Below are 121,896 nucleotides of genomic sequence, written 5' to 3'. Positions count from 1 at the left end.
CTCAGTTTTTTAACAATGAACAATATGTATAACCAAAAGTTAAAGAATATTTGAAGAAACAATGGAATCAGCTTGATATAGATTCCAAGTATTTTCACGATTTCCCCCCTTTTTGACTAATAAAGAGTTCATTTAATAAAGCTCTAAATTTTGTATTTTTAGCTTCTAATATGATAAGCATACCTTCTTTTTTCCCCGTATGAACGTGTAAATTTGAAGGGGATTTAGCATCAGCAGTATCACCAGACTTTATTTCTTTGAAAAGATATAAAAGAAGAGCAAGTGAACCATAGCGTAAAATAGAAGGGTGTTTTTCTATAATGAATATTTTTCTAGGGAAAGACTGAGTTAACTGGAGTTTCTAAAGTTTACTAAATTAAATAAAAAGAAAAAACCAAGAATCAATTCTTCAAGTAAATTATTAGAATTTAGCTACACGTTCTTTACAAGAGCAAAGATATATATTAATCTTTGTTTTTAAGGTAATAAAGAATTTTTTAAAATCCAAGTATTTTAAATTTGGTATTTTTTTAAAATATTAAGAATAAAAAAATTAAAAAATGTAAAACTTTATTTATGTCCTAGTTTTTACTTAAGTTTTTTTAATTTTTCTAATTTTTGCGAACCAAAGTTAAAAGAAATTACTAGAAAATTTTTAACTCGTCATATACAGAACCAACAAAATATATTTGTAATAAAAATAACTTGCCTTAGCCTTGTAGCTATGATAAAAAGCAAGAACAATTTTAAGTAGAGTAATTAAAATTTTTTCAAAGCATACGTTTATATTAAGTAAAAAGCAGATACTTCAAAAAAGAAAAATAGTTAAATCAGGGCAGAGTCAAACAAATTGTATTTATGCATGTCACTTTAAAAGGAGTTAGAAGGAAAAGACTCTCAGTAGTCTTTGCCCTAAATTGATACAACGTAAAATGAAAAGAAAACAAGGAAAAGTTTACAAAAAACAAATTTTAGTTTCATGGGTCGTTTTTTTCTGGACTATAAATGGACTACATATAAGAGAACTTAACTAGATAAATGCTCAGGATGTAAAACGGCCTAAAATAAGATCATTACACCAAATGAATCCCAATTTCATCAGAAACAGCTTTAATTAATTTTATAAATATTCCTAAAATTGTTTTTTTTTGTTCATATCTAGCCAAACATAATACAAAAAGAATTCATGTTTTGTAAGCACAAATGACTTAAAAAATTTTGTCTGAAAATTCAAAAACATCAAAGGTTACACTTAGCAACGCTTATATATGCTAAAATATACAAAAATAAAGAATAACATACCAATACTGTTCAAAGATTCAGTAACAACAACAAGAGCCGAAGGAACTGATTTGTTTTGAATTGCCCATGCTTTTTCAAAACATTCTTTTGCTTTGGCATATTCGTTGGTCACATAATACACATAACCAAGATAGTTTAAAGTCCTAGCTACATCAACATGTTCAGGACCAAGTGATTTTTTTCGAATTTCCAACGCTTTTCCATAATAATCTTCGGCTTTGGCATAATTGTTAGTCTCATAATGCACATTACCAAGATCGTTGAAAGTCCTAGCTACATCAACATGTTCAGGACCAAATGATTTTTGTCGAATTTCCAGCGCTTTTTTATAACACTCTTTGGCTTTGTCATATTTTTTAATCTCATAATAAACAATACCAAGGTTGTTTATTGTCGTAGCTACATCAACATGTTCAGGACCAAGTGATTTTTTTCGAATTTCCAACGCTTTTCCATAATACTCTTTGGCTTTCTCATATTTGTTGGTATTATAATACACATTACCAAGATTGTTTAAAATCGTAGTAACATTAACATGTTCAGCACCAAATGATTTTTTTCGAATTTCCAACGCTTTTTCATAACACTCTTTGGCTTTGTCATATTTGTTAGTCTTATAATACACGTTACCAAGATAGTTTAAAGTCGTAGCTACATTGACATGTTTAGGACCTAGTGATTTTTGTTGAATTTCCAATGCTTTTTCATGAAAGTCTCTGGCTTCGTCATATTCTGTAGTACGATAATACATATTACCAAGATTGTTTAAAGTCGTGGCTACTTCAACATGTTCAGGAGAAAATGATTTTTGTCGAATTTTCAGCGCTTTTTCATAACACTCTTTGGCTTTGTCATATTTGTTGGTCTCATAATACACGTTACCAAGATAGTTTAAAGTCGTAGCTATATCGACATGTTCAGGACCTACTGATTTTTGTTGAATTTCCAACGCTTTTTCATGAAATTCTCTGGCTTCGTCATATTCTCTGGTACAATAATACACATTACCAAGATTGTTTAAAGTCGTAGCTACATCAACATGTTCAGGACCTAGTAAGGTCTTTTGAATTTTTAGACACTCCTCAAAACATTTCTTAGCTTTTTCGTATTTTCCAATTTTGTAATACTCCATGCCATGTTTGTTTGATATCTTAGCCTCATTTTGCTTTTGTGACTCTGTTTTGAAAGAAAAATTATTGAATTTGAAATTCATTTTTTTCTAACATTTCCAACGCTAGAAAAAATTTTCCAAATTCTAGTACTTTCATTATAAACAAATAGGCAATATAGGTTTACTTCGTTTTTATTCATGTTATTTTAGTTTTTAATGTTTATGGACTATTGCAAGCCTTGACAATTCTGAAACTATTAAAAATCCAAATAACAGTTAACCCTCAGATCAGATAATAGACTGGTTGTATATCTTCTGTAGGTATCACAAAAGTGAAGCCCGATAATATGTGCGACAATGCGACAAATTAGATCCTTGCAGTTTTCAAATGGACACAAAAGCCAATATTTCATGGCCATAGGAACCATTTTGATGTCAAATTGAATTGAATAACTTGTTCTACCAATGACGTATATTTTTATTATTAAAAAAATCCCGGAACTAAAATATTCGACAATCTATGTTGGTAAACGTTATTCACCATAATTCTTATATGGTCTTTGCATCTTGTACCGGTGGAAAAGAAAATGATAATCTGGAACAACTTTGTTTATTCCCACAATGCTGTTTTGACGCAGTTAGCTCAGCATGTTCTGTGTGTTAATAATACACTTTTCAGTAGTGTTTAATGTGATGTTCTAGCGTCAATAGTGACCTTTAGTAAGTGTGTACTGGATTGGTACGAGGAAGTTTGTTGCCGTTGTTGCTTCATCAATATTTTATTTTAGTTATAAAAAAAGACCGAGGTTTTTACTTAGAAAACCAACGAGTTTTGTGAAGCATAAAGCTCTAGCTACGGCTTTATTTGTTAATAATAAAGTAACGAATCGGTAACAATGATTTTGCAAGAATATAGGACTCTTTATAGATTGAAAAATCTTTTTTAATTTACATTTTATGTTTTATGTGGTTGTAGTATTTTTCTGTTTCTTTACATTTCCATTTGCACTTGAGATGAATGGAAGTTTAAAAGATATACAAAGTTTTTTCGTAATTGAATGACATTTTAAAGTTGTTCAATTAAGGCATTCTAAGTTGCGAAAATATCCACATAGCAAAACTTTTATATTGCTAAAAAAATATTTACACTAGCTACATGGACAAAGTTCAACTTTACTGACTTAAAAGTTGACAAATATTGATCGTGCTCGACATTGTTCCTAGTCAACAAGGGGATGAAGAAATTTATAAAAACTATTTTAATTGCGAATTCTATAGTTGAATTGGTTCAGTGAACCTTTGTATGAATTTGCTTTGCAAATAAAGATATGATTACTTTATTAACGAAGTGGTAAAAGTTGAACATGTTTGAGAAACGAATTTGGTGATTGGGTCTCAAGTATTGACAATGTAACAGTGGAAGAAGAGGACTTTTAAACTTCGTAAACACATATTGATATGAACATTTTCCATTCACTAAATGAAAAATGATTCAACCTTGGAAAAGTAACGATTCAAGCTGACGCAATTTCTTCAGGCAACGAAAATCAAAAGTGGAAACAAAGCACACTTTACATTCATGAGGAATATTTAATTTAAACGTCTCCATTAAATATATTGATGATGGATATTTAGAACCAAATATCATTCTCCTTAATATTGAGGAAAATACGTCCGTAAACGTTCCTGTGAGAAGAAAAGATCCCGACGCAACTCTGTTATTACGTATTTAAATGTTAACTGGTGCTTAAATAATGTGTGGCGAACAACTGTTACATTACAAATATTGCTAATAACGTCTATAAAGTCAGTCTCGAACTAGAGTCATTAATTCTGTTATTTTCTCGATACGCTAAAATGAATACATTCTTATTGGCGTAAATTTGGATGTTTCTTAAAATGGACGGTATCTTCACAAAAACGCCTCATGAATCATTATTGGATTCAATGAATGGTTACTTTACCTCATAATTATACTTCAATTAATTTGAATTTATATGATTTAGAAGAAACGAAAACGTAAGAGATTCTATTTTCGACTTTCGTTAACATAACCATATTTACAACTCTATACCCTACGTTGAAACGTTCGAATTTACCAATGAGCAAGCATTTACGTACTTGTTAGCAATGAAATTATGAGCTCTCACTATATATAAATCTTATATATCTTTCCCGTTTTCTTACAACCTTTCGCCATCTTCCAAAATCTTCTGCTCTGCGTATGAGATGACTATTATTCCAAAATCACTTTTTTCAATACAACTTCATAGTACACAGTCGTCAAATTACTGTCCAGAAAAACGGTGGACTTAACGCATGTGCATAGAAAATATACCAGGCATTACACAGTCAATGAGTGGGGGCTTAGAAATCACTTCATACATGTTCAAAGTCTCAGTTTCTCTCAACTGATTGCTTCATTTGAAATATCTAGGAGAAATCTTTGCATAGATGGAAAAATGACTCTGCTGAAGATTACATAGAGTGTGATATTTATGTCGCTCTCAATATATGTGAATGTGAGTGAGCTCTTAGTATACGGGTTAACAGCAAAAGAGGTATTCTTGTAAGAAAGTGATGGTCAAGTTATAACAACCTGGATCTTGCTGAATACTCAATTTCATTACCAGCACAGAAGTATTATTACATTAACTTCTTAAACTATGCAACTTATTATTTATCAAAACTGAGATGATCAGTTTTTAAAACTGCAACATGGTGAAAGTAAAAATTTGAAATAGACAAGAGTCAAAAGATTTAACATGTTTTAGTATAACAATCAAAGTTCTGTAGAAGAACATCCTTTTTTACTGGCCAATATAAATAAATTTCTAACAAATCAGGGTCATAGAAATAGATATATCTGTGTGTAAATGATACCAACTTTATTTTATAGATGACGTGACTTGTTTACGTTTTTCTAAGAGGCAGGTTTAATCTAGTATTTTTAGACAACACTGGAAACAATTGGATAAATCTGTCTGCCAGCAAACTGTAAACAAGCTTACTCTGAGTATTAAAGTCATCTATAAGCTTAGCTCAGTGAGCTAACGAGTCACCCGGTTCACCCTCCAACTGCTTGCTTTTTCTTTGTCTTCTATACAAGAATATCTGCCTTTTCCATGCTTCAATTTTAATGTGTTGTTTTGAAATCATATTACACGTGCACTTCAAAATGTATCACAATTTCTTTTTTGTGTGTGTTTTTCCATAGTTTTCCCTGTTGTTGTTTCACTCGCCTTGTTGGATGAGATTTATTTTGGGGCATAGTAGCCAGGCCTTGCCAGGCCACTTAAGCTTAGTCTCCCCACACCTTGCTTTTTCTTTTTTCTCAACAATGTTCTATTTTAAAACTGCAGGCTCGTTTACGTGTAATTACGAAATCAATGTCAAAGAAATGCCATTAAATCCATAGATCGTTCAAAATTTTATACGTCATAATTTGTTATTGAAATTTTATTATCTAGCGAGCGCCTGGTTGACGTTATTATTTACGAAAAGGAACTCGTGCAATTAAGTTAACAAACCCTAAACAAATATACGAAGGCTTCCGTTTAAGCAATGGGCTTAAAGGACACATGCAAGCTAAAAGACAACTTTATTTTATTGTAATGCCTATAGCGTGAAAATAAGACGTACCAAGTTTCAAAGTCGTCCGCGAAATATTTAAAAAGATATTTAGGGTTATAATCGGTAAAAACACGATATTCGATGACAATTGCTAAAACGCCGTGAGATTGTTTAAGTCTGGGAACTGGGAAAGAGTGACGTAATAGTTGACATAAACAAGCTTCGTTCTTATATCGTTCTACGACTTGCACGCAATTCTTGCATGGCTTTCGGTAGTTTGCTATTACTGTTTTTTATTTAACAAAAATTAATGGATTCTTCTTCTGAAGAAGCCGATTATGATATTGTCGTCAATAACAATGATGCACAACCTTACATGTTTGAGCCTTTGGCCAACGCGCAAGGTGGTCATAGTAATGACAATTCTCCGTCATCGGAAAGCGAAGATAAATACATTCACAGAATTGGAAATGTTGAATGGTTAGTTGCATTTTGATGATGCTTCATTGTTTTTCCCAAAGTAGAAGGAATGTTTTTATCTTTTAGGTGCGAGTGTGGCTTTTGTGTGGTCATGAGTACAGGACGGGAAAGTATATGTTGCCAAGAGGTAAACAACACTGATCCTCTGATACATGGCGATCATATTTGCATCACACAAGAGGAAGAGTTTGCCACAGTATGTACAAACGAAGCTGTCTTAAAAACAGCTATGGTCGTGTACACACATGACATTGGACCTATGCCTGAGAGTGAAGAAAACGAGTAAATATTACCTTAGAAGTGTAATTACGTGTATGTCGACAAGTGTATAATGCCGATAAGTATCTTAGACAAAATTTTGTATCGTTCAGAGCATTACGCTACACGGCGTACCGACAGTGGACGGCTTGGGTGCATGGCAGGTTGGGAAAAAAGTACCGACTACCCATACCTTCTTGTGCTGTGAACAAAATCCGGAAAGCATTTCCTTCGCCTTCTGGAGAATACAAAGGATTTGAATATGCTTAACACTACTGAATGGTAGGGCTTATGGCGTATGACAAAGTCTGTTCATTTGTAATTATGTTTATTTCATGTGGGACGTTATTTCTTTTTATTTATTAAAGCGAGATTTATGTTGCTTAATGGCTTCAGCTTTGCTGATTTTTGATTTGTGGTGAGTCAATGGGACAGGTATCTCTTTCACTCCAGCGACATCAAGAGCTTTGGACAGTGTTGGATTAATGCATCTGCAGTACAAAACTTCTTTCATCAAGTCCTTAACATATCCTGAAAAGCAAATCATTATTTATGTTGGCTTTGCATTGCACTTTGAGAAAAGGTAAGTTTATTTTTCTGTGCTAACCATAAGTGCTGTCAACTTTCACTGGTTTGATGACCCCTTGTCCTTCTTTTGACTTTGAATAAGCCACTCTCCAAATCAATGCCTCTTCTGTTTGCCCACCATTCTTTGTTTTCTGAGGTTTATTTCCATTCTCATTGAAATGAAGAGCAGCAATAAACAATCTACAAATGAATGTTAAGTTTATGTTTACAACTATTGCAACTTATTGCTTTTGCAATGATGACTTTTTTAAGTGATCATACACAAGTCATAATTATATTACCTTGCTTCCATTGATCTGTAGAAAAAATGGGTATGTTTTGGTGCAAAAAGAATCACCATACGGTGGAAACCTTCGATGGATGAAGTCTGCTTCTGATAACTGAGTTTTCCAATATCTCTCATGAGATACTTGGACTCAACAATCGAAGACAGCTCAAAAATAAGCTTTTGAACCTAAGATCAGAAGTTAGTTAACAAAAAAAAATGTTAATGTTACTTTGAAATTTATTCGCTTACAATACCTTTTTTATCCACATTCTAGGCTCTAACATATCATGTTCACATTTTGGGAATACATCACTATGTCCCTCATGGATGTCACATATATGATTGAGAACTGACAACCACTTTGCCTTGACAAGTTCTTCATCACCATTGCTGGAAGCAGCACACCAGTATACATGGTTGGAAATTGATTGGGCCCAATCCGACAATAATTTGCAACCACTTTTTTTTGATGCTGCCAAAATTTTCTTTTGATTCCTGTTGGAATTTGATTATTGATGAAATGTGTAAAAGGTTGGTTTGTTATGACAATCTATACCTTTTGCTACATGCCATACATCAAAGTAGTGCTCGATTTTTGGTCTTTGTTTTGACATGTAGGATTTGATTTGAGCATGTCTGTCTGTGGTCATTGACTTCACCTTCATCCCACTTTCATCAAACTTTGCCAGACATCTTTTAATCCCTCAAGTTCCATTGCTCCAGAGTTCGTCACTTCATTGGACTGTGTAACATAATTATGTGAGTATTCTAACCATGTTTTATGTACAGTTGTTGAAGAATTGTTACCTGAACAAGTTGTGTGTCTAAAATGTTGTTAGATTCCAAATCCATGCAGCTATATGACCCATACTTGGCACAATATCCAGGCGAATCACATCTTCCATCTCCTCCAAGGTTAATGTTCCTTTCTCTGATTGATTCTAGAAGATGCTTTTGGTTCATATGCCAAACATTTGAAACACTGGGTATCAAATACGCTGTTTGAATATTGCTATATGTGCGCTCTGACAGAAATTGTATGCCTGAGTGACGAAGGAATTGAAGAACTTTGCTGGGGCTACTACCACTAAACAAGATGCTGGCAGCAAAGACCAAGTTGCCCAAAGGCATTCGCCCATGCAGAGGTTGGCTATTCCAGTCTCGAACATAACCACAATGACATTTTGCTAGTACGTTAACCATACTACCAGTCGTTTTGGTCACAATGGAGCAGCTTTCACCACAACATGGGCATTGACTCACTAACTGTCTCAGGCAACTATCAAACACTATGTATTTTCTCTCATTTTGAACGTCTTCCCTATAACATAAAAATTACCATCAGAATCAGAGAGAGATAAACGTAACGTTCTGAGAAACATAACAGAGAAAAGCAATATAAAGAATAGTCAGGTGACTGGATAGTTGGTACTAACGTCGCATTGTCATTGTCAGATTCTTCATTTTCGCTTAACTCATTTGAACATTGAGAGTCTGATCCATTGTTGCTATTGCTCATCGTCGACGTGCTTTCTGTATCAGACCATACAGCGCTATCCTCAAATGTTCAATTTCACATGACGTCGTCTGTGTGCTGTGATTTTTTGTTGAAATGAACTCAACCTCCGTACCTTAGCATAAAATTATCGTATTGCTGGATTTTTCACAAAAATCAAAACAGCCGAAATGGAAAGTCTATACCTCAACTTATCATATTTGGCACTTTTGTTTGAGTGGTTCTTGACCTTACGTGTTTTTGCGGACGGATTGTTATGGCTGCTTGGCATTTCACATTGCGCTTCTAAGGTACGTTAAGGAATTTTTTATGAGTTAAAATAACAAAGAAAAGATCAAACGACATTACTCTGAATTAGTTACCACTGTATATGTTTGTGTTTCGCTGTCTACATATATTTTGACATCTTTCATCTTAGACAAACTTCCTTTGAGGTAAAACGCACAAACATTTCGAGCCGATGTCGACACATCGTCGTCGTCGTCAAGAACGTCGTCAATAATCTAAAATTATAAAATTGTCTTCAATTTGGTAATGCTATATAGCTTAGTTTTTGATAAATGTAAACAAATATTGCTAACTATAACTATAATATTCACCTCTTGCCTTCGTCTCTTCTCAAATGCAGTTCTAACATTTGTTGGCTGCTTCCTTTTAGATGCTACACTTGTGGGTTCCACAGAGTATTCAAAATCGTGGGTACAGCATCCTTCTTAAGGCGAAGCCGTCCTGCTGTCCATCCTACTGATTGCATCGCTTCAAAATTTTGCACGAAGCACGAACTCTCGAAATGTTGCGAGCACAATTTTGAGCTCTTTGTTGGCTTCCAATTTTTGCGTCGGATTTTTTCAATCCAAATATCTCGCATGCGCTTGTTTTCGGGAAACGAAAAAAAAGAAACCTTTTGCTGCGTTTCGTGGTTCTTAGAAGAACCGTTTTTACAATTAAATGCGGCACAATAAACCATATTTTCAATGCTAAATTGTCGTGTTGTTAAGAAGTTACCAATATATTTTGAACGAAGCGCGCAATTGACCGCGTTTAGCGAATGTCAACTATTACGTCACAACGACATCGGTAGCTGTCGCTAGCTCGTCGGGCATTTTCAATACGTTATCAGTAAAGCATCAACTTTAAACCTCCATATCTTCAAAAATATTTATCCTTTGAGTCTCAAACTTTGGTGAACTATTAGTTGGAGCTATACCTTCATGTAAAGTACAAAAATAACAATCCGAATTTTATGTTGCATGTGTCCTTTAAAAACACAAAGATTGAAGCACTTGCAATTTCCTGCATTTTAAATTTATAAATTCATTTCTTGTTTGAGACGCTTGCACTTCTTGCAGAACTCGAATAAGAACAGAGCTCCCTGGAAAAAGTTCCTTAAGAAAACAGCGGATAAATTAAAACAAGTACGTGTATTTATCAATTGTTTTGTATATATGTAGTCAATTTATATTACATTTTTATTGAAATGTGTTCGTATGTAAATATTTTGCTTTTTTAAATTGGCGCTTTTTTTAAGAAGTTACTCTCTTTAAAGTTTGGTAAGCGTGTTCTTTGTTGCAGTATGAACTCTTATGCAATGCAGGTGCTTATATGCAATATATTACAGATACACATAACTTTTAAAAGCATGAGAGATGACGTGTAAAGCGTAAAAAGCAAAAAACGGAAGTGGATCGTATTGATCCCACATGAGACTATCGCTATACAAAATATTTATACAAAATATTTGCAACAGTAGTTTTAAGCCAATTACATCAACTATGATTCAAGATATGCAAAGGAAAGATGCAGATTATTTCTTTTTATTATATGGCAAGCGCCTCTTCTTCAAAATGGCGCGCTTTGATTAGTTCCTGTCCATTATTCTCCCGTAATCGACCACGATCCAAAATGCATAACATTACATTCATGTATTAACAAACTTCGTAAAGCAAACAGCAAAACGCAAGAAAAAACATAAAGAAGAAAAATTTATAAGCTTTTGCTTCCCATGCAACTGCTCTCATCTGTCCATTTACTCAAACTAAGAAAACAATTAGGCTAAATGATTACCTTCGAATGACTACTATATCTTTTCATAATATAGTCAAGAAAACCATTGATATGTATATAATGTGGCATTACGTATCCAAGTTCCTTCGTAAGAAAGAAATTGTCTACGTTGAGTTTTAAATTGTACGCACTCACCTACCATGAAGTAGTTTATTTAAATTATATATAATTCACATGTCGTCGTATAGATGGCTTAGACGCAAATAAGACATTAAAAAGGCTTAGTGCAAAAGCTCTAACAAAATATTTTATTTTTAAAATACATAAAATTCAGTCAAAATTCATCTATAGTGTGTCTACGCGACATACTAGTCATTCAGCGGTGGATTCAAATTTATATCAGAAGACTAAAAATACTCCCGGTCTGCATTTAAATTTATTGTTAGTTTAATAATGTTTCCCTTCGTCCAATAATGTTTCCCTTTAATCATAACTCACTGCTTTAAAGGAACGCACGACAAATAATTGTTAAATGTTCATTGAGTACTATTGATTTTGTAAAAATTTTAACGTATGAGAATTAAAGCAAGCTAAGAATATATTCAAAGTACGAAATCATTAATATTACAGATAAAATAACTGATCATCTATAGTAATATTACGTATAGTAATTACACCTTTATTATTTTCTGTGTATCATACCTTCAACTGATAACGACTTCAATTTTCTTGAATTCATCTCATGAAAACATCATACGCACCTGTAATTCAGTGTATAATAAATGTTTTAATGCAAAGGAATTCGAACCATCGTAGGAATATATTGTTACGTAAAACAAGTGTATTACACCATATGATTTTTATTGTTGTTAATCATAACATTTTTTAAATGATTTAGTGAGCATTGATTGGCAAAACATTAGATGCATATATGAGTTATAACTTCGCGATGTTTTTATCGTAGTGCATATGCTCGCTTTAATTCTTTGATCATTTCTCTAGTACTTATAATTAAATGTTATTTATAAATTAAATTGCACAGAAAGAGTGTAAATGCTGTTATATTTTTAGCATAATATTGAAATACCGGCTGAAAATTGCAAAACACAAACTTGTTTAATTATTCAAGAATTTAAAAGAAACATAAACAAAATAAAAGTATTATGTCTTCGTTTTATTATATATGAACATGAAAATAGCAAGCAAAACACTCACTGACAGTTTTAATTTAACAACCTGAAATACGAATGTCCTTCAAATAGTGGCAAACATTGGATATACTGACTATGTATGAGCAATATACTATTTTCCTAAATTTTGCTAAAAGGTCAGAACGCTACCTCCTCCAGCGACTTTTAATAGTATTTAGATTCCCTAATACGAAGTATGTTCTACAACCACAATGCAAACGAGAGTCTTCACGTCCTCCATTATATTTTGACCAGTTGCATCCAAGCCATTTTCCTCACCCATGTAATTCAATAGAAATCTATGGTCATTATTAGAAGGAAATCTAGAAGCTTTCTTGCGTGCGTGAGCATATTTTATAGAACTGCACAGAAGTTTTTATTCTGGTTTTTATTGTGGCAAGATTATTATATATATAGAAGTAGTTTAACTGTATTGCATGAGAACAAATTGCAGGGTACAACTTATTGAGGACAATTAACGAGGCACAGCAAATTGAAGATAACTTATACGGCAGTGTACGTTGACAAACAACACCCTACAAGATTTGAGACATCAACTAAGTCTTTCAGGCTTCTGTGCCTTTAATGTGTTTGGAAAAACTATTGTGAATCTCTAGAAGATTAAAGACTCGTGGTCGTAATCAGACAGAGCAGATAAGTTACACTGATTACCTTTTGATAGTATTGAGACTCTTCGTGTTATAATACGCGATCGATGAGAAATGAATTGCTTCAGTGATTACAACTGATGTCACACTATTTTTGTAATATGTGGAAATACAACGAAAATTCGTATTGGTTATTTCAGTCTTGATAATTTGAAACTTGTACGTGTCTCAAAATGATACTATTATTTAAAAAAATCAAAATACATACATAAATTACCCTAAATGTGCGTTATAAAATGTTAAAATATTTCACATATGCACAACATTTCTTTTGATTATAATGAAATTCATGATTGGACCGTGGAAGCTCTACGTATCCAAGCTTTGTAATTTAGATATCCATTTCTTGGCTTCTTCCTCCGTCGCAGCATACAAATTATACAATCGTTTCTCTGTACGAAGCTATAGAAGCATATAAGGCAGTGAAAGTAGTCTTTAAGAAGAATAAGTATTTTACATGCATGATTGTTTCCATCGGTTTTATTTCAAAGTTTTAAAAACAGGTTCAATGTTATCAGCGTAAAATATTTAATTGCTTTTTCAATGTCAATCTAAATCAACTAAAAGTGGTAAAGAAAGGATCATCTTTAAGCTTCGGGGAAAATTTAAAAGTTCATAAAAGAGCTTATTACCATTATTTAATGCTAGCCACGCTTACATAGTTTACAGAAAATAGCCAGCACGATTAACCAAATGGTTTTGCATACAATAATTTAAACCAATCAAAATTCGTGATGATATAGAGCACCTTAAAGCTTCAGACAAACAACACAGCGATGAAAGATACACAAATATATTTAACAATTCCATGCTCTGTCAGTAATGTAACGATTTTTAAAATGCACTTTTTGTTACTCTTGCTTTTAACGTGATGTCACAAATAGAATAATGAAAATTTAAGGTGAAATCTCACAAAAAGAAGGTATCGCAAAGTATGATTTGGAATAAATCAAATAGGCACAAATCTATGGTAAGAAACAACAAAGTTAACCTTTCTATAGTAATTTTTAACAGAAACCAGTAGACATTGACAATCTGAAGCTTTATCTTACACCGTTTTCCATCTTTCCTGTTCACATTCCATCAAATTATCGTTCAGTAAAATAGCCAATAAAGAACATTACCTGATGTCTTTCCGTATCCAATACAAAATATCGTTGCTTCCATTGTTTGAATAAAGCACCTCGTTTCCATAGATACCCACACAAAAATTTGGAAGATTTGTTTATACTTGGAGACTATGGAATGATAAAGAATATTTAAATGACTAATTCAAGATAAATCACTTTGGCTTGTGTAACTAAAGCTTAATCCGGTATAACTGAGTAATATAAAGTGAAACATAACAATATCTTCTTTGTTTACATATTATATAATTATAAATTTAAAAGTGAAGGAAAATGTCTGCAGTTAAAGTGGTACTATGACGAAAATTTTGCCTCTCGTTTTTTTTCATAGATTGATTGTGCATGTAAAAAAATGTCTTCTGGCGAAATTTTAGCGCAATGTATTTCATGCTGCTCGAGTTACGTAGCGATAAAACTTGAATTTCAAGAGCCGCCATTAAAATGCGCCATGTTTGAATTGTCATGTAGGAAGGTGCTTGTGACGTCATAGTCTTAACTTGTGGCTGTTTACAATATAACACTATATACAAATAGAGATTTAAAAGGTTGTATAACTCAATTTTTTTAACATGCCTTCAACACGATGTGTCGTGCAAGATTGCAGTAATAAGTCTGATAGAAGTACAGGCATTTCATTACATAAAAGCCCAAACGACGAGTCTTTGAGAAGAATTTGGGTTAAATTTGTACAGACGAAGCGCGCAAACTTTAATCCGAGTTCGCGCGAAATTCTATTTATGATTTGTTCGAATAACTCCTCGGAAGACTGTTTTGAGCGTTTATTCCATTTGGGTGGTATGACTAGACGGCTCAAACCTGGTGCCGTACCTACTATTTGGAAGAAATCACAAACACCAACAACGTCAAGAGAGCGACGTTAGCACAAGTTTCAACTCTTATATACTTACGTATATTTCAGATGGTAAATTTACACAATTTGAGAGAAGCAATAATACATCCAGGCAAACTTCCAATATATAATATTTAACATTATATAACATTTATACTAAGGTTTTAAAGGAAATACAAAATAAAGTGTCTGTATCCAGCATGAACAAAGAAGAATTAAACCTAACTGGCTTTAAACATAACGAAGCTGCTGGAAGAACAAATTCGTTCAGGCAAACTTCGTTAAAGCCAGGGTGATCCGAAATGCATTTCCTTTCATCAATTTCGTTATGATACATTTTACCACGGCATTGCTCTATTTCCATGCAGCATCAGCACTCTTGAGGGTTGACAACAAGATCCAACGAACAATGGCCACATTCACACCTTTAATATTGGCCAAATTGTATGTTTCCATAAAGTTATCATAGCTAATGGCAGACGATTCGGATCAAAGTAACACACTAAGAATGACATCTAACCATGAAGTAACATCAACACGGGCATCAAAACGATCTTGCAGCATGTCTTCAACCCGCCGTTCTTCTGCGACTGGAGCTTCGTACTCTGCAATTTTATCGGGCGAAGCAAGCGGCTCAATATTATCGACAAATGGCAAAATTTCTGAATTAGATTCGTTCGAATTTGCCGTCACAAATTCCGATGAAGAAATTGATGCGTTTGTCTCGATCGAAGACTCAGAGAGCGAGCTAGATCTCGATGAATTTGACATTTTTTTGCTCTATTTATGTATTACTTAGTATACTTTCCAATGTGCGCTTCTTGCCGTGTTAAGACTATGACGTCACAGACCTTTGCTGATTGCAAATATTCAAAATGGCCGATTTTAATGGCGGACATGAAAATTAGACATTTCAAATGTTCATAACTCCCTCGTTATATCATTATTTTTGCTTACATTTTATGAAAGCAATAATTGATATGTGTTTAAGCTATTGAATGCTAAAATCGATGATTTTTTAACGTTAAGTTTTTGTCATAGAACCACTTTAACAAACATCAATAGAAGTTCACTAGTGTACTATATTGTACCTCATGTAAGCTTTTGTTACTAGTTGATGGCATGCTATCATTCTGGTCTTTTAGATTTTTGTAATTAGGACACGTTTTAGGAACAAGTGATAAGCATTTCTCGTGGCAGTTGTATCCACATTCTGTACATCTGAATCCTAGAAAAATACATTTTAAAATACAAAAGAATTTTTGGTGGTAGGAGCCAAAATCTCACTACAAAACGTTAACATAACTACGACGCGTGGTGAACAGTTTTGGGGTATCAAGATGACAGGGGTGAGCCAAGCCATTTTAATTTATTTTGGATAGACTTACTTGAATAAATTTCTTAAATTATTAAATTATCAACGGTACACACTCATTGAAATTTATGATAGACAATAGCGGCGCCACAATCATCATGAAATAAATTATCAGTTGTATGACATAACAATTATCATAAATCTAGCACAAAAATATTGTCTGGCTGCGATTGTTTCACTTTCATTTCAGAATTAAATTTATACTAGGGGTGTATTTAACTAACTATAACGCGCGTGCATTCTGCTTTAAAGCTTTGCAAGTTGTAAAATTTTATTAGCAAAATTTCCATAGAAACTTTGCACAGTAGACAAGATAAAGAAGTGTGTTTATCGATGTAACGGAAAGTCAACTGTATGGCCATCATAGATAGATAGATACACAAGCAAACCATACCTCCTTTTCCAATATTCCATATCACTTGTAGACAGAAATCGCAGTTGGTTGGCGTAAAGAAACTGTGAGGTTCAAATGAATGAGGTCGTGAAAAACCTTGGTTACTGTAGTCTTTGATTTGAAGTTTCCCCTGAAATATAAAAGTAACATGTGTCACATAGTATGTACCTTTAAAAGAAACTAAATGAAATCAGTTTCTACAAGGTCATCTTATAAAAGTAACAAAGTTACTCTCTACTTCAAAGGTATAAATACGCAGCAAAACTTGTAAAAATAATTTTGAATTACAAATTTAAGCAATTGCTGTCTATTCTTCGGAAAACACAATAATGTTGACATTTTTTTAAAGCTAAGATCTTAACAGGCATGGAAAGCCTAAGTAACGTAACAAAGGAATCAACGTATTATGAAAATTTAAACAAAACAAATTATTTACTGAAACCAGTACAAATGGTGTGTTGTCATGTGAAGTGAGCCACCACAAGGTAGGTCACTTAACAAAACAAATTATTTACTGAAACCAGTACAAATGGTGTGTTATCATGTGAAGTGAGCCACCACAAGGTAGGTCACTTACAAAAGTTGCAACATTAAGATGTCAATTTTACCTCCATTTCAGTAAAAAGAAAGTAAATGAAGATTAAACTAATGCTTTAACTGACTACTTTTCAAGATTTTATCAAAAAATCCGAATTCAGAGACATTAAAATTTTGTACAAACTGTGTTCGAGAATCTTTCAAAATGGCGGCATGACACCAATCTCATATTGTGTGAAAAAACTTTTAAAAACACGGTTGCTGATTAGTGCAATGCTCAAAAAAATCGTGTCTATAAAACACTTTATTGCCCGAGAGCTTCAGTCTCCCAAAATTATTGAAAAACTTCCGTGGTTATGGCGGAAAGTTTTAAGGCAAAAATATAAACAACATGTTATTAAAATTCAAGAATTCATTGTCTTTATATTCTTCTTAAAATGTTATTTCATAAAGAAAATACAAAAAATATTTGCCTATTCCTATAGATTCATATAGAAACACTCGTGAAATTTTTAAAGAAGCTGGAAATTTTTGGAAACACACGCACTTTGTGTTCCTCTTTGCCATGTAATTTATTGTTCCTCCCAATCACGTGTTTCTAAAACTCTCTAGAAACTCAGAAAGTGTTTTGTCGTTCTTAAAGAATACAACATATTCCAAGACAACATGAATACAATTTCACGGTTTAGTGCTACCAGCACAGCAAAACTAAATGTTAAAAAAGTTCATTTTTATAAGTTGCTAAACTGATAAAAAATCCTTTTGTATATAGAAAGTATTTTACCAAAAATCACAAAATAGAACGAGTATATTGCATGAACGAGAATATTAATTTAAGATCAGGTAATCATAAAATGGTCATTGAAGTTATAAATTATCTACAATCAATATAAAATTAATCATAAAGAAAAAGAATCATAAATACTACCTCAAGTATTATGTCCATTGTATCTCGTTTGTGTAGTACACCACTACGGACTCTGGAAAGTTCTTCGTTATATGTTAAAAACTGTAAAGAAAAAATGCCAGTCAGTTATGGTGTTCATTCGTACCAGGCAAACACCACAGTCTGTGATGGTATTCATACCATGCACATACTCCAGTCTGGTATTCATATAATGCATACACTCCAGTCTGTAATGGTATTCATACCATGCACACACTTCAGTCTGTAATGGATTCATACCATGCAAACACCACAGTCTGTGATGGTATTCATACCATACACACACTTCAGTCTGGTATTCATACAATGCATACACTCCAATCTGTAATGGTATTCACACCATGCACACACTCCAGTAAGCAAAAAGTAGTTATGCTGCCTAAATGAGACCTAAAATAAGATATTGACAAGCCATTTACAAAAGATCCAGTGGATGACCTTTACTTAATGTCTACAAAGTAAAAGTAAAACAACACGTCACAAAGAAAGTATATTTGCTATAAATACCGTTTTCGTTATTTTAGGCTGTTCCAAACGCTCCCATGTTTGTTTCCAACGAGTTGTGTGTTTGTCAGCCTCTTCTTCGATGCGATTATATTCGTACAAATGATATGCACAGCTACTACTGTCGTAATGAACCGATCCACCAAACATACCACTTCGACAGCGTCTAGTAAACAATATGAAGCGTTAGCTATTTTATTCAATAATTTACGCACGTTTGAATATTATAAATCACTTTTTTAAACATATAATAAAGTTTGCAACAAAAAATTCAGCATGCAAGGTACGAATGGCATTGAACTTATTTTTTAATAGAAACATGTTAACAATGGAAGCACTAAATAATGTTTAAATGGAAACATCCTAACTATTAAAGTACTCAATAATTTTTAAATGGAAACACGCTAAGTATAGTAGTACTTCACTAATTTTTAATGGAAGCACGCAAATCGTAGAGGTACTTTGCTACGTTTTAAATGGAACGCGCTTTCTTCTTAACGCAATAACTTATTCATACCTGTTGGCATCGTACTTGTCTTCTAACTTCTGTTGTCCTTCCTCGGCAGCAGTTTCTGTCTCATTTATGACTTCTTGATCAAACTCTGGACCAGTGGAGACATTCTCCGAAACAAAATAACTCCATAATTTTAGATTGGAAACGTTGCAATGAGGACGAAGCACCTGGGAATTTAGAGATAATGTATTAAATCTGGTTTAAGAGAAGAAAATCTTCTACAGAAAATAAAGGAAACGAGTCGTTGTGACTAGTGTATTTTAGATGCTGAATAAATTATAATTATTGTGCTTGTGAGCGAAATTCTAGCAACAAAAATATATTTTCGTTCCAGATAATAATCAAACCTTTCATATTTACACAAACACATTTTGTTTAAATTTTGTTCTATCTCATTAAAAACATCGCACAATATAATTATACACAGACATAAGTATTTCTCTTCGTATTTGTCTAGAGAAGAAAAATATTCAGATTTAACCATTGACACTACCAAATTTTACTCTCAGCCACGCGTGTCTGTGGGTGAAATCCCGCTAGCTTATCACTGTAAATGGACTTTTTTATGCCGTGCGTGGAAGGATTGGGACTAGTTGAATTGGTTGCTTTAAATTTTTGGCGGGAAGTAACATTCCAGTTCTATTTAGTTCAATGGGTTTTACAGTCCAATAAAGTCACTTTAAGTACAACACAACAAATCAAGGATATTCTAGGATTTACTAAATGAAGTTTACAAGTTTAACCAATAAACTTGTTAGATAAAAGATATACAAGGCGTCCATTGAAAAATACACTGAGTTAAATGCCTGTTCTTCTTTGATCTTGTTTTAAATCAATTTGACAGTGATTACACAACTACATGACCGAAAAGCATGCAGGTAATTTCATTATATTGCATGCAAACTGTTGCAGCAAAGATTTGCTAAAATATGGCTACAAATCAACAACTCACCTTTTCAGAATGTTCTTTTTGAAAACTTGAAATTATAAAATAATGATGATTTTTTGTGTAGCATGTCGATGTAATCCCAAAGACTTTTTATGTGAAATTTAGAAGTCTTTGCATCTTTCTTTTCAGCATCTGATAGCCAACCCATCTGCACACGTTCGTGCTCTGAATCCAGTAAAAACGTACGAAAACGCATGGAGACATGATGATAGGCGAGGAAATGTAAATAATACTCGTTGAATTCGAAGGATAGTGGATACTGACGTAATATCTGAGAACATAAAAAATATGTTGATATGAGTAATTTTTCTTAACTTAAATGTAAAAATAAAAAAAGTAACTAAGAACACAAACAATATGAACAAATAGCTAAGTGACTTTATCATTAATTTTGAATTATAGCAAAGAAAAAAGATGGGAGACAATTCATGTCCAAACATTTCCCACCAAAATTCTTTAATAATATACGGTGTTTTTACTTTACGAAATGAGCGTGTTCTCTTAAGTGCGTCACTGATGTCTATGAGTAACTTATTTCTGGGTCCGAGAAGACCATTGAAAAAAATTGTGCATATGTTCTTAAAATGAATTTAACTATCTAGAGAAGTTATTTTTTGAACCTGAACTATGCATCATTGAGAGGTTTATTGAGTCGTACAATGCAAGAAAACTTTGAAGATAATGACCACAAAAGAGTTGCTTTTAAGAGTTAAATGTATATTTCAAATTTATAGCGAGAAAAGCACCTTAACTTCATGACTAAAATTTGTGATCGAATAAAGTTCTCAAAAAAAAAACAACAACAATATGCTCAACACAAGCTTTTGTCAAACGTTTTTCTTGTGTAATATAAAAAAACATTTCGCACAATACTCAGACGACGGACACCAGACCCATATTAACCCCAATTTTTTAAGATAACTTTAAGAAACAATGATAACCTGATGGACGCCATCAAGAAATTGCAAGAAAACAGGCGTAAATCCACCGTTAAAAAAACGAGAATCCACAAAACCGTACCCATAATTTTAGTAAAGTAATATATATTGCTGTGATACCAAGGGTGGCAAAAGATCTATTTGCATGGGAGAGATCGCATTGCTCTCGGGGGGGGATGGCACTTACATGTGAGGGTAGGGGACGAGCGTTGAAACGATAAATATAAATAACTAACCAACGGCAGATAAATATTTATCTTCCTCCACGTTGGATGAACGTATTGCGTCAGTGCTTCCACCACTTGCAGCTACAACAGAGCGAATGATGGATGCCACAGAGCTTCGTTCAATGGCAGAAGATCGCAATAAAACGGTGAATTTATTGACTTTATGTCTCTACGTTGCAACAGGAAAACGCATATGGCGATGATTTTTAGACATGCGCAACAAAGAGTCATCAGTCACGTGTTGTGGCATCACTAAAACAGCCGGGCAACTGAAAGAAAAATCCACAATATGATGACTATTTTGTCGAAACATGTTTATTTTTCAAATACTTGTAAAGCTTACCCTTTCGCAAAATCAATGTATTATACGATAGTAAATATGAGTTTTAAAACACTTATGGTAATAAAGAAAGGGATAAATTCTCCTAAGTTTCATTCGGAAATTTTCAACATAACAATTCTGTAATTGAAAATTATCTCCTGCACATTTCTTACTATTTTAACTTCGACAGGCTGCGTACGAAAGATTGACCATAGAAAGCCTCCAAGATCCACTTTTACTCCCTATACGTTCCTCAAGTACAGAGACAAAGCCAAGTCTTTTATACTCTTCACAATACTGGGCTAAATTCAAGTTTTCAATAACCGGCGCATTTCGTACCACAAAAGATCCATCAAACTAACAGAATATATATAACCAATAACATTAAAGAAAGGCTAACAATAAAATAAATAACGGTAGGTAATGGTAGTTAATGGTAGTTAATGGTAGGTAATGGTAAGTAATGGTAATTTTTATACGGTAAGCGTCACTTCCGCGCGCTTTGATTATCTCAGAAACATTTTTGTCGCTCCATTATTTTCCCGTAATCGACCACGGTCTAAAACGCGTAATTTTACAGTCAAATATAAACAAACTTCGTAAAAAAACAGCAAAACGCAAAATAAACGAAACAAAAAAACCATTTACAAATGTGAGTCGAAGGAAAAACACTTGGAAAACAGTTAAACTATCATGAAGATACAATTTGAAACGATTTATTTTTATGGACGAAAACTAGAAAAGTGAAAATCAACCCGTAAAACACATTAAGGACGAGAAAGAAATCAATCTTCGTTTCAGGTCAAATAATGCCATATAATAATCCTTTTAATAACCTCGCTTTCTCGGTCTTTACTGAGAAATAAAGGGGGTGCTTAGCATAGTATGAAGCATTTTCATATAAATCAATGTTGGTGAGGCACATAAGTATGGTGGAAAGATTTTCATTTGCAATCAAGACAATAGAACAAACATTGTAAAGACATTTTCCATCAGCCAATGTACTAAAACAAGTTGAGTAGAAAATATTACTATATAGTTTTATAGTTGAGGTACATAAATTATTTTTTTAATGTTAGAGAATGATCATGTCCAAAGAAATGAGCTTCAGCTATACAACAAATTAGGAAGCTTAATGTTATGTATCGAGGAAGAGGCTCATTATTTTATCATCTATAGGGTACAAGGCAGCAAGCTTGGAGAATTAGTAGCAATTGTACAGCAAACTTCATAAATTGAGAAGGATAATTATTATTTATATAACAATAGGGTGCAAAGCAAACATATTAGAGAACAAAGTTGCAGTGCTATTGAAAGTTCTAAGAACTTAGGAAGTGGCTTATTTCTATAACTATATGGTCAAAGCAACCCAATTTCAGGAGTGTTGTTCCAGTGTTATGGCAAGCATTGAAAATTGAGAAGTAAGATAATTATTTATATATCTCTCGGTACAAAGCAAACATTGTCAGGAACACAGCTGCATTCTCATAGTAAGCTTTAATAATTGAGGAGGTGGCTTATTTGTACATATATCTATATGGTAGGGTTACAAAGTAACCAGCTTTTGGGAATAAAGAACTTTGCCTTTTTATAGCAAGCTTAAGTATTGAGAAGGAGGCTTATTATTTATATGATCTATATGGTACAAAGCAACCAGTGAGTTTCGAGAATACAATTGCAGTGTTATAGCTGGCATTAAAAATTGAGAAGTAGCATTATTTTATATACATATATATCAATAGGGTACAAAGCAAACAGCTTCAAGGACACAGCTGTAGTGTTATAGCAAGCTTTAATAATTAAGGAGATGGCTTACTTATTTTCAATGAAAATACATGGTCATTTTAATGAACTTTGAGTGACTGACCACCATATTAATTCCATTTGATACATACATCATTAAGGGCCTTAAGCATAATTAAGTGATTTTTATCATCTATAGCAAGTAACTACGTCAGAATCTAACCTTCCTGGTGCACAAAGCATTATATGTCATTCTGACTCTGCGGAAAAGGCAATTCTGAAAATTCAAAAGATCATACTCCTCGTCGTTATTCCAATTTTGCTTGTTCAAGCTCTCTCTTGCACCAAAAAGCGTTCACAAGCTTCTTCAACTTAAAAATCTCGATGGAAATACCTTCTTGAATATTCAAACAACTGAAACTTCGACTTAGTATAGCGCAGAATATCAATACTCGCAGTGTAGGAGACCATGGTAGATATAATATGTATCAATCACTGGTATCAATATCATTGATTTGGCAAGCTGTTTTACTACTATTTCCCATCTGCAACGATGTCACAGTCATTGCGCAACAAATTATCGCTTGGGTGTCGATCCACGTCTCATGGTGTCACTCACACAAAATGCTTGCACCGTGATTGTCTTGTCATTTGACACCCTTTCCACGGTGTCAAAAGATAGCAAATTGCCCAATGTTCCAACGGCCGACTATTGAGATATTATTTTTGACAAAATTTGTACAAAAACTAACAAGGAAAACCAAGGCGTGGGGACTAAGCGTAGCTGGCCTTTTATATTGATATGTATATTAGACTGAATAACGCATCTCTTGCGAAAATTGACGCCGGAAGTTCGATCATTTACTACTGGCTTCAAGTATCGGTCCCACTTTACTATACTTTTGTATTACAAAATCATACTTTTTGCGTTTTTATTGCTTTTACATACTTCTGATATCGACAAAAATCAAATGCAGAGAAATACTAGTACTAGTAGAGAATATTCATTAATATAGTTTTTTTTCTTGGCTTTGTAAGGCCTAAAAAACGGGATAACAGGAGTGAACACCATGTAGCTTGTGTTCGTGAAATCCATTAAAAAATGTGCTATAACAATGTGACAGATATCGATCGTGTAAAGTAGTAAGTGTTTAAGTTAAAGACAGACTATCACACAAATTTTCTACAAAGCAAGTGAAAATCTAATGAAGTAGGAACTCTTTCACGGTTGATACTACGGAGAATCAGGGGTAAAATAGATGAAACTTCGACGTGAAAAGTTCGTTTATGTGATATACGATCATAAAAAGCCCGTTGCGTTTGGGTTAGAATAAAACATAGCAAACTATGAAACGAGTGAATCATATTTTTTGTAATTCGGAAGTTTATGTAAATTTAGACGAGAATGTAAACTTGTGCATACAAAATATGAAATATACTTATTTCTGCTGAAACAATTGACTGTTTTTGACAATAGTTAAAAAATATTCTTTACATTTGTAGATTCTTTACGCCTCTGAGTTCTAAATGCACTTACATTAATCTTAAATGTCAGTCCCAGATAATTTAGCAAACACGGATAAATTGGCTTGTTTTTTTTTTGTCAGTTGTATTGATATCAGACGAATTAGATAAAATAGCCATTGTAAATAAAAAAAATTTTAATTAAAATCTTTGACTTATTATCATTATCGGCATTGCATATAAATATTAAAATAAGTAGGCGTAGGCTGGCGTAGGCCTCTTTTCATGACGCCAAATTTGTTTTTACAATCAATTGGAAAATGGGAAAGTGCGGGGAGTTCAATGTTGTGTTTTTGGCTGTTCAAAACGAAAGAGACTTGGAGAATGTAATGAGCGCAGTAACAGCGAAGGAAGTGCTGATGACGAGTCTGATGTTAAATGAAAATTTAGCCAGCATTAAGAAAGACGAAAAAAGACAATTGTCAGTTGATAGAAGTTGAAAACGCAGAAACTAGAAATCTAGAATTAGAGGAAGTCTTATTACATGATGTTGAAGATGATGGTCCACCAACAAAAAAGCAGTGTTCAGAAGAAAATGGAAAAAACAACTAACCCTGGCTAGAAAGAAGCTGGAGAAACAACTAGACTGTCACAACTGCTGTACTTCTCTTGGCTCTGATACATTCATACCAGTCTCCAAATTTTTAAAGTTAAAAGACCGAGGCAAGCTCTACAAACCAACACAAAGTGTTGTTCAGATTTGCGAAGAAACCGAGAAGTGCTTTGAACGAATGTTAGCAGCAACTGATGGCAATCTTCCGCAAGAAAAAGTGCTTGTTCATGCAATTGCAGCTTCAGTATTAGGATCCTGTAAGATATCCACGTTGTTTAAAGAGCTCCATCATCATATCTTTGATACAACAGTTGAGAACAACCATATCCACAGCTTGATTACAAACATCGCAAAGATTTACAGTAAAATTCGACTGTACCATTGTGGAAAAGAAAGGACGCAAAATCAATGTGGACAAATAGAAAGGAAGAAATTAAATAAACTTGTTCTTTTTAAACATCGATAAATTAGGATATCATTCTAAAGTAAAATATCGAAGAAGAAAGATTCAAATGCTAATTTATTCTAAACTATTTACATTTATAAACCTGCCTGGGCTCAGATGTTCAGCGTTCATTTTAAACCAGTCGTTTAATGTTTTCACTGTCAACCGTACACTCTGAATATGGCATCCATCGAGTGCCGAACTTGCAATCGCAATTTCCAGGCGTTACAAAGCCAAGAAGATAGAAATTTTTTGGTTAAAACTCTTTACCGGTTATTCTGTTCATTTGATAAAAAATTTTGTCAAAATTCGAATTATGTAAAAGGCAAAAAACGCCAAAACTGGGATTTTGTAACACAAAATTAAAGTAAATTGGGCCTGGCAAGGCCTGGCTGCTGTGCCACACAATAAATCTCATCCAACATGGAGAATAAAACGACAACAGGGAAAACTATGGAAAAACACAAACACACACAAAAAAGAAATTGTGGAACAGTTTGAAGTGCAACATGATTTCAAAACAATTTATTAAAATCGAAGCATGGAAAAGGCAGATATTCTTGTATAGAAGACAAATCCGGGAACTATTAAATTTGATGAAAAGTTGGCCAAGGAAGTGCGTAAGTTTCCATGCTTATATGACAAAACATTTAAGGATTATAAAGACAAGTTTGTCGTGGCAAATGTGGCGGAAAAGTGGCAGAAAATCTGAATTTATTGGAAGGTAAAACAATGTAAACAAAAGATTGGTGTGCTTGAGTGGCAAATGTCAAAGGTGTAGAGACTGCACTCTGCTATAAAATATACAGCTTTCGATTTATCAAAATTTTTTTCTATTTACGTCTACTGCAAAGTCCGAGGATCTCGTTATACTGGCAATGCTATTGCTATGAGAGAGGCATTGAAACATTACGTAAATAGCAATAAAGGCTCTGTGCCTTAGCAGCAGCAATATGTAAGAAACACTGGAAGAATTTATAACTAAGAAAACAAAACTTTCTGTCAACAATTTCTTTTAAACAACATGGCTTCTAAATAACATTCATACTCTAAAGGTTGAGCATTTTTTAACAAAGTTCTTCAATGGAATTTGTCAACAATTCAGTCTAGTTAACTTGTTGGTTTTTGCATTATTGAGATTCTGAGAAAAGGCAGAACCTGAGTACTATGTAAAAATTGGTTAGACGGTGATGGGTTTTGATTTATTTGTATATTGAAAACAACATTTTGAATCTGATGCTTAGCAATTGCCTGTTCATGTGCATTTAACTTCTTCAACTGAGAGGCAACAAGCATTCAAATAAATCATTTTCATCTTTTTCCATGTGTTTGTTTTCATTTTGATGCTTAATTGCTTTTCGCATTGTACAAAGGAACTGTATTTCTTCTTGCTCAACATCAACTTTTGTCTTTGACCATTTTTTATGTCCAGTTGTATCAGATATATCAATAATCTTATTATCAAATACTTCATGTGGCTCTATTTGTTGACAGTCATAGTCTTCATTTAGTAAGCTGAAATGCTCAATTTCATCATTGGTTAACAAACTACAATTACTTGTCGAGCTGCTCCTTGTAGATGATACTGACAAATAAGTTTTTGTTGCTCTAGCCTTTATGTATGGTACTAACCACTGTAGAAAATTATAGTCCTCCAATCAGTGTGTGAATTAACGGTGTGCAATGTGCAATTTGCACATCGCTTTAGCTAAAATGAAAACAGTTCCTATCACTTTTTCAAACGATGTGCAAAAATTAGCAGTTCTAACGAAAAACACTGTCGTAAATCATATGAATTTGTTCACATATAAAAATATTAATTTAGCAATTAGCGCTGTGTAATAATTAACGTAATATATATTTGATTATACCTCTAAAGAAACACTTTTGTCAAAAAAATTGCACATCGTTTTTTCTGAACTAATTCGCACACTGACTCCAATTTTTTTTGGAAGAAACAACAGCTGACAGAGATGTTCCAGATTTATTTACATTTTTAAAGTCATTTCTTTGCTTGCTGAATCTTTTTTTTAAATTATTAAACAATGTATAAACCTGTAAGTAAAAAATATATCCCATACAGTATTAACTTTTATTGACATAAAAAAAATTAAATGTAATTAGTAATAGTTCTACAGTAGACGTAAATAGAAAAAATTTGATAAATTGAAAGCTGTATATTTTATAGCAGACTGCAGTCTCTATATCTTTGAAATCTGCCACTCAAACACACCTAAATTTTGTTTACATTGTTTTACCTTCAAATAGATTCAGATTTTCTGCCACTTTTCTGCCACATTTGCCACGACAAACTTGCTTTATAATCCTTGCATGTTTTGTCATATAAGCATGGAAACTTACGCACTTCCTCGGCCAAATTTTCATCAAATTTAATACTTTCTGGATTAAGTGATTGAACACATATTGAAGCCATTTTAAATTCCTAAATTTTTATTCAAAATGACGTCATTTTGGCAATTAACGCAAATAGATATCAAAAATTTTTTGATATATTATTGCGTTTGTCGCGATTGTTAGTCGCCGTTTATTGTGATTATTACTACGTTCCCAAATGCGATTATCGCGATTAAAGTTAATCGCTGTCACGTTTGTCGCGTTAAACCAATAGTGGAAACCAGCTTTAAAGTTGCATACGAGTTAGCCGAGATGTTTCAAAAAGCATTATTCCTAGTAAGTATATGATGAATTATTGAACATTGTATACAATAACTTTACTGGGTTACAACGCTTGGATCGTCTAGTTTAGTAAAGTAACATATCTTATACATGGCGATTCCTGCAACAATATAAGTCATTGAAAGCTTCAAAATCTCTACCACCTATTTACCTTAATAAAGTGACTCGTTTAAACTCGGGACTATCGTAACATGTTTGTAGATAAAGATCGTCCAGGTTAGTATAGTCCTGAGAAAGACTGTTGGTATTGATGTAGACTGACGTTTTGACAACCTTAGCGGTAGTCATCTTCAGAATAGACAACCTTAGCGGTAATCATTTTCAGAAGAGACAACCTTAGTGGTAGTCATCTTCAGAAGAGACAACTTTGGCGGTAGTCATCTTCAGAGTCTTTTGACAACCTTAGCGGTAGACATCTTCAGAAGAGACAACCTTAGAGGAGACAACACATTGCTTTTGACTAATCCACGATAACAATACACAATTGATACCCACACACACACACATTTCCTGTACACACAATACGATGACGTAAGAACCAGATAACAAATACGGCTTACCTGATTTTTACTCCTCACTTGACTCTAAAGATGACTACCGCTAAGTGTTTGAAACGTCAGTCTACATCTATATCAACAGTCTTTTCGGGACTCTATACTAACCTGGACGATCTTCATCCCCAAAAATGTTACAAAAAATTACAATTATATTTTCATTAGTAGGAACACCCACATACCAACAAAACTCGTAAAAATGATAAATACTTGATTCATCATAGTGAGTTTAACTTTTGTTCTGATGCTAAACATTAAACTTTCCATCGAACGAACAAAACGGAGGAGATCGTTTTACCGTTTGAGAAAGCAAAAAACATTCATGTCATACGCACTTTACTTTTATTAAACAACAACGTGTTAGAAATATGTGAGCATTCTATAAAGAAAAATTCCACCAAATAAGCATATAAAGGCAACATGTTTAAAATATCTTGGTCTTATATGATGTAAAATTTCAATGTTAATTTTCATAGTTAGAGTTTAATTACTTTAGCGTTCTTTGTGAATATAACATTTCTAAACAATAAATTTCTTTTTTCTGTCATTGATTTTGAAGACCATGTCGTTTTTAGGTCATGGGGCTTACATAAGAGGGGACTTTGATATAAAGAAAGGAGAAGTTATCAAAATTCTGGTTGGGCAAATAGCACTTGCAAAAAGCACTCCATCTTCAGGAGGAGGTGGAGGTTCTTTTGTCGTTAGAAACAACAATGTTCCACTACTGGTTGCTGGAAGAGGTGGTGGTTTAGACAAACTGAACAAGCGTCTACAAAATTGTGATGCAAGCAATAAGACAATGGGAAAAAATAATAAATGTGTCACACCTTGTGGAAACTGGGCTGGAGGAGTAAACGGACAGGGAGCAAAGCTGGCAGATTCAGGAAATTCAGGTATAATATCAGATTTTACAATATTTGCTTGTATCATTGAATTAAAATACATGGGACGCAATTAGTCTGAAGCAAATAATTGAAGGCAAATCTTACATCAGACAACTTCAATCAACTAATCACAGTCGAGAAATATCTCAAGGTAGCTATATTATTAAAAGCTTAGTAATGTGAACAATGGTATGTATAAAATGAAAAACTGAATTACCAAAGCCATATTTCTCAACGTTTGAGCGAAAATTCTTCTCTTAAAGATCTAAAGTGACTGTGATTCGTAAACAAAAATAAATACTAAAAACGACGAGAAAGACCGTTTTGAATTTCTATTAACCGTGATTTACCTTCATCAGATGAAAATTCGTCATCATTACTATCTGGTTCTTTGAAGAATTCACAATCTTTGAAATGGAGCAACTTTAATGCCTTATCCAGTTTTAAGCATATATAACTTTTCTTTCCACCAAAAGAAATGTCATCATCTTCATCTATTTCGTATACACCATACGCAAATGGTTGCCATTTATTTTCATTATCTTTAAAATAAATAAGACCTCCCAAATAACCATATTTAAGAAACTGGTAATCGCATTTGACTTTAACGGCATTCTTGAAAATGGTTTTTCTTGACTTTTCACACAAAAGTGGCAGAAAATCTGATTAATAAAGCCCTCGATACGAGAATTTGTACGAACTTTAACAAAACCGTAGCTCTTGTCTACTCTCTGGTAAAGCTCCTTATTTGCTTGTTTTAATCTCAAGGGAAAATTCTCCAAGTCGTCTCCACCAAGAATATAAAAATCGTTTTCGTTTCCAACTGGAATAAACATTATATCCGCTTCATTGATGAACTTACTAACTGTGTTGCAGGGAAAAGTACCTAGTTGTTTTACCTCTCCACAGTTAGATAGCTGGTAAAAATCCTTGTTACCATCATTTTCATTTCTGGCATTTACGTTTTCAATTATCATCGAAACCAAATTTTCGTGATTACATGCTTGTGATGCAGAAATTTGGTCTGTAACACAAGCAACATGTGCACAAGTTAAAGAAAAAAGTTTTCTATCTTACAACAAAACATTGTCAGAGTGCCATGCGAGCTGTTTCTTTGAGAACTATTGTTGTCATTAAAACTGTCGATATTGCTAACTTGCATGTTGCCAAAAATACAGTATCGCTAATTTTTTGGGAATTCAAATACGGAAAGTACTACAAAAGATGCCAAAGACAGAACTATAATTTTCGTACATTGGTTTACAATGATTGGTTTAAAACTCAATCTTAAATCCAATCAATTGGAAAGGGAGAGGGATAATAAAGTCATATAAGGAAGTACAAAACTAATCAATCTCACATTCCTAATATATAAATCGCTCTAAAACGCTGTAAAAAAGCGTTTTCGAATTCCCCGAAATCAAATATTTCCGGGGAGCATGCTCCCGGACCCTCCTAGTGGGGGAAGGCCTTTAGTCACTAACGTTTAAAAAATCCTAGATTCACTGCTGCAGGTAAATATATAATATAAATACAATCAATCAATACAAAGTTAGCGTGCACGGTCTGTTACGATGAAATTGGGAGAGTTAACGTTTTTTTACACTGTTTAAGTGATTTTTTGCGCCGCCTATGGCCAGTTGATATGAAAAACTTGCCGGATGAAATGCACGTACGCTGCAATCGAAGATCAAAAAAATTGGGAAACTTTTTCATGCATATCATTAATAAGTAATAGCATATAGTTCTCGTGCAATTTGGAAAAGGAGCACTGGTGCGTTTTTCAAAAACTTCAAATTGAACTTGTCCTTAGGTATGAATACAATACTTTAGCAACAACATTTTAGAACCTTTTGACCAGGTTTATATAGCTAAGCGTAAATAATACTCATCCAATGTATGCTTCTGAGTTATACATGAAAATGCCGATTATAAAAATGGACAGATAAGTTTTTACTAAAATTTATAATTGTTTAGCAACATTTGCACCTCCATGAAAAATTTTTTCTGCCAAATTATTCTTCTCTATCTCGCGAAAAGCAGCAGCAAGCTCTTCGTACCACAACTGCTTACTTTTTCGAGACTCAAACCAAAATTTAAGCATTGTAAACCCTTGCCAGGACAAGTCACGATGCTTTAATTCAATTTCTATTATTTTCTCATGCGCAATTTCCAGAGATATTGCCAAATCCTTCCATTTATCAGGAATTGCTTTCGCCATTTGTAACAGAATTTTGTTAATTGCTGTAAAAAAAAAACAAACGTACAATCAAAGCAAGGTAATAGCAATTTTTACGTTGATAACCTTACAAAATGTTGGATAACTGTATACACCCAGCCGCTAACATTATCATTTCCTACATGAACTACATATAATATACACAGCCATGAGACTTGTAAGAATTCATCAAGGGTGTGTCATGTTAATTTTAATAAAACTATTGATAACATGCTTTCACTAGTGAAGTTTTTGGGTAAGACAGCGTGTTAAAATGATATCACCAAATTTGAGTGATCTATTGCATGTGGAGGTTTTTAAAAATTCGTAATATCAGTTAAAATGCATACGGTACATAGCTATCAAATTATTAATTAATATCCAACACTGATGATGTTAACAATAATTTCTTTATGTGCAAAAGTGTCATTATGCATTTTACACCTCGAAAAATTTCTTAGCTTATTCAAGAATAGGCCATTACTCCTCTCAGTCCTATTTAGAGTATCTTTACTCTTCGTATTGATAATTTTACCCCACAAGTAATCATATTTAATCATAATATACTGAGCAATACATGCCCCTGCAACGAACACAAAATATACTTATTGCCATTGTTGATGTGTAAATGTCATGCACATAAAAGTGTTCTATTTTATAAAAATATTAAAATGATATAAAACATCAAGAGTCAGTGTGAGAGTGTTACATAACGAGTGCATAAGTGATACAGTGTTGATTTATGCTTGATTCAAACGGTTTTACTTATAACTTAAAAAGTTATTGTATGGTTAGAAATCTTTTTTTGAAAAATTATGAACTATTGTGCAGCGTTCGCACATGCTCATAGCATATTAAATATTTGCTATATCCTTTATAACAAAAGCACACCTATAGGCGACTACACTTACCACACAGTAAAGCTTCGTTACTTAAGCTAGTGTTGTAAATTTTTTGCTGCCTATACTGCTGTGCTACATAGCATGTATATTTATACATCCACTTAATAACACAAAAGGCGCTAAATATTTTAATTGAACAAAATACCTATACCTTTACCATTTATATAACACATGTCATATAATACATCTAAATTGAAAAGAAACATGCATCAACATCTGTATTTTAAAAAATCGTCATTCACTTGTAATGTTTAATGCTGCATAATAGCTACTGTAGATGTAAAAAACGTAAATAACAACGGCTGAATATATATATGTTGTAGTGGGAAATTTATTATAAAAGACAAAGACAAATGATAAAATTGTATAATATTGCTGCTAATATACTGACATATGAAGAAAACATCTTGCGGTTTCAGTTTATACTTTAGTAGAACAATTTGACTATATATAGGGTTTATCATGCAGAAACCTAATTTATCAGAAACCTGTACTTGCATTTAGCCCAGTCAAAAACTGATTATTCATGTCAATCAACCTAACTTATGACAAAGCCTTTTCTCTTTGCAAAGCATTACAAAAACCTAACAGCAATAAATAAGTTCAGAAAACGCGAGGTAGCACGAATATAAGAAAACAATATCAAGCCTCCCAGGGTTCATGTATTGTCTATTTTACTATAGAATGATTGAAAAAATTGGAAAAACAATAGAATTAATCAAAAAATGGCTTGGAAATTTTATGTTTACATAAAAATGCATGTTCATGATTCTAAAGCCATGGGGGATGGCCCAGACGCGCCTGGTACGCTAAAGCCATGAAAATATGCATAGTTACTACAATACCATTTTTTCAAGAAAGGAATGCTTCAGTCTGCTAACCTCGCAAAAAAACATAACCCTTAAAAAATATTAAAACAGCTAGTATGGCAAGGATAGAATGTTACAACATCTAAGAAACAGCAAAAGACGTCATTTTGGAATCTTAGATATAAATTAACAAAAATAATGCTATGCATATTTCGCTAAAGGAAAAAGAATCTGAGTAAAACGACAGATTAATTGTTTTATGCTATGATAGAACAGGCAGTCGATTTCTTTACTAATCTGTTCAAAGTGGATCTTGGCTAAAGTGCAATTTATTCTGCCAGATCATCATTAACTGTAATAATTGCAGCATGTGTGATCATTTAAAGAAAACAGACTGGTGTGACAAATGGGAAAAGGAGATTTAAAATCAAACCAGCCTTGCCTAAACGTAAAGTAATATAGGATGTTAGAAAGGTATTGACATACCTGAATTTATTGAAACTGACACCCAAACTTTAACTTAAGCAACAAACACATAAACTGGTTATGCTGCTGTCACTTAGAGATAAAGGTGTAAGACAATTTATAAGCTTCTTTTTCAACTGGTACAAAGACCAAGAAAAACGTAGTCACCAATGGAAACAAACTAAAACTCACGATAGGTCGGTGTGTGTATTTGAACCAATAATTTGACAATCTAGCTTCATTTTTATTTAAGAATATATTAAAAGTGTCAATAAAAAATATTTTAGAATAAAGAAAGTAAGGTATGCATTATAAAAGATTTGATTGCGACGTTTCACGTTATCTAGAATTAAAAAATGCTCTAACCGCTTGGCTTTATAAAAAATAAACAATATTTGTAAACCTATTGTTAAGACTAATTGAAGAATCCACTATATTCACATTAACTTGATCTAGACTTACAATTACTTAGCAAAATATTTGTCTTTTTCTCACATTGAATTTTAAGGAGTTCATTCAATAAAACTCTAAATTTCGTATTTTTACTTTCTAATATAATAAGCATACCTTTTATTTCCTCCGTATTACAACGTAAATTTAAAGGCATTTAAACGTAAGTCTAGCAGCATCATTGTTATCAATGTTTATTTCTTTAAAAAATGTATAAAAATTGTCAGCGAGTTAATTTCGACGTTTCTATAAGTATAAAATTCTATTTCAGCCATATCATATATAATATTGAAGATGAACAGGCTTTATGTAGTTTCTAACCTAAATTTCAAATCAAATCATGAAAGCATACACAATAAAAAAATTTGTAAAAATGCATTCGCAGTGAAAATGCATTGGTAACGTGTGCAGTTATACTTACAATGTTACCATTGTTATTAATTAAACTCTCTAGTATTTTAAATGGTTGCAAAGGTTTGATCAATTTAAGAATTGATCGTGGCCAAAAAATTAATAGCTAATTTTGACAAATCTGTTTTTACTGTGTAAGATAGAAAAAAATAAGGAAAATTGACGAAAAACTTACTTTAGATGTACATGTTGTTGTTTCATATTAGTTTTGTTTTATTTCAACAACATATTTAAAATATTTTAACACTTAACATAAATAAAGCTACATGTTTTATTTTTTTGGTTTTTCTTGAAGTGAATTAGCTATATTGTTCTCAATTTGCTTCAAACTTTAAGAAATTAATATTTTAAATCAATTTCAAGATAGCTATAGAAATGGACAAAATAAGAAAAACTAACAAGATAAATGCTCAGTATCATTAAACAGGTCTAATGTAAGATTATTATATTAAAATGAATCCAAATTTCACAAAAAAACTGTTTCACGACAAACTAATTTTTTATAAAAATTTTTAAAATTGTCGATTTTTTCTGTTTATATATAGCAAAAGATAATGCAAGAATAATAATTCATAATCTATAAACACACAAGACTTAAAAAATTTGTTCTAAAATTTCAATAACTTCAAAAATTACATTTTAAAACGCTTTTTTTTAAATGGTTATCTATGTAGTCAAAAAATAATTATTTTCAAAATTGATTTAAAAGAGTTGTGATATTAAAAATGTCAATAACGAATACAATTTAATTATTTTTTGTTTTTTTCTTCCATATTTTTCCCTTTAGAACTGTATCTTTTTTTGGGAATGAATAAGGGAAAGTGAGACACCTGGATGTGCTTTACAATTGAGGTTTTGTGTATAAAATTTCTTATAATCAATGCTGGTTTTTTAAAGTATCTTAATGTCACAAAAGTAGCATGGGTTATTGCAAATAATACAACCAAAAAATAACCCAAAAATTTGCAACGTTTCGCGTTATCTGTGATTCAAAATGTTCTAACCGCTTAGTTCTATAACAATGAACAATATTTATATACAAAAGTCAAAGAATTTTTGAAGAATCAATGGAATCAACTTGATCTTGGATACAAGTATTTTTACGATTTCAACTCTTTTTGACTATTAAAGAGTTCATCTAATAAAGCTCTAAATTTTGTATATTTACCTTCTGATATAATAAGCATACCTTCTATTTTCTCCGTATGAACGTGTAAATTTGAAGGCGATTTAGCATCAGCAGTATCATGAGACTTTTTTTCTTTGAAAAAGATATAAAAGTAGAGCAAGTGAATCATAGCGTAAAATGTAAGACTGATTTTTATAATAAATAAGTTTCTAGAAAAAAACCAAGTTAAGTGAAGTTTGTAAAGTTTACTGGATTAAATAAAAAAGAAAAAACCAAGAATCAATTCTTCAAGTAAATTATTAGAACTTAGCAACATGTTTTTCCCAAGAACAAAGATGTATATCAATCTAGATTTTTAAAGTAATAAAGAATTTTTTAAAGTGTAAGTTTTGTAAATCTGGTATTTTTCTTAAAATATTAAAAAAAACTGAAAAAATGTAAAACTTTATTTATGTCCTAATTTTTAGTAAAGTTTTTTCACTTTTTCTAATTTTTAGAACAAAAGTTAAAAGCAATTAGTAGATTTTTTTTAACTTATCATATATAGAACAAACAAAATATATTTGTAATAAAAATAACTTGCCCCTGACTTGTAGCTATGACAAAATGCAAAAAAAGTTTTAAATAGAGTACTTGAGACTTTTTTTAAAGGATATGTTTATATGAAGTAAAAAGCAGATACTTCAAAAAAGTAAAAATAGTTGACACAGGGCAAAGTCAAACAAATTAAACTTAGGCATATCAGTTTAGAAGTATTTAAGATGAAAAAGCTCTCAGTAGTTTCTAACCCTAAATTGCAAACCACATAATAAAGTATAAGATGGAAAGAAAACAAGGATAAATTAAACAAAAACAAATTTTAATTGCATGTGTCGATGTTTCTTAGTAGCTTAATTTAGTTTGGTTTTATGTATATGTTAAAAGAGATTTAAAGTATTTTTGCTCAAAAATATATATTAAAGAGCATTACATTGTTCACAACTTGCATCAAACTTTAAAAAACAAATATTTTTTTTATCTATTTTAAGATAGCTCTACAAATGGGCATTAATAAGAGAACATAACTAGATAAATGCTCAGGATGGTCAAACGGCCTAAAATAAGATCATTACTTCAAATGAATACCGACTTCACCAGAAACAGCTTTAACTAATTTTATAAACATTCCTAAAATTGTTTTTTCTGTTCAGATCTAGCCAAACATAATACAAGATGAATTCATGACTTGTAAACACAAAAGACTTCAAAAATTTTGTCTGAAATTTCAAAAACCACAAAAGTTACACTTTAAAACGCTTATATATAATATAATATAAAAAAATAAAGAATAACATACCAATACTGTTCGAAGATTCAGTAATTGTAACAGCAACATGATCCAAAGCAACTGATTTTTTTCTACTTGCCTGCTCTTTTTCATAAATATCTTTTGCTTTGTCATTTTCTTTAGTAGAATGATACACATTACCAAGATTGTTTAAAGTCGTAGCTACATCAGCATGTTCAGGACCAATTAATTTTTTTGGTGATTCCAGTGCTTTTTCGTGAAATTCCTTTGCTTTGTCACATACTTTACTACGATGGTATTTATTGCCAAGATTGTTTGAAGTCGTAGCAACATTAACAATTCCAACACCTAGTGATTGTTGTTGAATTTCGAACACTTTTTCATAATATAGTTCGGCTAAAGCATATTTGTTGGTCTCATAATACACTTTACCAAGATTGTTTAAAGTCGTAGCTACATCAACATGTTCAGGACCAAGTGATTTTTTTCGAATTTCCAACGCACTTTCATAACACTCTTTGGCTTTGGCATATTCTTTAGTACAATGATACAAATTACCAAGAATGTTTAAAGTAGTAGCAACATCAACATGTTCAGCACCTAGTGTTTTTTTTCGAATTTTCAACGCTTTTTCGTGAAGTTTTTTTGCTTTGTCATATTCTTTAGTACAATGATACAAATTACCAATATAGTTCAAAGTAGTAGCTACATCAACATGTTCAGGACCAAGTGATATTTGTCGAATTTCCGCTTTTTCATAACACTCTTTGGCTTTGGCATATTTATTGTCTCATAATACACATTACCAAGATTGTTTAAAGTTGTAGCTACATCAACATGTTTTGGACCAAGTGATTTTTCGAATTTCCAACGCTTTTTCATAACACTCTTTGGCTTTGGCATATTTTTTGGTCTCATAATACACATTACCAAGATTGTTTAAAGTCGTAGCCACATCAACATGTTCAGGACCTAGTAATTTTGTCGAATTTCCAACGCTTTTTCACAAAATTCTCTTGCTTTGTCATATTCTTTAGTACAATGGTACACATTACCAAGATTGTTTAAGGTCGTGGCTACATCAACATGTTCAGGACCAAGTGATTTTTGTCGAATTTCCAACGCTTTTTCATAACACTCTTTGGCCTTGACATGATTGTTGGTATTAAAATACAAATTACCAAGATTGTTTAAAGTCGTACCTACATCAACATGTTTAGGACCAAGTGATTTTTGTCGAATTTCCAACGCCTTTTCATAAAATTCTCTTGCTTTGTCATATTCTTTAGTACAATGGTACACATTACCAAGATTGTTTAAAGTCGTAGCTACATCAACATGTTCAGGACCAAGTGATTTTTTTCGAATTTCCAACGCTTTTTCATAACACTCTTTGGCTTTGGCATATTTGTTGGTCTCATAATACACATTACCAAGATTGTTTAAAGTCGTAGCTACATCAACATGTTCTGGACCAAGTGATTTTTGTCGAATTTCCAACGCTTTTCATAACACTCTTTGGCTTTGGCATATTTGTTGGTCTCATGATACACATTACCAAGAATGTTTAAAGTCGTAGCCACGTCAACATGTTCAGGACCTAGTGATTTTTGTCGAATTTCTAACGCTTTTTCACAAAATTCTTTTGCTTTGTCATATTCTTTACTACGATGATACAAATTACCAAAATTGTTTAAAGTTGTAGCTACATCAACATGTTCAGGATTAAGTGATTTTTGTCGAATTTCCAGCGCTTTTTCATAACACTCTTTGGCTTTGTCATATTCTTTAATACAATGATACAAATTACCAAGAATGTTTAAAGTCGTAGCACATCAACATGTTTAGGACCTAGTGATTTTTGTCGAATTTCCATCGCTTTTTCATGAATTTCTCTTGCTTTGTCATATTCTTTAGTACGCTGGTACACATTACCAAGATTGTTTAAAGTATTTGCCACACCGACATGGCCAGGTCCTAATGATTTTTGTCGAATTTCCAACGCTTTTTCATAACACTCTTTGGCTATGGCATATTTGTTGGTCTCATAATACACATGACCAAGATTGTTTAAAGTCGTTGCTACATCATCATTTTCTGGACCAAGTGATTTTTTTCGATTTTCCAACGCTTTTTCATAACACTCTTTGGCTTTGGCATATTTGTTTTTCTCATAATACACATTACCAAGAATGTTTAAAGTCGTAGCCACGTCAACATGTTCAGGACCTAGTGATTTTTGCCGAATTTCCAACGCTTTTTCACAAAATTCCCTTGCTTTGTCATATTCTTTACTACGATGATACAAATTACCAAGATTGTGTAAAGTCGTAGCTACATCAACATGTTCAGGACCAAGTGATTTTTGTCGAATTTCTAACGCTTTTTCATAACACTCTTTGGCTATGGCATATTTGTTGGTCTCATAATACACATTACCAAGATTGTTTAAAGTCGTAGCTACATCAACATGTTCTGCACCAAGTGATTTTTTTCGAATTTCCAACGCTTTTTCATAACACTCTTTGGCTTTGGCATGTTTGTTGGTCTCATAATACACCATACCAAGAATGTTCAAGGTCGTAGCCACGTCAACATGTTCAGGACCTAGTGATTTTTGTCGAATTTCCAATGCTTTTTCACAAAATTCTCTTGCTTTGTCATATTCTCCACTACGATGATACAAATTACCAAGATTGTTTAAAGTCGTAGCTACATCAACATGTTCAGGACCAAGTGATTTTTTTCGAATTTCCAAGGCTTTTTCATAACACTCTTTGGCTTTGTCATATTCTTTAGTACAATGATGCAAATTACCAAGAATATTTAAAGTCGTAGCCAATCAACATGTTCAGGACCTAGTGATTTTTGTCGAATTTCCAGCGCTTTTCATGAAATTCTCTTGCTTTGTCATATTCTTTAGTACGATGGTACACATTACCAAGATTGTTTAAAGTATTTGCCACATCAACATGTTCAGGACCTAATGATTTTTGTCGAATTTCCAACGCTTTTCCATAACATATTTTGGCTTTGGCATATTTGTTGGTGTCATAATACACATGGCCGAGATTGTTTAAAGTTGTAGCTACATCAACATGTTCTGGACCAAGTGATTTTTGTCGAATTTCCAGCGCTTTTTCATAACACTCTTTGGCTTTGGCATATTTGAAGGTATCATAATGAACAATGCCAAGATTGTTTAAAGTCGTAGCTACATCAACATGTTCAGGACCTAGTGATTTTTGTTGAATTTTCAGCGCTTTTTCATCAAATTCTCTTGCTTTGTCGTATTCTTTAATACGATGATACAAATTGCCAAGATTGTTTAAAGTCGTAGCTATATCGACATGCCCAGGTCCTAGTGATTTTTCTCGAATTTCCAACGCTTTTTCATAACACTCTTTGGCTTTAGCATATTTGTTGGTCTCATAATGCACATTACCAAGAATGTTTAAAGTCGTAGCAACGTCAACATGTTCAGGACCTAGTAATTTTTGTCGAATTTCCAGCGCTCTTTCTTCAAATTCTCTTGCTTTGTCATATTCTTTATTACGATGATACAAATTGCCAAGATTGTTTAAAGTCGTAGCCACATCAATATGTTCAGGACCAAGTGATTTTAGTCGAATTTCCAGCGCTCTTTCTTCAAATTCTCTTGCTTTGTCATATTCTTTATTACGATGGTACAAATTACCAAGATAGTTTAAAGTAGTAGCTACATCAACATGTTCAGGACCAAGTGATTTTTGTCGAATTTCTGACATTTCTAAAGCTAGAAAAGATATCAAATTTCGTGTACTTTTTATTATAAACAAATAGGCAACATAGGTTTACTTCGTTTTTATTAATGTTATTTAAATTTTCAATGTTTACCGTCTTTTGCCAGCCTTGACAATTCTGAAACAATTATAAAACCAAATAACAGTTAACCCTATGATCTGATAATAGACTGGTTATATAGCTTCTGCAGGTATCATAAAAAGTGAAGCCTGATGATATGTGCGACGATGCGACAAATTAGATTCTTGCACGGACAGTTTTCAATAGGACACAAACGCCAATATTTCATGGCCATAGGAGCATTTTGATGTCAAATTGAATTAAATAATTTGTTCTACCCATGACGTATATTTTTTATTATTAAGAAAGTCGCGAAACTAAAATATTCGAAAATCTACCTTGGGAAACGTTATCCGTTAAACGTAAACGTTGTACTGAAGGAAAAGAAAATAATAATCTGGTACAACTTTGTTTAGTCCCACTCTGCTATTTTGACGCAGTTAGCTCAGCATGTTCTATATGTTAATTATACACTTTTCAGTAGTGTTTAATGTGATGTTCTAGCGTCAATAGTGAGCATTAGTAAGTGTGTACTAATATACATTGCGACTTAATTTAAGTACGAGTTCGAAGTTTGACCGTGTACTGGATTGGCACGAGGAACTTTGTTGTCGCTGTCACTTTGTCAAAACTTTATTTTAGTATTATAGCTTTAGCTACGGCTTTATTTGTTAATAATAATATCAACGAATTGGTAATAATAATAATATAGGACTCTTTATGGACAAAAAAATCTTTACTAATTTACATTTTATGTTTTATATATGTGTAGTATTTTACTGTTTGCTAACATTCCATTTGCATTTGAGATGCATGGAACTATAAAAGATATAAAAAGTTTTTTCGTAATTGAATGAAAAGTTGTTCTCTTAAGGAATTTGTGAGTTTCAAAAATATCCACAAAGTAAAGTTTTTATATTGCTAAAGAAATATTTACACTAGCTACATGGACAAAGTTCGACTTTACTGATTTAAACGTTGACCAATATTTATGGTGCTCGATATTGTTCATGGTCAACAAGGGGATGAAGAAATTGATAAAAACTATTTTAATTGGGAATTCTATAATTGAACTGGTTCAGTGAACCTGTGTGTGAATTTGCTTTGCAAATAAAGATATGATAAATTTATTAACAAGTGGTAAAAGTAGAACAGGTTTGAAAAACGAGTTTGGTGATTGTGTATCAAGTATTGACAATGTGACAGTGGAACAAGAGGACTTTTAAACCTGGTAAACACATATTGTTATAAACATTTTCCAATCACGAGAATGAAAAATGATTCAGCCTTGGAAAAGTAACGATTCAAGCTGACGTAATTTCTTCAGGCAATGAAAATTAAATGTGGAAACAAAGCACACTTTCAATTCATATAGAATATCTAGTTTAGGCCAGGGGCGGATCAGGATTGTTCAAACATCAGTCATAAAACGTCGGAGGCGCTCCACACTTGGGGGGGTCCGAACTACGGACTCCGAAGCATTCTCCCCTATGAAATTTTGAAATTCAGAGCCTTGGGAATGCCATTTTCAGCGTTTTAGAGCAATACAAAATGTATTTTGTGGGCATCGTTTTTGCGTAAAAACACATTTTGCTTTCGTTTTTTTCGATAAAAAAAACTTAAGTAAACAATACTTGAATGTTTTGCCAAATATTTAGACTCAATATCATGCCAAATATATGGCTCATTAGCATGTCCAGGAACGTAAAATTTATTTTACAATAATGCTATTCAAAAACAGATATAGTCTTTAAAAATTTCTACCAAGTTGTCAGGCATAGACCCCCCTAGAGACCCCCATTCAAACCTCTATGTAATGAGTTAAGTTAGAAATTTGGTACTACAAATGACAGTTCATAGATATAGAAAAGTTCAGACTTCACACCATGCAAGTTTATTGTAACCCTTTACCCATCTCCACATCGGTGGCAGCAAATTCACCATTTGAGAAAAAACTCAAAATTTTTTTCTGCCAAAATTAAGCAAAAATTATCAGAGTGAAAATTTGCAGTTAAGGACAGCTTAATGCCATAAATGTTTATTAGGCATTTCACTTCTCTATTATCTTCTGCAAGGTGTGCTATATAGCAATCACTAGTAGCATTGTATTTGCAAATACAAACAGAATGTAACCGGCATGCCTTTAATTATATAATTACATGAATGTTAAAATTGGTTCATGTGTCATGCTTACTGGTTATGATAAATATCTTTTCATATGATCAAAGCTCGTTTAAATGTAAATCTGAAATAATTTAGTTTAGAAATTATAATGATCATCAGAAAAATTACCTAGTGATCATGAAAAGTACTTTGCTGTTTTGCCAAATTTCAAGGTTTATCTGCATACATAAGAAGACATTTTTACTTTATAGAAAATGCTTTTCATACATCAATAGCCCTTTGGAATTTATAGCAAACAATCTGGTATGAGCCGTAGATTAACACACCTTTACATCTCTACATGAGGTGTTCAGTTAGAAAAGGGGACAATATGTGACATGGGGCAACATTTCATGTATGTGAAATACTAAGGTTCAATACCATTCCAGTCAAATTGTCAAAATAAAAAGCTTCATGGATCAGAAGACTCAAAATCACAGGTTATAGTGAACAGCTTCTCATGTAATCAATGTTAGTTTTCTCAAATCTTAAACAATATGTAGTATAACTGTCTAATGATTGAATGATTAATGATCATAAACTGAAAAGCCCCAAACATTTGTTTATGATAAAGTAAATAATAGTATGGCGCCTTATGGCAACAGATTTTTTGTCCATTGAAATATATTTGCAGGAATGTAGGATTTCGCTGCCATATAACGGTCACGATTCCCCAAGCACTAAAGAAATCATAGCTAAAAGTCCTTCGTCAACAACAATTTTAGAAGCATCGATCTGCTTACCATACGCCATATTAACATAAATCGCATCACACGCTCGCATAAATTGACTTTGATATATTACATTCATGCATACAATTCAGTTGTCCTTTACTTACGATTTTGGATGTAAATTTCTGCTGATAAAACTCAAAACAGCGTTGGCTTGCTTTGGAACATCAATAACTGAAATGTCGCTCGCGAGATCGTCTTTGCCAAGCATTTACAATTCATCCATAAATTTTTCGCCCTCTTGAAAAAATTCCCAGTTTGGAAAGCAGCATTCATGTCAATATATGAATTTGTAAAAGATTTCCATAAATTCCATCTGATTGTAGTTTAGTTTCTATCATGCTTTAGAAAATTACTATGAAACGATCAAACATTCAATTCAGACAGTGAGCTTGACTATGTTAGTTCAGTTGGCTATCAGTCGAAATCGGTCAAACCAATCACAGTAAGACAAAAATTTAAACGAACCAATCACACGATAGCAAGTGGACTCCCTTATAGGTCCGGCCACCTGGCTTATCGGTCGAGATTATTCCAGATCGTCCACTGATCTGACTATTGACCAATGAAATAAGCGTTTTTGGCGTTCATAGACTCCTTTATCTGTCGAACCAGTCAAGCCACCCCGCTTATCAGTCGGTTATTCCAGGTCAATTAAAATTCAACTGATCTAGTTACCAACGAGATATTCATTGCATTAGTCATTAGTTTTTAATAATAAATAAAGCTGGATTTTTATCACGAAGTAAATGCGATAATAAAGTAAGAATAATTAATGAATTTTTAATTATTATGAATAGGTAATTTTTGAATTTCAAAAATCAGTCGCGCGACGGGTTTGGCATACTCTAGATCCGCCCCTGACTAAAATGTGGCTCGCGAGATCGTCTTTGCAAAACATTTACAATTTATCCATAAATTTTTCACCCTCTTGAAAAAAATTCACAGTTTGGACAGCAGCATTCATGTCAATAAATCAATTTGTGAAAGATTTCCATAAATTCCATCTGATTGTAGTTTAGTTTCTATCATGATTTAGAAAATTACTATGAAACGATCAAACATTCAATTTTTTCATTCACGTTTTAGTATACGGGCATAGACTTCTTTATAAATTTTTATTGCCGAAATAAATATAGATCCCAGAGCATCGACGACATTTCCGTCAAGCAACTTCGTGAATATCTCAGGAAAACATTACATTTCGGTCCGAAAGAAAAGGAACAAGGGAAAATACAAAACAATTAAGTTCCTTCGTAAGAAAGGAATTGTCCACGTTGAGTTTTAAATCGTACGCACTCACCTATCATGAAGTAGTTTATTTAAATTATATATAATTCACATGTCGTCGCATATATGGCTTAGACGCAAATAAGACATTGAAAAGGCTAGTGTAAAAGCTCAAACAAAATATTTTATTTTTAAAATACATAAAATTCACTCTTCAAAATTCATCTATAGTGTGTCTACGCTATATACTAGTCATTCTGTGAAGGATTCAAATTTATATCAGAAGACAAATAAATACAACGCTTAATTTGGCCTTATTTTATTACTACTATATATTCATGTTATGAATAAATTTTATTGATTTTTAAATCGTCGAATTGTCTGACTCCCGGTCTGCATTTAAACTTAAAATCGTCCAATTATGTTTCCCTTTAATCATAACTCACTGCTTTAAAGGAACGCACGACAAATAATTGTTAAATGTTTATTGAGTACGATTGGTTTTGTTAAAATTTTAACGCTTGAGAATTAAAGCAAGCCAAGAATATATTTGAAGTACGAAATCATTAATATTACAGATAAAATAACTGATCGTCTATGACGTATAGTAATTACAACTTTATATATTTTCTGTGTGTCATACCTTGAACTGATAACTTCAACTTTCTTGAAATAATCTCATAAAAACATCATACGCATCCTTTAATTCCGTGTATAATAAATGTTTTTATGCAAAGGAATTTGAACCATCGTAGGAATATATTGTTATGTAAAACAAGGGTATTACGCCTTATGATTTTTATTGTTGTTAATCATATTATTATTTAAATAATATAGTGATCATTGATTGAGCAAAACATTAGATGTATAATTGAATTATAACTTTGTGTTGTTTTTATCGTAGTGCATATGCTCGCTTTATTACTTTGCTCATTTCTCTAGTACTTATAACTAAATGTCATTTATAAATTAAATTGCACAGAAAGAGTGTAAATGCTGATATATTTTTAGCATAATATTTAAATACCGGCTGAAAATTGCAACACACAAACTTGTTTAATTATTCAAGAAATTTGAAAGAAACATAAACAGAACAAAAATTTTATGTCTTCGTTTTATTATATATGAACATGAAAATAGCAAGCAAAACACTCACTGACGGTTTTAATTAAACAACCTAAAATACAAATGTTTTCCAATTAGTGGCAAACATTGGATATACTAACTATGTATGAGCAATATGCAATTTTCCTAAAATTTTGCTAAAAGGTCAGAGCGCTACCTCTCCCAGCGATTTTTTATATTATTTAGCTTCCCTAATACGAAGTATGTTCTACAACCACAATGCAAACGAGAGTCTTCACGTCCTCCATTATATTTTAAACAGCTGCATCCAAGACATTTTCCTCATCAAGGTAATTCAATAGAAATCTATAGTCATTATTAGAAGGAAATCTAGAAGCTTTCTTGCATGCGTGAGCATATTTTATAGAACTGCACTGAAGGTTTTATTCTGGTTTTTATTGTGGCATTAGTATATATATATATATGTAAGTAATTTAACTATATTGCATGAGAACAACTTACAGGGTACAACTTATTGAGGACAATTTACGAGGCACAGCAAATTGAAGATAACTTATACGGCGGTGTACGTTGACAAAACAACACCCTACAAGTCTTGGAGACATCAACTAAGCCTTTTTGGCTTCTGTGCCTTTAATCTATTTGGAAAAACTATTGTGAATCATTGTTGCAATCACGTACTCTAGACTGGGGGTAGTGTTCAGACAGAGCAGATAAGTCAAACTTGTTAGCCTACAATTTGATAGTATTGCGACTCTTATTGTTATATTACGCGATAATGAGAAATAAATAGCTTCAGTGATTATAACTGGTGTCACACTATTTTTATAAGATGTGGAAATACTACGAAAATTCGTATTGGTTATTTCAGTCATGATAATTTGAAACGTGTGCGTGTCTCAAAATGATACTATTATTTAAAAAAATTAAAATACATACATAAATTACCCTAAATATGTGTACTAAAATGTTAAAATATCTCACATATGCACAACATTTCTTTTGATTATAATGAAATTCCTGATTGGACCGTCGAAGCTCTACGTATCCCAGCTTTGTAATTTAGATATCCATTTTTTGGCTTCTTCCTCCGTCGCAGCATACAAATTATACAATAGTTTCTCTGTACGAAGCTATAGAAGCATATAAGGCAGTAAAAGTAGTCTTTAAGAAGAATAAGTATTTTACATGCATCATTGTTTCCATCGGTTATATTTCAAAGATTTAAAAACAGGGTTCAATGTTATCAGCGTAAAATATTAAATTGCTTTTTCAATGTCAAGCCAAATTGACTAAAAGTGGTAAAGAAAGGATCATCTTTAAGCTTCAGGGAAAAATTAAAAGTTTATAAAAGAGCTTAATACCATTATTTAATGCTAGCCCCGCTTACATCGTTCACAGAAAATAACAAGCACGATTAACTAAATAGTTTTTCATACAATAATTTAAACCAATCGAAATTCGTGATGATTTAGTGCACCTTGAAGCTTCAAACAAACAACACAGCGAGGAAAGATACACAAATATATTTACTTACGTCGAAAAAAACTTGCTTCTCGTTTGCTAAAAATATCAATGAAATTCACAATTTTTGTAAAAAAAAACACGACAATACAATAACAGCACTTTTACTATCATGTAATCATGTTTACAGTTTTATCGTACAATTAAATACGTAATTGCAACTTGTTCAATACTTAAATATATTATTAGTTTTTATATACAGAAATAAATATCCTTTCTACAGGTATCAAAGAAGCTTAAAACTTTGCAATTCATTCAAGCTGGTGCACAAAGACATTTGCTCTTAAGTAATATCCCAGGAGAAGTTTTAACATTGGAACACAAAACACCCTCCCCAAAAAATCCAAAGTTAACAGAAAAGTCGCTTTTCTCAGTTATGCAACCGAAGTCAATAGTGATTTGTTTTAAAAGTTCGTAAAAACCATGGAAGAAATAAGACTATAGAGCAAAATATTGAAATAAAACTTACAATTCAACTGTGACATTTCACATGAAATAATTTCACATTAGTTGACAACACCTTGACAATGAACATCGCTTACTTCATCATAGTAACGAAGCTACAAAACCAATTAATTTGTGAAAACACAGAAATCGTAAAATGTTGATGTTAAGGACAGCAAATTGCAATGAACTAGAAATAAGTGCATCGAACAATTTGCACAGTTTAAACTTTGCGATTTTCACCATCAAAAGAGTCGCAAACTTTAAATCTTGCACCTCCCGTTCTCAGAAGTTCTTTTTAACAATTCCATGCTCTGTCAGTAAAGTAACGATTTTTAAATGCACTTTTTGTTACTTTTTCTTTTAACGCGATGTCACATATAGAACAATGGAATATTAACGTGAAATCACAAAAAGAAGGTATCACAAAGTATGATTTGGACTAAATCAAATAGGTTCAAATCTATGGTAAGAAACAACAAAGTTAACCCTTCTATAGTAATTTTTAACAGAAACCAGTAGACGTTGACAATCTGAAGCTTTATTTTACACCGTTTTCCACCTTTCATTATCACATTTCATCCAAATATCGTTCGCTAAAATAGCCAATAAAGAACATTACCTGATGTCTTTCCGTACCCAATACAAAATACCGTTGCTTCCATTGTTTGAATAAAGCACCTCGTTTCCATAGATACCCACATAAAAATTTCAAAGATTTGTTTTTACTTGGAGACTATAAAATGATAAAGATTATTCAAATGACTAATTCATGATAAATCACTTTGGCTAGTGTAACTAAAGCTTAATCAGAAACAACCCAATAACATAAAGTAAAACTTTACAATATTTCTTTGTTTACATATTATATAATTGTAAATTTAAAGTGAAGGAAAATGTTTGCAGTTAACAAACATCAATGGAAGTTCACTAGTGTACTATATTGTACCTCATGTAAGCTTTTGTTACTAGTTGATGGCATGCTATCATTCTGGTCTTTTAGATTTTTGTAATTAGGACACGTTTTAGGAACAAGTGATAAGCATTTCTCGTGGCAGTTGTATCCACATTCTGTACATCTGAATCCTACAAAAAACACATTTTAAAATACAAAAAAATTTTTGGTGGCAGGAGCCAAAATCTCACTACAAAACGTTAACATAACTACGACGCGTGGTGAACAGTTTTGGGGTATCAAGATGACAGGGGTGAGCCAAGCCATTTTAATTTATTTTGGATAGACTTACTTGAATAAATATCTTAAATTATTAAATTATCAACGGTACACACTCATTAAAATTTATGATCGACTAAAGCGGCGTCACAATCATCATGAAATAAATTATCAGTTGTATGACATAACAATTATCATAAATCTAGCACAAAAATATTGTCTGGCTGCGATTGTTTCACTTTCATTTCAGATATAAATTAATACTAGGGGTGTATTTAACCAACATGAACGCGCGTGCATTCTGCTATAAAGCTTTGCTAGTTGTAAAATTTTATTAGCAAAATTTCCATAGAAACTTTGTACAGTAGACAAGATAAAGAAGCGTGTTTATAGATGCAACGGAAAGTCAACTGTATGGCCATCATAGATAGATAGATACACAAGCAAACCACACCTCCTTTTCCAATATTCCATATCACTTGTAGACAGAAATCGCAGTTGGTTGGCGTAAAGAAGCTGTGAGGTTCAAATGAATGAGGTCGTGAAAAACCTTGGTTACTGTAGTCTTCGATTTGAAGTTTTCCCTGAAATATAAAAGTAACATCTGTCACATAGTATGTAGCTTTAAAAGAAACTAAGTGAAATCAGTTTCTACAAGGTCATTTTATAAAATTAACAAAGTTACTCTCTACTTCAAAGGTATAAATACTCAGCAAAAGTTGTAAAAATAATGTTGAATTACAAATTTAAGCAATTGCTGTCTATTCTTTGCAAAACACAACAATGTTGACATTTTTTTAAAGCTAAGATCTTGACAGGCATGGAAAGCCTAACTAACGTAACAAAGGAATCAACGTATTATGAAAATTTAAACAAAACAAATTATTTACTGAAACCAGTACAAAAGGTGTGTTGTCATGTGAAGTGAGCCACCACAAGGTAGGTCACTTAACAAAACAAATTATTTACTGAAACCAGTACAAAAGGTGTGTTGTCATGTGAAGTGAGCCGCCACAAGGTAGGTCACCTTACAAAAGTTGCAACTTTAAGATGTCAATTTTACCTCCATTTCAGCAAAAAGAAAATAAATGAAGATTAAACTAATGCGTTAACTGACTACTTTTCAAGATTTTATCAAAAAATCAGAATTCGGAGACATTAAAATTTTGTACAAACTGTGTTCGAGAAACTTTCAAAATGGCAGCATGATACCAATCTAACATTGTGTGAAAAAAAACTTTAAAAAACACGGGTGCTGATTAGTGCAATGCTCGAAAATACCGTGTCTATAAAACCCTTTATTTCACGAGAGCTTCAGTCTCCCAAAATTATTAAAAAACTTGCGTGGTTATTGCGGAAAGTTTCAATGCAAAAATATAAACAACATGTTATTAAAATTCAAGAATTCATTGTCTATATATTCTTCTTAAAACGTTATTTCATAAAGAAAATACAAAAAAATATTTGCCTATTCCTATTGATTTATATAGAATGTTATTTATTGTTTCTCCCAATCACGTGTTTCTAAAACTCTCAAGAAACTCAGAAAGTGTTTTCTAGTTCTTAAAGAATACAACATATTCCAAAAAACATGAATACGTGAATTTCATGGTTTAGTGCTACCAGCAATGCAAAACAAAATGTTAAAAAAGTGCTATTTTATAAGTTGCCAAACTATTACAAAAATCCTTTTGTATATAGAAATTATTTTATCAAAAATCACACAATAGAACGAGTATATTGCATGAACGGGATAATTGATTCAAGATCACGTAATCATAAAATGGTCATTGAAGTTATAAATTATCTACAATCAATATAAATTAATCATAAAGAAAAAGAACCATAAATACTACCTCAAGTATTATGTCCATCGTATCTCGTTTGTGTAGTACACCACTACGGACTCTGGAAAGTTCTTCGTTGTATGTTAAACACTTTAAAGAAAAAATGCAAGTCAGTGATGGTGTTCATTCGTACCATGCAAACACCAGAGTATGTGATGGTATTCATACCATGCACATACTCTAGTCTGGTGTTCATACACTCCAGTCTGTAATGGTATTCATACCATGCACACACTTCAGTCTGTAATGGTATTCATACCATGACAGACACTTCAGTCTGGTATTCATACAATGCATACACTCCAGTTTCTGATGGTATTCATACATACAATGCACACACCACAATCTGCAACGGTATTCATACGTACAATGCACACACTCCAATCTGTAATGGTATTCACACCATGCACACACTGCAGTAAGAAAAAAGTAGTTATGCTGCCTAAATGAGACTTAAAATATGATATTCACAAGCCATTTACAAAAAATCCAGTGGATGACCTTTACTTAACGTCTACAAAGTAAAAGTAAAACAACATGTCACAATGAAAGTATCTTTGCTATAAATACCGTTTTCGTTATTTTAGGCTGTTCCAAACGCTCCCATATTTTTTTCCAACGAGTTGCGTGTTTGTAAGCCTCTTCTTCGATGCGATTATATTCGTACAAATGATATGCGCAGCTACTACTGTCGTAATGAACCGATCCACAAAACATACCACTTCGACAGCGTCTAGTAAACAATATGAAGCGTTAGCTATTTTATTCAATAATTTACGCATGGTTGAATATTATAAATCACCTTTTTAAACTTATAGTAAAGTTTGCAACAAAAAATTAAGCATGCAAGCTACGAATGGAATTAAAATTATTTTTTAATACAAACATGCTAACAATGGAAGCACTACATAATGTTTAAATGGAAACATCCTAACTATTAAAGTACTCAATAATTTTCAAATGAAAACGCGCTAAGTATCGAAGTACTTCACTAATTTTTAATGGAAACACGCAAATCGTAGAGGTACTTTGCTAAGTTTTAAATGGAAACGCGCTTACTTCTTAACGCAATATCTTATTTTATACCTGTTGGCTTCATACTTGTCTTCTAACTTCTGTTGTCCTTCCTCGGCAGCAGTTTCTGCGTCATTTATGACTTCTTGATCAAACTCTGGACCAGTGGAGACATTCTCCGAAACAAAATAACTCCATAATTTTAGATTGCAAACTTTGCAGTGAGGACGAAGCACCTGGGAATTTAGAAATAATGTATTAAATCTGGTTTACGAGAAGAAAATCATCTAGAGAAAATAAAGTGAACGAGTCCTTGTGAGATACTATACATATTTTAGATGCTCAATAAATTATAATTATTGTGTTTGTGAGCGAAATTCTAGCAACAAAAATATATTTTCGTTCCAATTTATAATCAAACCTTTCCTATTTACACAAACAAATTTTGTTCAAATTTTGTTGTATCTCATTAAAAACATCGCACAATATAATTATACACAGACATACGTATTTGTCATCATTTTTGTCTTGAGAAGAAAAATATTCAGGTTTAACCATTGTCTCTACAAAATTTTACTCTCAGACACGCGTGTGTGTGGGTGAAATCCCGCTAGCTTATCACTGTAAATGGACTTTTTAGGCCGTGCCTGGAAGGATTGGGACCAGTTAAATTGCTGGCTTTATGTTTTTGGCGGGAAGTAAAATTCCAGTTCTATTTAGTTCAATGGGTTTTACAGTCCAATAAAGTCACTTTAAGTACAACACGACAAATCAAGGATATTCTAAGATTTACTAAATGAAGATAAACAAGGCGTCCATTCAAAAATAAGCTGAGTTAAATGCCTGTCTTTTATTGATCTTGTTTTAAATCAACTTGACGGTGATTACACAACTACATGACCGAAAAGCATGCAGGTAATTTCATTGTATTGCATGCGAACTGTTGCTGCAAAGATTTGCTAAAATATAGCTGCAAATCAACAACTCACCTTTTCAGAATGTTCTTTCGAAAACTTGAAATTATAAAATAATGATTTTTTGTGTAGCATGTCGATGTAATCCCAAAGACTTTTTATGTGAGATTTAGAAGTCTTTGCATCTTTCTTTTCAGCATCTGATAGCCAACCCATCTGCACACGTTCGTGCTCTGAATCCAGTAAAAACGTACGAAAACACATGGAGACATGATGATAGGCGAGGAAATGTAAATAATACTCGTTGAATTCGAAGAATAGTGGATACTGACGTAATATCTGAGAACATAAAAAATATGTAGATATGAGTAATTTTTCCAAACTTTCATATAAAAATAAGTAACTAAGAACACAAACAATATGAACAAATAGCTAAGTCACTTTATCATTAATTTTGAATTAAAGCAAATAAAAAAGATGGGAGACAATCGATGTCTAAACATTTCCCACCTAAATTCTTCAATAATATACGGTGTTTTTACTTTACGAAACGAGCGTGTTCTTCTAAGTGCGTCACTGATGGCGATGAGTAACTTATTTCTGGGCCCGAAAAGACCATTGAAAAAATATTGTGCATATGTTCTTAAAATGAATTTAACTATCTAGAGAAGTTATTTTTTGAACCTGATCTATGCATTTTAAAAAGTTTGATATTTAACAAGATACTGAAACAGTCATTGAGAGGTTTATGGAGTCTTACAATGCAAGAAAACTTTGAAGATAATGACCACGAAAGAGTTGCTTTTAAGAGTTAAATGTATATTTCAAATTTATGGTGAGAAAAGCGCCTTAACTTCATGACTAAAATTTTTGATCGAATAAAGTGTTCAAACAAACAACTCATGCTTAACTCAAGCTTTGATCAAACGTTTTTTTTTAATCTAATATAAAAAAATATTTCGCACAATACTAAGACGACAGACATCAGACCCATCTTAACGCCAATTTTTTAAGATAACTTTAAGAAACAATGATAACCTGATGGACGCCATCAAGAAATTGCAAGAAAACATGCGTGAATTCACTTGATTGCGTTGAATGTGTATGATTACAGCGATGTGAGAAGCAATGTTCAAAGTTCAACCATTCTTTTTCAACAAAAACTTTAAAACCATTAATCGTTTGGTAGTATGGATCTAACAGTACTTGAGCAAATGACGTCTCACCTACAAAAAAACAACATGAAGTATTAACTGTAGTTGTTCGTACGTGAAGCAGAGACATAGCCAGTTCGATCATTGGGAGGAGGGGGGAGTGGAGAATATTTATATATGCATATTAAAATGGAACTGAAAAAAAAACATATTCGATTTCAAAGGAACTGGATATGATAAAAGTAAGATCTTGTGCTTGGGTATTGAGGGCTTACACTACTATCGCCATTGACCATCGTAAAAATAAAAAATACAGATAATAAACACACCAAGAAAGATTAAAAAACGTACAGTGCAGCAGGCTCTCATCATTGCTCAGTTATTGCTTTGTCAACGGAATCCACAACAGAAACACTTATAGATGCATTGTCATTTGATGGTAGATTCATCGTTGCTTTAGACATGTTGACGTTGGCTGCCAGTGAACGATGTTTCGTCTCCGCTTTATTCCACGACACAGGATTTGAAGACACTTAAAATCTAAAAGCATAGAAAATCACGATTACATGAGCACATAATAATGCTTAAAGCAAAACTTTAGGATCCATAAGAAAAAGTGATCAATGCAGGTACATTTACTAATGTTAATAAAACTTAAAGAATGGCAAACAGTCCCTAAATACTTATATTGTAATTCATAAATATTTTACAAAAATCAACAGTATCCATAATTTAGATATAGCGTAGACAATCAAGCTATATCTAAATTGATCACTCAGTTTTAGAAAAACAATTATACAATTCATTTTCATTAGTTCTCGTTTATTTTTTGAGGATACTTTAATTCAAACCAAAACGAGAATCCACAAAACCTTACCCATAATTATAGTAAAATAATATATATTGCTGTGATACCAAGGGCGGTAATAGATCTGTGTGTATGTGGGAGGGGGCATTGCGCTGGGGAGGTCAGTTACATGTGAGGGTAAAGGATGAGCGTTGATTGAAACGATAAATATAAACAACTAACCAACGGCAGATAAATATTTATCTTGCTCCAAGTTGAATGAACGTATTGCGTCAGCGCTTCCACAACTTGCAGCTTCACCAGAGCGATTGATGGATGCGACAGAGCTTCGTTCAATGGCAGAAGATCGCAATAAAACGGCGAATTTATTGATTTTATGTCTCCACGTCGCAACAGGAAAACGCATATGGCGATGGTTTTTAGACACGTGCAACAAAGAGTCATCGGTCACGTGTTGTGGCACCACTAAAACAGCCGGGTAACTGAAAGAAAAATCCACAATATGATGACTATTTTTTGAAACATGTTTATTTTTCAAAGACTTGTAAAGCTTACCCTTTTGCACAAAAAAATATATCATAGGATAGTAAATATGAGTTTGAAAACACTTATGGTAATATAGAAAGGGTTAAATGCTCCTAAGTCTTATTCGGAAATTTTGAGCATAACAATTCAGTAATTGAAAATTATCTCCTCCATTTTTCCCAACTTTACCTTCGACAGGCTGCGTACGAAAGATTGACAATAGAAAGCCTCCAAGATCCACTTTTACTCCCTATACGTTCCTCAAGTACAGAGCCAAAGCCAAGTCTTTTATAGTCTTCACAATACGGAGTTAAATTCAAGTTTTCAATAACCAGCGCATTTTGTACCACAAGGGATCCATCACCCTAACAGAATATATATAACCAATAACATTGCAGAAAAGCTAAAAATAAAGTAAGTAATTGTTAGTAATGGTAAGTAAGGGTAGACAATGGTAAGTAATAGTAACTATAATGGTAAATAATGGTAATTATTATAAGGCAAGCGTCACTTCCGGCTAAGTGGCGCGCTTTGATTGGCTCAGAAACATTTTGCCGGTCCATTATTTTCCCGTAATCGACCACGGTCCAAAATGCGTAATTTTACAATCAAATGTAAACAAACTTCGTAAAGCAAACAGTAAAACGCAAAAAAAACACGAAACAAAAAACCATTTACGAATGTGATTCGAAGGAAAAACACTTGGAAAACAGTTAAACTATGCAGACGATACAATTTAAACGATTTATTTTTTATGGACGAAATCTAGAAAAGTGAAAATCAACCCGTAAAAACATCAAAGACGAGAAAGAAATCAAACTTCGTTTCAGGTCAAATAATGACATATAATAATCCTTTTAATAACCTTGCTTTCTCGGTCTTTACTGAGAATTAAAGGAGGTGCTTAGCATAGTATGAAGTATTTTCATATAACTCAATGCTGGTGAGGCCCCGCAGTATGGTGGAAAGATTTTCATTTGCAATCAAGACAATAGAACAAACATTGTAAAGACATTTTCCATCAGCCAATGTACTAAAGCAAGTTGAGTAGAAAATATTACTATATAGTTATATAGTTGAGGTACATAAATTATTTTTTTAATGTTAGAGAATGATCATGTCCAAAGCAATGAGCTTCAGCTATACAACAAATTAGCAAGCTTAATGTTATGTATCGAGGAAGAGACTCATTATTTATTTATCTATAGGGTACAAAGCAGCCAGCTTGGAGAATTAGTTGCAATTTTACAGCAAACTTTAAAAATTGAGAAGGATAATTATTATTAATATAACAATACCTACAAAGTAAACATCTTAGAGAACAAAGTTGCAGTGTTATAGAAAGTGCTTAGATCTGAGGAGGTAGCTTATTTCTATATCTTTATGGTCAAAGCAACCCAATTTCAGCAATGCAGTTCCAGTGTTATGGCAAGAATTAAAAATTGAGAAGTAGCATTATTTTATATACATATATATCAATAGTGTACAAAGCAAACAGCTTCAAGGACACAGCTGTAGTGTTATAGCAAGCTTTAATAATTAAGGAGATGGCTTATATTAAATGAAAATACGAGGTCATTTTAATGAACTTTGAGTGAATGACCACCATATTAAGTCCATTTGATACATACATCATTAAGGGCCATAAGCATAATTGAGTGATTTTTATCATCTATAGCAAGTAACTATGTCAGAATCTTACCTTACTGATGCACAAAGCATTATATGTCATTCTGACTCTGCGGAAAAGGCAATTCTGAAAAATCACAAGATCATACTCTTCGTCACTATTCCAATTTTGCTTGTTCAAGCTCTATCTTGCACCAAAAAGCGTTCACAAGCTTCTTCAGCTTAAAAATTCGATGGAAATACCTTCTTGAATATTCAAACAACTGAAACTTCGACTTAGTATAGAGCAGAATATCAATACTCGCAGTGTAAGAGACCATGGTAGATATAATATGTATCAATCACTGTTATCAATATCATTGATTTTGGCAAGCTGATTTACTACTATTTCCCATCTGCAACGATGTCACAGACATTGCGCAACAAAATTATGGCTAAGGTGTTGATCCAGGTCTCATGGTGTCACACGCACAAAATGCTTGCGCTGTGATTGGCTTGACACTTGACACCCTTTCTACGGTGTCAAAAGATAGCAAATGGCGCAATAATCCAACCGCCGACTAATGCAGATATTATTTCAAACAAAATTTGTACAATAACCAACAAGAAAAACCAAGGCGTGGGGACTAAGCTTAGCTGGTCTGGCAAGGCCTGGCCGCTGTGCCACACAATAAATCTTATCCAACAGGGAAAACTATGGAAAAACACACACAAAAAAAGAAATTGTGGTACAGTTTGAAACGCAATATGATTTCAAAACAATTTATTAAAATCGAAGCATGGAAAAGGAAGATATTCTTGTATAGAAGACAAAGAAAAAGCAAGCAGTTGGGGGGTGAACCGGTTGACTCGTTAGCTCACTGAGCTGAGCTTATAGATGAATTTAATATTCAGAGTAAGCTTGTTTACAGTTTGCTGGCCGACAGATTTATCCCATGGGAGGTTAACCATTGTTTCCAGTTTGTCTAAAAGCACTCAATTAAACCTGCCTCCTAGCAAAACTTAAACAAGTCACGTCATCTATAAAATAATGTTGGTTTCATTTACACACAGATATATCTATTTCTATGACCCTGATTTGCTAGAAATTTATTTATAATGGCCAGTAAAAAAGGATGTTTTTCTACAGTACTTTGATTGTTATACTAAAACATGTTAAATCTTGTGACTCTTGTCTATTTCAAATTTTTACTTTCACCCTGTTGCAGTTTTATAAACTGATCATCTCAGTTTTGATAAAGAATAAGTTGCATAAATTAAGTAGTTAATGTAATAATACATCTGTGCTGATAATGAAATTGATTATTCAGCAAGATCCGGGGTTTTTAACACTTGACGATGTGATTAGCTTGACACTTGACACCCTTTTCACGGTGTCAAAAGATAGCAAATTGCGCAATATTGGAACAGCCGACTATTCAGATATTATTTCAAACAAAATTTGTACAATAACCAACAAGAAAAACCAAGGCGTGGGGACTAAGCTTAGCTGATCTGGCAAGGCCTGGCCGAGATGCCACACAACAAGTCTTATCCAACAGGGAAAACTATGTTTGTAAATGTAAGATTGTCCAGGTTGGTTTAGCACTGAGAAGGACTGTTTTTGTTGTTGTTGACTGACGTTTCGAAAACCTTAGCGATAGTCATCTTCAGAGTCAAAAAATGTCAAACATGTCCTTCTCAGGACTAAAGCCTGGGCCACACTATCGTCTATATCGACGAAAACGAAAACGAAACGAAAATTCGTGCACGAAATGCATGCCAGACACGACGAAAAATTTCAAGCATGTTTGCAAAGCCAAAACATTATTGGCCAATAAGCAAGCGGCATTTTTGACGGATTAGAAATAATGGCGATCTCTAAAAGAAAAAGATTACTTCTTCTTAAGAAAAAGTTACTGCTAAAATGTTTAAAAAGTAATGGAAATGAATGACTTGATATAAAAAGTTTGTCGGCGGACTATCAATAATACTCACTATCACACGCCAAGTCCGTAATTTTATTAAATTCATCTAAAACATCTTGCCAGTGATTTCTTTTCTTGTTCCTCGAGTCCTTATAATCCGGGTGACTTTTATCATACAAAATTGGTTTTTCTCGCATCAGATTTATCAAAACCTCTTGCCACTCCGCCATGTTTGAGAACAAAGTCTGATATTATCAAGATATTTTTAGCCAATAGTATGCGTTTTCGTTGACGAAAAAGGTCAAAAGTTCAACCCTTCTAATATGAACGAAAACGAAATTTTCGACGAGTTTTCGTTCAAAATTTTCGTTGCGGAAGTTTTCGTTCTAATTTTCGTCGATATAGACGATAGTGTGGCCTTGGCTTAAACCAACCTGGACGATCTACAATTACTAACATGTAACAATACTCCCAGAGAAAACTATGGTAAAACACACACAAAAAAGAAATTGTCCTACAGTTTGAAGTGCAATATGATTTCAAAACACTTTATTAAAATTGAAGCATGGAAAAGGCAGATATTCTTGTATAGAAGACAAAGAAAAAGCAAGCAGTTGGGTTGGGGGGTGGTGTCAGGGCCGGATTAACATTTTGCGGGGCCCATGGCATAATATCAGTGCGGGGCCCTTGCCCCAACCCCTGTGTTTACCAAAATGCAATGAAAAACTGTTTTTTTAACTCAAACAATAAAACCTCGTATTTTGGCCTATTTAAACCAATACGTTGAATATAATTCCAATTTACAATCACGTACGTATACCAAACATTACATACCAATATTAAACAGACTAATATAATAAACACGATAAAAAAAAGACGTAAAAGGTTTTACTGTGCAGAAGTGTTAAGCCTTATAAACGTTATGCTTACGGGATTTCATAAGAGCAAAATCATTAATCAGGGATGACATATCAATACTACGCAGAACATCATTTTCAATACTCAGAAGAGCAAGGCTATTTAGTCGTTCCTGTGTCATGGTTGAACGAAGATGATCCTTTATTAGCTTTAATTTCGAGAACGACCGTTCACCAGAACAATTTGATATCATCATACTGAGGTAAATGCGAAACACAATAACAGTGTTTGGAAATACAGTTTCCAGGTTATTTCCCACAAGAAACCTGTATATACGCAGTTCTAGGAGTCTACGTTCACTTTGATGTCGTCATCATCATCGGATGTTACATCGATGTCATGGTCTTCACTAGGCTGAGCAGAAGATCCAATTCGAGCTGAAGAATAATGAGGTGCAGCTGCATGACTCGCATCTAATGCTCTTTTCACGAATTCTGTGTTGAGAAAGCTAGAAAACTGGAGCAATTCATCACCCAAATTGACTTCGAGGTCAGTGGAAAATGCTTTTTGCAATCTTTGTGCGTTTTCCAACACGTCTTCAGCTGGCAGATCTGTAAGCTTTCGCAGAAAGCCAAACTTTTCAGCAATGTTGATGTAAGCACTCAGTCGTTTTCGCAACTCAGCATCCAGACTATCGATTATTACAAGGAAAGTACCTGTGCGAAACTTGTCGGCTGGAATCTGCAACAAATCAGGTGCTGATCCTGGCTCGTCGTTACGACGATTTCGTTTACGCACGCGCTTGATCTCTTCTTTATATTGATCACATTCACTGAGCTCCTTTCCTTTGGCTTCAAATTCTTCAAATCTGGTTCGCAGCGAAAGGACAAACTCAATCAGCGATTCATATAATGCAACAGCAGTGTTGAGATCTTGATCAGCTAATTGCAGGATCTGACTTGTTCTCTGAAATCGTTGCAAGATTTGATGCCATAATGCTGCCAGAATTCCAATTTCAAGCTGGGCCATATCAGACGCAAGACTATTGGCTTCATTTTGGCTTCAGGCTTCTCATCTTGATCATCATGGATCTCGTCTAAAGCAGCATTAATTTCCTCGTATCCTATTACTAGAGCTTTTGTAGCATCTGCACGTGCTGACCATCGAGTATCAGACATACGTTTAACCGTTGGAAGTCTCTTGCTTGAAAGTTGGTCGGTTAAAACTTTCCAACGATGCGTTGAAGCAGCAAAGAAAGAGTACAATCGTTGGAGGAAGTTGAAGAATCTTGATGCTTCTTGACAACAACTGGCAGATGATTGTCCAACAAGATTAAGGGAATGTGCAACGCAGGGTATGTACTGTGCTAGGCTACAATGTTGCTGAATAATGGCCTGCATACCATTATATTTCCCACTCATATTGCTTGCATTGTCATATGACTGGCCGCGGCAATCCGAAATATTTATATTATTGGTTTCAAATAATCTAGTAGCCTTTCAGCTAGCAGTTTTCCGCGATGTCCACGTATGTTAAGGAAAGATACAAATCGTTCGACAGGACCAGAGGGTAAAACGTATCGAAGAATGCATGTCAGTTGATCAACGTGGGAAATATCTGGGGTAGAGTCTACACAGACGGAGAAATACTTTGCAGCTTTAACTTCTGTAAAAATCTGCTCGCGAACTCGAGTTGCCATCAGTTGGATGAATTCCTCGCAAATGGTCTTTGAGAGATAGGATGTGTGACCCTTTCCTTATTTGCATTACGGTTGATGTGTTGCGCTAGAAATGGATCGAACATCGATATAAGTTCTAATGTTCCCAGGTAGTTACCGTTTTTTGGCGATCCAACGATCTCATCAGTGCCGCGAAATGGTAAACTTCGCTCGGAAAGGTAACGGATGGTTTCTGTTACCCGCTCAAGTACTGCCCGCCAATAGTTACGCTCATCACTGGCCTGTGTGACCAGTTCTGAATCAATACGGCAGCCAGCATCGCTACGTTGGAGTAGCTGAAAACAGCATTACGGTGCGCTGAACTTTTCTCATGTCGTGGAATTGACTGGGATGCGCGTTTCCAGTCATTATAACCTTGTTTTCCAAAACGATGCTGTCAGTCATGAGTTTACACGCAAAACAGAACACGACATGTTTGGATGGTGAATAGCAGAGCCAGTTTCGAGGATGTTGCTGTTTTGTAAGCTCATGTGTGTACGTGAACAAAGTTTTTTGACATCGTCTATTGTAAGCATCTCCTCATATCTTGTTGATGTTGCGCTGAAATCGGCATCGGAATTTCTGCACTGACTACTCCCTTGACCTGCCCAGTGCTCTCTCATATTGTCAGAAATATCAGTAGGCCATAATCCCAAATCACAAGAGTATCCATCATTGTTATCAGTGGAAATGGACGTATCACCAGATGTCAACTCCTTGGATGTGTCGCCGGTGTCGGGTTCCTCAACTGCTTCTGCCATTGTTGTCATCGCTTCATCTGCAGCAGTCAGCTCAGAAGAACCTTCATCAGCCTTCGGAGGAAACAGTTCCGATATTTTCGGCATTTTACTTAAAACTTTACTTTCCCGTAAAATTCGTTCATCCTTTGCCTTTCGTTTTGCTGCTCCAGATGCATATTTGCGATTTTGTCGCGGTCGCGGTTGCCACCCCACTGGTGGAACTCATTCTTTAATTGTTAACTATATTATAGCAATTAGCAAACCTAAAATTTGAAAGTGACGTTTTAGTAATATTTACTTTCACAAAAACATAGAAGGACGATTTGACGGTTTACTATCGCACATACAGAATTGTGAGAAAATAAATCAAACACGCATACGCTTCTTGGGCCTTTGGAGCTGCCAGGAATTCAGGACATTTTGAAATATATTGTTATTTCATATAAATCGGCAATTTATATATGAGGAATAAACATGTAACCAAGGAAACGTAAGAATGCAGACGGCTCACGGCAGTTAGTAAATCATCAAAACTTACCAAGCGTCGCCGTCACTGCTTCAGCATTCAGCCAAATACCTTGAATATCTCCAGTTTGAATTTGTCAACAACACTTACAAGTCACAAACAACAGCAATCTCAAAAATTATCAAAATGAATCGAAAAATGTCTGATAGTATTCAATACGGTTTGAAAGTCGAGACTACAACAATATCGAGTTGCAATCCTACTGCCAGACGAAAGACTTTATGTAATATAATAGGTTTAGCTAAATTAACGGAAACTGCAGCATGTAATATGACGATACAAATGAATCTCCTATCCCATTGCAAAATATAGCCTATATTTTGCCAGTGAATCATTGATACTTGCAGTGTTACCGTTTTTGGAATTGGGCCTCACGCTTTTATATTTCAATTAGTCTTGGCCGTTTCGTTTTATTTCCCTTTTTTTCTTTTTCCAAAGGCAAGCGCGGGGCCCCCAGAAGCGCGGGGCTCGCGGCATATGCCGCTTCTGCCATATGGTTGATCCGGCACTGGGTGGTGTGGTGGTGAGCCGGGTGACTTGTTAGCTCACTGAGCTGAGCTTATAGATGACTTTAATACTCAAACTAAGCTTTTTTACAGTTTACTGACAGACGGATTTATCCCAAGGGAGGTTAACCATTGTTTCCAGTGTTGTCTAAAAGCACTCAATTAAACCTGCCTCTTACCAAAACGTAAACAAGTCACGTCATCTATAAAATAATGTTGGTATCATTTACACAAAGATATATCTATTTCTATGGCCCTGATTTGTTAGAAATTTATTTATAATGGCCCGTAAAAAAGGATTTTTTCTACAGCACTGTGATTGCTATACTAAAACATGTTCAAACAATTCTGTTTTTAATCGCAAAAACATTGCAAAAATAGTATATAATACATGTTTTGCATTTTAAACTCAGTTTTCCTTCACTAAAAGGAGGATGGTTAAAATAAGACAAATTTTGTACATATTTTTGTTAACATATGAATATCAAACGAAAAGATATCACACTGGTCGTTTACATCGATCTCAGATCGATCTAACGTAAAGCGAGCTAAGTGTAAACCTTCTCTAAAATTTGAGATCGATCTCAGATCGATCTCAGTCAGCTCGCTTCGAAAAGTGGTCTAAGATCGATCTGAGATCGATCCGGTTTATATGTGAACGTAAGTGAGCTTATTTCGATAGAACAGTTTAGCTCCCATGCCGTTTCCGCCAAAACGCAGACATTTTTCTCAAAATTAAAAATTAAAACAGAGAAAAAAGCTTGGAAAATGGCGCAAAAACGAGAGGTTTGCTCCGAAAAAGACTGTTTAGCCCTCCTCTCAGCGTACGGTGCAGAAGAAATTTAACAAAAATTGAAAGTTACCCACTAAAAAGCTTATATTTATAAAAGAAATCAGCATTATAATGAAAAAAAAGAACAGATTGTGATTGGACGCAATGTACAACTAAATTTAAGCATATGAAATCTGAATACAAAAAGTTCAAAGACACATTATCACGATCAGGAGCTGGGAGAGGTAAGGAACCTAAATTCTTTAACGTTATGGACAGTTTCTTGGGTGACACGCCAGAAGCAAGGGGTCTAAAAAACGTCATCGATACATCTGATGAATCAACGTTTTCATCAGCTGATGCTGAAATAAAAAGCATTAACGTGCATGATAATGATGGTAAGTTATCGTGGATGAGTTGAGATCGAGTGGTTTTTTTTGCAAAAGAAAATATTGGTTTTGCATTTCATAGCAGGAGAGCTTACAAAAATGTGGACACTGGAGGATCATTGAAAAAATGTCCACAGTGCGATGAGTTTGTTGAGCTTACGACAGCAGGAGCCCATGTTGGAAACAGCACTGCAGTATACGCTGATGATGACAGACTTGTTTGCCCATATTGCGATTACATTGAAGCAGGTAAATAGTAGAGCATTGCATGTGTGTACTTTATTTTGTTTTATTACGTCGTAACATTTATGAGATATGTTATGTAGATGTCAGTAACGCAGATGAGAAGTTACCTAGTGAAGCAAATGAAGAATACCAACCATCTCAAAGTGAAAACAAATCAGTGCCAAGGAAAAGAATACCAAGGGGAAAGGCAAAGCTCTCCAGCATGCAAGTGGCATTCGACAATGCAATGAAAGAGCACAACAAATATCTAAAGGAGTCCGATGAAATGTTTTTGTCAGAAATGAAAAAGAAGCAGAAAAGGAGCGAGAGTTGTAAAAGGAAGAGCTTAATGTTTATAAGGAGTCAATGTCACTTCTTGCAAATGCAATAGCAATGAGGTCTCAGCCTGTGCAACAACCATTCTACAATGTTCATCATGACGATGAAAGTCAACAAACCTATTATAAACTTTGATTTAATTTAAGAACATGAGTAATTTAGCTATCCTCAGCTTATTGTGTTATCAAAAACTCAGTTAAAGAATTTCTAATTTGCTGTGCACTTGCGACTGTGTTCTGTAAAACAAATTCTGAAATTTCATCATCAGGAATAAGTTCAACATAATCTGCAAAAAGTTTGTCAGCTCTACTCTCACAAATATTTTGTACAACACAACATGCTGCAATTTTCATAGGCAAATGATCTAAATTTGTATAGTTCTTGTTAAGTAGGCATCTAAATCTGTTTTTAAAACGGCCAAATGCACACTCCATGACTTGTCTTGCTTTACTTATGTAGCAATCAAATTTCTTTTGAGCAGGACTGAGATTGCCATCATTAGGATGCCTCCTCACCAACCATGGTAACAGTGGATATGCTGGATCACCAATAAGCATGAATGGTACATTGCAACCACATATCTCTTTTCCTCCCTAGAGTATATCAAGATTATGAATTTTTTAGTGGCTATTATCAAAAATGCAGTAAAATTTGCCTCTGACCTAAGATAAGCTTTTTATTATAAGAACAGAAAACTTACATCTGGGAAAAGTTTTCCTGCTTCAGCTTTTGCAAACACTCCCGAGTTTGACTAAACTCTTGCATCATAGACTCGACCTGGCCACTTTATGCAAATGTCAGTGAATCTTCAAAATTTTTTAAATTAATATTTTTTTATTTTTTAAGTGTGTGTAATTTGATTCACTTTGTGTAACTTACTTACTCAACTAATTGAAACACATGTCTAAATTAATAAAAAACCTATTTTACACCAGTCACTGTTAAACTTCCCCACGCATTTCAGGCAAAGAAAAATGAGACAAATTCCTCATTATCTTTTGTTTTTAATGCATTCGGCACTTGTAAAGTTGTCGTTTGAAACGGGCCTAACACCACATTCTAACAACGCATACATATTTCATAGCGCGTGGATCTTGTAATGAATACTATAAATACTGCTCTGTAGATTAATAAAATCATTTAAATCAGTTTGTTCATTTAAGTTTATTCATGTTATTCATGACGAATAACACGAACTCAACATGGGGAGGCATGCTGACGCCTGATGCATTTGCTTTGCTATATTTTGAGGAAGAAAGAGGATTTTTCAAAGTATGCGCCAACCACGATCCGCGAACGATAATTTAATTGACAGTTCTGTGCAGCCGTTAGCGAAATATGAGATATTCACATCCAATTCAAACGGAAGTTATGCGTTGAGAAATGACATTTTTATAAACAGTAACTTCCGATATTTTAATAGCAACAAAGGCTTACAAAGCAAGATTCAGTCTCTTCCAATATCGTGTATCATCAATATTCCTTAAATTACTATTTTTCCTTCCAAAGAATTTGCGACGTAGAACATGTTTGACACAATAAAACACTGAAAACAGCCTGTGTACACCGAGATTAGTGATACTTCGTATATTAATTTAATATTAGTATGATTTGATCGTCATATGCGCACCAGCTGCACAGTATCAAAATATTTATTTTCACGACGCACACCATGCATATTAAGGTATTATTGGGATTGCATTAGTGTCGCTACCGGTTTACGTATCTCGTCAAAAACGACATACTCCAGCCTGCCAGCCCGCTATTTCGTATGAACACGACGTGAATATCCATAGTAAATGTATTGCAAAGCAAGATCATAGATAGATGAGATGTCTCGATAACCGAGCTCATGTGAACAGGCCCTAATTCAAGGCAGCTAGTTACGTGAATCAAATGAAAATAAATTATAAATTTTCCTCAAGATAGTCCTTGGAGTTCCGTTAAATCTGTGTAATATACATGTACACGCCATAACCTTAGTTTGCATGTCATGAAAATTATTGAATTTTAAAGTTGCCTCTCCTTCTGAAATGTGCAAAGATGTTAATTAATATTATCGATTCTTCATCGATGTAATAGTAAATATCTCAAGGTTTGTTAGGCACACCTAAAGATGTAAAATGTTAATGCATATTTATTTTTAACGTTGAAAATTTAAATGCCACGTCAAGCAAATTTTATTCAACCAAAAGCAATCTGTAGCTACTGACCACGACACAAAAAGGGAAAAAAGTCATACGAAAGGGAAATTCATGTTTGTGAATGATTTGATGTTTTCTCTTGATCATAAGTTGACAAATCTTACTAACTACAATGAGATACTTAAGAACAAAAATATTCTCTTTTTTAGTTAATTAATTCATAATATATGAAACGTGCAGCTGCTTGAACAAGGTTATATTTCTCAGTTTTCCCATTATTGTTAAATTTTCGTGTATAATTTTCACACGTATATGAAAATTAAATTGCATGGATACATACAGTTGGACATTAATTGTTCTTAAAGAGTCACATATTTTGCGTTGGTAAAGACTAAGTGGTTAAAATAAACATTGTGTATGAGCCCTACTTAATTCAAAAAAGTTTTATATAAATACGAAGGGTTCCCCATAAGCAATATGCCAAGAAAATAAACAGAAGAGATTACATTTCCAGGTAATTCTAAATTTCGAATGCATTTCCTGTGTGACACGCACGCACTTACTGTAAAGTTTCAATAGGAATAGAACTCACTGAAAGGCAATACAGAAGAAATTAAGCTATTTTGATCCCCATCGAACTCACGGTATGCAAAATATATGGCTTTGACAGTAATATATCGCTATGACACCACAACAATGTATGTCTATGACACCACAAAATGGCTATGACAACATGGCTATGACTCCACAACAATATATATAATGTTGTGCAAACCAAGCAGTTGTCTGTAAACTATTGCACGACTGTAAACGAAAGCTTTATAGCAGATAATCAAATAACAAATAGTAAGTGAAAAAAAATTGTCAAATTTGAAACTAAATAAAATCTAATACCGACAAATATCTTCATTAAAGCTACCGAATGTTGAAAGCTTGGTTTGCATGCATGTCACAAAAATTTATACATTTTAAAAATGCGTTTCTTTTGGAAATGTGTTAATGTGTATGAATGTCAAAATAATATCTATTCTTTATCGATGTATTACTAAATATGTCAGCGTTTGTTGGTCACACCTAACGATTTAAAATGTCGATTCTTATTTTAATTTAACTGCCACGTCAAGAAATTCCAATCAACCAAAAGCAATCCGTGCCCACTTTCATACAATGAGAAAAACAAATACTTGTAAATGATAAGAAACAGATGTCTATGTTTGGCTTTGATGGTTTCTTATTACTGTTAACTTTTAATGGATTAGTTGCTTTATTGAAGAAAGAAAGTTTGATTAGATAAGTGACAATATATGTAACTTGGAGGTAAAAGATTCAAAAACAACTATGATGATATAATCGTTCGATATACGTTTTCGATCACGTGATATTTAACTGATGTTCTCTTATGATTAACAATGACAATGTTTATTCTTGAATATTCTCTAATATATCAGGAGTCACAAACTTCATATTTTGCCAAGATAAAGTAGCAAAGTCACTGCTTGAACCAAAGCATGCGCAACCTTCGTACTTCAAAAAATAGAAAAGGAGCTCGTGCAATTCAATTAACAAACCCTATACAAATATACGAAGGCTTCCGTTTAAGCAATGGGCTTAAGAACACAAATATGGAAACACTTGCAATTTCCTGCATTTTAAATTTATAAATTCATTTCTTGTTTGAGACGCTTGCACTTCTTGCAGAGCTTGAATAAGAACAGAGCTCTCTTGAAAAATTTCCTTAAGAAAACAGCGGATAAATTAAAACAAGTACGTGTATTTATCAATTGTTTTGTATATATGTAGTCAATTTATATTACATTTTTATTGAAATGTGTTCGTATGTAAATATTTTGCTATTTTAAATTGGCGCTTTAAGAAGTAACTCTCTTTAAAGTTTTGTAAGCCTGTTCTTTGTTGCAGTATGAACTCTTATGCAATGCAGGTGCTTATATGCAATATATTAAAGATACACATTACTTTTAAAAGCATGAGAGATGTAAGTGTAAGGCGTAAAAAGACAAAAAATGGAAGTGGATCGTATTGATCCCCCATCAAACTATCACTATACAAAATATTTACGACAGTAATTTTGAGCTAATTACATCAACTATATAAAAGAAAAGACTCAAGATTCATGATATGCAAAGAGAAGATGCAGATTATTTCTTTTTAGTAAATGTCATGCGCCACTTCTTCAAAAATGGCGCACTTTGACTAGCTCCGATTCATTATTTTCCCGTAATCGACTACGATCGAAAAAGCATAACTTTACACTCAAGTATAAACAAACTTCGTAAAGCAAACAGCAAAACGCAAGAAAAAACAAAACAAAAAACCATTTGCGAATGTGAGTCGAAAGAAAAACTCTCGGAAAACAGTTTAACTATCTAGAAGATAGCTACAGTTTGGAACGTTTTCTTTTTTACTGACAAAAACTAGAAAACGAAAGCAAGCTTCGTTCACGTCATATAATTCCAGATAATAAAACTTTTAATAACGTACAAAAAGACTTCGGTCCGATATTTCTCCGTATAGCACTCGAGCTCGGTTATTAAGGGCTTATTACTAGTTACTTTATGCGTCGTGATTAAATCATTTTATTATGTCATAAGCAAGAATAATCTTCAACACCTAATGCAAAAGATAGTTTAAACATAATAAAGTTTATCCTGATAATGTATGTATAAGACATGCATTTGTCTGTAATTCATTACAAGACCACAAAAACATGAAAGCATAAACATAAAGAAAAAAAATTTATAATCTTTGGCTTCCCATGCAACTGCTCTCATCTGTTCATTTTCTCAAATTGAGAAAACAATTAGGCTAAATGATTACCTTTGAATGACTACTACATCTTTTCATAATATAGTCAAGAAAACCATTGATATGTATATAATGTGGTATTACGTATTCAAGTATGAATTGAGAGCAGAACGTAAATGTCTTCGGTACCTCTTCGTAAAACAAAGACACAAAATTACTCTTTTTTGTTTTTATTCTTTTACATTTTCATTACGCATTGAATATTGAAACAATCAGGAGACAGACTAAGCCTTCAGTATAGCAGGTTTTATAAGAATTTTAAAATTGTACTTTAATATAGTTAAGTGACTTTAATCTCTTATTCACTCATTTATATCCTGGTAATTTTATAAACGTTGTCAGTTATTTTCTCATATAATAACAGAAAATTAATTTCTTTCTACGATAATTTAACAAATGATCACATAAAAAGTTTGTTGTAGCTAATTGTATGAATCTTGTTGGCCATGCGAACACATGAACATTTTAATTTGGATATGAGATTACAATTTAAAAGTTAAAAGGTAAATCACAAGTGTTGTGATCTTTCTAAAGTATTTGTCATTCCTTGCTCTACTTAGCTCTATATAACAACTAGCTATAAGTCTAAAATTGCAAAATCTACAGATATTTATATTCTTTTTTAAATTTAATTATTCATAATATATTTCTGTATGTAATCTAATGTGTCCCATTTGGGTTTACTTGAAGAGCTAAAATTGTAATAAATAGTTGTATCATACTTGAATTGTCTCTTACGACAATTAACTTAAACCTACCCACAAAATTTTGCTCGCATGTAAAGGTTTTTTCGATGTCGTATAAAAGTCGAATATTTCATATATTTATATGTATAATTTATTCACAAATATAATTATGAAAACTTTTGATATATAAAAAAGAAGCAAATTTATAGTTTTTTCTTTAATTGGAATCCACAATGTAAAGCAAATGGCACTTCATTTTCTATTTGAAGATTATTTTAATTCTTATTGTCACTTTAATAACAAGCTGTACATTTAAATGATAAATTTTTATTTTGCCTTCAAAACAATAAAGTTTTTAATTCAATTTTTCCGATTTTCTACGGATATTACTAACAAAGAAACTCTTCAAAGCAGCCTTCTGTATTTTTTTAAGTATAAAATTGGAGATTAAACGATTTTTTAAGTCCTTACTGAAAACGGACTGCTAGATTAGACAAAAATTGAGCAAGAAATGTATTATTACTTATAGTTATCTCACGAAACAACAACATAATTGACGCACACATATTGGGATGCCGTTTTAAAAATATTTTCTTACTTAAGTTCTATAAAATCTTCAGCAATGAGCAATAATCACAAAACGAGATGAAATGAAAAAAACGGCGACTCAGGAAAACAAAACAAAAGCGTTAACATTAAGATAATTAATGGAAAAGTTACTAGTGCAATTGCTACAAAATATATGTATTTGCACATACTCTTTATTCTTTCTCTCATATGTATATGTGTAAGTCCGCAAAGCAAATAACCACATATTTGCAATTATATAGATTTTTGCCTCATTTTGATTATTCAACACCACGAACTATAACAAAGATGACAAATTTTACTTTTGGCTTTTCCCTCCTACTTGTAGTTATCTATGGATCTATACAAATGTAAGTTTCGTGTGCTGGTGTTTGTTTGATCCATGTTTTTCGTCAGATTTTATGTTGATTGAATATAATAAGTTTTTGCTTGTATTTTTATCTCTTTTCAGCTGTTCATTTATTCCGATCTTGACACTGACACCCACCTTTCTCATATATATTATATTCTTTGCAAAATCTATGCATCTTTTACACGGCATTTTTCTTTTTTTCTAGAAAGACACTATCATCTTTGGTAACTGTCTCCACTAAAATCGTCTTTTCTTATCATTACATAGAGTGGCGTAACCAGCCCGCAAGTTTTGGTCCTGCTATGTAAATTTTAGATCATTAACAATATTCATTTCTTTAGAAATCTGTTGTTTTTACAGTAAGTGATTACAGAAAAATTAACATAGCAGGACCAAATTTGCAGGCTGACTACGCCATTTTCAGCTGCTACTGTTATAGTTTTCATGTCATACATTATCGCCGGTCTGACAACACTCTTATAAATCTCTTCCTTTAATTTTGCCGATAGTTTCTTATTTCACAGCACACACTTGCAAGGGCTTCACACAGCTATAGGTCCATTCTCTCAAAAAATTTCACGATAAACGTTCTTTCAACATTTCTCCTCCCAGTTCCATAGCTCCCCAAGATGTCATTTCTTCTGTTAACTTTTCCAACATGCCCTTTCAAATCAGCTTACATCACAATCCTTTCCACCTTAAGTATCTTTTTATATGTATCATCTAGGACCTGTCAGAATCTTTTTTCTTTTTGCCACTCATTTATTCAGCCGTACATACGCTCTATTTATATCAACCACTATTCTACTTTTCTCAATCCTTAGACATAACAAACTATATGTTATTCTTCAAATTTCCCAACTACCTCCAGTAAATCATTTTTCCACCCATGCTTGTCGTTCTTTTTTTAAGCATTATTGTGCCACAATTTTTTTAGCTTTATCCTAACTTTCTTGCTTTTGCTTTCTTAAATCTTGTTTCCTTAACACAAGAAACCTTAATCTGACTTTTCTCTATCATATATATCACTTTTCTTTTTTCTCCAACCTATTATTACCTATTATGCGTTCACTCCAGAAGATTTGTTTTTTCACTTCTCTTTTCAACATTCTGTCTGTTTTTTTTTCTTTTGCATTTTACTTCTTCTCCTTCTCGTAGTTTTTAAATTAGCATGTCCACTAGCAATTTTTATGTTGAAGGCAATGATAACGGACATTGTTATCCCGGGCTTCTATTGGGTCAGGACGTTTGACTTTTTGTAGCTACGAAAGATGCCTTTCCTGTCGCAATTTATTTCAATTACGTTCAATGACACGCAGATTGTTATAATAACTCATCCACCACGCATTTGTGTTGCTTATATGACATAAACTCTAAGACAGTCATTTAAGAGTCATTTGCGTCAGAAAACATTCTATTCAAATTTAAATAATTAAAGATATCTATTCAAGCTTAATTAGCAGTTTGAAAATGATATTTTTATAACCAGGAGTCATTCTTTGTGATGTGATAAAATCAAAAGATTGGTTGATTCAAAAATGGATGCTTATCAAGTACTGTGTAAGAATAATACGTCACTTCCTCCAAATCGCTGTGATGATATCAAAACAGAAGTTAAATCATATGAAAGGTCGTATGCATCAATATGCTTAAACAGAACTAATGGTACGTAGACAGAAAAATATTTCTGCTTATTTATACTTGTAATTAATTTGATAATAGATTGTGCTTTATAATTTAGCATTTGATTGATTACTTCCTGTCAAATCTAGCTTGCGCTTCATATAAAATATAGTTGTATTCATTGATTAAAGTGCATATAAACCTTACAGGATTTTAGTATTGTTTGAAGGAAAAACTAGTGAAATTAACAAATTAAAAAAAGTAAATTGTTTTACATTAAACCTACCTTAAGAAATTACTGTTAAAAATCCAAATTTACCATATATATTTTTCACTAAGGGGTCTGGTATTAAGTTGTTGTCGTGACGTCATGTAAGGAACACAGTTTGCACGGCTCTATTTAATTCAAGACAAACTGTCTGCTGTAAATTATCCATAGAGTCCTTTTTTAAATAATTGGCTTTATTTAGGTCGGCATTTTTATCGTTGGATTCATCAAAAAATGAAATTTTGGACATAGACTTCGGCAGTAGTTTCAGCAACAACACTAGGCTCGAATGCAAAAAACACATGTGGCATAATATTTACTTTTTATATCGGAAGGTATGACAGGATGTTTCTAAGACGGGTTGTATACATCCCACGTTTATACAAGTTTTTACAACGAGACAAAAAGTAATTGAGATTAAAAAACCATCATATCACATCTCCTCAGCCTTGATTTGCCAAATCCTTTGTCTAAAGACTAACCGACGCGAGACAAGAAAGCATCCAGCTCCACACAAACAAAGGACAATTACATATAGAAAATGTATAAAACCGAGGTCTCATTCATCTCCCGTTTTGGGAGTCAATCCATCCCGGCTCTCATATAAACAAGTGCTTTTTGTGCCCCTTATACATAGGAGAAGATTGGGCCAGCAATGACTGAGAAGAAAGATTCTACACAAGCTTGCTTCTCTTGCAAATTAATATATACCGCCTAGTTAAGTTCTTGGGCTTAAATGTAAAATGCAAATACTATACATAGCTGATATTGGATATTTTACTCGCTTTAGCGCAACAAAGTCGAGCCACTTATTTCAACAGAATTGGCTCATTAAAAGGAATGAGGGAAGGCTTTTGCCTTATGGGCAGAAAACGTTAAACCTGCCGGTTATAGTCGACTAAGTTGGCCTTATATGACAACATCTTGCTATACTTTTCATATATCTTTACGACAGTTCAGACCCGTGTTATTTACATGATGTCAGCTTGACGCGCAGGCCCAGTCCCATAGTGGTAAAACCGAGTGCTTAAAATGGTATATTTTTGCAAATTTGACGGAGTTTACAGCGCAAACTATTTGTCTTATTTCAGAAAAATTTTGGAATATGGCCTTTGATACCATGTACATTGAATAGTGTAAAAACACGTAAGGTTTATATGCAATTTAAATGATTCAATTCAATAGTTGTATTATAATATAGTTGAGTTCCGTCAATTCAATGCAATATTTACAAATCTTGGAGCCTCTGGTCGCCATGGTCCAACATCAATTGGTCAATTTTACAATGGTCAGGATCACGAAAATATGGTAACCGTATCGAAAGGTATCCAGTATTGGACAGTGCCTTACACTGGAACTTATGAAATTACAGCTGTTGGTGCAATAGGTGGTGATGATAAGTATGGCTCTGCTTATAGAGGTAAAGTTTTTAAAGTTTGCTATTATTGTAGTTTCCTATCAGATAATTGGAAACTCAATTTTTTAAGACAATATTATTACACTAGAAGTTACTAACGCAAGGGGAATTGCTGCTCGGGCTTCCTTTTTCATCCATGGGACGAGTGCTTAGAAGAAATGAAATCAAGCGCACGGAAAGCCGACGGCAAGCTCGAGCGAGCATAAGTATATCCGCTTCCCATGTTTTACTTGCGACGATTATAGAAACATCCTCGAAAAATTTAACATTAAATTCATTGCTATTATGAATGAAAACCGTTTTTATTAGATTATACTATATCTTCATTTGTCGTCCTAAGGCTTTGTGAAGAGTAACATTGTCGTTCACAAATAAATGGAGCAAAGTTTACTCCGTATATGAAAAAAGTAAACCATGCTTACAAGATAATATACAACTGACTGAATCTTTAATTTTGGGCCAACAGGCCGTGTAGTTTTGTTAGTATTTTCTTATCATGGTCGGACTATATTGCTCATTGTTATATACTTAATTTGTGAACGGAGAGGCTTCACACGTGGCAAGTATTTTTTGACCATCCCATTACACATACGTACATAATTTAAAACAAAAATCATTTAACATGCTGAAACAGTTATACTACATGAAACATTGACTCGAAAACTATAAGGTCACTATTGAGAGTTTTACATATTTATTGTATACTTGTGACAGCACATTAGCTAAATGTACTTTTGTCCACCATATGTGATGCAGTCAACAAAATGTTCTTGCCGTAAAAGCGTCGATAATATCATGAAAGCACATTGCTTTTCTTTCCGAGTGGATCGCCTTCATGCAAATCAGCAGCTGTTAATGAAGCCATACTACTGCTGATATCAAGTATTCCAGAAAACTTTGCTTTCTGTTCGTTCGACAAATCAAAATATAAAGAACTTAAATCTTAAAATGTTTTTTAATGTTTATCAACCGAAAAACATACGTGCTCTACTTAATATTTTATCATCCACCCCCCACAATCAAAAATGTTCTAAATTGTGACGTCTTGCCCTAAAAATCTTGCCGGACAGACGCCAAATCCGAGTGTTGAAAAGTACACAGGCTGCGTGAAAAGACTGGGTCGAGTGAAATAGGAGTCATGAATAGTGTGCTGCCTCGTTCTTGCTCGGCAGCAATTAACATGGCGATGAAATTTTCAAATTTTATAACTTTGCAGCTGTATATTTAGCAAATGCTCAAAACTGCGCTAATTTTTCTTGCGGAAAGCTAAATCCACCAACCTATAAGAAACTAAATGGATTTAACATCGCTTACTTTGTTCTTTTCGTATCTAGAACATACAATGGCGATGAAATTTTCAAATTTTATAACTTTTGCAGCTGTATATTTAGCAAATGCTCAAAACTGCGCTAATTTTTCTTACGGAAAGCGAAATCCACCAACCTATAAGAAACTAAATGGATTTAACATCGCTTACTTTGTTCTTTTCGTATCTAGAACATACAATCGTCAAATTTTATCAAACGTTCGCAAGTGAATGTTTTCATAATGTATGAAAAATGTGACTGAACATAAACTATTACTGTGTTCGTATGAAGAATATTAAAGTATTTAAATTTATATTAGGGGAAAGCAAATAAAAATATGATTTGTTTTACATAAGCCAGAGTGTTTAGTCTGTTATTTGGGACTAAAGAAACCCTTCATTTTGCGCAGGCGTCAATGATAATGACAGTTGAATACTTTACGATAAAAATTGTAACGTGACGTAACGATTTATTACAAAAAAATTTGAACTTATTATTCGGAAAATCGAATATAGTGTTTTCATGAGTCACCAATTTGGTTTGAACATTGTATATAGTAAAAAAAATTTATGCTAATTTTATTTTCTGTTGAGCATCGGCACTTTGATGTACTCCTCAAACTTGGGCGATTTGACGTCACATGCAAACACTCCATAGAATTACCAAGCCTAGAAATTTTGCTAAAATGTCAAAATATGCTAAAATGTTCCCAAAATTTAAAAACTTGCTCACAATAAATTTTCTATTGTATTCTTAATACTATAAACAACTATGAAATTTTCTTTAAAAAAACACCCGCTGATTGGTCGAATGCTTGAAAAAAGTGTTTCGTAGGAAAGCGTGACGTCAAAGCGGTCATGTTGGGCATTGAAGTAAATACATGCAACGCTACCTGAAATAATTGAAGCCGTGACTTTACCCCAGACACGCGCGTGTAATGTTTCGAAATTCTCACGGAGTAAAATTGATTGATTGAACACGCAACTCGAAGAGAAAATAAACAATAAAATCGAAAATGACATTTTTGTTTGTCGTTGCATGTTTGTATTGACATTTGATCAATTTGACCAACAAATTCAGTTGCTTCCTTCTTTGCTCATTTTAGTTCAATGTGTTGCGGAGAGAACATCAAAGTGCCGATGCTCAAAATAACATGAAATCAACATAAGTTCTTTTCATTATAAGCGATTTTCCCCCAACATAGCGACTGATGAAAACACTTTATAGCTTTATAATGCGCGTAAACCTCTCTAAAAAATCTAACAGACTGCATGGCTTGCGCAAGAAATTTGATTGGTGAAAACCTAAACAAAACGTCGTTTAAATGATGAATTTAATGATGAATTTTTCTTTACGATATATTTTTAAAAAGCCTATTTTGTAAAGAAAATACAAACAAAGATTATATATTTTCATTCCAATATTTTTCCCGCGAATCAAAGTACCCGTGTTTCTGTTTCAGAAGCTTGTGCTTTTATGCGAGGCCATGCAGTTTCAATTAACAGAATTATTTCCTATGCAAAAGCAATAATTTTGATTTGCTTAAACTTATAATAGGATAATCTATCGTTTTTAGGTCGTGGAGCTTACATGAAAAGAGACTTTAAAATAAAAAAGAAGAAATTTTTAAAATTCTGGTTGGGCAAACGGCACTCGTCAATAACCGTGTCTATACATCAGGAGGTGGCGGGTCTTTTGTTGCTAGGAACAACAATGTACCACTACTGGTTGCTGGAGGTGATGGTGGTATAAAACATCTGAAGGAACGTTTAGATAACTGTGATGCCGGCAATAACACATCTGGAAAAAATAACAAATGCGTCACACCTTGTGGAAACTGGGCTGGAGGAGTAAATGGGCATGGAGCTAAGCAGGCAGACTCAGATAATTCAGGTTGTAGCAGATTTTGAGTTTACGGTATTTAGGCTCACATTTTTGATAATTTGAAATCATTATAAGAAAAACTTTGTTGTTAAGGGATACTGAAATTAATATGTATGAGCTCTAATCATTACACCAAGATTTATTATTATCGGTAAAAACCTTTCCCATATAAATCATTCTAGCCCTGTGATGCATTTTTTGTTTGCAATCAAATCAGAAGTAAAACAATATAAAATTTATAAATATTTTTCATGATATTTATTAGATTGTGGTGGAGGTGGATTTTACAGCAATGGAAGAAGTAGTAAACAGTTTGGTCCAAGTATGGAAATGGAGGAGAAGGAGGTTTTGCTTTTATAATTGGAGGAGCAGGAGGACGTGCCTGGTATATCAATGCCGTTGGTGGGTTTGGAGGTGGTGGTGGGGCATATGGTCCTGGTGGAGGATCAGGTGGTGGAGGTGGTTACTCAGGTGGAGCATCCGGAGAAAATGTGTACGGATCTTGTGGTGGTGGTGGTGGATCTTATAATGCAGGAAAAAATCAAGTGAACAAGTCTGCCTTTAATGACAAAGGAGACGGATATGTCATTATCACTCGAAAGAGGTAGATTAAATCATCTTAAAGTTGTGTATTTTTTCGTAAAAACACTTTAGTATCTTGTTGTATAGTTTAGAACTGTTTAAGACAACATTTTTTGAAATAGTAGTTTGCCTATCTGTTAAGGCAAACTTGGTAGTCAACGTGAATTAGCACGATATTTACCTATATCTATAAATACAAGTAAAATTTTTGTGTATTGACAACATTGTTGTCAAATTACAATTTTTATGTAATAAGACTTCATAGTTGCATTAGGGGTAAGTTTTTTCCCCTTCAATACCTTAGTCTAAATTTTGATTGTGAACCTACTCTTTAAATAAATATTTTCAAAGCTTATCTGGTTATAAAAATCAAGCCTGTTTTACAGTCTGCATTCTGAATAATGTCAATAAGTAATTTTATGATATTTTCTGAGTCATTCAATACCTTATAACTTGATACCATGAGAAGTGAACTTCAAAATGCTCTTTATTGCTCTAAATCTACCCAATTTATACCTATGTAAAACATAATTTATTTATACTAGAAATATAAAAAAAGTTTAGCTATTTTGAATATTTTGCTATTTCAACATGGTATATGTACAGTTGACAAAATGATACAGGTACTGTATTAAGCAGTCCTTTTGTGTTAAGTCGTCACCTGCTATTGCTTCAGAAAATTTTATAATACAATTATCCTAAGAGAAACCTTTATATATTGAAGGGTTAAATTAATTACAGCACGTTCATGCAGTTAGCCTGAGTTAGGTTAGTTGTATAAAAAAGTAGTTAGTGCTAGCTGTAGTTAAAAGATAGTTAGAGTTAGCTAGTTAGCATCGCTAACTTTACAAACACAGTTAAATATGGCGGCGTTGCTTAGATATTTATGGACAAGATGTTGTTGATTAGCAAAGTTTTTCATATGTTTTTTTTTGCATCTTCCGTGGCAAAGGCTTTTTAGAATAAGAGCTTGGAGGGGGGTTTACATTTTTCATTACTGTAAACATCCCAAATACTTGTTAAGCTCATAATTCCATTGCCAACAACTTGTTAGGAATTGAATTATTATGAGCTCTTATTCTCTATATATATATCTTATATATCTTTCTTGTTTTCTCACAACTTTCCGCATCTTTCAAAATCTTCTGCGTATGAGGTGAGTGACATTCCAAAATAACATTTTTTTCTGTATAATTTCATAATACCCGATCATCAAGTTACTAGCCATAAAAATGGCGGATTTAACGATTGCGCAAAGAAAATATGCCAAGCATTACACCCGCTAGTTACCCTTCCATGTATTTCTTTTATATCGCCCATATTCTAAAAGCCCCAACACGCTTAATGAATGGGTCTTCAAAATCACTTCGTAATTATTCGAAGACCGTAATTTCACTTCACTGATTGCTTGATTTTAAATGTTTAGGAGAAAATCTTACCATAGATGGAGAAATGTCTTTGCTGATTATTAGATAGAGTGTGATTTTTTGTTGCACTTAATCAGTGTGAATGTGAGCGAGCTTTTAGAATACGGACATATGACTTCTTCAAGAAATTTTGTTGCCGAAATATAGTATTAATCCCAAAGCATCGACGACATTTCTTATTTAGCACAGGAAATATGTTACACTTCTGTCCGAAAGAAAAGGAAAAACGGAATGTACAAAACAATGAGTTCCTTCGTAAGAAAGAAATCATTTACGCTGAGTTATAAATCCTACGCACTCACCTACAACGAAATAGTTTATATAATCAAATATCAAGTTTACACAATGTAATATATACATCCATCTTCAGAACTTATAGTTTAAATTCTCTCCTTTAAATTCAACAAATTCATTAAGAGGAAATCTATTTGATAGAATTCTATAATGAGTGACAAACACTGCGCTTATGTACAAGGAACTATCGTCAATTATTGGTGTTAAGATTAATATAAACTCAAATCTATCCTTAATTGATGAAGATTATAAAAAATAACATATTAAAAAATACTTAAATAACCCATGATTTTAAAGCTGAGCGTATGTGTTTGCGCTTAGATTGAAAATTAGATTGACAAAGGCTTTATTTGCATAAACAACATGCACGATATATATTTCAAATATATATATACACCTATATGTTTCAAATGCTTTTCAGCTTTGCCGTTTTCGTGAGATATATATATATATATATATATACCCTATATGTTTCAAATGCTTTTCAGCTTTGCCGTTTTCGTGAGCAAGATATTTTAAATTGTACTTTTAATTTAGCATGGGAGTTAAATCACAATGACAGTGTCTATAATTGGATGCATATGAGTTTGGATTCACTTTATTTGTTGATGTTGGCGTATGCTAAATTTGACTTTTGAGACAACCCGCCTTCCTCCTGTTTCGCTGTTTTTCATTATTTTTGAAGTTTTATGAATGACCTGCTTCAACACCACAAAAATGCCTTACATTTTTTTTCAACCGTTAAGTATCCTAGCAACTTTAGGTGTTTCCTTTATGTCTACAACCTTTTACGTCATCCCAATAGGCGTCCTAGAAATCCGTTTGAGTTTTTTATACAATCGATTTATGTATTGAACACCAATTCTTATTCTTGTGCAATATGTTTGTTTAACTTCAATTTTTTATGGTCTTAGCAGTCTTATATTTTGACAAGGTAGGAAAATTTCAACACAAAATTACCGACCGTTAATTCAAACATTTTCAGAAAACCGTAAATATTCCACAGATAAATGACAAAACATAGAAAACAACTGCGGCACAATAAAAAAGTTTGTTTTTACTATATTTTTGCAGTATTTTCAACATTAAAATTTGTTTCTGTTGTAAGAAAAACATCAATGTTTTAGGGCTTGTAGCAAAAATTTTTTAAAACGTATATAATTTATGGCCACTCACCTTGTCATTCGTCGTGTTTTTGAATGTTCAAAGGCATCACAGATTGGCAGCATTTAATTCAAAAACTGTACTAGCCATGCAGTCTGAATACATGCGTAAACAAACATACGTGCATGAAGTTAAACTAAATTGCGCGCGTGACAAGCATTGAACGTGGATCAAAGAAAGTAATTAATATTTACGCAAATCGATTGCAAACAAAAAAGGTTTCAAGGCTACCTGTGGCACTCTTGTTTGTTGATCTTTTATTGATCTTGCGACACGCAATAGTACATATACCTGAGCCCAGAGTCTTAAATAGAAAGTTAAATGGGGAGGTGCATATCCATATATTCTGTTGTGCCCTGCTGACTTCTTTTGAAAGTGAATTGAATTTTAAAAGAAATCAGTAGGGCGCGACAGACCCTAGACTCTGAGCTCATCTATGGCAAATTCAATTCCATTGTTGAATGTTTCAATGAAACTTAAGAGGGCCAAAAAAATTCAGCCTATAATGAAATTTACAGGAATGATCGACAGGGTATTTGACATGCTTAATAACAGATCTCATTTAGCAAAGGGATACAAGCAACTTCTGAGAAGAAAATCTGAGGACACATGGGTGTCATGCAAAGAGAACCTAAAATCAAGAATGGACATGACATAAACTCAAGCAAAAACCTATGCAGTAAAATAATCATGGAAGTCTGTCATCATTACCGACAAATCAAGTCATTTAAACATCTTTGATGATCATACTCTTGGGTTGACCAATGACCATGATGAAAACCACAAGATGAAATCGATTGCGTATACTGCCGAGTACTTCACCCTTCAAGTACAGCAAGCGTCTTAATGAAACCGTTATATTCATAATGGACAACGAAGTTACAGATTCTAGTTAACTAAATTGATTTTGTTTACAAACCAACCAAATTTTATGAACTATTAATAAATTTTATCTATCGACCGTGAGCTGTACAGTGTGTAAAGTGTTTCCGTCAGTGGTATCATCTCAAAATGAGTAAGGGAAAGACTTCTTCGAGAACCGGAATTGAAACTCACTCGGACGATTGAAATCTGTCAAGCGGATGATTTATCGTTACAACAATTAAAAATGTTTAAAAAACAACAAAGAAATAGATTCTATCAACAGGCCTCGTCATCCACGGTGAGAAAACATCTCCATAAGACAGCACGTTGATAAAAGGCAAAAGGAAAAGTGTGATGAATATAACATAGAAAATAAATGCATGCATTGTGGAAACAAACATCCTAAACAAAAATGTCCTGCGCTTGGTCGGCAATGTAATAAATGCAAGAAATTCAATCATTACGCCAAGATGGGTCGCTCAAGTGGAAAATTAAACTCAATTGAGACAAAGGGATCTAATAATGGATCTAATCAAGAAGAGGTAAGCAACGATTTCCTATTCCTCGATACAATACAAGCTGTCATAAACGAAACAAGAATCAATCACAATCAAGCAGAATATGCAACACTGTGCGTGAACAATACTGAAGTCAAGCCAAAAGTAGATCCTGCTGACGAAGTGAGCGTCATTCTAGTTAAAACAAATAAATCGTTAGACAGCACTACAAGAATACCGTTAAAAAGCCAGCAGCTAATCTCATTGCATACAACAGCAAGCCTGTTCCAGTTAAAGCAGTATGTACTCTGTATTGCAAATACCGAGAAGAAGAGTACGATTTGGAATTCTTTATATCAGATACACCCAGTGAGCCTATACTCAGTATAGCAGCTTGCAATGAATTAAACCTCGTCAAATTTACTCAAGGACAAAATCACAAGTATCCGATGAGAGCGCGTCAAAGTCAACACAACATGCTTCTATAGATGAATATTCAGAACAAATTCGAACCAAATATGAAGATGTATTTATAGGTCTTGGCTGTCTCTCAAAACCATATCACATGCAAGTTTACGCATCTGTATTTATCCTAAGGACGTGAATAAAGCTTTGAAAAGAGAACATTATCAGCTTCCGACTATCGAAGAAATCACTGCTCGAATGCCAGGTGCATGCTTCTTCTCGACGTTAGATGCAAGATCGGTATATTGGCAAATGCCTTTGGACGAAGAAATCTTCAAGCTCACGACTTTCAATACAACGTTTGAAAGTTTTAGATTTACCTGAATGCCGTTTGGAATCCGAAGTGCTCAAGAAGTGTTTTACAAAAGAATACATGAAATCTTTAAAGATATAGCTGGAGTCCAAACAGACATCGATGACATTCTTGTTTGGGGTAGAGCACTTCAAGAACACGATGAGCGTCTCAAGGCAACGCTGGATCGAGCTAGAGAGTGCAATCTATAGTTTAAGCTAGAAAAATGTCACTTTAGAAAAAAGTGTGTGGTGTATATTGGACATCAACTCACACACAAAGGTGTCAAATCAGATCCACAGAAACTAGAAGCAATGGTGAACATGCCACAACACGAAGACAAGAAGCGAATTTAAAGGCTTCTTGGTATGGTCAATTATGTTGGATAATTCGTACCAAATTTTTCGGAAATCACTTCACCTTTACGACAATTACTTAAAAAAAAGACATAGTGTGGCACTTGACCGAGAGACATTCTCCTGTTTTGAAGAGACGAAGACCTTACTCTCAAGTCAACAGCATGGCATATTAGCATATTGTGTTATGTAATGAAATCAGTTTATCTTCAAGTAGACGCCTCGAAATCGGGACTAGGAGCAGTACTTATTCAATGAAATAGACCAGTAGCATACGCTTCAAGATCTTTGACACAAGCAAAACAAGATATGCACAGATAGAAAAGAATTGCTAGCGGTTGTTTTTGAGTGTAATCGCTTCTATCAGTGCATTTATAACCAGCATGTCATAGTTGAATCGGATCATCAGCCACTGGAAACCATCAGCAAGAAATTGTTGGATAAATCATCACTTCGCATGAAAGAATTCTACTGAATTTAGAGCGGTTTGATATTGAGGTAAAATATAAACCGGGAACTGAGTTATACATAGCAGATACGTTGTCCAGAGCCCATTTGTCAAATTTTAAATCAGAGGAAGAAACACTTGGTTTGGATTATCAAACGATTGCTACCATTGTCTGACGACAAACGAATAGATATCACTGAAGAAACAAGGAAGGACTTTATGATGAAAGATCTAGTCAGTATGATTACTGAAGGTTGGCCAAATGATAAGAATAATCTTTCAAGCTTCTTAAAACCATTATGGAGCAACAGAGAAGAACTGACAGTATTTGAAGGTGTGGTGCTCAAAGGAAAAAAGATCTTCATTCTACCCTCACTGCGAGGAAGTGTCTTAAATAAAATTCATCAAAACCACATGGGCGTTGAAAAAAGTAAACAGCGTGCTCGTGAGCTTCCATACTGGCCAGGTATAATTAAAGATATTCAGACAGATGTTGTAAATTGCTCAATTTGTGCTGAATATAGATGCAGCAATCAAAAAACCTATGTTACCACATACAATAACTAAATATCCATGGCAGATTGTGGCAACAGACATGTTCTATTGGAGTAATGATGATTACCTTCTGGTTTTGGACTATTACAGTGGAGTCTGGGAGATATTTAAAACTACCAACACGAAGAGTCCTGCAAAAATAGATAAAATGAAAACAATCTTCGCACGACATGGAATTCCAGAAAACGTTAAATCCGACAATGGTCTTACAATACTCTTCAAGAGAGTTTGTTGAATTTGCCAAAACGTGGGAGTTCGAACACGTAACGTCCAGCTCAGGTTATCCACAATCGAACGGTTTAGCGGAGAAAACGTTACAAATGGCAAAGTCCACTCTAACGAAAGCTCGAAGAGATAATCGCGATTTAAATTTAGCCATATTAGAGCAAAGAATGACACCAATTGATGACATTGGATCACCAGCACAATTAAGCATGGGAAGAACACTTCGATCAAATAGGCCATCCTTCACTGAACGACTTATTCCAAAAACAGTGAATCATGAGATCATTCAAATAAAATTGGAAAAGAAGCAAAAACAACAGAAAGAATATTACGACAGATCATCGAAATCCCTCGAAAACTTGAGAGAAGGTGAAAATATTTATGTTGAAAGAGAAGGGAAGTGAAAACCAGCCGTTGTCATAATCAAAGCGGACACGCCAAGAAGTTATATTGTGAAAACATCTGAGGGTGAAGAATATCGACGAAATAGAAGACATCTGAGGAAAACTAATGATCAAGATTTGCAGCCTCCCCTTCGTTTGCAATCAAAGAAAAATGAAGCAGACACAAAAGAACAAACCCAACTTAAAGAAGCAAGAGTAAAAGATGAGCAATCGATTTGTTTAGTTGGAACGACTTTATCACCAATGAAGACAAGATCAGGATGTATCGTAAGTAAGCCAATACAATGAAAAGACTATGTTTAACCTTTAATATAGACATTTATAAAATCAGAACATTAGTTACATTACATAGGGAATAGTTAGTTAATCGTTTATTTATACTAGAAAGTAATTAATAGAAAAATCAGACTGAAAAGTACAAGGATACTAGTTTTAAAAAGGAGGGTTATAATATATTGATATAAAACATGATTAATATACATTTATGCTAATTCCTATCTGTATAAGAAACCCATAGTCGTGTACATAAGTAGTAGTCTGACTGACAGAGTCAGAGACGTATCAAAAAAAATAAAGAATATTACACAGTCCAAAATGCGTAATTTTATAGTCAAATGTAAAATGTAAACAAAGTTCTTGAAAAAAACAGAAAAACGAAAAGAATTGTAACAAACACTATTTACGAATGTGAGTAAAAGGAAAAACTCTCGGAAAAGAGTTTAATTATGCAGACAATAAAAAACTAAAAATGATTTCTTTTTACTGACAAAAAATAGAAAGATGAAAGCCAACCCTTACCAAACAGCAGGACGAGAAACAAAGCAAGCTTTGTTTCAAGTCAAATAATGCCATATGTAATAAATATATTAATAACGTCGCTTTCATGATCTGTACTTTACTACGGACTCGGTTGGTGCAAAAAGAACTTGGTCAGTCCATAAAGACCTCGAGGTCAGTTATTAAGGGCTTAATATATATGAAAAACTTTCTCAATTCTGGCTGGCACGTATAATACAATTCCATTGGATATTAGTTTTCATAACACCATAGCTTTCAAACACGCAGCTAGAACAAGGTAACTACTTTTTGGCAGTGTTCATTTTTGGTCCAGTGCGAATTGTAAGCTCATTGACCAAAGAAATTTACTTAAGCTTGCGCCAGCCATTGCATTTGCTTTGTTTACTTTAATTTAACTTTCACGCCTTTGAAATGTTCCATATTGTTTGGCTCTTAGATCACTTCTTTGTTTGATTAACCAATCAGGAGCAAATTTACTTTTAAAAAAATTGCACTGTAATTCCTTTTTACTGCACCGTGTTTCTTTTTTTTTCTACTGGTATTTACACTGAGAATTTAACCAATGAGAACTGAGAATTTTTTTCATGTATAAAAGCGTAAATCAATAAAACCAATCCAATGTTAGCTTCTGAGTTTTACATGAAAATGACGATTATAAAAAATGGACAAATGACCTTTGAATTTCAGTTTAACAATTTTTAGCCACATTTGCACCTTTAAGAAGAACGTCTTCAGCCAAATTATTTTTCTCGATATTGCAAAAAGCAGCGGCAAGCTCTTTGTACCACAACTGCTTATTTTCTCGTGATTCAAACCAAAACTTTAACATTTCAAACCCTTGCCAGCTCACGTCACGATTATTTAGTTCAATTTCTTTTATTTTCGCATCTTTGATATTCAGAAATACAGCCAAATACTTCCATTTATCAGGAATTTCTTGGGCAAACATTAGCAGAATTTGCTTGATTCCTGGAAAAAAAACCCCGCACATTTAAAAGCAAGTTAATAGCATTTCTCCTTTGGAAGGAAATGTTGGACATCCTACATCAACTATATAAATATACATAGCATGAGACTTTTTAAAATACATGAAAGATGTGCAGTCTTGATTTCAGTATAACTTTTGATAACAATATAATAGTGCTTTTAGTAGTAATGTGTCAAAATGCTAGCACCAACTTTGTGTGATCTACATTGGAAGTTTTTTCAAAGTGCGTTTTGCTACAGTTCATTCGATTCGTAATTTTTTGCATCATTTAAATCGCATACGGTACGTAGCTATAAATTATCAGCCAACACTGATGATTGCCCAACTCAAAATTCGAAATAAAGCCATTTTTTAAAACAAATTTATTTATTATTTGTAGCATATCGTCTTTACACAAGACATCATCAGACTGGTAACTAAAATGATCAAGTGTGCGTTTATTTTTTTACATATTAGAAGTGTAGTTATAAGTGTTTGATCACAGTGAGGTGATATGTAGCGTGAAATGATGGAAAACGTAGTGGGATATTTAAAAAAGTTCGAGTGGGATGGAACTGCCTTGGACATTCAGTGTAGGTGTAAGATTTGAGAACAGGAGGCTTTCATGAATCATTAAGTCAGGAGTGTAAGGTGAAGATGAGATGATAGTGAAGTCATCAAAGGAAGCTGTTTGACCGGATCTGTTGATATAAGGTGGGATGCTAGATTTGGTAGGGCACAATTACTGTTTTTCTTTCAGGGGCAAAATTCCCAGGTTCTCTGAGATTCTGGTTTAAAGATGGCGTGTGGTTTGACGAACATACGACGCGTTGCAGCGTCGACACTTAAAGAGATAAACTACACCAGATTTCAAAAATCTGGCAATCTTATCCTTGAAAGGAAAGAAGAAGGAAATGTGTGTAGAATGACGGAAAACAAATCTGATGTTAACGTGTGGGAGGGCAGCGTTGCCGAGCCGTTAAGTTTGGTGCGTATTTGCAGAGTGTGATACTGTTTAGGGAAAGCAGAAAGAGACGAGCTTCTTGGGCACGGTGGTAATAGATGGTTGTGGGGAAAAGGCGTCGTCGAGGAAAAGACGAACACTGTTGTAAAAAAAATTGAGAGGGGAAACCATTTGAGGGAAAGAGTTTTCGAACTATCTCTAGTTGATTGTGGAAGTTGTTGTAGCTTGAGGAGATGTTAAAAGTACGGAGAATAATGGTTGAGATAAGGTAGCATTTATAAGTGAGGGGGATGAAGCTATGGAAGTGGGTAAAGAGTTCAGTGAATGTGGTTTCTGGTAAACGGATGTTATGTATTTTCCGTCAGAACATGTGATACTAATGTCTACAAGAGGAGAATGTTATTTTGCTCGGTTTCAGAGAAGGCAGCGTGTTTCGACTTTATTGCAAAGCCATCATCAGAGAATATATAATATATTAATCCTAACACGGTTTTTCCGGTAAACTGCTATAGTAGCGAGTTTAAAAATAATTTGACTCGTCTCGAACTTACTTTCAACATCTGCTCAAGATACGAAAACTTCCACAATCAACTAGAGATGGTTCGAAAACTCTTTGAGTCAAATGGTTTCCCCTCTCAACTTTTTGACAACACAGTTGGCCTCCTCCTCGACAACGTCTCATAACTACACTTCAAATTTGTAAATATAAAACGCGCACTTGATCATTTTAATTACCTATCTGAAACGTTACAAATAATATATGATTCCTTTAAAAAATGGCTTGATTTCAAATTTTATGTAAGGCAATTGTCTTCTTAACACGAATCCGTTTCCCGCCTGGCAAGTCTCTCACTATAACAATGATGATGTAAACAATAATTAATTTTTGCATGAAGAATGTGTCATTATGGACTTTGCAGCGAAATAAATTCCTTAGCTTTTTCAAAAAAAGTCTGTAACTCGGGTAAGTCCTTTGTAGACTCTCTTTATTCTTCGTATTGTCAATTTTACACCACAACTAACCATATTCTAATTATACTACATTGAGCGTAATGTCTACTTACTACAATTTCTGGTGTGTAAATGTACTGCACATAACGATGTTGTATTTTAAAAAATTATTAGCATGATATAAGAAAACAAGAATGCTGAATCTTAGCATGAAAGCACGAGTGTTATATGGAAAAATCTTTGTAGAAAGACTAATTAACTTTTTCCATACGATGACAGAACAGGCCGTCAACTTCATTGCCCATCTATTAAAGGTCTCGGCCACAGTGCATTTAGTACGGCCAAATCATCATTAACTGTAATAATTGTAACATGTGAGATCTTTCAAAGAAAACAGACTGGTGAGAGAATTGGCAAAAGCGATATTTGAAATAAAACCAACTTTTCCAAAACGTAAAGTAATATAGGATGTTCGAAAAGTATTGATATGCTAAAATTTAGTAACCCTGACGCCAGAACTCGAACTTAAACAACACAAACATAAACTAGTTATGGTGCTGTCAGCCTGTCACTTATATGGTGACAAATGAGTCATAACAATCATAAGCTTGATTTTCAACTGGTGCAAAAACCAAGAAAAACATATTCCTCACCATAGAAACAAGTTAAAACTCACTAGGTCAGTATGAGTATTTCAAACAAAAATTTTTTGTTGATCTTCACTAATTTTTATTGAAGAACATATTAAATTTTGTGATAACATGCCTATTACAATACGTTTATCATAAAAAATCAATGCAAACTTCAGAATATTATGTTTCTATCTATAGCTAATGACATAGCTGATGAAAAGTTTGAGTTTAAAAATCAAACAAGACTTACATTAAGTCCTGTGCATCTTAAGCTATCATTTGCGTAAAATACTGTTGAATGTGTATGCTTTTTATCTTATTGCTTCTAGACCATAGGCCATATCGCAAATGTCATCTTGAAATGACATCAGTTTGCGTCCACTGAAGAAACAGCTGAATTTCACAACATAGGTAGTTTATATTTAACAAATAAATAACATTTAAGAGTTGTCTATACAGTTATACATACACGGGTGTACGTTTTATTTGTGATAAAAGCTAAAAAAAGTTGGCCCAGTTACCTGATCGAGTAATTTTTCACTGTTATTAGACTATTATTTCACCGAACAAACAAAAAATGGCATTTTTCCTCGGCTTGCCTGAACCATAAATCCTCAATACCATGTTCCAAGTTTATTTTTCTACTTTGGTTTGCTAATAAAAATGCTAAGTCAGCCGTGTGATCTTGATCTACTCTGTAAAGTTATAACTTTGAGACTCTTATAGTCGTCTATATTTCTGTTCACTAGCCTTCTTGTCTGCTACATTACTTGCAATACGAATATAGATTTGGAGCCTTGTCATACTGCATGTACAGTACACTAAAACAGTTCTAGCACAATGCTCAACTATTAAGATGTTTCACAACTACAACAAAGATGTCATGTGGGCTGCAAACAGCTGTGAATTTTGGGTAAGACAGCCCAAAAACATTTGAAAAATTTAATAAACAGCAAAGCTCAAATATTAAAACAATTCACTCATAGCTCAAAAAATGCAATAATATAACAAAGCCAACACGACATCTCAGATACCATCTATCAAACTTATAGTTTAAAATTGAAATGACAATTCACTCTAGTTAGGTTGTAGCAACACTGATAATAATAATTCATACAATATTCATTTGTTATCTTATAAAAACAAAAAAGGCAACGTTGAATCACTACTATTCTGGTAGTATTTGAAGTAAATTTCGAGTAATAAACTCAAATTGAAAGGAAATGTAGCTTTGACATTCATCTGCATGGTACCAAATAATCACATGTATACTGAATTACATGTCGCCAAAAGTAAAAATTTAAATATTTTGATCATTTTTTTTCCCTCTCTCTTGCGTAATTGCCTGTTCTGTTCTCTTGTCAGCATTTGGATATTGCAAAACCGATTCAACAATCGTAAAGGAAATTGCAGGGCGCCGGTATGAATACAAAACAAGAACTGTTACGAGCAAAAATTTTCAGCGAAAGACTAATTGTTAACGTAAAGGTCGTAAATTATCCTCAGAGTTTAACGCGGACCCCAACGTCATTTCTCCTTATTATACATGGAAGTTTACTCCATTTAGAAGTAAAAAAGTCAATATACACCGAAGTGCCAAGAGCAAATGACGTTAATTTTTAGTTAGCACTACTTTTGATATGCATAACGCAAAAAACTTGTCATCCGAGTGAGCAACTTTATCAAGCTTTGTTGTGCGCCATTGTTTATCAAGTGTAGTGAAAGACTTTTCTCCCCGATGCTAAAAAAATGGTTGAGAGAAAGACTCTCTTTGCGTTGAAGACGTAAAAACATAACATTGATTTCACCTTTCTCTGATCGGATCATATACTCAAGATAAAATAATCTATTTTTCTCCTTTATGTGCAAGTTAAACAATTGACATACAACGTCAAGTTGATAAGTAGTACTACAGCAACACGATGGTTAAAATTTTTTGGTTCTTGATGGATGCATAAAAAAGTCACAATTTTCGAAGTTGGCCCATGGCCGTTTCGTTTCTGACTCATGACAAGAAAGAATTAAAATTAACCTATGACTTAAGGTAGGTCTCGCTCAGTTTTCAAATTAACATCAAAAACCTTTACACATTTCACGCATATAAAACATAAAGGGCAACCTAGTACATAGATGGGAAATTTGGTAAAATAAATTGCTTCAGACGTCAATGTTGTCATCTCTGTTTTTTATGATTTTAGGGTAAAAATTATGCACCGAAATATTTCTCTTGAGTTTTTATATTTTTGTTAATTTTTGCATTTTTAATAATGCTTGTGAGTTAATAAACAATATTTTAACATAAAGAAGGTAAGGCGCACATGCTTTAAGATTTGACTCAATAGCTTTTATCATGTAAACAATCATTATTTTTTGTATAAAGAATGTGTCATTATGGACTCTGTATCTAGAAAAACTCCTTATCTCTCAAAATGACAGGCCTTTACTCCTGTCTGTTCTCTGTAGAGTCTCTTAACTCTTCGTATTGATAATTTTACCCCACAACTAAACATATTCGCATCATACTACATTGAGAAATATATGCCCCTGCAGTGTTAAACACGCCAATGAGTATAAATTATACTTATTGCAATTGATGGGGTGTAAAGCACAAATATTAAAGGAAAACTTATACTTTTTAGATATTTACTACAGTTGACTTGGTATACTATAGTGCTACAGTAACTTAAACAATAAAATATTTTCGGAACAAGATATAAGCCCCTTGCAAAATATTTGCTGTTTCTTTTATCATTTTTTAATACCATTTGACTAAGTAGGAATTATCATGCAGCAACCTGATTTGTTAGCAACCTGTATTTAGAATTAACTTAATAAAAAAGTGATCATCCATGGCATTCTCTCTATTTTATAAAAGCCACTAATTTTGCAAAGCATTGCAAAAACCTAATAGCATTAAATAAGGCCTGCAAACGGGAGGTTGCAAGAATATTAGGAAAATTATACTTAGCATCCCAGGTATGTTTATAATTTAGTTTTATGTATATGTTAAAAGAGATTTAAAATATTCTTGCTCCTAAATATATATTGAAGTGCATTACATTGTTCTAAATTTGCATCGAACTTTAAGAAGAAACCTTTTTTATTCATTTTAAAATAACTCTATCAAATGGACTGTATATAAGAGAAGCTAACTAGATAAATGCTCAGGATGGTTAAACGGCTTAAAATAAGATCATTACTCCAAATAAATACCAATTTCAACAGAAACAGCTTTAACTAATTTTATAAACATTCCTAGATATGTTTTTTTTTTCAAATCTAGCCAAATATAATTCAAGAAGAATTCATGATTTTTAAACACAAAAGACTTAAAAAATTTTATCTGAAATTTTAAAAACCTTGAAAGTTACATTTAAAACATACAAAAATAAACAATAACATACCAAAACGGCTCGAAGATTTAGTAACAGCAAGTTGATCCGAAGCAACTGATTTTTTTTTAATTGCCTGCGCTTTTTCATAAAATTCTTTTGCTTTGTCAATTTCTTTAGTAGAATGATACACATTACCAAGATTGTTTAAAGTCGTAGATACATCAACATGTTCAGGACCTAGTGATTTTTGTTGTATTTCCAACGCTTTTTCGTAAAATTCTTTTGCTTTGTCATATTCTTCAGTACGATAATACACATTACCAAGATTGTTAAAAGTCGTAGCAACATCAACATGTTCAGGATCCAGTGATTTTTGTTGAATTTTCAACGCTTTTTCGTGAAATTCTTTTGCTTTGTCATATTCATTAGTACAATAAGACACATTACCAAGATTGTTAAAAGTCGTACCAACATCAACATGTTCAGGATCTAGTGATTTTTGTTGAATTTCCAACGCTTTTTCATAACACTCTTTGGCTTTGAAATGTTTGTTGGTCTTGTAATACACATTACCAAGATAGTTTAAAGTGGTAGCTACATCAACATGTTCCTGACCTAGTGATTTTTCTTGAATTTTTAACGCTTTTTCATACCTTTTTTCGGCTTTGGTATGTTTGTTTGTCTTATAATACACATTACCAAGATTGTTTAATATCGTAGATACATCAACATCTTCAGAACCAAGGAGTTTTTGTCGAATTTTCAAAGCTTTCTCATAACATTCTTTGGCTTTGGCATATTTGTTGATATTATAATACACATTACCAAGACTGTTTAAAGTCGTAGCTACATCAACATGCTCAGGACCAAGTGATTTTTGTCGAATTTCCAACGCTTTTTCATAACACTCTTTGGCTTTGGCATATTTGTTAGTCTTATAATGCACATCCAAGATTGTTTAAAGTCGTAGCTACATCAACATGCTCAGGACCAAGTGATTTTTGTCGAATTTCCAACGCTTTTTCATAACACTCTTTGGCTTTGGCATATTTGTTAGTCTTATAATGCACATCACCAAGATTGTTTAAGGTCGTAGCTACATCAACATGTTCAGGACAAATTGATTTTTGTCGAATTTCTAGCGCTTTTTCATAACACTCTTTGGCTTTGGCATATTCGTTGTTCTCATAATACATATTACCAAGATTGTTTAAAGTCGAAGCTACATCAACATGTTCAAGACCAAGTGATTTTTGTCGAATTTCCAACGCGTTTTCATAACACTCTTTGGCTTTGTCATATTCTTTAGTACTATCGTACACATTGCCAAGCTCGTGTAAAGTCATAGCTACATCAACATGCTCAGGACCAAGTGATTTTTGTCGCATTTTCAACGCTTTTTCATAACACTCTTTAGCTTTGGCATATTTGCTGGTCTTATAATACACATTACCAAGATAGTTTAAAGTCGAAGCTACACCAACATGTTCAGGACCAAGTGACTTTTGTCTAATTTCCAACGCTTTTTTATAACACTCTTTGGCTTTGGAATATTTGTTGGTATCATAATACACATTACCAAGACTGTTTAAAGTGGTAGCTACATCAACATGTTCCTGACCTAGTGATTTTTCTTGAATTTTAACGCTTTTTCATACCTTTTTCGGCTTTGGTATGTTTGTTTATCTTATAATACACATTACCAAGATTGTTTAATATCGTAGCTACATCAACATGTTCAGAACCAAGGAGTTTTGTCGAATTTTCAAAGCTTTTCATAACATTCTTTGGCTTTGGCATATTTGTTGATATTATAATACACATTACCAAGACTGTTTAAAGTCGTAGCTACATCAACATGCTCAAGACCAAGTGATTTTTGTCGAATTTCCAACGCTTTTTCATAACACTCTTTGGCTTTGGCATATTTGTTAGTCTTATAATGCACATCACCAAGATTGTTTAAGGTCGTAGCTACATCAACATGTTCAGGACAAATTGATTTTTGTCGAATTTCTAGCGCTTTTTCATAACACTCTTTGGCTTTGGCATATTCTTTGTTCTCATAATACATATTACCAAGACAGTTTAAAGTCGTAGCTACATCAACATGTTCAGGATTAAGTGATTTTTGTCGAATTTCCAACGCTTTGTCATAACAATCTTTTGCCTTGGCATATTTGTTGGTCTCATAATACACATTACCAAGATTGTTTAAAGTCGTAGCTACATCAACATGTTCAGGATTAAGTGATATTTTTCGAATTACCAACGCTTTTTCATAACACTCTTTGGCTTGGACATATTCTTTAGTATGGTAGTACACATTACCAAGATTGTGTAAAGTCGAAGCTACATCAACATGCTCAGGACCAAGTGATATTTTTCGAATTTCTAACGCTTTTTCATAACACTCTTTGGCTTTGGCATATTCTTTAGTATGATGGTACACATTACCAAGATTGTTTAAAGTCGTAGCTACATCAACATGTTCAGGACCAAGTGATATTTTTCGAATTTTCAAAGCTTTTTCATAACACTCTTTGGCTTTGGCATTTAGGTTGGTATCATAATACACATTACCAAGATTGTCTAAAGTCGAAGCTACATCAACATGTTCAGGACCAAGTGATTTTTGTCGAATTTCCAACGCTTTTTCATAACACTCTTTGGCTTTGGCATATTTGTTAGTCTTATAATGCACATCACCAAGATTGTTTAAGGTCGTAGCTACATCAACATGTTCAGGACAAATTGTTTTTTGTCGAATTTCTAGCGCTTTTTCATAACACTCTTTGGCTTTGGCATATTCGTTGTTCTCATAATACATATTACCAAGATTGTTTAAAGTCGAAGCTACATCAACATGTTCAAGACCGAGTGATTTTTGTCGAATTTTCAACGCGTTTTCATAACACTCTTTGGCTTTGTCATATTCTTTAGTACTATCGTACACATTGCCAAGCTCGTGTAAAGTCATAGCTACATCAACATGCTCAGGACCAAGTGATTTTTGTCGCATTTTCAACGCTTTTTCATAACACTCTTTAGCTTTGGCATATTTGCTGGTCTTATAATACACATTACCAAGATAGTTTAAAGTCGAAGCTACACCAACATGTTCAGGACCAAGTGACTTTTGTCTAATTTCCAACGCTTTTTTATAACACTCTTTGGCTTTGGAATATTTGTTGGTATCATAATACACATTACCAAGACTGTTTAAAGTGGTAGCTACATCAACATGTTCCTGACCTAGTGATTTTTCTTGAATTTTTAACGCTTTTTCATACCTTTTTTCGGCTTTGGTATGTTTGTTTGTCTTATAATACACATTACCAAGATTGTTTAATATCGTAGATACATCAACATCTTCAGAACCAAGGAGTTTTTGTCGAATTTTCAAAGCTTTCTCATAACATTCTTTGGCTTTGGCATATTTGTTGATATTATAATACACATTACCAAGACTGTTTAAAGTCGTAGCTACATCAACATGCTCAGGACCAAGTGATTTTTGTCGAATTTCCAACGCTTTTTCATAACACTCTTTGGCTTTGGCATATTTGTTAGTCTTATAATGCACATCACCAAGATTGTTTAAGGTCGTAGCTACATCAACATGCTCAGGAGCAAGTGATTTTTGTCGAATTTCCAACGCTTTTTCATAACACTCTTTGGCTTTGGCATATTTGTTAGTCTTATAATGCACATCACCAAGATTGTTTAAGGTCGTAGCTACATCAACATGTTCAGGATTAAGTGATTTTTGTCGAATTTCCAACGCTTTTTCATAACAATCTTTTACCTTGGCATATTTGTTGGTCTCATAATACACATTACCAAGATTGTTTAAAGTCGTAGCTACATCAACATGTTCAGGATTAAGTGATATTTTTCGAATTACCAACGCTTTTTCATAACACTCTTTGGCTTGGACATATTCTTTAGTATGGTAGTACACATTACCAAGATTGTGTAAAGTCGAAGCTACATCAACATGCTCAGGACCAAGTGATATTTTTCGAATTTCTAACGCTTTTTCATAACACTCTTTGGCTTGGGCATATTCTTTAGTATGATGGTACACATTACCAAGATTGTTTAAAGTCGTAGCTACATCAACATGTTCAGGACCAAGTGATATTTTTCGAATTTCCAAAGCTTTTTCATAACACTCTTTGGCTTTGGCATATTTGTTGGTATCATAATACACATTACCAAGAATGTTTAAAGTCATAGCTACATCAACATGTTCAGGACCTAGTGGTTTTTGTTGAATTTCCAACGCTTTTTCGTGAAATTCTTTTAATTTGTCATATTTTGTAGTACGATGGTACACATCGCCAAGCTTGTTTAAAGTCGTACCTACATAAATATGTTCAGGATCAAGTGATTTTTGAGTCAAGTTGATTACATGGAAATTTAAAATTTTAATTCGTAACATTGGAAAGGCTGTTTTATGATTTGACAAATAATGCATCATTAATTATATGTTAAATGAACGTCTGATATAGATCAGGTACACGATGTATAAACGTTTTATAAACGTTGGGCTTAGATTGAAAATACGTTACATCCCAACGTTTATCCTAACGTTGCCACCACGTTCCTACGAGTTCACAAAAAAATGTTCACTCAACGTTGGTCTCCGACGCTGAGTAGAAGCTCGAAGAACGTTGGTACAACGTTGAGACAACGTGATTTTGCTTGCTGGGTAAAAGGAAAAACCTCGGAAAAGAGTTTAATTATATGCAGACGATACAAAATAAAAATGATTTATTCTTACCGACAAAAACTAGAAAAGTGAAAGCAAACCCTTACAAAACAGTAGGAACGAGAAAGAAAGCAAGCTTTGTTTCATGTCAAATAATGCCGTATATAATAAACATTTCACGATCTTTACTTTACTACCGGCTTGGTTGGTGCAAAAAGACCTCGGTCCGATATTTCTCCGTAAAGACCTCGAGCTCAGTTATTAAGGGCTTAATATACATCAATAAATTCTGGCTAGCTCGTATATTACAATTAAATTGGATGTTATTTTTCATAAGATGAAATTCAAATCACTTTCAAAAGAAATCAATAGGGCACAATGGAATATATAAATATGCACCCCCCAACCCCCCAATTAACGTTCTACTTACGCTATTAATCACGGCTTTCACACATGCAGCTAGAACAAGGTAACTACTTTTGGCAGTGTTCATATTTTTTTCCAAACACGTCTTGCAAACGGTTAATTATAAGCTCGTTCACTAAAGATAATTTGCTTAAACTTGCGCCAACCATTGCATTTGCTTTGCTTATTTTAATTTAACTTTCACGCCTTTAAAATGTTTTATTTTGAATGGCTCTTAGATCATTTCTTAGTAGACCAATCAGGAGCAAATTTTTTTAAAAAATTTGCACTGTATTTCCTTTTTCATGAACCGTGTTTCTTTCTTTTTTCCACTGGTATTTACAATAAATTGCACTGCTCTTAATTAACTAATGAGAACTGAGAAATTATATATCAATATAACCAATCCATTGTTGGCTTCTGAGATTTACATGAAAATGACGATTATAAAAAATGGACAAATGACCTTTTAATTTCAGTTTGACAATATTTAGGAACATTTTTACCTTTATGAAGAACGTCTTCAGCCAAATTATTTTTCTCGAACTCGCGAAGAGCAGCGGCAAGTTCTTTGTACCACAACTGCTTATTTTCTCGTGATTCATACCAAAACTTTAGCATTTCAAACCCTTGCCAGATCACGTTACGATGATTTAATTCAATTTCTTTTATTTTCGCAATTTTAACATTCAGAAATATTGCCAAATTGTTCCATTTATCAGGAATTTCTTCGACAATCTCTAGCAGAATTTTGTTAACTTCTGCAAAAAACGCACATTTAAAAGCAAGTTAATAGCATTGTTTAGTTTGGAAGAAAATGTTCGACATCCTACATCAACTATATAGATATACATAGCATAAGACTTATTAAAATACATCAAAGGTGTGTCATGTTGATTTTAGTACAACTATAGATAACAATATCATAGTGTTTCAGTAGTAATGTGTCAAAATGCTAGCACCAAATTTTTGTGATCTACCATGGAAGTTTTATCAAGTGCGTTTTGCTACAGAAAAAATTTATTCGTAATTTTTTGTATCATTTAAACTGCATACACTACGTAGCTATAAACTATCAGCCAACACTGATGATTGCCCAACATAAAATTCGAAATAAATCCATTTTTTTAAAGAAATTATTTATTATTTGTAACGTTTGTCTTTACACAAGATATCATCAGACAGGTAATTAAAATGATTAATTGTGCGTTTATATTTACATAATAGAAATGCAGTTATGAGTGTTAAATTACAGTTAGGTGTGAAGAACATGATATTTATGTTTATAAAAATATTATGAAAAGTATGAGTGAAGATATTGATATGGAGTGTAAAATGGACGCAAAACACAGTGGGATATTTAAAAAAGTTTGAGTGGGATGGAACTGCCTAGAACATTGAGTGCAGTTGTTAGATTCGAGATCAGGAGCTTTCATGGATCATTAAGTCAAGAGTGTAAGGTGAGGATGAGATATTAGTGAAGTCGTCAAAGGAAGCTGTGTGACCTGATATGTTGATGTGAGATAGGATGCTGGATTTGGTATGGCATGATCACTGTTTTCCTGTCAGGGGCGAAATTTCCAGGTGCTCTGAACTTCTGGTTTGAAGATGGCGTGTGGTTTGACCAACATACGGTGCGTTGCAGCGTCGACACTTAAAGAGATAAGCAACACCATATTTCAGGAACTTGAAATAATATACTTGAAAGGAAAAGAAAGAGGAGATGTGTGTAGAAGGACGAAAAACAAATGCAATGTTAACGTGAGGTAAGACAACGTTGCAGAGGCGGTTAAGTTGGTTGCGTATTTGGAGAGAGTTTGAGCCTGTGTAGGGAAGACAGAAATAGACGAGCTTCATGGGCACGGTGATAATGGATAGCTTGTGGGAAAAGACGTCGTCAAGGAAAAGGCAAACAGTATTGTCAAAAAAATGAAGAGGGGAAACCATTTGAATCAAAGAAATTTGGAACCATCTCTAGTTGATTTTGGAAGTTTTTGTAGCTTGAAGGGGATGAAGCTATGAAAGTGGGTGAAAAGTCCAGTGAATGTGAGTTTCCGGTAAACGGATTTCACGAATTTTTCGTCAGAACGTGTGATATCAATGTCCTACATTGGAGGGACTGTTATTTTGTTTGGTTTCAGAAGTGAAACTTATGTTAGGATGTTGTTGGTTGAGAAAATGGAAGACATTGCCCTGTCTGGCCATCGTAGCTACAACCGACCAAACTTCCTATATACACAAGATGAAATTGACTGTCTCAACGACTTGAAAAATGACACCACCATCGCCATCATGAAACCCGATAAAGGCAACGGCTTAGTAATACTTAATAAAGAAGACTACAACAAGAAAATGGATGATATTCTTTCCGACAAAATTAAATTCGAACTACTTAACGAAGATCCGATTAAAATCACCCTACAACGTGAAGGCAAATGAAATCGCTATTAAAAACACTGTTATCGTCAAACTCTGTAAACAAAAACACGTATGAAGAACTATACACCACTGCATCTCGAATAGGTATTCTATACGGACTCTCAAAATTTTATAAATTGACCATACCCCTCAGACCCATACTCTCATCCAACAACCATTATCCTTATAACATCGCTAAATTCATTCTCCCACTGCTCACTCCACTCACAACCAGCTCTTTAATCATCAAAGACTCTTTTTCATTTGTTCAAAAACTGTTAAAAAGCATCATCAACACAAGTAGTGTTGTGATGGCAAGCTTTGACGTAAAGTCACTCTTAACTAACATACCTTTGGACGGAACAATTGATATCATTCTTAACATCTTATTCTCTAACACGTCCTCATTCAACAATTTTTTATTCCCAACTACATAACCTACTTACAATAGCTGTAAAAAAACTGTCATTTTATCTTTGACGGTCAAGTCTACCAACAACTTGACAGTTATTTCAATGGGTAACCCGTTAGGACCACGTTTTGTTACCATCTTTATGTCACATCACGAAAAATAAAGATTAAATAACTGCCCTTTATCTTTCAAACCATTTCTGTAGAGACGTTTAGTTGATGACTGCTTTCTTCTTTTTCATTCCCCTGATCACATACATCTGTTTCTCAATTTTCTCAACTAACAACATCGTAACATAGCTTTCACTTCTAAAACGAACAAAATAACAATCTCCCCTTTCTAGACATTGATATCACATGTTCTGACTGAAAATACGTAACATCCGTTTACCGGAAACCCACGTTCACTGGATATTTCACCCACTTTCATAGCATCATTCCTCTCACCTACAAACGCTGCTCTATCTCTATCATTATTCACCGTACTTTCAACATCTCCCCATGCTACGACAACTTCCACAATCAGCTAGAGATAATTCGAAAACTCTTTGATTCAAATAGTTTCCCCTCTTCATTTTTTTGACAACACTGTTTGCCTTTTATTTGACGACGTCTTTTCCCCCAAACAATCTATTATCACCGTGCCCAAGAAGCTTGTCTCTTTCTGCCTTCTCTACACAGGCTCACACTCTCTCCAAATACGAACCAAAATTAACCGCCTCTGCAACGCTGCCTTCCCCCCGTTATCATTAAATTTTTTATCAGTCCTTCTACACGCAATTTCTCTTTCTTTCCTTTCAAGGATAAGATTCCCAAGTTCCTGAAATCTTGTGTTGTTTATCTCTTTAAGCGTCGACGCTGCAACGCGTCGTATGTTGGTCAAACCACATGGTATCTTCAAACCAAAATCTTAGAGCACCTGGAAATTTTGCCCCTGACAGGAAAACAGTCATCATACCATACCAAATCCAGTATCCTATCTCACATCATCATATCAGGTCACACAGCTTCCTTTGATGACTTTACTAATATCTCATCCTTACCTTAATTTTCTGACTTAATGATCCATGAAAGTCTCCTGTTCTCAAATCTAACAACTGCACTCAATGTTCTAGGCAGTTCCATCCCACTCGAACTTTTCTAAATATCCCACTACGTTTTGCGTCCATTTTACACTCCATATCAGTATCGTCACTCATATTTTATACAATATTTTTATATACATATATAACATGTTCATCACCCCTTACTGTAATCTAACACTTATAACTACACTTCTAACATGTAAATATAAACGCACACTTCATCATTTTAATTACCTGTCTGATGATGTCTTGTGTAAAGACGAAACGTTACAAATATTAAATAATTTCTTTAAAAAAATGGCTTTATTTCGAATTTTATGTTGGGCAATTGTCTTTTTAACACGAATCCGTATCTCGCCTGACAGGTCTCTCGCTACAACACTAATGATGCAAACAATAATTCATTTTGATATTATGTGATGAATGTGTCATTATGACTTTGTAGCGAGATAAATTCCTTAGCTTTTTCAAGAATAGGCTATTACTCGAGTCAGTCCTCTGTAGAGTCTTTTTATTCTTCGTATTGTCAATTTTACCCCACAACTAACTTATTTTAATCATACTACATTGAGCTATACATGCCCCTGCAGTTTTTAGCATACCAATGAGCCTAAAGTCTACTTACTACAATTGCTGGTGTGTAAATGTAATGCACATAACGGTGTTGTATGTTATAAAATTATTAGAATGATATAAGAAAACAAGAATGCCGAGTGTTAGCATGAAAGCACGAATGTTACAGGGAAACTTATACTTTTCACACACTTACTACATTGGACTTGGTGTGCTATAATGCTACAGTCGTTTAAGCAATAAATTGTTTTCGAAATAAGTTATAAGCCCAATGCCAAAGATTTGCTGTTTCATTTTTCCATTTCTTAGAACAATTTGACTAAGTACGAATTATCGTGCAGCAACCTGATTTGTCAGCAACCTGTGTTTAGATTTAATCCAATCAAAAACTGATAATGCATGACAATCTCCCTAATTATTATAAATCCATTACTCTTGCAAAGGATTGTAAAAATCTAATAGCGTTAAATAAGGTTAACAAACGAGAGGTTGCTGAAATATTAGGGACATTACACTAAGCCTCCCTGGGGTCATGTATTGTCTATTCTACTGTAGAGTGATTGTTACTTTTATTCTTAAATAACACTACATAGTCATGATTATAAAGCACAGTTAATTTGTGGCTACAGAACTTTAAGAAAAGCTTTTACTAGAGTTCACATAGAAGCTCAAATGCTGTAATTACTACAATGTTTCACTCACTGGACTGAGTGCGGTATACCAAAATTAAAGAAACACAGCCCATAAAATTTAAGACCACTAGTAATTCTATTATCAGGGCAATGATAGAACATTAAATCTCAACGAAAGCAAAGGACGTAATTCTGGAAACTTAGAAAGAAGGTGCCAAAAAATCATATTGTGTACATTTCGCTAAGTGGAAAAAATCATTGTAGAAAGACAAATCAACTCTTTCAATTTGAGGACAGATTAAGCCGTCAACTTCCTTGCCAATCTATTTAAAAGGTCTCGGCTACAGTGGAATTAATACGGCCAAATCATCATTAACTGTAATAATTGCAACATGTGAGATCTTTCAAAGAAAACAGACTGGTGTGAGAGTTGGAAAAAGTGATATTTAAGATAAAACCAGCTTTTCAAAAACGTAAAGTAATATAGGACGTTAAAAAAGTATTGATAAGCCAGAAATTATTAAACCTGACGCCAGAACTCGAACTTAAACAACAAAAACATAAACTAGTTATGCTGCTGTCAGCCTGTCACTTATATTGTGACAAATGAGTCATAACAATCATAAGCTTGATTTTCAACTGTTGCAAAAACCAGGAAAAAGATATTTTTCACTGTAGAAACAAGCTAAAACTCAATAGGTCCGTATTTCAAACGAAAACTTTTTGTTGATATTCACTAATTTTTATTGAAGAAATTATTAAATTTTTTGATAACATGCGTATTGCAATACGTTTATCATCAAAATCAATGCAAACTTCAAAAATGTTTCTTAAGTTGCCGCGAGTCACCGGGGCGAGTATTATTAGACTATTATATAAACAAACAAACAAAAAATGGCATTTTTTCTCGGCTTGCCTGAACCATAAAACATCAATACCATGTTCAAAGTTGATTTTTCTACTTCGGTTTGTTAATAAAAATGCTAAGTCAGCCGTGTGATCGTGATCTACTGTGTAAAGTTATGAATTTGAGAGTCTAATAGTCGTCTATATTTCTGTCCACAAGCCTTCTTGTCTGCTACATTACTTGGAATACGAATATAGATTTGGAGCCTTGTCATACTGCATGTACAGTATACTAAAACAGTTCTAGCACAACGCTCAACTATAAAGATATTTCACAACTACAACAAAGCTGTCATGTGCACTGCAAACGGTTGTGAATTTTGGATATGAAAGCCCAATTACAATTCAAAAAGTTAAAAAACAGCAAAGCTCAAAAACTAAAACAATTCACTCATAGCTCAACAAATGTCGTAACATAACAAAACAAACGCGACATCTCAGATACTATCTATCAAACTTATAGTTTAATATTGAAATAACAATTTGCTCTAGTTAGGTTGAAGCAACATTGACAAAAATATTCATTCAATATTCATTTCTTATCTTATAAGAACAAAAAAGACAACGATGAATCACTACTATTCTGAGTAGTATTTGAAGCAAATTTCGAGATATAAACTCAAATTGAAAGTAAATGAAGCTTTGAAATTGATCTGCATGGCACCAAATAATCTCACGTATAATGAATTACAAGTCGCCAAAAGTAAAAATTAAAATATGTCGATCGTTTTGTTTTTCTCCCTCTCTTGCCTGTTGGCCTGTTTTGTTCTCTTCTTAGCATTTGAACAATGCAAAACCGATTCAACAATCGTAATGGAATTTGCAGAGCGCCTGTATGAGTACCAAACAATAATTCTGAATAGCAAAGATTTTCAACGAAAGATAAATTGTCAACGTAAAGGTCGTAAATTATCCCCAAAATTTAACGCGGATTCCAACGTCATTTCTCCTTATTATACATGGAAGTTTTCTCCATTTAGAAGAGTAAAAGGAAATATAGACCAAGGAGTCAAGGTCAAATGATGTTAATTTTTAGTTAGCACTATTTTTGATATGCATAACGTAAAAAATTCGTCATCCGAGTGAGCAACTTCAACAAGCTTTGTTGTTCACCATTGTTTACCAAGTGTAGTGAAAGACTTTTCACCCTAACGCTAACTATTTGGTTGAGAGAAAGACTCTATTTGCGTTGAAGAGGTAAAAACATAACATTGATTTCACATTTCTCTGATCTGATCATATATTCAAGACAAAATAATCGATTTTTCTCTTTTATGCGCAAATTGAACTATTGACATACATCATCAAGTTGATAAGTACTACTATAGCAACACGATGGTTAAATAATTTTTGGTTCTTTGATGGACGCATAAAAAATCACAATTCTCGAAGTTGGCCCATGGCCGTTTCGTTTCTGATTCATAACAAGAAAGAATGAAAAATAACTTATGACTTAAGATAGACTTCTCATTCAGTTTTTAAATTAACATCTATATCCTTTACACATTTCACGCATATAAAACATAAAGTGCAACCTAGTACATAAATGGGAATGTTGGTAAAATAAATTGCTTCACACGCCAAAGTTGTCATCCCTGTTTTTTATGATTTTAGGATCAAAATTATGCATCGAAATATTTCTTCCCCAAGATTTATATCTCTTGAGTTTTTATGTTTTTTATAAATTTTTACATTTTTAAGAATGCTTGTGAGTAAATAAAAAATATTTTAATATAAAGAAGGTAAGGCGCACATGGTTTAAGATTTGACTCTATAGCTTTGATGATGTGAATAATTGTTCATGTTTGCATAAAGTGTCATTATGGACTTTGCAGCGAGAAAACTCCTTAGATCTTTAAAGAACAGGCCTTTACTCTGTCTGTTCTCTGTAGAGTCTCTTAACTCTTCTTATTGATAATTTTATCCAACAACTAAACATATTCTCATCATACTACAGTAAAAGTAACACGTCCCTGCAATGTTAAACACACCAATGTGTATAAACCATACATATTACAATTGATGGTGTGCAAATAAATGCACATAACGATGTCATATTTCATAAATATATTAGAATGATATAGGAAAACGAAAATGCAAAGTGTTTCCATGAAAGCACAAGTGTTACAGGGAAACTTATACTCTTCACATATTTACTACATTTGACTTTGTGTTCTTTAGTGCTACAGTCGTTTAAACAATAAATGTTTTCGGAACAACATATGAGCCCCTTGCAAAATATTTACTGTTTCCTTATTCCATTTCTTAGAACCATTTGACTAAGTAGGAATTATCGTGCAGCAATCTGATTTGTCAGCAACCTGTATTTATAATTAACACATTGAAAAACTGATCATCCATGGCAATCTCCCTATTTTATAAAAGCCACTATTTTTGCAAAGCATTCCAAAAAATAACTGAATTAAATAAGTTCTGCAAATTGAAAGTTGCAGGAATATTAGGAAAATTATATCTAACATCCCAGGTGTCATTTATTGTCAATTTTACTATATAGTGTTTAAAAAGTGAAAAACAACAACATTAAGAAATGGCTTGGAATGTAATGCTTATATAACACTGCCTAGTCATGATTCTAAAATAGAGTTGAGCGATTTTTACAGAATGTTGAGTTTTATATCTAATTTCACATAGAAACTCAAGTGCAGTAATTACTACAGTGTCTTACTCACTGGACTAAGTGCGTGATTTGAAAATGAATCAAATCTGACAATATAATTATTTAGAATCACCAAGGCTGTGAAGATGTGTATGGGCTGTTTGATATCATTTATCCAAAAAAGGAACGCCTCGTTCTACAAATATAACCCAAAGTAACACAGCCTGTAAAAAATAAGGACTACTTGTTTGTCTATTTTCAAGGCAAATATAGTACGTTACAACATCTCAACGATATCAAAGGACATCATTATGGAATCTTAGGGGCAGACACATGCTACTCGTTCGTTCCTCCCTCATGGCAAGAAAGAAGTACAATCAAATTTCGCCTTTAAAAAATTTGTTCAGTTTTTAAATTAACTGCTTGCAAAGAGCTTTACATATTTTAAACGTAAAAAAAGGCAAATAATGCAACCTAGTGCAGATATGAAAAACTTGGTTAACTAAATTGTTCAAGCGTAAACGTTGTCATGCCAGTGTTTATTGTCTTAAGATCAAAAACATGCACATAAGTAATTTGCTCATAAGCTTATGTCTTCTAAGTTTTTATATTGTTTTTTAATTTGTTATACGTTTAATACTGTGTGTTAACAAAAAATTGCAGCATAAAAAATGTAAAGCAAACATATTCCAAGATTTGAATCGCACTACATGCGGGAAACTACTTGGTTTCAGCGAAAAGTTAGTTGTGGGATAGATTATTTATGTAGTCAAAATGATTATTTTTAAATATGATTTGAAATAGTTGTGATATTAAAATTGTCAATAAAGAATACAATTTAATTAATTTTTTTCTTCCATATTTTTACCTATAGAACTGTATCTTTTTTTTTGGAAGAAATAAAGAAATGCGAGATTCTGGATGTGCTTTACGTTTGGGGTTTTGTGTATAAAATTTGTTATAATCATTGCTTGTCTTTTAAAGTATCTTAATATCATAAATTAACATGTGTTATTTGAAATACTACAACCTAAAAATAACACCAAAATTTGCAACGTTTTGCATTATCTGTGATTGCAAAAAGTTCTATCCGCTTAGTTTTATAACAATGAACAATATCTATAAACAAAAGTTAAAGAATATTTGAAGAGTCAATGGATCAACTTGATCTAGATTCCAAGTAATTTCATGATTACCCTCTTTTTGACGTTAAAGATTTCATGTAATAAAGCCCAAAATTTGTATATTTACATTCTAATAAAATAAGCATACCTTTTATTTTCTCCGTATGAACGTGTAAATTTGAAGGGTTTTCAACATCAGCAGTATCACCAGACTTTATTTCTTTAAAAAAGACATAAAAGTAAAGCAAGTGAACCATAGCATAAAATAGAAGGGTGTTTTTATTTATATTTTAATTTTTGCTCAATTTTCTTGTTCCAGCCTTTTTGCTATGACAAAAAGCAAGAACAATTTTAAATAGAGTACTTGAGATATTTTTAGAGCATACGTAAATAAAACATAAGATGGAAAGAAAACGATGAACAATTTACCAAAAACAAATTTCAGTTGCATATGTGGTTGTTCTTTAGTAGTTTAACTTAGTTCAGTTTTATTTATATCTTTAAAGAGATTTAAAATAATTTTGCTTCTAAATAAATGTTGAAGTGCATTACGTTGTTCCCAATTTGCATCAAACTTTAAGAAACAAGTTTTTTTCATGTATTTTAGTATGGCTCTACAAACGGATTATATATAAGAGAGCTTAACTAGGTAAGTGCTCAGAATGGTTAAATGGCCTAAAATAATATCATGATTTCAAGTGAATGCCAATTTAACCAGAAACAGCTTTAACTGATTTTATAACCATTTTTAAAATTGTTTTCTTTTCTGATCAGATCTATCCAAACATAAGACAAGAAGAATTAATGATTTGTAAACATGAAAGACTTAAAAATTTTGTCTGAAATTTCAAAAACATCAAAGGTTACACATTAAAACGCTTATATATACTAAAATATACAAAAATAAAAAATAACATACCAATACTCTTCGAAGATTCAGTAACAACAACATGATCAGAAGCAAATGTTTTCTTTTTAATTGACTGAGCTTTTTTATCAAATAAGTGATTTGGACCCGTCACAACTCTTAGCTTACCAGTCATAAAGTCAAACTCAAGCTAAAAAAATTGGAAAAAGTATGAACCAAAAGCTGAATGAGAAGGATCTCCCTTAGGTTGTCGATCAATGTCCTACGAGATTTACTATCGTGTTAGTTGGTATTTATAAAATGAATTCTTCAGTTCATTGCAATCAGCACATTGTGTACATTAACATTTTTTTTAAAAAATGAAATCTTCATCTCTTTATTGTTCATTGCAGTCTTAAACAGCAACTTCAATACGAAATGATACTCAACGGACAAAAAACATGGCTAGCTTTTAACGAGATGAAAATGCAAGGTAAGCTTTTATTATTGAATTTAAACAACATTTACAACAAAAAATATCCGTAAAAATATAACCAATTTTTTTGTGTCTTAACTGGTCGTCTGGTATACTTCCTACTTTTTTCTTATAAAATTCGCTGAAAAGTCGAGTAGAGAAAACTTAAGAAAACTCTCACAGAAATATTGTTGTTCCTAAACACTAATCCTGGCAATCTTTCCATAAGAAAACGTTTTAATGCACAATTAAAATGTCAAAACAATTTTCAGCCGCAGTTTGTTGAGAATTTTTAAAAATCTAACTGGTCAATAAATCAATTGAAAGAAATACATAAAACAGAGATTTATCAAAAAAAATCTGATTTAATTTGAGATGCTCATTATTTTCTTTGTTTATCAAATAGATAACATCTAACCGTTGTCTATACAGTTATACATACAAGGATATGACGTCATTTGTGATGAAACTATAAAAGTGGCAACGTGTCATTAGGATTAGTTTTAACCAAAAATGTCTTACCCAAGCATCTATAACAGTATAGAGGACGGTTAACTGTCATCTATTTGCTTTATAATATAAAATAAAAAAATTCCTAAAGTAAATGGTTAAACAGTTTTTTTCTTTGTCCAGCAACACATGGAACACTGAAAAGTGTTCAGTTTGCAAATATCACGCTTACGTGATCTATACCATTGAAGAAATGCTATTCACTAGCTTATTCACGCGATAAAATGTGATTGGCTAACAAAATAAACCAGCAATGGCTGATCAATTTTTTGAAATTTTGTTATCGAAGTACACATCAACGTTTAAAAACCGTGTGTTTCTTTTCTTTTTGCTCAAAATACGTCCACTGCTTTGAGTAGGCATTTTTGATTTCTTTATTTGCCTATTCATGGTTAAATTCAAGTAAATATTTAAATAATATCATCGTTCGTTTGTCATTTATAAACAAGCAACTTTCTGTGACGTTAATTTTGCGAGTCGTTTCACTTAGAGATCATATCTCTGAAACAATGAAATTGCTTAAATTCTTCTGGTTATTATATAAAACTTCTTAGAACAATGTGATCACAATTTGGAGTAAATATGCGTCGTATAGTGTATTAAGAGCAATTACAGCCAATACTTACAGCTTATAGTACATTTAGCGTGTTATGTAGGTTTAGTGCTATGTAGATTGTAAAATCAGGATATTTTGCTAAATAAAATTAAATTGACAAAAAGAAAGAGAATCAATATACGAAAGTGGCGACTAAAAAAGAACGAAATGACATGGATACATCAACAAGAAACGCTTATACGACAGAGCAAAGAATCAGCCACAAAGTTCAACAACTACAACAATCATTAAATTATATGAACATGGGACTTACTTGAAGCGATCTACCGCCGTTTGCACCTTTCGATCATCATAAAGATCAATGAACAGTTGGAAAATGATGGTGCAAATACAATACACTACACTTGAATTTCAAATCAATGATCTCCCCGGTCGCTAACACCGCGAACGCGCCTTGGTATCATTGACAAATAGAAAGTATAGTGGCGAATTAGTCCTCGTCCCCCAGGTGTTTTACAACAAATGAGTCACGAGAGACGTAATGAATGTTTAAAATACGCTTTGGCCAATGAAATAAATCAATATAATAACCAGATGGTGTTAGATTTGTGCGATTAATCACGGCCTCCGCAAACAAAAATGCTCTTTAAATTATAACTTTCGATAAAACCGAACTGCGACTCGGACTTTGTAAAATGTGAAAAACGTAATTACTCATCAATTTGGTTAACTTAGTGTTCAAAATATAATAAATTTCTCAATGGAGTTAATTATCTAAAGAATTGCGAAGTAGAGCTTGAAGTGTATCGTAATGTTACTCCAGTTGCACACGCGAACGTCATATACCTCACAGTATGAAATTAATTGCAAAAGCAGGGAATCTTTGAAAAAGTGTAAAAGGAGCAACTTCGTGGCTATCATTCTTATAGTCGTTATCCCGAAGAAATTTAAAAATGCTCGTCTTGTTGCAGATATGAGAAAAGCAAAGAACATCTTCAAAGGTAGAACAATCCAATTGCTAACTGTTGATAAAAATGTACAGAGGATGCAAAGGTGCTATTACCGAGTTAGGTCTATTACTAGGATAACTGTTATTACTACAAAGCATCAAATACTTTACTTGATTAAAAAGAGTTTCCAATGTTTCAAATGTATTTTTTTAACCAAACATAATTTTTGTTACCAATTCTTACTGTATTTGTCGACATTGTTTGACGAATTGTTGAAATTTTTCTGGCCTATCTACGTATAATATTAAATGAATTGTACAGAGCAATCTTACACATAGTTACTGTGTGCCTTTGTATATTCTTCACTTGCATGGACATGCGTAATCACTAAGGACGGATTATCTGGTGGTGGCAGGGGGAAGCGCACCTTCCTAAAAAAAATTTCCAAGCACCATCCTAAGAAAAATTCTAAAATGGGATTACGTAATGTAGATGCTTAATATAACAGTATTAGAGGATATGAAATTGTACAGTAATGTCGAGTAAAGTTTGAACTTTTCTTTTCAAAAGCAATTATATATTTTATACCACCACCATTTTCAATAGAGTATTACAATGTGCGTTTTCGTGAAAACATTACAGTTGAAATAAATTACTTTATGTGCGCTCATAGACAAAAATCATACAATTTTTTTTTATAAAGGTAAGAACATTTTTGCTATGCAAGTAGTTTATTGTTCTGTAAGCTTAAAAATTCTTAAAACATTGCGTTAATGGCATTTACAACATGCATTTACGTGTGAACTTTTTCAAATAAGTTGTAGTTTTGACTTGCTAAAGCTGTAATATAGGCAAACTGATCTGCAGTGAAATTTATTGTGGTTTTAGGCACAACAACACCAGCTACATTTTCAATTTCATCACGTGCTTCTATTTCATATGATTCAACTTCATCGCTTGATAGTACGTTGTTTAAAGTTGAGTTGCTTTATGTTGCACATTTTACAATGCCTTCTGACCAAAGTTGCAATGGAGATATTGTCATGAGTTATTGATTAATTTGTAATTTGAGTAGTCTGAATTCAGTCTAATAAAGACACGAGGCACAATCATTACATGGTGTCAGATGGAGAAATTTCGACCCCAGATCCACTCATATTCGAAGGAAATTTATCAGATTTATGGGATAGATGGAAACAACAATTCGAGCTTTATCTGGTAGCTACAGAATCACACGAGAAAACAGAAGACATCAAGACGTCAATTTTACTAACATGTATCGGGAAACACGGCATAGAGATCTACAATACATTTACGTTCTCTGACGAGGCAGACAAATTTAAATTGAAGCCAGTATTGGAGAAGTTTGAAGCATATTGCAAGCCGAGAAAAAATATCACTCTACTTCGACACAATTTCCTTACGCACAAGCAACATGATGTGGTGACATTTGATGCCTTTGTCACCGAGCTAAAGAGACGAAGTGCACAATGTGAATTTGGCGACCTTAGAGAATCACTCATCAGAGACATGATAGTAATCGGGGTCTCAGACAACCCGCTTAGAGAGCGACTGTTAAGGACGGAGACTCTGACTCTAGAAAACGCAATAAAAATTGGTCAGGCATCAGAAGCAACAAAGAAACAAGCAATGACATTAAGCAGAACACACACCGGAAACCAGAACAATGTCGACGAACTACGCACGAAATCTAACAATACAAGGCGCCCACGACAACAAAGCGCATATACTTCAGCATCTTTGCAAGCTCGCAGTAATTGTAAATACTGTGGCGAAATTCACCAACGAGGAAAATGTCCTGCATATGGGAAAACATGCTCAAAGTGTCATAAATTGAATCACTTTGCCTCTGTTTGCTTATCTACGTCCCGCAGCGTACATTATACCACGGAAGGTCATGAAGGTCACGATTACGAGATCGCAAGCGATGCCAATAACATTTTCATAGGAACTCTCTCAACGGAAGTGACAGACAACTCCGTCAATACGGCTAATATTAGGCAAGATGGAAATCGTGACTGGATTATCTCTCTGCGATCAAATGAAAGTGTCACGCGGTTCAAAATTGACACTGGAGCTCAGGCTAACGTCATACCAATGGGAACAATTGAGAAACTAGCAACTAGACCATATAGTGAGAAAACTAATACAACGTTGACAGCATATAACGGAATGAACATTCCAGTGGTTGGAAAATGCACGCTAGACATTCAACATAACAATCAAACCCACGCAATACCGTTTGTTGTTGCAATTACTACTTCACCGCCACTAATTGGGTTACAAACCAGCATCGACCTCAATCTTATAAAGCGAGTTTGGACCGTAAATGCTAAAACACCAAACTTCATACAAGAGTACAAAGATGTTTTTGGAGAACTTGGATGCCTAAAGGGTGAACATCACATTAGCATTGACCCCAATGTAACGCCAGTAGTTCATCCACCTCGAAAGATTCCAATATCACTTATGGAACGTCTCAAAGCTGTGTTAAAACGCATGTGCAAGCTTGATGTCATAGAGAAAGTTGACGAACCAACCGATTGGGTCAGCTCCATGGTAGTTGTAGAAAAGGACAATGGCCAGTTACGTATCTGTCTTTACCCTAAAGATTTGAACACTGCCATAAAACGTCATCATTATCCTATGCCTACAGTGGACGAAGTCCTATCCAAATTGGGCGGCGCCACCATATTTACAAAGCTTGACGCATCCAGCGGTTACTGGCAAGTTAAAGTCGACGAAGCCAGCTCGAAACTACTTGCATTTAACACGCCATTTGGACGATATTGTTTTAAGCGCCTAGCATTCGGGATTCACAGTGCCGCTGAAGTGTTTCAGAAGAAAGTCGCTGAAATCATTGATGGTATACCGATTGCGGCAAACGACCAAGATGACATAATAGTCTTTGGTAGGAACAAAGAGCAGCACGACAAAGCACTAAAGGACATACTTGACAGAGTAAGAGAGTCTGGACTTAAACTGAATGAAAAGAAATGCCGCTTCGGGGTTTCCGAGACAACCTTCTTAGGACATGTAATCACTGCAGCAGGCATTAAGCCAGATCCTAGAAAAATAGAAGCAATAATCAACATGCCCATGCCTAGCAACAAAGTCGAAATTCAACGTTTTCTCGGTATGGTGACGTATCTCGGAAAGATTTTACCGCGCCTATCTGATGAGACAGCGCCGCTAAGACAACTACTTGAAAAAGACGTTGTCTGGCATTTCGAAACGAAACACCGTCAAGCCATAGAAAATCTAAAACACCTCGTCACCAGCAGTCCAGTGTTAACCTACTTTAATCCAAAACATGCCATAAGGATCACAGCCGACGCCTCTAAATCAGGTCTTGGTGCAGTACTCGAGCAATTAGAAGAGAACACATGGAAGCCCATCGCATATGCTAGTAGAGCAATGACCCAAAGTGAGCAAAACTTCGCACAGATAGAAAAAGAGACATTGGCAATTGTGTTTGCATGCGAGCGCTTTAACGAATACACCTACGGCAGACCAATCACGGTACGTTCAGACCACAAGCCACTCAAAGCAATCTTTTCAAAACCACTTTGCAGGGCTCCTCCGCGCTTGCAAAGACTACTGCTCAGGCTCCAGCGATATGAGCTATGTGTTTACTACACACCAGGAACGGACATTCCCGTTGCAGATGCTCTTATCAGAGCATACCTGGAAAGTAAACCCACACCAGAGATATCGGAGCAAGACATGAACTGTCATGTGCACTTAGCTCTGCACAACCTGCCAGTATCAGATTCCAAGCTACTAGAATTTAAACTCGAGACTGCTAAGGATCCTACTCTTCAAGAGCTGAAAAACATAATTGTCAATGGTCTTCCATCCAACAAACAACTCATCCCTGATGCTTTCAAGCCATACCTGACATTCATCGACGAAAATCAGAAGCTGAAGGAATCCTCCTTAGATCAAACCGCATCATAGTACCCTCCTCAATGAGACGTGAGATGAAAGCAAGAATTCACGAGGGGCACTTAGGAATTGAACGATGCAAAACAAGAGCAAGAGAAGTGATCTTTTGGCCAGGGATGACTAAAGAAATATCTGAGATGATTTCCCGCTGTGAAACATGCCTAGAATCAAGAAAACGACAGCAACGCGAACCACTTATGCCACTACCACCAGCTCATCACGCCTGGAGCAGAGTAGCATGTGACTTATTCTACATGAATGGCAAGGACTATTTACTAATTGTCGACTACCATACTAGTTTTCCAGAATAAGCTAACTTTCAGAAACTACCTCTGCCGGAATAATCAAGCACACAAAGTCAATATTTGCAAGACACGGTATACCAGACACAGTAGTCACAGACAATGGACCACAATTCGCTTCGAAGGAATACCGAGACTTCGCCAAGCAATGGGAATTTCAACACGTCACCTCAAGTCCTGTTCATCCGATGTCCAATGGCAAAGTCGAGCGCACAGTACAAACAGTCAAGACCCTCTTGAAAAAAGCCATAAAGTCTGGTGATGACCCATACCTAGCCCTACTTAACTTCAGAGCCTGCACAAGCCCAGACGGTACTCCAGCTGCAGCAGCCATGTTAATGAATAGGAAACTAAAGACTCGCCTACCCTCAATAGAGACCCAAGAAATCTCCAAGAAATCTATGATACAGAAACAGTACTACGATAAGCATACAAAAACTCTCCCTGAGATTTCAGATGGTTCAAATGTTCGTCTTCACGATGGCAAAGGCTGGAGAATAAAAGGACAGGTGATCCGGAAGGCAGAGACACCAAGGTCATATATTGTTCAAACTGACACCGGAGGCCAATTGCGAAGGAACAGGCATGATATATTAGTCACTCCTGAACCTGCTGAGAATTCCCAACCAGAAGAAGTTGAAGAGCCTCATGTGCACCATAGTGAGCCTGAGGACACAAGAACAAGCGAGGATGAACATTCTACTCCACCCAGCTACGCTTATGTGACCCGCTATGGCAGGACTGTAAAACCACTAACTAGATTTGGCCAAGATACCTAAGTTACTTATAGAACATTGTCACTTAGCTAATCCAACATATAGTTTACAATCTTATTACAGTTAAGTGTTAGATTTATCTCAGAAGGGAAGATGTCATGAGTTATTGATTAATTTGTAATTTGAGTAGTCTGAATTCAGTCTAAGAAAGACACGAGGCACAATCATTACAGATAGCCCTAAGTCAGTACTGATTTCATGGTGATTCCATCGATTGACAAACTCTTGTAAGGAATGATTAATGACTGTGACAAAACTACGCTGTAGTGCAAGAAGATAAACCTCATTGGCAGGATCAAGAAGACCTGAACGTTCCATCATGTTAAATTGATCAATATAAGCCTTTAGCACACCAGTAGTAACATCTCTGTGAAGATTTTTAACTCGTTGGTTGTGAACTGAAGCACCTGTGATGATACTTCCCCTGTTTGCTCCACGGCACTCCAACATCATTCGAACAACACCCACGTTTTCAAGTCCATGATCACACCTTACTCTTGAAGGTAATCCATATGAACGACATGCAATTTGGAATAATTCTAAAATTGTGTTTTCTTTGTTGTTGGTAGCACAGCTTAAATATGGTATCAACCTGGAATAGCCATCAATGGATGTATGAACCACCATTTGGCAGCGAATCATTTTATGGTTCCCGTCGATGTGCCACAGAGCATTTGCACAACCCACATTGTATTTTTTCTGCGAAATGCTCCCCGACGACGAAGTGCTGTTCCAACTGAATCCAATTCACGCATTAATGTCATCACACGTGACCTTTGGACCCTTATATCTCGGCTCCTCATTGCATCTAACATACGTGTTTGTCCTATTCCTGGAGTAACACTTATAATCTCTTGCATTGTTTCTCTAAGCTCAACGTCACTTATGGTACATCAAGATTCCTCCACATCAATTTGAAACTCTACACGTCTTCATTGTAATGGTTTTGTTGAGATATTCAATAATTCAGCAATTCTAGTCCAAGAAAAGTGCAATTCCCTAAGACATTCTTCTAACCTCTTAGACATTTCGAGTTGCGGTTGACCTCTTGTGCCTGTGTACTTTTTATGGCAATTGTAGATTGGAATATAAGGTATCCGATCCTGAAGGTCATTGATAAGTTTCTGAAAGAAACTCTGAAGTCGTTTTAAATAGGAATATAACTGGTGCATATCATCATAAAAAGTCGCCATATCAAAATCATCCAAAAGATTTAATGCTCCCTGTTTTAACGTAAAATTAGTGTATCTAGCATTTGAAAGTCGCTCGTATATGCGCTCTAAGCCGTCGATATTGTCAAAAAATAGCTGTTCTGAAATGATAAAATCCTGTGCTTCAGCAACAATTGTTTTAGTTCTCTGAAGGAATGAATAAACACTGTGTTCTGAGCCTCCAATGCCTCCTAAACCAGCCATTTTGAATTTGAGAAGAAAGTGCGTAAACCTGTAAACGAGGTCGGATCGCAAAGTATTAAGCAGCACGATGTAAAAAGCTTCCCATACCGTATATGAAAATTTCTCACAGAAGATATAAAACATACGACGATTGTCGTGTTGTAAAAAGGATTGGAACGCTGTATGAAACTTCGGAATAGGCTTTAAATTTGACGATACGATACGATAAGTTTCGAACGTATATGAAAAGCTTAGAATGTCCTACAGCAAGTTTCGGTCATATTTTTTAGATTTATCTCAAAGTATATAAAGTTTGCCATGAAAACAACCATCGTGACTATGCTTACCAGAGCCGAATCTATGAAAGATGAAAGAGTTTGGTATAAAAACACAAAGGTCTGAACTTTCCAAATAAAAACAAGAAAGCAAGGCCAACAAAAGTTTTAGTATATGGTATTTGTTGACCAGAAACGAAGCTTCTTTCCTTTTCCTCCTTCATGTTTTTGTCAGTAAAATATAACTCATTTAAAATTGTTTTTTTGTTCCTTTTTTTCGATTCTTGCAAAGATTCGATAGCCGGAAAAACAAAGAAAAAAGTTGCATTAAAGAATGAGTATCAGGCTTATACTTTGAGCGCTTAACATTTATGTTTTCATACGGGAATTTTCCAGCACTTTCCTAACATAAGCAATCTAATGTATATTCCGTACAGGTTTTGTTTCGTTTATTGACTTATGTGATCATATTTAATTATAGGTAGCATAATGATAATGCATAACGTCAAAAACAACCTTTGTGGCTATAGTAAAGCGAGTCAGGAATAAAGTAAATGGTTTGAACCCGGGAGTATCGTTATATGTTTGTAAATGATGATCGTCCAGGTTAATAAAGTCCTGAGAAGGACTGTTTTGAGTTGAGACTTGTTCGACAACCTTAGCGATCATCTTCAGAGTCAAAACTTTCCATTTTGACTCTGAAGATGACTTCCACATGTCAAACGTCAATCAACAACATCAAAACAGTCCTTCTCGAGACTTTTGGACGATCATCATTTACAAACATATGAGATACAGTTCAAACCATTTACTATTACGATCATTGGACGACAGAGCGAACAACTTGCTGACGACTACATACGTTTTGCAGAAGCAACGTCAGACGCGCCAACAACTCTGGTTCAACCACCGCTGCAAGGATTTTGGTCTCGTTCCGGCAGGACTTAGAATTAAGTCTCCGTTGACACACAAAGGCTATTCAGATTATCAAATCCACCAGCAGACGACTGATACGAGCACGGATTAACGACTGTCACAGACGAATCAACTATTACATCAAAAACAACAAAAAGACTGAACAAACTGAAGGAACTCATACCAACGACAGTAAGTGATACTTTACTTTCTACCATACAAACTATTGCAGAGAAACGAGCAAACAAGAATAGAGACACAACACCAAATCAAACAACAACAAAACTTGAACGTTTAAAACAAACTAAAACACGTGCAAGACATAAACATGACGATAACTGGGTGAGGAATATTTCTTCCCGCCCATTTGAAGAAACTGAAACGCGACTACATCTTACGGACTAAAACATTCCATAACACCTAGACAAATCCCGACTGAGACGATAGTATCAAGTGTCGAGGTGTCTAGCGTATCAAAAGAGACTTGTCAGGGCAACAAAAGATGAGATCAGAAGCAGGATAGCCTCCACTTTACAATCGTCCTCTATACGTGACAACAACTTGACAAAAGACGAACAACAAGCACTCATTTTGACTCTGAAGATGACTACCGCTAAGGTTGTCGAAACGTCAGTCAACAACATCAAAAACAGTCCTTCTCAGAGTCAGGAATAGTGATCAGACGTATAACAACACTTTTGTTGGTAAAAGGCTGCTGAGTAATGCTGGTTAAAGGCCTGCGAAAGCATGTAAGAGAACTATGTATTCTCAACTTGCTATACTAAAGCCGGTTACAGACGACTGAGACGAGCAAGTTTTTCGGTGGCAACTTTTGCTTCGCCAGTTTTTTATTGAGATTATTGCGTCTGTATTAATACAATGATTTCCTTTCCAATTTTTTTTTATTATTACAATGATTTGCCTCTCATGTGAGCATGTCGACAAATATAACTTAAAATTGTCTTAACAGTAGCTAGGGCGACAAGTTGGTACAGCGTAACTTGCGCAAAAATGCGCCTTTTTTGAAATATCGATTGTCAAAGAAATACACATTGCGTGAGTTTGTTTGTTTAGAGAAGAAAGAATGTTTTCTTGATGAATTGCTATGACAATGCTAATGCAGCATGAAACTAAGAAAAGGCATAACAATTAAAGGTGGTGGACCAGACACTTGGCAGCCGAGCGTCGTAGATTGTCCCAATGGTTTGCCAGCAACTTAATGCAAGGTATTCAAAAAACGGATTATAGATTAGTTCCCAACTTTTTTCGTTTTTTTGTGATTGTCATCGCATTATGCTGAGTGTATTGTGATTATTTGTCTGCACACTTATAACCGTCTCATTTCGGTATTGTTTTAGAATGGATTTAACATTGTTTGATGAGCTGTTGAAAATAGAAACGCCTAAAATAACTAAGAATAAAAATATGTAAGATGCCATTTGTGCTCATGATAATTTGTCTGTCACTCTACCCTTGTTGGCATCCGAAGAATAATTAAGCCTAGCTTAGATATTCATTTAGCATTTCTGTCTTAATCATTTCAGTATTATTTCTTGAAGTGAAACAAAGAAACATGCAAACTGATGGAACGTGCCGTTTCTGCGGGAAATATCATTAAAATGTACATATGCTCGTAGGTAATGATGGTTAATTCAAGCTTAACCGTAAGTATTTACACAAGCTCACTAAGATAAGCTAAGCCTCGAGGTAGCTAAATGATATAATGTGGCATATTTCAACATACAAGCTATACTTTGTAAAATTTGCCTACTTGCTTAAGTTAAAAATCTTTGTTTATTTTAAACAATATATCATTGTCTACAAAAAACATCATGATTGGGTTTACAAATATTCTGCTAATTTCGCTTTTTTAGAAGCTTAAGTGTTCGGATGAGTCCAACGTGAGATTGCCAGGTTTTTAGTTACTAAAGACTTTCTTTATCCGGAAT

At 33.7% G+C, this 121,896-nt stretch overlaps 3 protein-coding genes and 3 long non-coding RNA genes across 10 annotated transcripts in view; 3 read left to right on the top strand and 3 right to left on the bottom strand.

The window, feature by feature from the left end:
• Positions 1-6,940: 6,940 nt before the first annotated feature.
• LOC124455413 lies at positions 6,941-9,784 on the top strand. Of its 3 annotated transcripts, none has more exons than XR_006951837.1 (3): positions 6,941-7,006; positions 7,093-7,307; positions 9,755-9,784. It is a non-coding gene; the product is annotated as an uncharacterized LOC124455413 (long non-coding RNA). The 3 variants fall into 3 exon arrangements; XR_006951835.1 differs by lacking the exon at positions 9,755-9,784 and adding an exon at positions 7,855-8,064; XR_006951836.1 differs by lacking the exon at positions 9,755-9,784 and adding an exon at positions 7,615-7,642.
• LOC124455412 lies at positions 7,036-7,559 on the bottom strand. The gene is made up of 2 exons (XR_006951834.1): positions 7,332-7,559; positions 7,036-7,255 (listed from the first exon to the last, which is right to left on the bottom strand). It is a non-coding gene; the product is annotated as an uncharacterized LOC124455412 (long non-coding RNA).
• Positions 8,069-8,395, top strand: LOC124455414. The gene is made up of 2 exons (XR_006951838.1): positions 8,069-8,111; positions 8,199-8,395. It is a non-coding gene; the product is annotated as an uncharacterized LOC124455414 (long non-coding RNA).
• Positions 9,785-13,120: 3,336 nt separating the features above from the next.
• Positions 13,121-58,176, bottom strand: LOC124455410 (myotubularin-related protein 5-like). Of its 3 annotated transcripts, none has more exons than XR_006951832.1 (15): positions 57,873-58,176; positions 56,360-56,535; positions 55,868-56,127; positions 55,167-55,377; positions 54,722-54,909; positions 53,759-54,022; positions 52,842-53,005; positions 52,326-52,488; positions 51,765-51,845; positions 50,363-50,492; positions 49,684-49,820; positions 49,357-49,470; positions 48,760-48,850; positions 48,304-48,329; positions 13,193-13,360 (listed from the first exon to the last, which is right to left on the bottom strand). XR_006951832.1 is itself a non-coding variant. In XM_047006055.1 (13 exons), the coding sequence occupies exons 4-13, from the start codon at positions 55,207-55,209 to the stop codon at positions 13,268-13,270; spliced, it is 1,377 nt and encodes a 458-aa protein (XP_046862011.1). In that variant the 5' UTR covers positions 55,210-55,377; positions 55,868-56,127; positions 56,360-56,535; positions 57,873-58,165; the 3' UTR covers positions 13,121-13,267. The 3 variants fall into 3 exon arrangements, 1 of the variants encoding a protein (XP_046862011.1); XR_006951833.1 differs by lacking the exon at positions 13,193-13,360 and adding an exon at positions 47,658-47,899; XM_047006055.1 differs by lacking the exons at positions 48,304-48,329; positions 48,760-48,850; positions 49,357-49,470; ... (3 more) ...; positions 52,326-52,488; positions 52,842-53,005 and adding exons at positions 14,083-14,196; positions 16,027-16,163; positions 16,705-16,834; ... (1 more) ...; positions 18,695-18,857; positions 19,209-19,372 and having other exon boundaries at positions 13,121-13,360; positions 57,873-58,165.
• Positions 58,177-73,909: 15,733 nt separating this feature from the next.
• LOC124455871 (leukocyte tyrosine kinase receptor-like) lies at positions 73,910-79,478 on the top strand. Its single transcript, XM_047006483.1, is given in 6 exon segments — positions 73,910-74,036; positions 75,464-75,682; positions 78,563-78,604; positions 78,607-78,879; positions 79,136-79,186; positions 79,189-79,478. Coding segments are annotated over 6 exon segments (1,002 nt in total).
• A 7,256-nt stretch (positions 79,479-86,734) lies between these two features.
• The window catches only part of LOC124455917, an 80,510-nt gene continuing 45,348 nt past the window's right edge, over positions 86,735-121,896 (bottom strand). Inside the window, exons 5-8 of the mRNA XM_047006526.1 lie at positions 109,898-110,036; positions 109,127-109,198; positions 99,719-99,973; positions 86,735-88,210 (exon numbers count right to left, since the gene is read on the bottom strand). Of these exons, the coding sequence (XP_046862482.1) occupies positions 87,930-88,210; positions 99,719-99,973; positions 109,127-109,198; positions 109,898-110,036 (747 nt within the window). The 3' untranslated portion in view covers positions 86,735-87,929. The remainder of the gene's footprint in view (positions 88,211-99,718; positions 99,974-109,126; positions 109,199-109,897; positions 110,037-121,896) is intronic.

Source organism: Xenia sp. Carnegie-2017, unplaced genomic scaffold (genome assembly GCF_021976095.1).
Source record: "Xenia sp. Carnegie-2017 unplaced genomic scaffold, XeniaSp_v1 HiC_scaffold_4, whole genome shotgun sequence".
NCBI classification, from domain to species: domain Eukaryota; kingdom Metazoa; phylum Cnidaria; class Anthozoa; order Malacalcyonacea; family Xeniidae; genus Xenia; species Xenia sp. Carnegie-2017.
The sequence above is the reverse complement of the archived record's forward strand: the minus strand, read 5'-3'. Positions and strand labels throughout refer to the sequence as shown.

Coding starts and splice junctions, on each gene's coding strand:
- LOC124455410 (XM_047006055.1), bottom strand. CDS start 55,209: ATGATGAGAGCCTGCTGCACTGTACGTTTTTTAATCTTTCTTG. Junction 54,023..54,721: donor TTCTTGATGGCGTCCATCAG/GTTATCATTGTT, acceptor TTATGTTCTCAG/ATATTACGTCAGTATCCACT. Junction 14,197..16,026: donor GTAACAAAAGCTTACATGAG/GTACAATATAGT, acceptor ATCATTCCATAG/TCTCCAAGTATAAACAAATC.